Source organism: Arachis hypogaea, chromosome 10 (genome assembly GCF_003086295.3).
Source record: "Arachis hypogaea cultivar Tifrunner chromosome 10, arahy.Tifrunner.gnm2.J5K5, whole genome shotgun sequence".
In the NCBI taxonomy this organism is placed as follows: Eukaryota; Viridiplantae; Streptophyta; class Magnoliopsida; order Fabales; family Fabaceae; genus Arachis; species Arachis hypogaea.
In genome coordinates, this window is record NC_092045.1 from 51,858,705 (window position 1) to 52,002,883 (window position 144,179).

The 144,179-nt window shown below is 39.7% G+C and overlaps 1 non-coding gene across 1 annotated transcript; it reads left to right on the top strand.

The window, feature by feature from the left end:
- The first annotated feature begins 115,918 nt into the window (after positions 1–115,918).
- Positions 115,919–116,026, top strand: LOC112718834 (small nucleolar RNA R71). Its single transcript, XR_003161160.1, has one exon. It is a non-coding gene; the product is annotated as a small nucleolar RNA R71 (small nucleolar RNA).
- Positions 116,027–144,179: the final 28,153 nt, after the last annotated feature.

Below are 144,179 nucleotides of genomic sequence, written 5' to 3' on the forward strand. Positions count from 1 at the left end.
GTGCTGCCAGGGAAGGATTTGGTGCGCCAGATTTGTGTGCGGTGCGCCAAGATCGTGCGCCAATCCAAATGCTGCCCTGCCCGCGCCAAGGGCAGGGCAGAGTTCTCTCTTCCACGTCCCATGTTCGAAACACGGCTGGGGCACAAATTCAATTAATTTCCTTGGCTTCTTGGCACGACAATCAACCTTAGTTCTTGGCTTCCTCATGGTTCCTTGTTCGAGTCTTGTGGCATGCATGGGTGACATTTTTCCCTTGAATTTCTTCCTTGGAGAGCCCGATTCTGCCCTCCACAAGGGCAGGGCAAGGTTCTCTTCCTCTTGGTCTCAAGGCACATTTTGTGCTCTGCCCTTGTAGTGGGCAGGGCAGAGTTGCCTTCTCTTCTTGGTTCTCTTATGTTGCCCTCCTAGAGGGCAGTGTGCCCTTGTGGAGGGCAATGTTGCCTCCCCCCTTGCTTGCGGCACGCTTCATATTGCTTCGGCCACGCTTTCCCTCCCTTAGGCTACACTTCTTAGGCCACGCTTTTCTTTTCTTTTCTTTTCTTCACCTATAATAAACCAAAACAACCACTCCAAGTATCACTAAATTCAAGAGGCTTATAAATCAATTAAAATTCACTTAAAATTAGCTTAAACCTCATGGATTAACATTAATTTCATGGTGGTTGCTTGATTTAAAGAAGTTATGCATTTTCACTCCAAATCACTTACTTAGGATACAAGAAAGTGCATAAATGCTAACAAAACAAGTGAAATTAGCTTGAAAAATGGGTATATGATGACTTGTCATCACAGGGTCAGCCTCAACAAGAATGCTTTTTTCTTTGCTCCTGCTCATATGAAAGAGAAGAAAACAAGAAAATATGGAATCCTCTATGTCACAGTATAGGGATTTCTTGAGGTGTCAGAGGAAAAAATAGAAGGCAGAAGTAGAAGAATTCGAACTTATCAAGAGAGATGGAGTTCGAATTGTTCATTGAGGAATAGTGTTAGTCCATAAATAGAAGGATGTGAGAAGAGGGGAAGTAATTTTCAAAAATTAAGTAAAAGATTTTGAAAATATTTTGAAAAACACTAATTGATTTTCGAAAACCAAGAGTGGAAAAGAGATCAAGTGATTTTTCTGAAAAAGATTTTGATATTAGAAATAAAAAAGATATGATCGAAAACTATTTTGAAAAAGATGTGATTAAAAAGATATGATTGGTTTTAAAAAGATGTGATTGAGAAGATATGATTTGAAAAACATTTTAAAAAAGATTTGATTTTGAAAAGATTTTGATTTGAAAAAGATTTGATTTTGAAAAATTTTGAAAACTTGAAAAAAAATTGCATTGAAAATAGAATCTTCCCTCTTGTGCCATCCTGGCGTTAAACGCCCAGAATGGTGCACATTCTGGCGTTTAACGCCCAAAGCACTACCCTTTTGGGCGTTAAACGCCCAGCCAGGCACCCTGGCTGGCGTTTAAACGCCAGTTTGCCTTCCTCACTGGGCGTTTTGAACGCCCAGCCTTTTCTGTGTAATTCCTCTGCAGTATGTTCTGAATCTTCAATTCTCTGTATTATTGACTTGAAAGGATACAAATTAAAAATATTTTTGGATTTTTAATAATGAGGAATAATCAAAATGCGACTAAAATCAAATAACAATGCATGCAATACACCAAACTTAGCAGTTTGTATACTACTGACACTAACAAAATGAGAATGCATATGAGAAACACAAACACTCAAGTCAAGAGAAATTAAAGATCAGAGCAAGTAAATCATCAAGAACAACTTAAAGATCAATGAAGACACATGAAAAATGCAAGAAGGACAGAAACATGCAATTGACACCAAACTCAAAATGAGACTCTAGACTCAAACAAGAAATTTTTGGATTTTATGATTTTGTAATTTTTTTGTGCTTTTTCGAAAATTAAGTGGAAAAGAAAATAAAGATATCAAAATTCTTAATGAGAATTCCAGGAATCATGCAATGTTAGTCTAAAGCTTAAATCTAAAGAAATTAGACATGGCTAGCCAAGCTTCAGCAGAACATTACATTCAAGAGCTAAATTGATGAAGATCAATCAGCTTTGGTGATGATAAGAACATCACCTTGAAACACTAGAATTCATTCTTAAGAACTCTGAAGAAAAATACCTAATCTAAGCAACAAGATGAACCGTCAGTTGTCCAAACTCAACAATCCCCGGCAACGGCGCCAAAAACTTGGTGCACGAAATTGTGATCAATACTTTTCACAACTCAAATAATCCCCGATGATGAGTCCAAAAACTTGGTGCTCAATACCATGGCATAAACACAATTTCACACAACTAACCAGCAAGTGTACTGGGTCGTCCAAGTAATAAACCTTACGCGAGTAAGGGTCGATCCCACAGAGATTGTTGGTATGAAGCAAGCTATGGTCACCTTGTAAATCTTAGTCAGGCAAACTCAAATGGTTATGAATGATGAATAAAACATAAAGATAAAGATAGAGATACTTATGTAATTCATTGGTAGGAATTTCAGATAAGCGTATGAAGATGCTTTGTCCCTTTCGTCTCTCTGCTTTCCTACTGTCTTTATCCAATCCTTCTTACTCCTTTCCATGGCAAGCTGTATGCAAGGGTTTCAGCATTTTCAGTGGCTACCTCCCATCCTCTCAGTGAAAATGTTCAACGCACCCTATCACGGCACGGCTATTCATCTGTCGGTTCTCAATCAGGTTGGAATAGAATCCAGTGATTCTTTTGTGTCTGTCACTAACGCCCAGCCTTCAGGAGTTTGAAGCTCGTCACAGTCATTCAATCATTGAATCCTACTCAGAATACCACAGACAAGGTTTAGACCTTTCGGATTCTCTTGAATGCCGCCATCAATTCTAGCTTATACCACGAAGATTCCGATTAAAGAATCTAAGAGATATCCACCCAATCTAAGGTAGAACGGAAGTGGTTGTCAGGCACACATTCATAGGTGAGAATGATGATGAGTGTCACGGATCATCACATTCATCAGGTTGAAGAACAAGTGATATCTTAGAACAAGAACAAGCGGAATTGAATAGAAGAACAATAGTAATTGCATTAATACTCGAGGTACAGCAGAGCTCCACACCTTAATCTATGGTGTGTAGAAACTCCACCGTTGAAAATACATAAGAACAAGGTCTAGGCATGGCCGAATGGCCAGCCTCCCAATGATCTAAGATAGCATAAGAATAAAGATAGCTACCAAGATAGATCTAAGAACTAGACGTCCAAAGATGAAAATACAATAGTAAAAGGTCCTATATATATAGAACTAGTAGCCTAGGGTTTACAAAGATGAGTAAATTACATAAAAATCCACTTCCGGGCCCACTTGGTGTGTGCTTGGGCTGAGCATTGAAGCATTTTTGTGTAGAGACTCTTCTTGGAGTTAAACGCCAGCTTTGGAGCCAGTTTGGGCGTTTAACTCCCATTCTTGTGCCAGTTTCGGCGTTTAACGCTGGGAATTCTGATGGTGACTTTGAACGCCAGTTTGGGCCATCAAATCCTGGGCAAAGTATGAATTATCATATATTGCTGGAAAGCCCAGAATGTCTACTTTCCAACACCATTGAGAGCGTGCCAATTGGACTTCTGTAGCTCCAGAAAATCCACTTCGAGTGCAGGGAGGTCAGAATCCAACAGCATCTGCAGTCCTTTTTAGTCTCTGAGTCAGATTTTTGCTCAGGTCCCTCAATATCAGCCAGAAAATACCTGAAATCACAAAAAAACACACAAACTCATAGTAAAGTCCAGAAAAGTGAATTTTAACTAAAAACTAATAAAAATATACTAAAAACTAACTAGATCATACTAAAAACATACTAAAAACAATGCCAAAAAGCGTACAAATTATCCGCTCATCACTATGCAATAAAATTTGTTTAGAATCTCTACTAGATACTTGCATCAATTCCAAGTGAAAGTCTCACACTAAGTTTGGTGTGCCACTTACCTTTCGTACAAGTACCATGCACACCATTTATTAATGAATCACATTGTCTTTGTTTTCTTTCTTGTGCCTTTATTGTATCCTTAATTTTGCTTGCTTAAGCACATGCATTACTGACACCTCATCGTGTAAGACACTCATGACCTATAATAAACCCATCACTACTGTTTTATTTGTTGCTTGAGGACAAGCAATCATTCTAAGTTTGGTGTGAGAAGGGAAAGAATAGAAGGAAAGTAACAACAACAATGAAGATAAACTACAAGGTGGTAAAGTTCTTTTTCCTCATATTTGTTTTCCAGTACTTTAAATTGCATGATTGTCTTTTATTCGTTTATATGCATGTGTGGTTGCTCCTTGTAAATAAGCATAGCTTGAATTTTGAATTGTAACATATTGCTGTGACATTATAACTACCATCTTAAACTTTTATGAGTCAAAGTAATTAAGCAATCATGATCATAAACAAACATGGTAATTAAAGAAGAAGCTAGCATGAGCTATAACTATTGGGGGGCTAGTATGATTAACTTGTTGCTCAATTGCATTTGAATTTATATAATTGAAGTTTTCATTTAGGACATTTTATGAAATTTTTTAAAATCATCAAAACCATGAAGAAGGAAATGTAACTAAGGTAAGTAAAAAAAAAGGAAAGAATGAGAAAGCTGAAGGCTCTGAGTACCAATGACAATTCAATTGCCAAGTACTTGTGGTGTTTATGTATCAAGCAAAAGGCTTGAAAACAAAACATTTAGAGTCAAGGCTAGGCTCAAGTGCAAAAGCACTCCCTCAAAGCTCAAGGCCTTGAGCATTGATAAACCACTATATTATGGTTTATCTTGTGCTTAATTGAGTGGATTTTATCAATCTTTCATACACTTATTCATACTAATTGCATGAGTTTACGTTTTCCTTCCGGATTTTGTGCTATGATTGAAAATATGCTTCTTTGGGCTTTAATTTTGCTATGTTTAATCCTCTCTTATTACCATTCAATGCCGTGATATGTGTGTTAAGTGATTTCAGAGATTACAGGGCAGAAATGGCTCAGAAGATGGAAAGGAAGCATGCAAAACTGGAAGGAATACAAGAAACTAAAGGAATTGCCAAAGCTGTCAGCCTGACCTCTTCGCACTCAAATGATCATAACTAGAGCTATAGAGGCCTAAATGATGCGGTTCTAGTTGCATTAGAAAGCTAACATCGGGGGCTTCGCAATGATATATAATTTGCCATAGCTGCCCCGAAGATAGGTGATGCGGACGCGTGGATGACACGCATGCATTGCATCTGTGAATTTCAATCCACGCAAACGCGTGAATTTCAATCCTGTACGAACCAGCAGCGATTTCTGGACTGTTTTTGACCTAATTTTTGGCCCAAAAAACACAGATTAGAGGCTATAAAGTGTGGGAATGCATCTATTCATGAGAGACAACATACATTCATTCAATACACACAATTTTTGGATTAGATGTAGTTTTTTAGAGAGAGAGGTTCTCTCCTCTCTATTAAGTTTTAGGAATTAGGATTTCTCTTAGTTTTAAGATTAGGATTTCATCTTCTTCAATCACAGGTTCAATGTTTCTTTTATTTATTTTCTCAATTTAGTTTATGAACTCTTTATGTTTAGATTGATTTTCTATTTAATATAATTTGAGGTATTTCAGATTTATGATTGCTTTCTTTAATTTATGTTATTGATGCTTTCGCTTTATCCAAATTATTTTCATTCGAGTAGATTTTCTTCCCTTTTGGCTTTGGTTAATTAATTGGTAACACTTGAGTTATCAAACTCAGCAGTGGTTAAAATTGGCAATTGCTAATTGATTTGGATCACTCTAAAACTTGACTAGGACTTGAGGATCAATTTAATTAGTCCACTTGACTTTCCTTTATTTAATAAGGGATAACTAAGTGGGATTAAAACCCAATTTTCATAACATCTGATAAGGATAACTAGGATAGGAATTCCAGTTTTCATACCTTTCCAAGAGATTTTATTATTAGTGATTTACGTTCTTGTCACTTACTATTCTTGCTTTTTATTTTTTATACATTAAAACCGAAAAATATACCTTTTTCCATAACCAATAATAAATCATACTTCCCTGCAATTCCTTGAGAAGACGACCCGAGGTTTGAATACTTCGGTTATTTATTTTTATTGGGTTTGTTACTTGTGACAAACAAAACTTTTGTAAGAAAGGATTCTATGTTGGTTTAGAAACTATACTTACAATGCGATTATATTTGTGAATTTCTTTATCTCAGTTTTAAATTTCAAAAATCAAATCTTTTTTTTTTCAAAAATCATATCTTTTTCAAAATCTTATCTTATCTTTTTTGAAAAATCATATCTTTTTCAAAATATTTTCTTTTTATTAGTTTTTGTTTTTATTTTCTCTTACTACTATGAACTCTCACCCCTTTGGCTATGAGTCTAGTTACAATTATGTTGCATAAAGAGGAAATTACAATGAGAACAGGCATCAAGGTTGGAATAATCAAAGATGGAAGGAGCCACAAGGATTTGATCAACCCTCATGGCAAAAACCACCTCCAATGGACTATCAACAACCATTCTGATGCATATCAAGGCAATGGCTATGGTGAGCACTCTTTTGATTATCAACAACCACCACCATATGCCTATGAACCCCCTCCTCAACATGACTTTGGACCACCATACTCACAAGCCCCTCTCCACCATTCACCTCCATATGACCCTAACCCGTATCCACCATACCAACCACCTTATGAGCCTTATGAACCATATATAGAACCACCCCAATTCCAACTCAATTACTGCCAAGAACCATCACCTCAATATTTGCCATCTCCATATCCATAAATCCAAGAGCACTATGATCCTACTTATGATAGCCAAGTACAACAAAAATCAAGGGATCGTCTCAAGGAAACAGTGGAAAAACTTCATGCAACCCTTCACCAACTGGATCAAGCGATAAATCGATTACCTTCCCGATGTTCGGACATTCAAGGAACCCCCATGGCTTCATGTGGAGAATCTACTGAAGAACATGGCATGAAGGCGAAGTTAGAAACTCCAGTGGACAGTGAGCAGCACGATTTTGTACTGGAACAATTGGAAGAAGCTACGCCTGCCATTGAAGAGGAAGAAGTGGTTGAAGACTTAGGAGATGTGGAACCTCCATAGGAAATTCAAGTCATAGATCCTCTTTCAAAGGCGTTTGAATTTGATGTTGAGGAGGGTGTACAACCTCCAAGGCATACCATGGTTGAAGACTTTGAAGGGGATGATCAAGAGATGGATTCAATCATTGATGAATTCTTATTTATATTTGAACCCTCTTCCATTGGAATTGATATGGGGTTTAAAAAAGAAAAAGCACAACCTCCTATGCCCTTGGTGAACAATGAAGAAGAGATCGAATTGGAAGAAAGCTACCAAGAGAAAGAGGATGATATTAAAGAAGCTTGCAAAAAGGTGGAAGGTATCAAGAAAGAACACTTGGGAGTAAAGCCTGCAATTACCTTGCCAAAGTTGTTGGAGACCCCTCCCCCTAAGTTGCCATCATCATTCACAATATTCAAGTGGGTAAAATTCATATCCCTTAGCTTTCTAATTCCACTTGAATATGGGTTACTGGAGATGGATGGTCAACTTAGAGCTCTTTGTGGCATTAAGAGTAAGAGGAAGATGGTTAGTGGTAAGAATTATCCTGCAAGGTTCATTATGGTTGGAAGCTTTAAGTTTAAACGCAAAGGTTGGTGTAGCTCTCAATTGAATGGGTCTAGGATGTTGTTTGGCCACTTCAGTGAGAATTCAGACTGCTTGCCACTCGGATGGAACAATATTTCTCAACAAGAAGACGGGTGCAAAAGCAAGATTTGGGACCCCGGAATTCATTCTGACAATCAACACTCTTGGGGCCTTGTCACTTGCTTTAACTTACTTGAAGGCTTTCTGCACCTAGTTTGGGATCCCAGAGGCTACTGGAATTTCAAACATTGGTGGATATTTTTGGATGAATTCAAGCACAAACCACCATAACAGGAAGCCCATCAAATGTCCAACTTAAGGACTTTAACTAAAAGTGCTAGGTGGGAGACAACCCACCATGGTATGATCGTCCCCTTTTCAATTTAGTTTTGTTTGTTTTTTAATTTCTTTTATTGAACTTGGAATTATTCATAACATCTGCATCAATATTTGCATACTGCATTCTGCATTTTGCATAAAAAAAAGGGTGAATGACGCGCAAGCGTCTACGACGCGCACGTGCCATTTGCGTAGCAAAACTGAACAGAGAGTTGCGCGAGAGATGCGTGGGAGTGGTGCGTGGTGCACAAGCCACACCATACGTACACGTGCCACACACGACGTGCCCCTGCAAAAAGTTCAACCCACGCGTAAGCGTTACCGACGCGTCCGCGTGGGTGTGTAAATCGGCATTATTGGGGTTTCGCACAGTACGGGAGTGCAGATGGCTTCGTGCGTTTTGCACGATCCCTAATCGCGTGTGCGCATGATGGACGCTTTTGCTTCCCTCCCTTATACGCTCCCTCAAGCGTCTGCGTGTGTGATGCGTTCGCGCCGTTAGCACCGTGCACCTTGCACGCAGCGCGCCACCTAATCCGTTTTCTTTTCTTCTCTTTTCAAATCCTATTTCTTTCTTCTATTCCTCCCTCTTCTCTTCTTCATTCTTCTTCTAGCTTTTGCACTTTTCTCTCCTCCCTTCTCATCCCTATTCTCTTTTAATTCCATTCTATTTCATTTGCATACTTTCATTCATTGCATTATTTTCATTGGTGTTAGAAATTTATTTGGGTCATTATTTTCTATATTTTACTTGTGGATTATTAATGGAATTTTTTGACAGTTATATATTACTTTTTAAAGGCTTGCTTGCACGTTCAATTTACTACTTTCAACAACTTATTTCCCATGCATGCTATGTGTTTGTGAAAATGCCTGTATGGCATTGTGCACCATTTTTAGATTTCTTTTATTCTACTACTATAAATGCTTGCTTTTCACAAAATCCTTTTTATATTCTTTAATTAAATATAATTGTTATTGCAAACATATTGTTAGTTTGAAAGACTTGGTAATCTAACTTGGACATTGAATGCTTGATCTATGCTACTCATGCCTTTGCCGGCATGCCAATAAATACATTGCAGTTGACTGTCATCACATGCACTTACTATATTCCCATTGATGACTTTTCACATGTAGTCATGACCATGTGTTAATGTCATTCTTCTTTACTGTGCATTGATTACCACCTTACTCGCTCTCTTCCTTGCTCCAACCCTTAAAGTTTTAACGCCCATACTCTTTTCCTTTCAGGATGGCCAACAAGAAAGGTAAAGAGAAAGCTACTCCCAAACCACTGGCAAGGAAAGGAACAAAAAGAGCACTAGCTGCGGAGCCACCTATCCACCTGTACATCTTAGCATGCACCGAGGATGGTGCAATCTTTAAGTGTGGGGAGGTCGATATCGATCTCCGTGGGTTAGTTACTTCTTTTTTTTTCAACACCAATGTTAATTTTTTAATTGTTGCATTTGTATATTTGTTTGATTTTATGCATTTAGTTACTACTTGGTTGAAGTAATATTTTCTTTTTCAAAAATTTTTTATAGTATTTCATTAATTTAAATTGAAAATTTTTTTTGTTAAATTTGTTTGAAGTTGTTTTTGGAACATAGTTTAAAAAGCTAAGAACAAACAACCCGTGAGATTTTGAGCTTAATTACATGGTTACACTATTTAAACCATGAATTTTATTCTTGTGTGTTTCCTTCTCTATGATTGTAATCTTTACTTTGTTTTAGTCTATATGTCCAATATAGAATGTAGATACATACCTGCATATGATTGAGGCCATTATTTGAATTTTTACTCACTTGTCCCAAATAAGCCTACCTTTTACATCACCCTTGTTAGCCCCCTTGAGCCTTTTAATCCCCTTCTATTCTATAACCACATTACTAGTCTTAAGCAGAAAAACAAATTAAAAATCCCAAGTTGAATCCTTGGTTAGCTTAAGATAGAAATTGTGTATCAACTAAGTGTGGGGAAATTTATGGGAACATGGGATGATAGGAAAAAGGTATTAAAGTGAATAAATTATTTGAAATTTGGGAGCATGCTCATATGAAATCAAAATAATTAAAACACCATGTACATTGATATATTATTCTTATATTAAAAAAAGAGAAAAAATTATTAAGTAATTAAATAAGGGGACAAAAATTACCCCAATACAAAAATTAAAGAATCAAAGCACATGGGATAAAATCAAAAATAAAATTGGTGCATGAGTATATAACACACAAGTGGGAAAATTGGGCAGCTAGGCAAGATTTCTATATTATATAGAGTATGTATATGTTAGGTGACATCTTAGACTAATCAAGGGTTCAATTATTAGCTCACTTAGCCTTATATATATATACGCTTACCCTTACCTTAGCCCCATTACAACATTGAAAAATACCTCATGATGTTTGTATGTATACCTTAAATATTTGTTGATTGGTTAAATGAAGAACGAAGTTTAGAAAGCATGATTAGAGAAGAATAGAGTGATTACTGATGACAAGTCATCATATACCCATTTTTTCAAGCTAATTTCACTTGTTTCACTAGTCTTTATGCACTTTCTTGCATCCTAAGTAAGTAATTTGGAATGAAAATGCATGACTTCTTTAAATCAAACAACCACCATTAAATTGATGCTAAATCATGAGGTTTGAACTAAAATTAATTGACTTTTAATGAATTATAAACCTTATGAGTTTAGAGATACTTTGATTGGTTGTTTTGGTTTCTTGTAGGTGAAGAAAGGAAGAAAAGAAGAAAAACGTGGCTTAAGAAGTGTGGCCAAAGGAAGAAAATGGTGTGGTGAACGAAGGAGAAGTGTGGCGCAACAATGAAGGAGGAAGCAACACTACTCTCCATAAGAGCACACTGCTCTCCAAGAGAGCAGCATGATAAACCAAGCCTCCAAAATATCACTGCCCTGTCCACAATAAGAGTGGAGCACAATTCTATGCCAAAGACCAATGGAAGCAAAAATTCTGCCCTGCCCTCCTCAAGAGCAATATCGGGCTTCCTCCAAGAAAAATTCAAAGGAAAATGCTCTTCTAGTGTTACCCATGGGTTTCGAACCCAAGAACAGGGAGGAAAGGAGTAGCGCTCAAGTACAAGGGAAACAAGCAAAATTTGGCTTGTTTTCAATCTCCAAGAATTGAACACAAGACCTTGGGAAAGCAAGGAACTAGGCGTTACTTTGGTGCCAAGAAAACCAAGGAAAAAGGGGGCAGCGTGTGCTTCCACCAGGTTTCGAACCTGGCACCTCACCTTTGGTTGCCTTGCTGTGCTGCCCACAAGGACAGCAGAGCAGAAATTCTTGGCACGGGCAGCATTTCTTGGTGCACGGCCAGCGCACAAATTAGCACGGGCATGAGCACTTGGCGCGCAGCAAGCTCGCATGGGAGGCAAGCACGCACGCACACTGCCCTGCTCTCCGCAAGGGCAGGGCAGTATCTTGAGCGCCCATCAGACGCAGCACGAGCACGCAATGAGGCCGCATGCACCATTTCCCTGCTCTGCTATCCACAAGAGCAGAGCAGCCTCCTGGAGCCAACTTCTTCATGGGCTAAAAATTGGATTAAAAATCCAATTTAATTCATTTCTTTACCAAATCAAAAGCCCATCCAAAGTCCAAAATCCAAGAATAGAAAGTGTATAAATAGAAGATAGTTTGATGTAATTAGGACCTTCTTTTTAATTTTTGAATTTTTACATCTTTAGATTTGATTTTTCTTTGAGAGCTTGGAACTGAGATCTTAGAGAATTGGGAAGGAGAATTGATCTCTCTTCTTCCTTGTTCTTGCTTGAGCACTTTTTACTTTTCTTGCTTTGAATCTTGGGTAGAGAATTGAAGAAATTCTGTTTCAATCTCCATGAAGTAAAAATGAAAGATGTCAAGCTAGTGACAATAAAGAAGCGCTTGTTGGGAGGCAACCCAACCTGAGGTAGTTTTCTTTTCATAGCTTTTTCAATAAAAATGTTGAATAATTGGTATGCATTGCAAGGAGCTAAGTTTGGTGTTGCACACCAAAACAATTTAAGGGAGAATGAAGGATTCTAAGTTTGGTGTTTGATGCCAGGGCATTTTGGCCAGTTTTACTGACCTTTTCGTTACTGTTTTTAGGTAGTTTCATTGCATTTTCTTAGGAAATAAGCTAGTTTTGGGTAGAAAATCATTTACATCCTGATTCAAGCATGCATTGTGCATTTTACATGATTTCATGAGGATTTTTGCATGATTTTAATGACAAAATTGATATTGCATCCCCCATGACTTGGATTAGAACTTTGATGCACTTTACTGCTTGATTTCAGGACAAAGGAAGCAAAGAATGGGAGTAACTTGCAAGACTAAGGAGAAAAGTGATTGCCAATAACACTCTCAAAAGCCATCAATGCCACGTTAAGGAGTCACGTTAACTAAGTTAACGTGAACTCTAACGTGGAGAAGAGAAGTTGAGCCAACGTTAGTGACACTTAACATTGTCACTAACGTTGGCAATTGCTCACAAATGGCCACGTTAGGATCCATATTAACCTAGTTAACGTGGCCTCTAACGTTAAAGGGGGAAGAGAAGCCAACGTTAGTGACACTCAACATTGTCACTAACGTTGGCCTAAGGTGCAAAGTACCACGTTAACTCCCACGTTAACTTGGTAAACGTGGGAGCTAACGTAAGAGATGAAGAGTTGTCGACAACGTTAGTGACACTCAACATTGTCACTAACGTTGAAGCAACCACACAACCCCCAAGAGCCACGTTAACTTCCCCGTTAACTTGGTTAACGTGGAAGCTAACAATGAGGAATGAAGGATGGGCCAACATTAGTGACACTCAACATTGTCACTAACGTTGGGATGGCTAAGAGTGGCCACGTTAGAAGCCACGTTAACCTAGTTAACGTGGACTCTAACGTGTGACCTATGGGCACATTGGAACGTTAGTGACAATGTTGAGTGTCACTAACGTTCTCGAAGGTTAGCAAAAGCCACGTTAGAAGCCACGTTAACTTAGTTAACGTGGGCTTTAACGTGAAGCAAGAAGGGGCACACTGGAACGTTAGTGACAATGTTGAGTGTCACCAACGTTCTCGAAGGTTGGAAAAAGCCACGTTAGAAGCCACGTTAACCTAGTTAACGTGGACTTTAACGTGAAGCTAAGGGGTGCATTGGAACGTTAGTGACAATGTTAATTGTCACTAACGTTCTCAAACTTATACTTTTGCTAAATGTTAAACACCCCTGACGTGTTGAGCTAAAGTCTCTACCCACTTCACACTTTCTCTCTGCAAGTAAAGCAAAGCCCAAATGAAGAAAGGAACTGCTTCAAACTCAAGACCCAAAGGCCCAAGACTTGAAGAGCCAACTAGAAGCTGAGAAGAATAGTATATATAGGAGTAGCTTTGAATTGTTTAGGGGACGGACAGAGAGCTAGGAAATAGAACTACTCTTTGTATTTTACTTTCTCTGCACTTCTAGCTTTATCATGTATTCTCCATCTTTGATTTTGATTTCTAGAGCTATGAACAACTAAACCCCTTTCATTGGGTTAGGGAGCTCTATTGTAATTTGATGGATCAATACTAGTTTTCATTATTCTTCTTCTATCTTTCCTCTTGATTTTACTTGAAAGCTTTCGATCTTCATCTAATTGGATAGTTATCTTGGAAAAGAAGCTATTCAAACTTGGATCTCTTCGGAACCTTGAAAGAGGAATGAAGAGATCAGCTAGAAATGCTTTCTCATGCTGGACCACATTGGGTGTGGATGGGTATGTGGCTATAACCCTCTCAACACTTGATTTGGGAAATGCATATGGTATAATCAGTGACCATACTTCATCTCTTCTCATGAGCAATTGACCAAGGAATTGGCTATTGATCAAGATTTGAGAGATTGAACCACAAGAAATTGTTGTTCAATCACTTAAGATTGCCAAGGAGATCAATGAGTGCATTGATTGAGGAAGAGATGATAATGAAATTGATCCGGAGAATGCAACATCTCCTGAGCCCAATGAACTCCCCATTTCTGATCTTACCCATTCTCTTTAATTTATGCAATTTACTTTTATGAGCAATTCCCCCATTCCCAATCACAATTCTGCAATTTACTTTCAGTCATTTACTTTCCTGCCATTTTATTTTCTGCAAGTATCAACTCTATTCATGGATTCGCTCAACTAGAACATTCCTCTAATTAAAGTTGCTTGATCAATCAATCCCTGTGGGATTCGACCTCACTCTATTGTGAGTTTTTACTTGACGACAAATTCGGTACACTTGCCGAATGGAGATTTGTTGAGAGACAAGTTTTCCCCCGATCAAGTTTATGGCGCCGTTGCCGGGGATTGATTGTGCATCGACAATGATTACATTAGAGGATCACTAGATTTAGTATTTTTGTTTTGTTTGATTTAATTTTATGTTGGAGTAATTTGCTTTCTGTCTTAGTTAATTTCTCCCCTCCCCTGTTTCTTAGTTTTTCTTTGTTATTTACAATTCAGTTCACTAACCCCACTAACTGTTTGATTTAATGCATCACTGACACTAACAGTAATCCTAACGAAATACTCTCTGCATTTCTTTTCTTTGCTTGTACTCTGTTGGTTGTATGACAGGGAGAAGAGGCGGGGCTTCAACTTCCTTTGATTCTGAACCTGAGAGAACCTTCTTGAGATTAAGAAGGGAGGCAAAAGAAAAACGTGTGGTTGGTGCTGAAGAAGAGGAGGAACACTTTGAAGAATACTTTGAAACAACCATGGAAGACCATCGTGAGGAAGAGGTTCACAACCATGGTGGAGGAGGTAGAGCAAATCCTGGTGGGAGGATAGAAGAGTCTTGGGCTCTTATATCAACCCAAGCCCAGGGAACTGCGGAAGTAGCATCCAAAAGCCAACCATCCATGCCAACAATTTCGAGCTAAAACCTCAGCTCATCATTCTTGTGCAGAATAATTGCTCATTTGGAGGAGGTGCTCAAGAAGATCCGAATCAACACTTGACCATCTTCTTGAGGATTTGTGACACAGTGAAGTCCAATGAAGTCCACCAGGATGTCTATAGGCTGCTCTTATTCCCTTTCTCACTCAGGGACAAGGCATCCAAATGGCTCGAATCCTTCCCAAAAGAAAGCCTGACAACTTAGGAGGAGGTAGTGAATAAGTTTTTGGCAAGGTTTTACCCCCTGCAAAGGATCAATAGGTTGAGAACTGAAGTACAGACGTTCAGACAGCAAGATGGGGAGACACTTTATGAAACTTGGGAAAGGTTCAAAGACCTAACAAGAAGGTGTCCACCAAATATGTTTAATGAATGGGTGCAGTTGCATATCTTCTATGAAGGCTTGTCATATGAATCAAAGAAGGCAGTAGATCATTCCTCTGGAGGATCCTTGAGTAAGAAGAAGACCATTGAAGAAGCCATAGATGTCATTGAAACTGTAGCTGAGAACGACTACTTCTATGCTTACAAAAGTGGGAACACTAGAGGGGTAATGGAGCTAAACAATATAGATGCTCTGCTGGCTCAAAACAAGCTCATCACCAAGCAGCTAGCTGACCTCACCAAGAAGATGGAAAGAAGTCAAGTAGCAGCAATCACCACCTCATCAACAATCCAAGAAGAAGTTGAAGAAAAGGACTTTGAGCAAGCCAACTACATTGAGAATTCACCTAGACAGAACCATGATCCATACTCCAAGACATACAACTCTGGATGGAGGAACCACCCAAACTTTGGGTGGGGGAATCAGCAAGAGCAAAGCCAAGACTAGAGACGTTACAACTCCAACAACAATGCAGCTCATCAACAATTCACACAAAGGACATATCAACACCCCCACATCAACACATCTCATCCATCTACCCCTAATCCCAACCTACCATCATTTGATGACAGAATCTCAAAGATAGAAACCCTCCTTGAAAGCATATGCAAAGAAATTCAAGACAATAAGGTGTTCAAAGAAGAGGTGCGAGCCAGTATGAAGAATCGGGGAGAAGCAATCAAGAAGCTTGAATTCCAAGTGGGATATTTATCTGAGAAGATTCCCAGACCCACTGATAGCTTCCCAAGTGACACGGAGAAGAATCCGAGAGGTGAAACAAAGAAAGTAAGATGGGAGGATTGCAACATGGTCACTACAAATGATAAGGAGACTGAAGACAAGCCAAGTAATCTGACAGAACAACCTGAAGATACCTTAGTAGAGAAGGAGAAGAAAGACCATCAAGGACCAGAAATCTCACAACAGGAGCTGCTGAGACTATATGCACCATTTCCCCAACTGCTTAAGGGTGCTGTGGGAAAGAGAATATACTCAAGGTTCTTGGACTTGTTTGCATCCTTGAATGTGAACATACCATTCATCAAGGCCATTCAGCAAATGCCAGCATTCATCAAATATATGAAGGAACTTCTTCCCAGGAAGAGTTCACTCAAGGGGGGCCAGACTATAGTGATGAACAAAGAATGTAGTGCTCTGATTCAACCTGAGCTACCTACAAAAAGAAGAGACCCAGGGAGTTTTCACATCCCTTGTGCCATAGGGGAGACACTTTTTGATAGAGCACGTTACAATTTAGGAGCAAGCATAAACTTAATGCCCCTATCCCTGGTAAAAAGGATGCAGATCAATGAGATACTACCCACAGATGTAGTCATAAGGTTGGCCGACAAGACTCAAAAGCAAGCAATAGGAGTGGTGGAAAATGTGTTGCTCAAAGTTGGAAAATACTTTCTCCCAACAGACTTTGTCATCCTGGACATGGAAGAGAGTCACCTGCACCCAATCATACTGGGAAGACCATTTCTCGCTACTGCTAGAGTACTCATAGATGTGGAGAAAGGGGAGCTAATACTGAGAATCGATGATGAGCAACTCAGCTTTAATGTCTTCAAAGAAGAAGACCAAGAGTACAAGGAATCAAGCAAACATCATGATGAGCTGTTAAAGGAAGAAGCAAGCCCTGAAGCACAGCCAGCTCATCTTGAGATTCACTGGGTTGATGGACAAGGCAAACAGCAAGTGCCACAGGTCAAGAAAAAATTGGAAGAACCTAAGCCACCAGAGGCTTGTGAGGACATCAACAAAAGCTCATCAAAAAAGGAGGCCACCAAGAATAAGAAAACAGCACCAGGGGCAAAGAAGAAGGTACCAAGGGTGTGGCGGAACAAGAAGATCCCTACAGAAGATTTCTCTCCAGGGGATAAAGTAATCTCAGCCTACTTCACAGACATCCCCCTAATCTCCCTACTGTGCCATCTCAGTTACCTAAGGTTTTCACCATCAACAGAGTTCTCTCCTTGGAGCATGTAGAGATAATTGATCCAACCAATGGATATAAGTCCACTGCCAGAGGAGAAGACTTGAAGCACTACCAACCTCCTTGATGAAAGCAAAACGTCAAGCCAGTGACGCTAAAGAAACACTTCATGGGAGGCAACCGATGTTTTATATGCCTTGAGAAAATAGTGAATAAATCAATATTCATGAATTCCAACCGAAACTTGACAAACACATGTGAAATTCTTGATATGCAGAATATAGTGAAGAACAAGTTTGGTGTTCAAAGCATTATTCTTAAGGCTTTAAACACAACTTTTCATCACAGTGCTCAAAACTAAGTTTGGTGTCACCTTATGGTGCCACCAATGTGCATATAAGGATACACAGTTAGTTAGTTAGTCGGAGTTCATGAATAAACAAAAATACCCTTTTTCTTGCTTTTATTATGCTAGCCATAGAATTCAATTTGGTTCAAACATTCCTTTTTACTTTTCTCATTTTATTTTATAGGGAAAAATAGAGGAGCATTGGAGGGGATTGATAGGACAAGTAAGTAGAAACGGTTCAGCACTTTATGAAGAGAGACACACACACGTGACTCAAGGAGGAATGCATTGGAAAATGTTGACTTGCAACATTGAAGAGAGAAGACCCTTGAAGACCGAGCAATCTCCATCATAAAGTGGGGATCCTTGTCCCTTATCCATGCACTACCCCAACCGTCCATCAAGCAACAACTCCAACAATCCACACCCTCCATTCACTTACAACCTCCCTATATAAGTTACCCTTGTTCCGTACCCATCCTTAACTTTCCTCACACACTCTTCATACATATCCATTTCAAAACGCAGCACTTCTTACCTCATTACAAATGTTTCTCCTCACTCTCTTCATTGCCATAAAACCCTAAACAACCAAAAGTCTCCACAACCTTACCACCTTCACATAATAACTATCATTCATGGCATCTTCAAGTGCCAAGAGAAGGAAGGGAAAGGAACCCATGGAGGAACACCCATATGATGAGAAGAGGTTTAGAAGCTTGCATCATGCATTGGAATACGGGTGCATGGTTGATAAGGAAATCATCTAGGAGTTGGGATTTCAAGTTAAGAAGAGTAAGTGCCAAGAGATCGCAGAAAAGGTAGAAAGGAAAAGATGGGAGCTCCTCACTGACCCGGTCACTAAGGTGAATGCAAACCTCATAAGAGAATTTTATGCAAATGCAGTCCGGTATGATAAGAAAGATGAGTCATATACAAGCTTTGTGGGAGGAAAGATGGTGGATTTTGGTCCCATGAGTGTAATGAGGGCATTGAAGCTACAATCTATACCGTTTGAAGAAGAAAGTTATCACTCAAGGATGGACAACAACCCCAATTATGACCAGCTCTTGCGAGACCTTTGTGTACCCGGAGCTGACTGGGAAAGGGGAGCGGGAAATAAGCCAAAATTCATCAAGAGAACAGATCTCACTCCTGAAGCCAAGGGGTGGTTTGAGCTAGTGAGGAGATCTATCCTCCCAGCTGTAAACAACTCGGAGGTGAATCTGGAGAGAGCAACAATGGTGCATTGCATACTCAAAGGAGGAGAAATCAAGGTTCATGAAATCATAGCTCAAGGCATTAGAAAGATGGCAGAGAAAAGTGACGCAAGAGGAACGTTAGGTTACCCCAGCACTATTTACCGAATATGCAAGAACGCTGGGGTGGAGTTTGAAGATGAGCATCCTGTATGGATAAATAAAGGCATTTCAATAACTATCCGAAGGATGAATGCTGCAGCATTGGTGCACGAAATTGCAATCACACTTTTGCAACTCCGCACAACTAACCAGCAAGTGCACTGGGTCGTCCAAGTAATACCTTGCGTGAGCAAGGGTCGATCCCACGGAGATTGTCGGCTTGAAGCAAGCTATGGTTATCTTGTAAATCTTAGTCAGGATATCAGAAATTATCAGGATTGATTGTGAAAGACAAAAGAACATGAAATGATTACTTGTTTTGCAGTAATGGAGAATAGGTTGGGGTTTTGGAGATGCTCCATCTTCTGAATCTCTGCTTTCCTACTGTCTTCTTCATCAAACACGCAAGGCTCCTTCCATGGCAAGCTGTATGTAGGGTTTCACCGTTGTCAATGGCTACCTCCCATCCTCTCAGTGAAAATGTTCCTATGCTCTGTCACAGCATGGCTAATCATCTGTCGGTTCTCGGTCAGGCCGGAATAGAATCCAGCGATTCTTTTGCGTCTGTCACTAACGCCCCGCCTGCTAGGAGTTTGAAGCACGTCACAGTCATTCAATCGTTGAATCCTACTCAGAATACCACAGACAAGGTTTAGACCTTCCGAATTCTCTTGAATGCCGCCATCAGTTCTAGCTTATACCACGAAGATTCTGGTTAAAGAATCCAAGAGATAACTACTTAATCTAAGGTAGAACGGAGGTGGTTGTCAGGCACGCGTTCATAGTTGAGAATGATGATGATTGTCACGGATCATCACATTCATCCGGGTTAAGAACAAGTATTATCTTAGAATGGAAGCAAGCATGATTGAATGAGAAACAGTAGTAATTGCATTAATCCATCAAGACACAGCAGAGCTCCTCACCCCCAACCATGGGGTTTAGAGACTCATGCCGTGGAAGATACACAAAGAAACGTGTAGAGTGTCATGAGGTACAGATACAATGTCAAAAGATCCTATTAATAGTAAACTAGTAACCTAGGGTATACAGAAATGAGTAAATGACGTAAAAATCCACTTCTGGGTCCACTTGGTGTGTGCTTGGGCTGAGCAGTGAAGCATTTTCGTGTAGAGACCATTTCTGGAGTTAAACGCCAGCTTTTGTGCCAGTTTGGGCGTTTAACTCCAAGTTTTATGCCAGTTCCAGCGTTAAACGCTGGAATTTCTGAGGCTGTTTTGCCACGCCAGTTTGGGCCATCAAATCTTAGACAAAGTATGGACTATCATATATTGCTGGAAAGCCCAGGATGTCTACTTTCCAACGCCGTTGAGAGCGCGCCAATTGGGCTTCTGTAGCTCCAGAAAATCCACTTCGAATGCAGGGAGGTCAGAATCCAACAGCATCTGTAGTCCTTTTCAGTCTCTGAATCAGATTTTTGCTAAGAACCCTCAATTTCAGCCAGAAAATACCTGAAATCACAGAAAAACACACAAACTCATAGTAAAGTCCAGAAAAGTGAATTTTAGCTAAAAACTAATAAAAATATACTAAAAACTAACTAAATCATACTAAAAATATACTAAAAACAATGCCAAAAAGCGTACAAATTATCCGCTCATCACAACACCAAACTTAAATTGTTGCTTGTCCTCAAGCAACTGAAAATCAAATAAGATAAAAAGAAGAGAATATGCAATGAATTCCAAAAACATCTATGAAGATCAGTATCAATTAGATGAGCGGGGCTTTTAGCTTTTTTGCCTCTGAACAGTTTTGGCATCTCACTCTATCCTTTGAAATTCAGAATGGTTGGCTTCTTTAGGAACTCAGAATCCAGATAGTGTTATTGATTCTCCTAGTTAAGTATGATGATTCTTGAACATAGCTACTTATTGAGTCTTGGCCGTGGCCCAAAGCACTCTGTCTTCCAGTATTACCACCGGATACATACATGCCACAGACACATAATTGGGTGAACCTTTTCAGATTGTGACTCAGCTTTGCTAGAGTCCCCAATTAGAGGTGTCCAAGGTTCGTAAGCACACTCTTTTTGCCTTGGATCACAGCTTTATTTCTTTCTTTTTCTTTCTTTTTTTTTCGAAATTTTTTTTATGTATTCACTGCTTTTTCTTGCTTCAAGAATCATTTTTATGATTTTTCAGATCCTCAGTAATATGTCTCCTTTTTCATCATTCTTTCAAGAGCCAACATTCATGAACCACAAATTCAAAAGATATATGCACTGTTTTAGCATACATTTAGAAAACAAAAGCATTGCCACCACATCAAAACAATTAAACTGTTATAAAATTCAAAATTCATGCAATTCTTCTCTTTTTCAATTAAGAACATTTTTCATTCAAGAAAGGTGATGGATTCATAGGACATTCATAACTTTAAGGCAAAGACACTAAGATACTAATGATCACAAGTAACAAACATAGACAAACATAAGCATAATTTTCGAAAAACAGAAAATAAAGAACAAGGAAATTAAAGAACGGGTCCACCTTGGTGATGGCGGCTTGTTCTTCCTCTTTAAGATCCTATGGAGTGCTTGAGCTCCTCAATGTCTCTTCCTTGTCTTTGTTGCTCCTCTCTCATGATTCTTTGATCTTCTCTAATTTCATGGAGGAGGATGGAATGTTCTTGGTGCTTCACCCTTAGTTGTCCCATGTTGGAACTCAATTCTCCTAGGGAGGTATTGATTTGCTCCCAATAGTTTTGTGGAGGAAAGTGCATCCCTTGAGATGAATATCTCCATCTCCCATGGCTCGGAGGTGTAAGCTTTTGCCTTCCCTTTCCTCTTTCTAGAGGTTTCTCCGGCCTTAGGTGCCATAAATGATTATAGAGAAACAAAAAGCAACGCTTTTACCACACCAAACTTAGAAGGTTTGCTCGTCCTCGAGCAAAAGAAGGAAGAAGAGAGAGTGGTGGAGTAGGTGGGGATCCTGTGGGGTCCACAGATCCTGAGGTGTCAAGGAAAAGTCATCCCTGCACCAAATGGCATGCAAAAATGCGTTTTTAGCCAATTCTGGCGTTAAACGCCGGGCTAGTGCCCATTTCTGGCGTTTAACGCCAGGAGCTTGCCCTTTTCTGGCGTTTAACGCCAGTCTGGTGCCCCTTTCTGGCGTTAAACGCCCAGAATGGTGCCAGACTGGGCGTTAAACGCCCATCTGCTAGCCTCACTGGCGTTTAAACGCCAGTGGGTTCTTCCTCCAGGGTGTGCTATTTTTCTTCCTGTTTTTCTTTCTGTTTTTGCTTTTTCAATTGATTTTGTGACTTCTCATGATCATCAACCTACAGAAAACATAAAATAACAAAAGAAAATAGATAAAATATAACATTGGGTTGCCTCCCAACAAGCGCTTCTTTAATGTCAGTAGCTTGACAGTGGGCTCTCATGGAGCCTCACAGATGTTCAGAGCAATGTTGGAACCTCCCAACACCAAACTTAGAGTTGAATGTGGGGGTTCAACACCAAACTTAGAAGTTGGTGGTGGCCTCCCAACACCAAACTTAGAGTTTGACTGTGGGGGCTCTGTTTGACTATGTTTTGAAAGAAGCTCTTCATGCTTCCTCTCCATGGTTACAGAAGGAGAACCTTTATAGTCTACACTGTCTGCAAGCCACGGAACTTCCTGAATAGCAAACAATTGCTCATCCGGAAAGGTTTCAGAGATCTCAGTAGGAGGGAGGGATGCTCCTGCTACTGGTTCTATTCGGGACAGGTGATCAGCTACTTGATTCTCTGTCCCTTTTCTGTCTCTTATTTCTATATCAAACTCTTGCAGAAGCAACACCCATCTTATGAGCCTGGGTTTTGAATCCTGCTTTGTGAGTAGATATTTAAGAGCAGCATGGTCAGTGTACACAATCACCTTTGATCCTACTAAATAAGATCTGAACTTGTCAATGGCATAAACCACTGTAAGTAACTCCTTTTCTGTGGTTGTGTAGTTCTTCTGTGCATCATTTAGAATACGGCTGCCATAATAAATGACGTGCAGAAGCTTACCATGCCTTTGTCCCAATACTGCACCAATAGCATGGTCACTGGCATCACACATTAGTTCAAATGGTAATGTCCAGTCTGGTGCAGATATGACTGGTGCTGTGACCAGCTTAGCTTTCAGGGTCTCAAACGCCTGCAGACACTCCTTATCAAAGATAAATGGCATGTCAGTAGCTAGCAGATTACTCAGAGGTTTGGCAATTTTTGAAAAATCCTTTATAAACCTTCTGTAGAATCCTGCATGCCCCAGAAAGCTTCTGATTGCCTTAACATTGGTAGGTGGTGGTAATTTTTCAATTACTTCAACTTTAGCTTGATCCACCTCTATTCCCTTGTTTGAAATTTTATGCCCAAGGACAATCCCTTCAGTCACCATAAAGTGACACTTTTCCCAGTTTAAAACTAGGTTGGTCTCTTGGCATCTTTTCAGAACAAGTGCTAGATGGTTAAGACAGGAGCTGAATGAGTCTCCAAATACTGAAAAGTCATCCATGAAGACTTCCAGAAATTTCTCTACCATATCTGAGAAGATAGAGAGCATGCACCTTTGAAAGGTTGCAGGTGCATTGCACAGACCAAAAGGCATCCTTCTGTAGGCAAATACTCCAGAAGGACATGTAAATGTTGTTTTCTCTTGGTCCTGAGGATCTACTGCAATTTGGTTGTAACCTGAGTAGCCGTCCAAAAAGCAGTAGTATTCATGACCTGCTAGTCTCTCTAGCATCTGGTCTATGAATGGTAAAGGAAAATGATCCTTTCTGGTGACTGTATTGAGCCTTCTGTAGTCAATACACATACGCCACCCTGTAACTGTTCTTGTAGGAACCAGTTCATTCTTTTCATTATGAACCACTGTTATGCCTCCCTTCTTGGGGACAACATGGACAGGGCTCACCCAGGGGCTGTCAGAAATAGGATAAATAATCCCAGCCTCTAGTAATTTAGTGACCTCTTTCTGCACCACCTCCCTCATGGCTGGATTTAGCCGCCTTTGTGGTTGAACCACTGGCTTAGCATCATCCTCCAATAGGATCTTGTGCATGCATCTTGCTGGGCTAATGCCCTTAAGATCACTTATGGACCACCCAAGAGCTGTCTTGTGTGTCCTTAGCACTTGAATTAGTGCTTCCTCTTCCTGTGGATTTAAAGCAGAGCTTATGATCACTGGAAAAGTGTCACCTTCTCCCAGAAATGCATATTTCAGGGATGGTGGTAGTGGCTTGAGCTCTGGTTTAGGAGGTTTGCCTTCTTCTTGAGGAATTTTCAGAATTTCTTTTATTTCCTTTAGTTCCTCCAGATCAGGCATAACATCTTTAAAGATGTCATCTAGCTCTGATTCAAGACTTTCAGTCATATTGACCTCCTCCACCAAAGAGTCAATAATATCAGTGCTCATGCAGTCATTTGATGTGTCTGGATGCTGCATAGCTTTGACAACATTCAGCTTGAACTCATCCTCATTGACTCTCAGGGTTAATTCCCCTTTTTGGACATCAATGAAGGTCCGTCCAGTTGCTAGGAAAGGTCTTCCTAGAATGAGAGTTGCACTCTTGTGCTCCTCTATTTCCAGCACTACAAAGTCAGTGGGAAAGGCAAATGGCCCAACCTTGACAATCATGTCCTCAATTATGCCTGATGGGTATTTAATGGAGCCATCAGCAAGTTGGAGACATATCCTGGTTGGTTTGACTTCTCCAGTCAAGCCAAGCTTTCTGATAGTGGATGCAGGTATTAGGTTGATACTTGCCCCAAGATCACATAGAGCTTTCTTGGTACAAGTACCCTCTAATGTGCATGGTATCATAAAGCTTCCGGGATCTTTAAGCTTCTCTGGTAAGCTCTTTAATATGACTGCACTGCATTCTTCAGTGAGAAAAACTTTTTCAGTTTCTCTCCAATCCTTCTTATGACTTAAGATCTCTTTCATGAACTTAGCATAAGAAGGTATTTGCTCAAGTGCCTCTGCAAACGGAATCTTTATTTCAAGAGTCCTTAGATAGTCTGCAAAGCGGGCAAATTGCTTATCCTGTTCCACTTGGCGGAGTTTTTGAGGATAAGGCATCTTGGCTCTATATTCTTCAACCTTAGATGCTGCAGGTCTATTCCTTACAGAAGTGGTTGAAGAAGCCTTTTTAGAGGGATTACTATCAGCACTCTCAGGTGTCTGATTCCCCTTTTGCGTTTGAACGCCAGGATTGGGTGGAAAATGGGCGTTTAACGCCAACTTTTCCCCCTTTTCTGGCGTTTGAACGCCAGAACTGGGCAGGGAATGGGCGTTTAACGCCAGCTTTCCCTCCTTTTCTGGCGTTTGAACGCCAATAGCATTCCTCTCTGGGCTCTTACTGTCCTCAGAGGGATTTTGAACAGAGGTTTGGTTGTCCTCTGTCAATTGTTCCTTATTTTGCTTTTTGCTACTTTGAGCAGTGTTATTCAATGTCTTCCCACTCCTTAGTTGAACTGCTTGACATTCTTCTGTTATCTGTTTAGATATCTACTGTTTTGCTTGGTTCAACTGCAGTTCTATGTTCTTGTTAGCAGTTTTAGTTTCATGAAGCATCTCTTTAAATTCTGCTAACTGTTTTGTCATCAGGAGCACTTGTTGATTAAGCTCAATCATCTGTTCTTGAGGATTAGGATCAGTGGCTACTGCCATGACTTCCTCTTTTGGGGAGAACTCATTGCTAGAGTACAAATATTGATTTCTAGCAACAGTGTCTATAAGCTCCTGAGCCTCTTCAATTGTCTTCCTCATGTGTATAGATCCACCAGCTGAGTGGTCTAAAGACATTTGAGCTTTTTCTGTAAGCCCATAGTAGAAGATGTCTAACTGTACCCACTCTGAAAACATTTCAGAGGGGCATTTTCTTAGCATACCTCTATACTTCTCCCAGGCATCATAAAGGGATTCATTATCCTCTTGTTTAAAGCCTTGGATGTCCAGCCTTAGCTGTGTCATCCTCTTTGGAGGGTAAAAGTGATTCAGGAATTTGTCTGATAACTGTTTCCATGTCTTTATGCTTGCTGTAGGTTGGTTATTCAACCACCTCTTAGCTTGATCTTTTACAGCAAATGGAAACAGTAATAATCTGTAGACATCCTGATCCACCTCTTTATCACGTACTGTGTCAGCAATTTGTAAGAATTGTGCCAGAAACTCAGTAGGCTCTTCCTGTGGAAGACCGGAATACTGGCAATTTTGCTGCACTATGATAATGAGTTGAGGATTTAGCTCAAAGCTGCTTGCTTTAATGGGAGGTATACAGATGCTACTCCCATATGCAGCTGTAATGGGGTTAGCATATGACCCCAGAGTCCTTCTGGACTGTTCAATTCCACTTAGGTCCATAATGGAGAAAGGGAATATGATATGGATTCACAAGTAAAGTTTTTTTTTTTAATTAAAAGTGACCGAAAATAAATAAAGAAAATAAACGGAAAATAAAATAAAATTTCGAAAAAATAAAATCAATGCAAAATTGAAAGCTAAATTAATTAATTAATTAAAAAGATATGATTGAGAATTATTTTGAAAAAGATATGATTGAGAAGATATGATTGCAAATAAAAATGATTGAAAAGATATGATTTTGAAAATCTTTGACTAATTTAATGCAAAATTTCGAAAATTATGAGTAAAACAAGGAAAGGATATTTTTTTTTATTTTTAAATTTTAATGAGGAAGGAGAAAAACAACAGAACGACACTAAACTTAGAAATTTTAGATCAAAACAAAGAGAACAAACAAGAAAACTTTGAATGTCAAGATGAACACCAAGAACACCTTGAAGGTCAAGATGAACACCAAGAACAAATTTTTGAAAAATTTTTTTAGTGAATAAAAGCACAAAAGACACCAAACTTAAAATTTTTAGAAAATCAAACACAAATTTTCGAAAACTTAAAGGAAAACACAAGGAAGACACCAAACTTAAAATATGAAACTAAAATCAAGTAAAAGACTCTAAACCAACAAAAATAAAACAGTCCTAATCTAAGCAACAAGATAAGCCGTCAGTTGTCCAAACTCGAACAATCCCCGGCAACGGCGCCAAAAACTTGGTGCACGAAATTGCAATCACACTTTTGCAACTCCGCACAACTAACCAGCAAGTGCACTGGGTCGTCCAAGTAATACCTTGCGTGAGCAAGGGTCGATCCCACGGAGATTGTCAGCTTGAAGCAAGCTATGGTTATCTTGTAAATCTTAGTCAGGATATCAGAAATTATCAGGATTGATTGTGAAAGACAAAAGAACATGAAATGATTACTTGTTTTGCAGTAATGGAGAATAGGTTGGGGTTTTGGAGATGCTCCATCTTCTGAATCTCTGCTTTCCTACTGTCTTCTTCATCAAACACGCAAGGCTCCTTCCATGGCAAGCTGTATGTAGGGTTTCACCGTTGTCAATGGCTACCTCCCATCCTCTCAGTGAAAATGTTCCTATGCTCTGTCACAACATGACTAATCATCTGTCGGTTCTCGGTCAGGCCGGAATAGAATCCAGCGATTCTTTTGCGTCTGTCACTAACGCCCCGCCTGCTAGGAGTTTGAAGCACGTCACAGTCATTCAATCATTGAATCCTACTCAGAATACCACAGACAAGGTTTAGACCTTCCGGATTCTCTTGAATGCCGCCATCAGTTCTAGCTTATACCACGAAGATTCTGGTTAAAGAATCCAAGAGATAACTACTTAATCTAAGGTAGAACGGAGGTGGTTGTCAGGCACGCGTTCATAGTTGAGAATGATGATGATTGTCATGGATCATCACATTCATCCGGGTTAAGAACAAGTATTATCTTAGAATGGAAGCAAGCATGATTGAATGAGAAACAGTAGTAATTGCATTAATCCATCAAGACACAGCAGAGCTCCTCACCCCCAACCATGGGGTTTAGAGACTCATGCCGTGGAAGATACACAAAGAAACGTGTAGAGTGTCATGAGGTACAGATACAATGTCAAAAGATCCTATTAATAGTAAACTAGTAACCTAGGGTATACAGAAATGAGTAAATGACGTAAAAATCCACTTCTGGGTCCACTTGGTGTGTGCTTGGGCTGAGCAGTGAAGCATTTTCGTGTAGAGACCATTTCTGGAGTTAAACGCCAGCTTTTGTGCCAGTTTGGGCGTTTAACTCCAAGTTTTATGCCAGTTCCAGCGTTAAACGCTGGAATTTCTGAGGCTGTTTTGCCACGCCAGTTTGGGCCATCAAATCTTGGGCAAAGTATGGACTATCATATATTGCTGGAAAGCCCAGGATGTCTACTTTTCAACGCCATTGAGAGCGCGCCAATTGGGCTTCTGTAGCTCCAGAAAATCTACTTCGAATGCAGGGAGGTCAGAATCCAACAGCATCTGTAGTCCTTTTCAGTCTCTGAATCAGATTTTTGCTCAGAACCCTCAATTTCAGCCAGAAAATACCTGAAATCACAGAAAAACACAAAAACTCATAGTAAAGTCCAGAAAAGTGAATTTTAGCTAAAAACTAATAAAAATATACTAAAAACTAACTAAATCATACTAAAAATATACTAAAAACAATGCCAAAAAGCGTACAAATTATCCGCTCATCAAGCATCTCCCGTACCTCAAAAGAAGCAAAGAAAGAGTACAGGCCCTCAAGTAATGGAAGGACAAGCCCTAGAGGGGCAAGCACCACAGACCTTGGACATGCACCAACTACAGGAAGCCATTAATGGCTTGTCTAGACAGTATTTGGAAGGCCAAGGAGCACATAAAGAGCTTCAACTATAGATGATGGAACAGCAACAAAGTCAATGGCAACAATGGGAGAAACGTTCAACAGGATGGAACAAAGAAAAATTGAGCAACAAGAGTCCATACATAGGCTAATCAAAATCCAAGCACATCAAGGGGCACACATACATGAGATGCATCGAAGACAAATAGAACACACAGAACTACTGGACGAGCAAAGGGCATTTGCAGAAGGAGTTTACATGAGCGAGACAGGGCATCACATAAACACTCAAGCCAGGCTCGGGTACCTAGTAGGACAGCTGCCTATATTACACCCAGGAATTGCAAGGTATGAAGAAATGAATGATGAATTAGCACAAGAAGAGAGACAAAGGTTGGAAGAGAGTCATGAATCAGTGAGGAAGGCACTTGCGGATTGGAAGCAAGCGAGTTTGGCACGGCTGCGAGGAAGTGCACACAAGGAGGACCAGCAAGGAAAAGAGCATGGACAGCCACAAAAGTAAAAGGTGGTGGAATTCCTTCTTTACTCCATCTTTTCTCTATGCTTGAATAAGGAAGATCTTGTATGAAATAGAACATGCTTCCATATTAGCTTAAGCACTTTTCAATTTTGTCTTTTAAGCTTTTAATTGAAAATGGTTTATGATTCTGGTTGGAGTGTCACTGCATCTGTCATTTACTTACTTGTATGCTTGTCTTTTAAATCAAATGAAAAGAGAATGAGTGTTTATGTTTCTAAAAGACCAGAGTGAAGCCCATAATGTGGAAGTGTATTCATGAATCTTTGGGGGGTAATCATAAGTTAGCTAAGTTGGTTCAACCACAAGGTTAGGATGACAACTATCTATCCTGAATACTTTACTTTTGATATACCCATGAGACTAAGATAACAACAAGATCCTAATAAGAGAAAAGGGAAAGAACAATGGGAGTGAAAAACAAAAGACAAAGAATAAGCAATAAGGCTAGGCACCAATGGTTTACCTTAAGACATGTGTCTGTGGTGCTCCTGTGTGGGGGATCTACTTAGATGAATAAGCTCTTAGGGGTGCTTTATCACTTGGTAACTTGGGTTAACTAACCCGGGATTATCAGCTGAAAATCCACTATCAAGTGTAACCCTCACTACAGAACACTTAGTAACCCAAAGAGGTGATGGACACCAAGGTCTCAAGGAAGAAAATAAATGAACCAGATGCCTGTGGTGTGTATGCATGGGGGAGAGACTTGAGGGAGTAAGTCCTTAGGGGTGTTTCAACACCTAGCACCATGAACCAACTGGTTCGGGAGTGTTGGCTGAAAGCTTATCTTAAAAAGTTGCCCCCTTATAGAGCACTTAGCCTGAAGAACACAAACAACCCTTGAAATAACAATAAAATGATCAATAAATAAAGGTCTCATGGGATATAACAAAGTGAGTATGTTAGGAGATGATAAAGGTCTGAAAGCCAACAGTGGAATGAACCTAAGTTGCTATGCATGAAACCACCATAAAATCAGTAATATGACTTCCACAAGAATGACTTATTTCTCTGGAGATTACGTTCATCATTCTCTTGTTCTAGTACTTGCTTAGGGACAAGCAAACTTTAAGTTTGGTGTTGTGATGCCAGGGCATTTTGGCCAGTTTCACTGACCTTTTCATTACTGTTTTTAGGTAGTTTCATTGCATTTTCTTAGGAAATAAGCTAGTTTTAGGTAGAAAATCATTTATATCCTGATTCAAGCATGCATTGTGCATTTTATATGATTTTTAATGACAAAATTGATATTGCATCCCCCATGACTTGGATTAGAACTTTGATACACTTTACTGCTTGATTTCAGGAAAAAGGAAGCAAAGAATGGGAGTAACTTGCAAGGCTAAGGAGAAAAGTGATTGCCAATAACACTCTCAAAAGCCATCAATGCCACGTTAAGGAGTCACGTTAACTAAGTTAACGTGAACTCTAACATGGAGAAGAGAAGTTGAGCCAACGTTAGTGACACTTAACATTGTCACTAACATTGGCAATTGCTCACAAATGGCCACATTAGGATCCACGTTAACCTAGTTAACGTGGCCTCTAACGTTAAAGGGGGAAGAGAAGCCAACGTTAGTGACACTCAACATTGTCACTAACGTTGGCCTAAGGTGCAAAGTACCACGTTAACTCCCACGTTAACTTGGTTAACGTGGGAGCTAACGTAAGAGATGAAGAGTTGTCGACAACGTTAGTGACACTCAACATTGTCACTAACGTTGAAGCAACCACACAACCCCCAAGAGCCACGTTAACTTTCCCGTTAACTTGGTTAACGTGGAAGCTAACGATGAGGAATGAAGGATGGGCCAACGTTAGTGACACTCAACATTGTCACTAACGTTAGGATGGCTAAGAGTGGCCACATTAGAAGCCATGTTAACCTAGTTAACGTGGACTCTAACGTGTGACCTATGGGCACATTGGAACGTTAGTGATAATGTTGAGTGTCACTAACATTCTCGAAGGTTGGCAAAAGCCACGTTAGAAGCCACGTTAACTTAGTTAACGTGGGCTTTAACGTGAAGCAAGAAGGGGCACACTGGAACGTTAGTGACAATGTTTAGTGTCACTAACGTGGGCTTTAACGTGAAGCAAGAAGGGGCACACTGGAACATTAGTGACAATGTTGAGTGTCACTAACGTTCTCGAAGGTTGGCTGATGATTGGATTTTTGATGGCTTAGAATTTCACAAATGAATTCTCGTTGCAAGTATAGTTTCTAAACCAATCACTAATCCTTTCATACAAAAAGTTGTTTGTCACTAAAACAAACCCCTAAAATTAATAACCGAAGTATTCAAACCTCGGGTCGTTCTCCCTAGGAATTATAATATATTGTCTTGTTATTGGTTGTGAATTATTTAGGGTCAATTCTCCCCTAATCATGTTTTCCAAGATTTGTTCTTCTTCTAACAATCAACATATATTTCACGCATGCATACAAGTATCATGAGGTCTTTTCTTTGGTTGTAATGGGGCTAGGGTCAAGGTAGGATGCATATTTGGTCAAGTGAGCTTGAAATTTGAATCTTTGATAAGCTTAAACTTCCCACCTAACCTATGACATCCTATACAATTAAGTTCTAACCTAACTACCCATTCCTCACTTTTCCACATACTCATGTATTTTGTTTTCATTTCACAACACATATGCATTGATTTTATTGAGCTACACTTTGCTTTGGGGCATTTTGTCCCCTTTTTATTTCTTTCTTTTTCTTCTTTTTCTTTCTTTTTCTTTCTTTTTCTATTTTTTTTCTTTTTTTCTTTTCCATATTATTTTTCTTTTCTTTTTCTTTTGTTTTTCTCATTTTTTTCTTTCTATATACAAGAGCATCAATGCATAAGGTTTTACATTTGATCAATACATGAGTATGTACCCAATTCCCAATAATTTCAATAAAAATACAAAACTACCTTTTTATTCACCCAATGTCCCAAGGTTCCCACACTTGAATGATACTCACACACACTAGCCTAAGCTAATCAAAGATCCAAATAAGGACATTTATTGTTTTCCGCTTTAGGCTTGTAATGTGCTAAAATAAGAACGAAGTGGGTTAATCGTAGGCTCAAATTGGCTAACAAAGAAATATAAAAGGTAAGGCTATTTGGGTAAGTGAGTTAAATGAAATGATGGCCTCAATCATATAAATGCATGAATACACAAAATAATGGACATAAAGAATCAAACAAATCAAAGATTACAATTATAGAAAGAGAATGATGCACGCAAGAAGGAAAAATAAGTAGTTATAAGATGTAACCACACCATTAGGCTCAAAACTCACTTGCTTGTATTCTTAGCTCAGAAAAACATGATCCACAAGATATATAATTCAAGCAAGTTTAATGAAAAGTTTTCACTCAAATCAATTGAGGTGCCCTATAGATAGAAATCTTGAAAATTTTCATTATTTTGACTAAGCTTATTGTGTATATATATGCAAAAATAAGAAAATGCAAGTAAAAACTAAGAAAATGCGAGTAAAAATCCTAAAATCCTAGAACAAAATGCAAAAGTGTTGGGATTAGAATTTTGTCACCCAAAATTGCCGACTGGTCGGACGACCTCCCCACACTTAAAAGTTTGCACCGTCCTCGGTGCACTCAAAGATGAGCAAGGGGGTACGGCGACTCTCGAGATTACTGCGTGTTCTTAGTCTTGCTTCCATTTTTGCTTATGGTGCATTGTGCATGGAAAACAAAAATATAACACCATAAGATGGGAAGATATAAAAACAAGGAAGCATACATTGTTGAAGTGAGGTAAATCACTAGAATTGAGTGAGTGAATTAGTGTGACATTAATGACAAATAAGTGTGTGAATTCTAAATTGGGCGGTTTAGAACACACATTAGCCTAAAAGTTATGTTACAAAAGAAGCATGCACTTCACTTATCCTAGTGTGCTTGAGATGCTTTAAGTAAACTTGTAAGGTAAAACAAGCATTAAAGAAGCATGGAAGCATTCAAGCTAAAACATATGGATGCATATGATCATGAAATATAATGCATTAAGGTAAATGCACATCATCATCCATCAAGAAATTGCCTAATCACAGAATAAGGCTCAAATCACATGGTGGCTAGCTACAACATGCAATTCAAAAGAGTTACAAGCTCAATTGCAATTTTCATCACTTGGTATTCTTAAAAGGTAAGCATGAAAAACTCAAAATCAAGTAGCAAAATATAACCTCAATTAAATAGTCCAACAAAGATTATCGAAAAACATTCATGCTAAAATAGCATTTAGGCAATAAGAGGCAACAATGTGTAGTAAACAAGATCAATAAGCCAACACTTATAATGAAAATGGAGAAAATAAAATGAAAACTAAATTAAGGCTATCTAACAAACTAACTAACTAACTAATTAACTAACTAAAATAAATGGTTATCCATAGTGTTTGGAAGTGTTGGATGAGGGGCAGAAGAAGGGAAGAAGAAAGGAGAAGGAAAGAAATGGAAAGAGGAGAATAAAAGAAATGGATGGAAGAAAGGGCATCCACGCGTACGCACTCATGACGCGCGCGCGTCGATGGCTTATTTCGAGAGTGGCGCGTACGCGTCATGTGCGCGAGCGCGCAAATAGGTTTGTGCCTCAGGCCCAATTTCCGCACAGTGCAGGCCTAACTCTCGGGTCAAGGTATGGAAGGTGGAACTTCTCAATCCATGCGTACGCGTGCATGGCGCGCTCGTGTGGATGGTCCAAAACGCTTGATGCACGCGTACGCACGCAGTGCGCGTACGCGTGGATGGTGCTCTGTTTTTTTTCAAAAAATTTTGCTATGTTTTTGCACCAATCCAAGCATTCCAAACCTCCAAACAGCTACCAAAATACCATAAAACCTTATTTAACATACTAAACTACCAGATATACTCAACTAACTAAACAAAACATGAAATTAGACTAATTCTACCAAATATTTACAAAAGAGAAAATGAAAAGAAGTTACCATGGTGGGGTGTCTCCCACCTAGCACTTTTATTTATTGTCCTTAAGTTGGACTAATGGGGAGCTCCTTATCAAGGTGGCCTGTGCTTGTATTCATCTTGGAACTTCCACCAATGCTTGGACTTCCAATAAGCTCCATCATTCAAGATCAATATCTCCAAGCTTTGATGGAGTTCTTCACAAGCTTGTGGCTCCCAAAGTTGGTCCTCTTTTTGTGATCCGGGGTCCCACACTTTATTTTCACACCCGTCTTGAAGTTGATCATCATTATTAGTCCATCCGGGTGGTGAACAAGAAGAATTCTCTATGAAGTACCCAACAATCCTCCTAGACCCATCTATTTGAGCACTACTCCAACCTTTATATCTCGTGTTTGATGCATCAACCATAATGAGCCTTGATTTGCAACGCCAACCACGAAACATCTTTCGCTTATGCTTCATCCCACAAAGCATCCTAAGTTGACCATCCGTATCAAGCAAACCATATTCAAGTGGGATAATAAAGCTAATAGAAATGAATTTCACCCACTCAAATGAAGGTGTAGATGGCAACCTAGGCAAAGATGATTCCAAGGTTCTTGACAAAGCATATTCCACTCCCATCCTCCTTTTTCTAAGGATCTCCACCTCTTCACAAGATTTCTCTAATTCAATCCTTTGTTCATCAATACTATCTAAGCCTTTTCCCTTAATCAAACTATAATTGGGAGGGTGAAAGAAGTTTACCTCCATAACATTTTCGAATGCACCGGGAGAAGGTTCTTCAAGTTCAAAGGATTCACCACCACTAGGACTTAATGCTTGCTCTTCATTGCCATGGGAATTCAATTCTTGCTCTATCCTATCCAAGTCTTCATATGGAATATGCCTTGGAAGGTGTGCACTTTCCTCCATAGCATCAATTTCAATCATCTTGGGGGGGTTTTCTTCAACTCTATCTTCCCATGGAGGCTCCGCATCTCCTAAGTCTTCTACCACTTCTTCCTTGTTTTCAAAAATTAAAGCTTCCTCCAATTGTTCCAATACAAAGCAATTTCCCTCATTTCCCACAGGAGTTTCCAATCTCTCCTTCATGCTATGTTCTTCATTTGATTCTCCACATGTAGCCATGGGAGTTCCTTGAGTGTTCAAGCATTGGGAGGTTAATTGATTTGTTACCGCATCCAAGGCAGCTATGACATTTTGCACATCCCTTTTCATCTCTTCTTGCCCTTGAACAAGAACACCAAGGGTTTCATCCATTAGAGGTTGGGGTGGGTGGAAGGGTTCCTCGTTTTCAAGAAAGGGTTCATAGTAGGAAGATGGTTCATCATAGTAATGATGTGGTGGTTCAATGTTTTCCACTCTTTCCACTTGTTGCACAACACACTCCATGGTTGCTTGAAATTGATCCAATGCTTCCTTAAGACGATCTCTTGACTCTTGTTCCTCTTGGATAATATGATTAGGATCATGTGGCCCTTGGGTTGAAGGACATAAGTATTCTTCCATGGGTGGTTGTGGTGGAAAGTAGTATTCATCTTGTGGTTGAAAATTTTCATATATTGGAAGTGGTTCGTCTTGGTAATAATGTGGAAGAGGTGGCTCTTGAAAAGATTGATGTTGGAATGGTGGTAGCTCTATGTGTGGTTCATGTGGCTCATATGTTTGTTGGTAGGATGGATATAGGTTGGGGTCATGTGAAGGTGTTTGGTGAGAAGGGGCTTGTGAGTGTGGTAGAGGTTCATGTTGAGGATATGATTCATAGGCATATGGTGGTGGTTCTTGAAAGTCACAAGTGGATTCACCATAGCCATTGGATTGATATGCATCATAGAATGACTCTTCTTCATAGTGCATTAGTGGAGGTTGTTGCCAAGAGGATTGATCATATGCATATGGCTCCTCCCACCTTTGATTGTCCCATCCTTTATGCACCGCTTCATTGTAGTCCTCATATCCTACAACATAATTGTAATAACACTCATAGCCAAAGTGAGAATTCATGATAGCAAGAGAGGGCAAAACAAAAAATAGTAACAAATAAAGAGAACAAACTAAAAACTAACAAAGAAGCAAAAAGCAAACATATTCACAATATTCACACATATACAATAACCAATAACATAACACCATTGCAATTCCCCGGCGACGGCGCCATTTTGATGATTGGATTTTTGACGGCTTAGAATTTCACAAATGAATTCTCATTGCAAGTATAGTTTCTAAACCAATCACTAATCCTTTCATACAAAAAGTTGTTTGTCACTAAAACAAACCCCTAAAATTAATAACCGAAGTATTCAAACCTCAGGTCGTTCTCCCTAGGAATTACAATAAAGTGTCTTGTTATTGGTTATGAATTATTTTGGGGTTTTGATAAGAAGTATGAAAGATAAATGGCAAGAAAGTAAACTAAGGCCTAAAAAGGTCTTGGCAAGGGTTGGTGGTCAAGGATCTCTATCCTAATCACTAACCACAATATGAGAATTGGCAAGGATTAATCTCATTAAATCATCCTCTAACTAGTAGTAAAGGAAAGTCAAATGAGCTATATCAATCCTAGTTCATAAGTCCTAACTCTCCATTAATTCAATTAGTGAGAACTAGAGTCAAGGATCCCAATCATCAATTACTTGGACATTAGTAACTCAAGAGTTCCTAAGTTACCTTTCCAAGCCAAGAGTATAAAATTCTACTCTAAAATCCAACCAAGCATTTCATCAAACACTTGGAAGGCATAAAAGAAGAGCATAGTAAATTGATAACAAGAGTAGAATCTAACAACAATTATTGAAAAGAATTAATAACAACAATCAAAAGAAACACATCTATTATGAATTACCTTGAATTGAATTGGATGAAAGTAGAAGAAACAAAAGTAGATCTACAACAAAAACACAAGAACAACATAAAGGAAATTACAACAAAAGAATAGAAGAAGATGAATGTAGCAACAAAAAGTTGAGAGATAGAAGTAGAAGAAGGTGAATTGAAATCTAGATCTAAGAACTAAGCCTAATCCTAATCCTAATCCTAGAGAGAAGTGAGAGCTTCTCTCTCTAGAAACTACTTCTAAAATTAAACTATGACTAATGGTAACTAACATGTGTTTCCCTCTTCGTTACTTGGGTTAAATAGCATCAGAAATGAGTTGGATTGGGCCCACAAGGCTTTAGAATTCGCTGGCCACGTTTTGCTTTAAGTGAACCAGGTGGCAGCAACGGCGTGTGCGCGTACTATGCGCGTGCGCGCCACCATACGTGTAGCAACTATAGCAAATCTTATATTGTTTCGAAGCTCCGGATGTTAGCTTTCTAACCCAACTGGAACCGCATCATTTGGACCTCTGTAGCTGAAGTTATGTTCGTTTAAGTACCAAGAGGTCGGCTTGACAGCTTTCCGGTTCTTTCATTTCTTCATGAGTTCTCCAACTTTTCATGCTTTCTTTCTTCATTACCTTGATCCAATCTTTGCCTCCTAAACCTTAAATCACTTAACAAACATATCAAGGCATCTAATGGAATCAAGGGGAATTAAATTTAGCTATTTTAAGACCTAAAAAGCATGTTTTCACTCTTAAGCACAATTAAAGGAGAATATACAAAACCATGCTATTTCATTGAATAAATGTGGGTAAAAGGTTATAAAATCCCCTAAAATCAATACAAGATAAACCCTACAAATGGGGTTTATCAACCTCCCCACACTTAAACCAAGCATGTCCTCATGCTAAAACCAAGAGAAAGAAAATGGATCAACATTTATTCAATGAAAACTAACTAAATGCAATCTACCTATATGCAACTATCTACATGAATGCAATTGCTTGGTCAAAATAAATAAATTTCCGAGAAGCATATATGCATGAGGGCTAAGGACTAGCAAGTCTAATCCAAAATTGAATTGAGTTATTAAATATTTTTACAAACTTGCATGAGAAGAGATGATCATAGGTGGAAACATGTAATTGAGCATCGAACCCTCACCGGAAGTGTTTGCACTCTATTCGCTCAAGTGTTTAGGGTTGATTCACTCAATTCTCCCCTAATCATGTTTTCCAAGATTTGTTCTTCTTCTAACAATCAACATATATTTCACGCATGCATACAAGTATCATGAGGTCTTTTCTTTGGTTGTAATGGGGCTAGGGTCAAGGTAGGATGCATATTTGGTCAAGTGAGCTTGAAATTTGAATCTTTGATAAGCTTAAACTTCCCACCTAACCTATGACATCCTATACAATTAAGTTCTAACCTAACTACCCATTCCTCACTTTTTCACAAACTCATGTATTTTCTTTTCATTTTACAACACATATGCATTGATTTTATTGAGCTACACTTTGCTTTGGGGCATTTTGTCCCCTTTTTATTTATTTCTTTTTCTTCTTTTTCTTTCTTTTTCTTTCTTTTTCTATTTTTTTTTCTTTTTTTCTTTTCCATATTATTTTTCTTTTCTTTTTCTTTTGTTTTTCTCATTTTTTTTCTTTCTATATACAAGAGCATCAATGCATAAGGTTTTACATTTGATCAATACATGAGTATGTACCCAATTCCCAATAATTTCAATAAAAATACAAAACTACCTTTTTATTCACCCAATGTCCCAAGGTTCCCACACTTGAATGATACTCACACACACTAGCCTAAGCTAATCAAAGATCCAAATAAGGACATTTATTGTTTTCCGCTTTAGGCTTGTAATGTGCTAAAATAAGAACGAAGTGGGTTAATCGTAGGCTCAAATTGGCTAACAAAGGAATATAAAAGGTAAGGCTATTTGGGTAAGTGAGTTAAATGAAATGATGGCCTCAATCATATAAATGCATGAATACACAAAATAATGGACATAAAGAATCAAACAAATCAAATATTACAATTATAGAAAGAGAATGATGCACGCAAGAAGGAAAAATAAGTGGTTATAAGATGTAACCTCACCATTAGGCTCAAAACTCACTTGCTTGTGTTCTTAGCTCAAAAAAACATGATCCACAAGATATATAATTCAAGCAAGTTTAATGAAAAGTTTTCACTCAAATCAATTGAGGTGCCCTATAGATAGAAATCTTGAAAAATTTCATTATTTTGACTAAGATTATTGTGTATATATATGCAAAAATAAGAAAATGCAAGTAAAAACTAAGAAAATGCGAGTAAAAATCCTAAAGTCCTAGAATGAAATGCAAACGTGTTGGGATTAGAATTTTGTCACCCAAAATCGCCGACCGGTCGGACGACCTCCCCACACTTAAAAGTTTGCACCGTCCTCGGTGCACTCAAAGATGAGCAAGGGGGTACGACGACTCTCCGGATTACTGCGTGTTGTTAGTCTTGCTTCCGTTTTTGCTTGTGGTGCATTGTGCATGGAAAACAAAAATATAACACTATAAGATGAGAAGATATAAAAACAAGGAAGCATACATTGTTGGAGTGAGGTAAATCACTAGAATTGAGTGAGTGAATTAGTGTGACATTAATGACAAATAAGTGTGTGAATTCTAAATTGGGCGGTTTAGAACACACATTAGCCTAAAAGTTATGTTACAAAAGAAGCATGCACGTCACTTATCCTAGTGTGCTTGAGATGCTTTAAGTAAACTTGTAAGGTAAAACAAGCATTAAAGAAGCATGGAAGCATTCAAGCTAAAACATATGGATGCATATGATCATGAAATACAATGCATTAAGGTAAATGCACATCATCATCCATCAAGAAATTGCCTAATCACAGAATAAGGCTCAAATCACATGGTGGCTAGCTACAACATGCAATTCAAAAGAGTTACAAGCTCAATTGCAATTTTCATCACTTGGTATTCTTAAAAGGTAAGCATGAAAAACTCAAAACCAAGTAGCAAAATATAACCTCAATTAAATAGTCCAACAAAGATTATCGAAAAACATTCATGCTAAAATAGCATTTAGGCAATAAGAGGCAACAATGTATAGTAAACAAGATCAATAAGCCAACACTTATAATGAAAATGGAGAAAATAAAATGAAAACTAAACTAAAGCGATCTAACAAACTAACTAACTAACTAACTAATTAACTAACTAAAATAAATGGTTATCCATGGTGTTTGGAAGTGTTGGATGAGGGGTAGAAGAAGGGAAGATGAAAGGAGAAGGAAAGAAATGGAAAGAGGAGAAGAAAAGAAATGGATGGAAGAAAGGGCATCCACGCGTACGCACTCATGGCGCGCGCGCGTCGATGGCTTATTTCGAGAGTGGCGCGTACGCGTCATGTGCGCGAGCGCACAAATAGGTTTGTGCCTCAGGCCCAATTTCCGCACAGTGCAGGCCTAACTCTCGGGTCAAGGTATGGAAGGTGGAACTTCTCAATCCACGCATACGCGTGCACGGCGTGCTCGCGTGGATGGTCCAAAACGCTTTATGCACGCGTACGCACGCAGTGCGCGTACGCGTGGATGGTGCTCTATTTTTTTTTAAAAAATTTTTGCTATGTTTTTGCACCAATCCAAGCATTCCAAACCTCCAAACAGCTACCAAAATACCATAAAACCTTATTTAACATACTAAACTACCAGATATACTCAACTAACTAAACAAAACATGAAATTAGACTAATTCTACCAAATATTTACAAAAGAGAAAATGAAAAGAAGTTACCATGGTGGGGTGTCTCCCACTGGTGCGCGAAATTGTGAACATTACTTTTTCACAACCCTCATAATCCCCGGTAATGGCTCCAAAAACTTGGTGGCTCAATACCATGGCATTACACAACTTCGCACAACTAACCAGCAAGTGCACTGGGTCGTCCAAGTAATAAACCTTACGCGAGTAAGGGTCGATCCCACGGAGATTGTTAGTATTGAAGCAAGCTATGGTCATCTTGTAAATCTTAGTCAGGCAAACTCAAATGGATATAGTGATGAACGAAAATAACACAAAGATAAAGATAGAGATACTTATGTAATTCATTGGTAGGAACTTCAGATAAGCGTATGAAGATGCCTTCCCTTCCGTCTCTCTGCTTTCCTACTGCCTTCATCCAATTCTTCTTACTCCTTTCCATGGCAAGCTCGTGTAGGGTTTCACTGTTGTCAGCAGCTACCTCCCATCCTCGCAGTGAAAACTAATGCTCATACACTCTGTCACAGTGCGGCTAATCACCGGTTTGGTTCCCTCCCCTACCGGAATAGAATCACTCTTTTGCGTCTGTCACTAACGCCCAGTAGGTTACAGGTTTGAAGCACGTTAAAGTCATTCAATCATTGAATCCTACTCAGAATACCACAGACAAGGTTTAGACCTTTCGGATTCTCTTGAATGCTGCCATCAGGTCCTGCCTATACCACGAAGACTCTGATCTCACGGAATGGTTGGCTCGTTTGTCAGGCGAGCACTCGGTTGTCAGGCGATCAACCATGCATCGTGCAATCAGGAATCCAAGAGATATTCACCAAGCCTCAAATGCTTGTAGAACAAGAGTGGTTGTCAGTCACTTTGTTCATGAGTGAGAATGGTGATGGGCGTCAATCATCACCTTCATCAAGTTGAAGAACAAGTGATATCTTGGAACAAGAACAAGCGGAATTGAATTGAAGAACAATAGTAATTGCATTAATACTCGAGGTACAGCAGAGCTCCACACCTTAATCTATGGTGTGTAGAAACTCCACCGTTGAAAATACATAAGAACAAGGTCTAGGCATGGCCGAATGGCCAGCCTCCCAATGATCTAAGAACTAGATGTCCAAAGATGATCAAAGGATCTAAAATCAATCCTCAGATTCAAAGATAAAAAATACAATAGTAAAAGGTCCTACTTATAGAAAACTAGTAGCCTAAGGTTTACAGAAATGAGTAAATGACATAAAAATCCTCTTCCGGGCCCACTTGGTGTGTGCTTGGGCTGAGCAATGAAGCAAATTTCGTGCAGAGACTCCTCTTGGAGTTAAACGCCAGCTTTGGTGCCAGTTTGGGCGTTTAACTCCCATTTGGGCGCCAGTTCCAGCGTTTAACGCTGGGATTTCTTGAGGTGACTTTGAACGCCGGTTTGGGCCATCAAATCTTGGGCAAAGTATGGACTATCAATATTGCTGGAAAGCCCAGGATGTCTACTTTCCAACGCCGTTGAGAGCGTGCCAATTGGGCTTCTGTAGCTCCAGAAAATCGACTTCGAGTGCAGGGAGGTCAGAATCCAATAGCATCTGCAGTCCTTTTTGGTCTCTGAATCAGATTTTTGCTCAGGTCCCTCAATTTCAGCCAGAAAATACCTGAAATCACAGAAAAATACACAAACTCATAGTAAAGTCCAGAAAAGTGAATTTTAACTAAAAACTAATAAAAATATACTAAAAACTAACTAGATCATAACAAAAACATACTAAAAACAATGCCAAAAAGTATACAAATTATCCGCTCATCACCCACCTAGCACTTTTATTTATTGTCCTTAAGTTGGACTAATGGGGAGCTCCTCATCAAGGTGGCTTGTGCTTGTATTCATCTTGGAACTTCCACCAATGCTTGGACTTCCAATAAGCTCCATTATTCAAGATCAATATCTCCAAGCTTTGATGGAGTTCTTCACAAGCTTGTGGCTCCCAAAGTTTGTCCTCTTTTTGTGATCCGGGGTCCCACACTTTATTTTCACACCCGTCTTGAAGTTGATCATCATTATTAGTCCATCCGGGTGGTGAACAAGAAGAATTCTCTATGAAGTACCCAACAATCCTCCTAGACCCATCTATTTGAGCACTACTCCAACCTTTATATCTCGTGTTTGATGCATCAACCATAATGAGCCTTGATTTGCAACGCCAACCACGAAACATCTTTCGCTTACGCTTCATCCCACAAAGCATCCTACGTTGACCATCCGTATCAAGCAAACCATATTCAAGTGGGATAAAAAAGTTAATAGAAATGAATTTCACCCACTCAAATGAAGGTGTAGTTGACAAAGCATATTCCACTCCCATCCTCCTTTTTCTAAGGATCTCCACCTCTTCACAAGATTTCTCTAATTCAATCCTTTGTTCATCAATACTATCTAAGCCTTTTCCCTTAATCAAACTATAATTGGGAGGGTGAAAGAAGTTTACCTCCATAACATTTTCGAATGCACCGGGAGAAGGTTCTTCAAATTCAAAGGATTCTCCACCACTAGGACTTAATGCTTGCTCTTCATTGCCATGGGAATTCAATTCTTGCTCTATCCTATCCAAGTCTTCATATGGAATATGCCTTGGAAGGTGTGCACTTTCCTCCATAGCATCAATTTCAATCATCTTGGAGGGGTTTTCTTCAACTCTATGTTCCCATGGAGGCTCCGCATCTCCTACGTCTTCTACCACTTCTTCCTTGTTTTCAAAAATTAAAGCTTCCTCCAATTGTTCCAATACAAAGCAACTTCCCTCATTTCCCACCGGAGTTTCCAATCTCTCCTTCATGCTATGTTCTTCATTTGATTCTCCACATGTAGCCATGGGAGTTCCTTGAGTGTTCAAGCATTGGGAGGTTAATTGATTTGTTACCGCATCCAAGGCGGCTATGACATTTTGCACATCCCTTTACATCTCTTCTTGCCCTTGAACAAGAACACCAAGGGTTTCATCCATTAGAGGTTGGGGTCGGTGGAAGGGTTCCTCATTTTGGAGAAAGGGTTCATAGTAGGAAGATGGTTCATCATAGTAATGATGTGGTGGTTCAATGTTTTCCACTCTTTCCACTTGTTGCACAACATACTCCATAGTTGCTTGAAATTGATCCAATGCTTCCTTAAGACGATCTCTTGGCTCTTGTTCCTCTTGGATAATATGATTAGGATCATGTGGCTCTTGGATTGAAGGACATAAGTATTCTTCCATAGGTGGTTGTGGTGGAAAGTAGTATTCATCTTGTGGTTGAAAATTTTCATATATTGGAAGTGGTTCGTCTTGGTAATAATGTGGAAGAGGTGGCTCTTGAAAAGATTGATGTTGGAATGGTGGTAGCTCTATGTGTGGTTCATGTGGCTCATATGGTTGTTGGTAGGATGGATATAGGTTGGGGTCATGTGAAGGTGTTTGGTGAGAAGGGGCTTGTGAGTGTGGTAGAGGTTCATGTTGAGGATATGATTCATAGGCATATGGTGGTGGTTCTTAAAAGTCACAAGTGGATTCACCATAGCCATTGGATTGATATGCATCATAGAATGACTCTTCTTCATAGTGCATTAGTGGAGGTTGTTGCCAAGAGGATTGATCATATGCATATGGCTCCTCCCACCTTTGATTGTCCCATCCTTTATGCACCTCTTCATTGTAGTCCTCATATCCTACAACATAATTGTAATAACACTCATAGCCAAAGTGAGAATTCATGATAGCAAGAGAGGGCAAAACAAAAAATAGTAACAAATAAAGAGAACAAACTAAAAACTAACAAAGAAGCAAAAAGCAAACATATTCACAATATTCACATATATACAATAACCAATAACATAACACCATTGCAATTTCCCCGGCAACGGCGCCATTTTGATGATTGGATTTTTGACGGCTTAGAATTTCACAAATGAATTCTCATTGCAAGTATAGTTTCTAAACCAATCACTAATCCTTTCATGCAAAAAGTTGTTTGTCACTAAAACAAACCCCTAAAATTAATAACCGAAGTATTCAAACCTCGGGTCATTCTCCCTAGGAATTACAATAAGGTGTCTTGTTATTGGTTGTGAATTATTTTGGGGTTTTGATAAAAAGTATGAAAGATAAATAGCAAGAAAGTAAACTAAGGCCTAAAAAGGTCTTGGCAAGGGTTGGTGGTCAAGGATCTCTATCCTAATCACTAACCACAATATGAGAATTGGCAAGGATTAATCTCATTAAATCATCCTCTAACTAGTAGTAAAGGAAAGTCAAATGAGCTATATCAATCCTAGTCCATAAGTCCTAACTCTCCATTAATTCAATTAGTGAGAACTAGAGTCAAGGATCCCAATCATCAATTACTTGGACATTAGTAACTCAAGAGTTCCTAAGTTACCTTTCCAAGCCAAGAGTATAAAATTCTACTCTAAAATCCAACCAAGCATTTCATCAAACACTTGGAAGGCATAAAAGAAGATCATAGTAAATTGATAACAAGAGTAGAATCTAACAACAATTATTGAAAAGAATTAATAACAACAATCAAAAGAAACACATCTATTATGAATTACCTTGAATTGAATTGGATGAAAGTAGAAGAAACAAAAGTAGATCTACAACAAAAACACAAGAACAACATAAAGGAAATTACAACAAAAGAATAGAAGAAGATGAATGTAGCAACAAAAAGTTGAGAGATAGAAGTAGAAGAAGGTGAATTGAAATCTAGATCTAAGAACTAAGCCTAATCCTAATCCTAATCCTAGAGAGAAGTGAGAGCTTCTCTCTCTAGAAACTACTTCTAAAACTAAACTATGACTAATGGTAACTAACATGTGTTTCCCTCTTCATTCCTTGGGTTAAATAGCATCAGAAATGAGTTGGATTGGGCCCACAAGGCTTTAGAATTCGCTGGCCACGTTTTGCTTTAAGTGAACCAGGTGGCAGCAACGGCGCGTGCGCGTACTATGCGCGTGCGCGCCACCATACGTGTAGCAACTATGGCAAATCTTATATCGTTTCGAAGCCCTGGATGTTAGCTTTCTAACCCAACTGGAACCGCATCATTTGGAACTCTGTAGAACAAGTTATGGTCGTTTAAGTACGAAGAGGTCGGCTTGACAGCTTTCCGGTTCTTTCATTTATTCATGAGTTCTCCAACTTTTCATGCTTTCTTTCTTCATTCCCTTGATCCAATCTTTGCCTCCTAAACCTTAAATCACTTAAAAAACATATCAAGGAATCTAATGGAATCAAGGTGAATTAAATTTAGCTATTTTAAGACCTAAAAAGCATGTTTTCACTCTTAAGCACAATTAAAGGAGAATATACAAAACCATGCTATTTCATTGAATAAATGTGGGTAAAAGGTTATAAAATCCACTAAAATCAATACAAGATAAACCCTACAAATGGGATTTATCATTGGCAAAAGCCACGTTAGAAGCCACGTTAACCTAGTTAACGTGGACTTTAACGTGAGGCTAAGGGGTGCATTGGAACGTTAGTGACAATGTTAATTGTCACTAACGTTCTCAAACTTATACTTTCGCTAAATGTTAAACACCCCTTACGTCTTGAGCTAAAGTCTCTACCCACTTCACACTTTCTCTCTGCAAGTAAAGCCAAGCCCAAATAAAGAAAGGAACTGCTTCAAACTCAAGACCCAAAGGCCCAAGACTTGAAGAGCCAACTAGAAGCTGAGAAGAATAGTATATATAGGAGTAGCTTTGAATTGCTTAGGGGACGGACGAAGAGCTAGGAAATAGAACTACTCTTTGTATTTTACTTTCTCTGCACTTCTAGCTTTATCATATATTCTCCATCTTTGATTTTGATTTCTAGAGCTATGAACAACTAAACCCCTTTCATTGGGTTAGGGAGCTCTGTTGTAATTTGATAGATCAATACTAGTTTTCATTATTCTTTTTCTATCTTTCCTCTTGATTTTACTTGAAAGCTTTCGATCTTCATTCAATTGGATTGTTGTCTTGGAAAAGAAGCTATTCAAACTTGGATCTCTTCAGAACCTTGAAAGAGGAATGAAGAGATCAGCTAGAAATGCTTTCTCATGCTGGACCACATTGGGTGTGGATGGGTATGTGGCTATAACCCTCTCAACACTTGATTTGGAAATGCATGTGGTATAATCATGACCATACTTCATCTCTTCTCATGAGCAATTGATGAAGGAATTGGCTATTGATCAAGATTTGAGAGATTGAACCACAAGAAATTGTTGTTCAATCACTTAAGATTGCCAAGGAGATCAATGAGTGCATTGATTGAGGAAGAGATGAGAATGAAATTGATCTGGAGAATGCAATATCTCCTGAGCCCAATGAACTCCCCATTTCTGATCTTACCCATTCTCTTTAATTTCTGCAATTTACTTTTATGAGCAATTCCCCCATTCCCAATTACAATTCTGCAATTTACTTTCAGTCATTTACTTTCCCGCCATTTTATTTTCTGCAAGTATCAACTCTATTCATGGATTCGCTCAACTAGAACATTCCTCTAATTAAAGTTGCTTGATCAATCAATCCCTGTGGGATTCGACCTCACTCTATTGTGAGTTTTTACTTGACGACAAATTCGGTACACTTGCCGAATGGAGATTTGTTGAGAGACAAGTTTTCCCCCTATCAAGTTTATGGCGCCGTTGTCGGGGATTGATTGTGCATCGACAATGATTACATTAGAGGATCACTAGATTGAGTATTTTTGTTTTGTTTGATTTAATTTTCTGTTTGAGTAATTTACTTTCTGTCTTAGTTAATTTTTCCCCTCCCCTGTTTCTTAGTTTTTCTTTGTTATTTACAATTCAGTTCACTATCCCCACTAACTGTTTGATATAATGCATTACTGACACTAACAGTAATCCTAACGAAATACTCTCTGCATTTCTTTTCTTTGCTTGTACTCTGTTGGTTGTATAACAGGGAGAAGAGGCGGGGCTTCAACTTCCTTTGATTCTGAACCTGAGAGAACCTTCTTGAGATTAAGAAGGGAGGCAAAAGAAAACGTGTGGTTGGTGCTGAAGAAGAGGAGGAACACTTTGAAGAATACTTTGAAATAACCATGGAAGACCATCGTGAGGAAGAGGTTCACAACCATGGTGGAGGAGGTAGAGCAAATCCTGGTGGGGAGGATAGAAGAGTCTTGGGCTCTTATATCAACCCAAACCCTGGGAACTGCGGAAGTAGCATTCAAAAGCCAACCATCCATCCCAACAATTTCGAGCTAAAACCTCAGCTCATCACTCTTGTGCAGAATAATTGCTCATTTGGAGGAGGTGCTCAAGAAGATCCGAATCAACACTTGACCATCTTCTTGAGGATTTGTGACACAATGAAGCCCAATGGAGTCCACCAGGATGTCTATAGGCTGCTCTTGTTCCCTTTCTCACTCAGGGACAAGGCATCCAAATGGCTCGAATCCTTCCCAAAAGAAAGCCTGACAACTTGGGAGGAGGTAGTGAATAAGTTTTTGGCAAGGTTTCACCCCCCGCAAAGGATCAATAGGCTGAGAACTGAAGTACAGACGTTCAGACAGCAAGATGGGGAGACACTTTATGAAGCTTGGGAAAGGTTCAAAGACCTAACAAGAAGGTGTCCACCAAATATGTTTAATGAATGGGTGCAGTTGCATATCTTCTATGAAGGCTTGTCATATGAATCAAAGAAGGCAGTAGATCATTCCTTTGGAGGATCCTTGAACAAGAAGAAGACCATTGAAGAAGCCATAGATGTCATTGAAACTGTAGCTGAGAACGACTACTTCTATGCTTCCGAAAGAGGGAACACTAGAGGGGTAATGGAGCTAAACAATGTAGATGCTCTGCTGGCTCAAACAAGCTCATCACCAAGCAGCTAGCTGACCTCACCAAGAAGATGGAAAGAAGTCAAGTAGCAGCAATCACCACCTCATCAACAATCCAAGAAGAAGTTGAAGAAAAGAACCTTGAGCAAGCCAACTACATTGGGAATTCACCTAGACAGAACCATGATCCATACTCCAAGACATAAAACTCTGGATGGAGGAACCAGCCAAACTTTACGTGGGGGAATCAGCAAGAGCAAAGCCAAGACTAGAGACGTTACAACTCCAACAACAAAGTAGCTCATCAACAATTCACACAGAGGACATATCAACACCCCCACATCAACACATCTCATCCATCTACCCCTAATCCCAACCTACCATCATTTGATGATAGAATCTCAAAGATAGAAACCCTCCTTGAAAGCATATCCAAAGACATTTAAGACAATAAGGTGTTCAAAGAAGAGGTGTGAGCCAGTATGAAGAATCGGGGAGAAGCAATCAAGAAGCTGGAATTCCAAGTGGGATATTTATCTAAGAAGATTCCCAGACCCACTGATAGCTTCCCAAGTGACACGGAGAAGAATCCGAGAGGTGAAACGAAGAAAGTAAGATGGGAGGATTGCAACATGGTCACTACAAATGATAAGGAGACTGAAGACAAGCCAAGTAATCTGACAGAACAACCTGAAGATACCTTAGTAGAGAAGGAGGAGAAAGACCATCAAGTACCAGAAATCTCACAACAGGAGCTACTGAGACTATATGCACCATTTCCCCAACTGCTTAAGGGTGCTGTGGGAAAGAGAATATACTCAAGGTTCTTGGACTTGTTTGCATCCTTGAATGTGAACATACCATTCATCAAGGCCATTCAGCAAATGCCAGCATTCATCAAATATATGAAGGAACTTCTTCCCAGGAAGAGTTCACTCAAGGTGGGCCAGACTATAGTGATGAACAAAGAATGTAGTGCTCTGATTCAACCTGAGCTACCTACAAAAATAAGAGACCCAGGGAGTTTTCACATCCCTTGTGCCATAGGGGAGACACTTTTTGATAGAGCACTTTGCGATTTAGGAGCAAGCATCAACTTAATGCCCCTATCCCTGGTGAAAAGGATGCAGATCAATGAGATACTACCCACAGATGTAGTCATAAGGTTGGCCGACAAGACTCAAAAGCAAGCAATAGGAGTGGTGGAAAATGTGTTGCTCAAAGTTGGAAAATACTTTCTCCCAACAGACTTTGTCATCCTGGACATGGAAGAGAGTCACCTGCACCCAATCATACTGGGAAGACCATTTCTCGCTACTGTTAGAGCACTCATAGATGTGGAGAAAGGGGAGCTAATACTGAGAATCGATGATGAGCAACTCAGCTTTAATGTCTTCAAAGAAGAAGACCAAGAGTACAAGGAATCAAGCAAACATCATGATGAGCTGTTAAAGGAAGAAGCAAGCACTTAAGCACAGCCAGCTCATCCTGAGATTCACTGGGTTGATGGACAAGGCAAACAGCAAGTGCCACAGGTCAAGGAAAAATTGGAAGAACCTAAGCCACCAGAGGCTTGTGAGGACATCAACAAAATCTCATCAAAAAAGGAGGCCACCAAGAATAAGAAAACAGCACCAGGGGTAAAGAAGAAGGTACCAAGGGGGTGGCGGAACAAGAAGATCCCTACGGAAGATTTCTCTCCAGGGGATAAAGTAATCTCAGCCTACTTCACAGACATCCCCCCTAATCTCCCTACTGTGCCATCTCAGTTACCTAAGGTTTTCACCATCAACAGAGTTCTCTCCTTGGAGCATGTAGAGATAATTGATCCAACCAATGGATATAAGTCCACTGCCAGAGGAGAAGACTTCAAGCACTACCAACCTCCTTGATGAAAGCAAAACGTCAAGCTAGTGACGCTAAAGAAGCGCTTCATGGGAGGCAACCCATGTTTTATATGCCTTGAGAAAATAGTGAATAAATCAATATTCATGAATTCCAACCGAAACTTGACAAACACATGTGAAATTCTTGATATGCAGAATATAGTGAAGAATAAGTTTGGTGTTCAAAGTATTATTCTTAAGGCTTTGAACACAACTTTTCATCACAGTGCTCAAAACTAAGTTTGGTGTCACCTTATGGTGCCACCAATGTGCATATAAGGATACACAGTTAGTTAGTTAGTCGGAGTTCATGAATAAACAAAAAACCCTTTTTCTTGCTTTTATTATGCTAGCCGTAGAATTCAATTTGGTTCAGACATTCCTTTTTACTTTTCTAATTTTATTTTATATGGAAAAGGAGAGGAGCATTAGAGGGGATTGATAGGACAAGTAAATAGAAACGGTTCAGCACTTTATGAAGAGAGACACACACACGTGACTCAAGGAGGAATGCATTGGAAAATGTTGACTTGCAACATTGAAGAGAGAAGACCCTTGAAGACCGAGCAATCTCCATCATAAAGTGGGGATCCTTGTCCCTTATCCATGCACTACCCCAACCGTCCATCAAGCAACAACTCCAACAATCCACACCCTCCATTCACTTACAACCTCCCTATATAAGTTACACTTGTTCCGTACCCATCCTTAACTTTCCTCACACACTCTTCATACATATCCATTTCGAAACGCAGCACTTCTTACCTCATTACAAACGTTTCTCCTCACTCTCTTCATTGCCATAAAACCCTAAACAACCAAAAGTGTCCACAACATTACTGATGCAATTGCATATTTGATATATTAGCTAGTTAGTTTAGTTCATTTTAGCTTGATTTCACTCATTTTCTCTAAATAAACAAGTCCTTTTATGAGTTTGTTTTCATGCATAAGAATACTAAGGAATATGTTGATTCTAGCCAAATTCATGCAAATGATTTAAAGAATAAATACATGAATGAGTATGAATGAATCTCATGGAACTTATTGCATGAATTGGTAAGACTTTGAAGCTATTTCCTTTGTTGATGATAGGTGACGAAACAAGGAAGCATGGAAGCAAGAATGATGCAAGCTGGGCAAGAAGAAGTTGGCGTTGCCAACTTGGAGATAGTGGGCGTTGTTCATGGCAACGCCAGGCAGCCTTGCAAGAAGAAGTGGCGTTGCCAACTTGGAAGAGGGCTGCGTTATTGAGGACAACGCCAGGCAACCAAGAAGCAAAGTTGGCGTTGCCAACTTGAGGAAAAAAGTGCGTGTTTGTAGGCAACGCCCAGGCAAGCAAAGAGCTGAGCCAAGGAGAGCTCGAGGGCGTTGCCAACGTGGGAATGAAGAGGCGTTATTCAAGGCAACGCACACAAGCAAACTTGGCCCAAGAGAAGGAGGAGCTGGCGTTGCCAACTCAAGATGGGCGTTGCCAACGCCACACAAGAAAGGAACTTGAGCCATGAAGGAGTGTCGAGGGCGTTGCCAACGCCAAGAACTATGAGCGTTGTTGAAGGCAACGCCACACACACAAGCTTGGCCCTGGATGAAGTGAAGCACGTTGCCAACTCTAGATGGGCGTTGCCAACGCCACACAAGAATGCTTGGCTAGGCACCAAGTTTTAGAGCTCAACCACGTTGCCAACGCCACTATCATTGGCGTGTTTCAAGGCAACGCCAGGAAGCAATCTTGGGGAGCTAATATGGAACCTCGAGCACGTTGCCAGCCTAGAGATGAGGGGCGTGTTTGAGGACAACGCAGGCTAACAACGCCACACAATCAAGCTTGGTCCTGGAAGAAAAGGAGCTGGCGTTGCCAACTCAAGATGGGCGTTGCCAACGCCACACAACCAAGCAACAAATATGGAGCCTTGAGGAAGGCTCGAGCACGTTGCCAACGTGCTGAAGAGAAGGCGTGTTTGGCAACAACGCCAGGAATGGTTGCTTGGCTAGGCACCAAGTCTTGGTGCCAGCCAAGTTGCCAACGCCCATGAGCCGCACCATTCAAGTTGCCAACGCCAGGAAAGGCACCATGCACGTTGCCAACGCCCATTAGCCTTGCTATGCACGTTGCCAACGCCAGGAAGCAAACTTGGAGCCTTGAGAAAGGCTCGAGCACGTTGCCAACGTGCTGAAGAGAAGGAGTGTTCATCAACAACGCCAGGAAATTGTAATGCACGTTGCTAACTTGGAATATATGGGGCGTTGTTCACAACAACTCCAACAAGGCAGCCTGACCATGTCCACTTCAATGGAGGATATCTTGAGCTACAGAGATCCAAATTGAGTGCTTTCAGTTGCGTTGGAAAGCTGACATTCAGAGCTTTCCAACCATATATAATAGTCTATGGTGGAGCACAAAATTGAAGCCAAACCAGAGTCATCTTTAGACCCTAAAAACAAGAACATGAAGTGAAATTCAAGGGAGCTAGAGATGAGCCCTGGAGGGGGGGCACGAGCACGTTGCCAACGTGCATTAAGGGGGCGTGTTTTGCAACAACGCCAGCCCCAAGCCCCTGCCTTGGGAGGCTAGGCACGAGCACGTTGCCAACTTGGGATTGAAGGTGCGTTTTTGACAACAACTTGGCAGATTGACCTTACCTTCTTTGAGGAAGCATAACTTGAGCTAGGAAAGTCCAAATGAGGTGATTTCAGTGGCATTGGAAAGAAGACATCAAGAGCTTTCCAATGATGTATGATATTCCATATGGAAGCAAAGGATTGACACTCAAATTCTGGGCTACATTTAGCATGAAAATAGAGCCAAGAAGAGGAGTAGCACGTTGTTTGCAATAACTTGGGCTAGCAACGCCCAAGTCTCAAAGCTCACTCCCAGGAAAATGCCATGCACGTTGCCAACGTGCATTATGCCTGGAGTTATTACCAACAACGCCCCTCAATGGGCCAGAATTGGTGCCAACTTGCTCTGCTTCCCCTATTCATCACAAAGGCCAAAACTTCTTCAATTGAACCAAGAATGCAACAATGAGAAAGCCCACATTGCTAGCCCACTTGAAGATCTTTGAAAGAGTTTTAGGACTAGTATAAATAGAGATTGAGTTTGTACTTGAGGGGACCTTTACTTGATTTTAGACACTTAGACATTTTTACACTTTTTAGCACTTGTATTTGAGAACTCTTTTGGTACTTCCGAGAGGAGACCCAGAGAGCTAATCTTGGTTCATCTTGGAACTTCTCTTCTTCGTTTTCTTTAAGCTTTAAGCATTTTTCTTCTTCTTCATCATCTTCCTTTACACTTAGTTTAATTTTTGTTAATGGATTTTGTTGTTGAAATTGGAGCAATGACTCACTAAACCCCACTTTCATTAGGGGGAAGAGCTCTGCTAGTTGAAATGTATTGGTGAACTCATCTTCTCCTCCTCAATTCTAGTGGTTGATCTAAAGAGGGAACTCTTGTTCTTCAAAGATTCAACCACCATCGAGAGAGGGGTTAATCTATGTGAATTGTGTGGTGAATTTGAGGAATGAGCCACATAATTCAGTTTAGAGTTCATCCTTTCATGATTTCCTTGATCAACACACCTTGGTTAGTATGTGAGATGTAACTCTCCTTGGTTGAGACTATGGGAATTGTGTGGCTGGATTAAGTTTGAGCATCATCTCTTCTCATGAACAAATAGATCACGAGAGTGGCATTTGGTTATGTTGAGAGAAATTGAATCACCAAGAGATTGGGATTCAATTACCCAATTGCCATGGATCTATACCCATGATTGAGAAGGATTTGACCAACATCAGTTCATGAACACTAGCATCTCTGATCCCTAATGATCTTCTCCATCATCAATTCTTATTTCTTTTACTTCTAGTTGTTTGATTACCCATAACCCAATTCCCTTTTACATTCTGTCAATTTATTATTCTTGTCATCTACATTTTGTTCTTTCAATTCTTGCCATTTACTCTTATGTTCTTTAAATTTCTGCACCCTTTAATTCCTTGCCATTTATCTTTGATGTTATTTAAGTTTCTTACAATTTAAGTTTCAGTTATTTACTTCCATTTTATTCCTATGTTCTTGTTCTTAATTGCCATTTAAATTCCTGTAATTATGTTCAAAAGTCACATTGCTCATAAAATCAAAATCATGTTCGCTTGACTAAACTTACCATTTAACTAAAGTTGCTTAATCTACCAATCCTCGTGGGATCGACCTCACTCTTAGTGAGTCTTACTACTTGATACGATCCGGTATACTTGCCGGTTATACGTGAAATATTAATTTTTACGTATCAAGTTTTTGGCGCCGTTGCCGGGGATTGGAAAGATTGACAATGATTAAGTGAAAGGTGGTTTAGATTAAGCATTTTCTTTGTGTTTTTGTTAAGCCCACTAACTGTTTGATACTTTGTTTCACTAACCCCAATTTCACTCTAGTTTTAGAATATTTCACTTGTGATTTTGGTTTTGTTTGTGTATGTCAGGAGCTAATAGACATAATATTGAGGACGAGAGAACCCGCCGAAGGATAAGGAGAGCAGAAAGAGGAAAGTTCATAGTTGGTGAAGAAGGGTCAGAGGAATCAGAGGGAGAAGATCAAGTCATGGATGATGAGATGCAGAATCCTCCTGGAGGGGCCAACAATAATGGTGGACAAGCTAGAAGGGTGTTATCCTCGTACACTATCCCTGATCCAAGACATTGTGGGAGCAGTATTGCTACACCAAATGTTCAGGCCAATAACTTTGAGTTAAAACCTCAGCTCATCACTTTGGTACAGAACAATTGCTCTTATGGAGGGGGACCTCTTGAAGACCCAAATCAACATCTCTCTGTTTTTCTAAGGATATGCAATATAGTGAAGACAAATGGAGTGCATCCAGATGTCTACAAGTTGTTGCTATTTCCATTCTCTTTGAGGGATAAAGCCACTCAATGGCTAGAATCATTCCCCAAGGAAAGCCTCAATGATTGGAATGAAGTAATGAGCAAATTTCTAGCAAAGTTCTACCCACCTCAAAAGATCATCAAGTTGAAGACAGAGGTCCAGACTTTTAGGCAAATGGAAGGGGAGTCATTGTATGAAGCCTGGGAAAGGTATAAAGCATTAATGAGAAGATGTCCCCCTGACATGTTTAGTGATTGGGTTAAGCTCCAAAACTTCTATGAAGGCTTAAGCTTCGAAGCAAGGAAGGGACTAGATTACTCATCAGGAGGATCACTCAACATGATGAAAACTGCCGAGGAAGCCCAAGACCTCATTGAGATTGTGGCAAACAATCAATATTATTACTCATCAGAGAGGCAACACAATCCGCCCCCAAAGAAAGGTGTGATGGAGCTTGAAGGTGTTGATGCTATCTTGGCACAAAATAAGTTAATGCACCAACAAATCCAACAACAAATGGAGATGATAACAAAGAGAATGGATGGTTTGCAACTTGCAGCAGTGAACACAACAAATCAACCATTGCTTGAATGGAACCAAGGTGAAGGGACCAATGTTGAACAACCACAAGAACAAGTCCAGTACATGCAGAATACTTCAAATTCTCATGATGAATTTCATGGAGATACATACAACCCATCTTGGAAAAATCATCCCAATCTAAAGTGGGGTGAAAACCATTGGCAAAAGAATAGCAACCACAATCAAAACCGCCACACAAATAACCAAAATCACCATGCCAACAACACTAACCAATATAGAAAATCACAAAACACATATCAACCACCCCATCATAACTCACAAACTCACCAAAATAACTTCTCTGCACCATCATCCAACTCACAAAATTACCACACTAATCCACCCAACAACTTCCAACAACAATCAACCCCCATCATACCCCCAATTGACCATCATGAAACTAGAATTTCAAGTCTTGAAGCAACCTTGCAAGCACTTGCTCAAACTACTCAAGCCTTAGCTAAGGGACACAAGGAACATGAGGTCATCATGAAGAACATTGAGAGACAAGTGGGACAATTAGCCAAACAAGCTGAGCGACCAACCAATGTCCTCCCAAGTGATACAATACCCAACCCAAGAGAAGAATGTAAGGCTCTGCAGTTAAGGAGTGGCAAGGTAGTTGGTGAAAGTTCAAATAAAGAAGCAACAAAACCCAAAGAGCAAGACACAGTGGAGAGGCAAGATGAAGAAAAGGCTTCAACATCTAACAAAGGCAAGGAGGTTGTCAAGCCACAAGGCAATCCACCAAGTCAAGGAGGCAACCGTGATGGCAAGGAGAGTATGAATCCACAAAAAGAAAACAAAAATGAAGGAGTGAAAGCTTATGTACCCAAGCTTCCATACCCAACCAGGATACACAAAGGAGCAAAGGACCAATAATTCCCAAGGTTCTTAGAAATCTTCAAGAAACTTGAAATCAACATCCCATTGGCAGAAGCTTTGGAACAGATGCCATTATATGCAAAGTTTCTTAAGGAATTGATCACCAAGAAGAGAAGTTGGCAAGAAAAAGAAACGGTGATTCTCAATCAAGAGTGTAGTGCCATCATTCAAAAAGGGTTACCTCCAAAACTCAAAGACCCTGGCAGCTTCCTCATACCTTGCACGATTGGGAGCATGGCCGTTGACAAGTCACTTTGTGATCTGGGAGCAAGCATTAATTTAATGCCCCTTATCATGATGAAGAAAATGATGATTGAAGAGCTTAAACCCACAAGGATGTCACTCCAACTTGCTGACAGATCCATCAAAATACCAAATGGAGTAGTTGAGAACCTCTTGGTGAAGGTGGGAAACTTCATATTCCCAGCTGATTTTGTGGTCCTAGACATGGATGAAGAGGGAAACAATTCAGTCATTCTTGGTAGACCCTTTTTGGCTACAGCTAGAACAATCATTGATGTGGAAAAGGGAGAGATGATTTTCAGAGTGCATGATGAACAAATGACCATAAATGTCTTCAAAGCAATGCAACACCCTGTTGAGAAAGAAAGTTGCATGAGGGTTGATGTAGTAGATTCTTTGGTTGAAGAAGTGCTTGACACAAACCATCAAATGAAACAAGAGGAAGTCCATAACATCAAGGACCAAGAAGGGAACAAATTGGAAGCATCAAAGGAACCAAGTGAAGCTACGAAAGAAGAGGCACCACAACAAGAGTTGAAACCACTACCTCCTCATCTTAAATATGCATTTCTTGGTGAGAAGGATAGCTTCCCAGTGATCATCAATTCCACATTGAATGCAGAGGAAGAAGAAAAGCTCCTTATGGTGTTGAAAGCTCACAAAGAGGCGTTGGGATGGACCATTGATGATTTGAAAGGCATAAGCCCTGCTGTATGCATGCACAAGATACTTCTAGAGGAGAATTCCAAACCAGTGGTACAACCTCAAAGAAGATTGAATCCCACAATGAAGGAGGTTGTTCAAAAGGAAGTCCTGAAGTTGTGTAAAGCTGGGATCATCTACCCTATATCTGACAGCCCATGGGTCAGTCCAGTACAAGTAGTGCCTAAGAAAGGGGGATGACTGTCATTGTTAATGAGAAGAATGAGCTTATTCCAACACGAACAGTGACAGGGTGGAGGATGTGCATAGACTATAGGAGGCTGAATGATGCCACACGAAAGGACCACTTCCCTCTACCTTTCATTGACCAGATGCTTGAAAGGTTGGCTGGCCATGCCTATTACTATTTTCTTGATGGATATTCTGGGTATAATCAGATAGTGGTTGACCCCATGGATCAAGAGAAGATGTCCTTTACTTGCCCCTTTGGAGTCTTTGCATATAGGAGAATGCCATTTGGACTGTGTAATGCCCAGCTACCTTTCAAAGATGCATGCTATCAATCTTCTCGGACATGGTAGAAAAATTTATTGAAGTCTTTATGGATGATTTCTCTGTTTTTGGTGATTCCTTCAATACTTGCTTGCATCATCTTACCCTAGTCTTGAAAAGGTGCCAAGAAACCAATTTAGTTTTGAATTGGGAGAAGTGCCATTTCATGGTACCCGAAGGCATTGTTCTTGGTCACAAAATTTCAAGAAAGGGTATAGAAGTTGACAAGGCAAAAGTAGAAATTATAGAAAAACTTCCTTTGCCAACTAGTGTGAAAGCCGTTAGGAGTTTCTTGGGACATGCTGGGTTCTATAGGAGATTCATCAAAGATTTTTCCAAAATAGCAAAGCCACTAAGCAATTTGTTGGTGGTAGACAACCCTTTTTTCTTTGATGATGAATGCAAACATGCTTTTGAAACTCTAAAGGCTAAGCTCACCACAGCACCAATCATCACGCCCCCAAGTTGGGGACTACCTTTTGAACTCATGTGTGATGCAAGTAACCTTGCAATTGGTGCTGTGTTGGGACAGAGGAAGGAAAAGAAGCTTCATGTTATCTACTATGCAAGTAAGGTATTGAATGAAACTCAAAGAAACTACACCACAACAGAGAAAGAGTTACTAGCCGTGGTATATGCTTTTGATAAGTTTAGACAATATTTGATTGGATCTAAAGTCTTAGTGTATACTGACCATGCTGCTATTAAGTATCTTATGTCAAAACAGGATCCAAACCAAGGCTAATCAGATGGGTGCTACTCCTACAAGAGTTTGACATTGAGATCAAAGATAGAAAGGGCAGTGAAAGTCAAGTTGCTGATCACTTATCAAGGGTGCCACAAGATGCATGCCAAGACAACCTTCCATCAATAAATGAAGAATTTCCAGATGAACACCTCTTGCACATTCAACATGTCCCTTGGTTTGCGATATGGCCAACTACAAGGCGGGGAGAATCATTCCACAAGAGTACACAAAACAACAAGTCAAGAAGCTGCTACATGAGGCTAAGTTCTTCTTCTGGGATGAACCATTCTTGTTCAAAGATGCCCAGATGGAATGATAAGAAGATGTGTGTCAGAGGATGAGATGAAGAACATACTATGGCATTGTCACAACTCTAGTTATGGTGGTCATTTTGGAGCTGAAAGAACGGCTGCAAAGGTCCTTCAAAGTGGCTTCTATTGGCCTTCAATCTTCAAGGATGCTAGAGAGTTTGTGAGCCAATGCAATGAATGTCAAAGAACAGGGGGTTTGTCAAAGAAAAATGAGATGCCTCAGAAGTTCATTTTGGAAGTGGAACTCTTTGATCTATGGGGAATAGATTTCATGGGACCTTTTCCTCCATCCTACACATTCAAATACATCTTGGTAGCAGTAGAGTATGTCTCCAAATGGGTAGAAGCAATAGCCACCACCACATGTGATACCAACGTGGTCTTGCAATTCCTCAAGAAGAACATTTTCACTAGATTTGGAGTGCCCAAGGGACGTATAAGTGATGGGGGAAGCCACTTTTGCAATAAGCAACTCAATTCTTTACTCCACAAATATGGTGTTACTCACAAAGTGGCCACACCATATCACCCTCAAATCAATGGGCAAGCTGAACTTGCCAACAGAGAGCTAAAAAGGATCTTGGAGAAAACTGTGGGAACAACAAGAAAGGATTGGGTCAGGAAGCTGGATGATGCACTTTGGGCATATAGGACAGCCTTCAAGACACCCATAGGAAAATCTCCATTTCAGCTGGTGTATGGAAAGGCATGCCACCTCCCTGTGGAGCTTGAACATAAGGCCTTTTGGGTCACCAAACTTCTGAATTTAGATGCTCAAGCAGCAGGAGAGAAGAGGTTGCTACAACTCAATGAACTTGAGGAGTTCAGATTGGAGGCATATGACAATGCCAAAATATACAAAGAGAGAGCAAAGAAATGGCATGATAAGAGGATCTCTCAAAGAACATTTGAACCAGGCCAAAAGGTGTTGTTATTCAATTCAAGATTGAAAATCTTTCCTGGGAAGCTGAGGTCTAGATGGACTGGTCCATACACCATCACCAAAGTATCACCTCATGGCTATGTTGAATTGCTTGATGAAGCCTCAAAACAAACCTTCACAGCCAATGGACATAGGGTGAAGCACTATTTTGGTGGCCCTTTGAGCAAGGAAGAGAGTGTGCAACTCTTAACATGAGCAAAGAAACTGCAGTGTCGAGCTAAGGACAATAAACAAAGCGCTTCATGGGAGGCAACCCATGCACAGGGAGTATTTTATTTTCATACTTTAGTAGTCAATAATGATTAATTAGACTAGTATATGGTGTATGCAAGGCACTAAGTTTGGTGTGGCCAATCTTGAAGTAATAGCAAAAGTGTGTTTTACAACACTTAGCCACAAACTAAGTTTGGTGTCTATACATACACGAAAATGCTAGACTATGAAAGTATAGTTATCTATTTTATTAAAAAAAAAAAACAACGTCAAATAGCATGTAATGAAGGTAAAATACTAAGTTTGATGTGGCTATTTTTGGAATTAATTCCATAGAACACTTAGTCACAAACTAAGTTTGGTGTCTTTACTTACATTATTAATGCTAGAAAAAAATTAGATTAGGGAATCAATTCATAAATTTTTAATTTTAGCTTAGTCAATTTTGCATAGGAATATCATCATAAGCTTTTAGCTATTAATGTCACTTTAAGAATCTCAAGCTTTTGGAATTTTGTTGCAGGAAAGAAAGAAAGAAGTGATGGGGAATCTTGGAAGCACATAATGAAAGAAAGAAAGAAATGATGGGGAATCTTGGTGAATGAGTCACGGATACACAAGGAAGGGAAGTCACATGAGTTTTGAACTTTGTGCATTGGAAAGAAGTGAACTCAACATGCATTGGGCACAAGGAAGCATGCTCCCCATGCCATGACCGAGCCTTAAATGCCATTAGAACCATGCATCCTCACCAAAGTTCACTTTAAATACTTCAACCACATTCATCAAACCTCATTCTTCATCACTCATTCTTCTACCCCCATAACCTCACTTTACTACCCGAACTCATACTCAACCTCCAACCTATTCCATGTTTCACAAATTCTAGCCTTGAACCTCATCTTTACCCAACAAAACTCATGAAGCACTACACCCCCTCACATAACCGCAACACTCCACCTCCCCTCACCATCATTTTCTAGCTTGCCTAAGTCACGTTGTGGCCATACATCTCTCCCATTCACAACCATTTTCCTTGTGCTTGAGGACAAGCATTCATCTAAGTTTGGTGTGGAAGATTCAACCCTTGCAAGTGAAGGTCAATGGCCTCATCATCAAGGGATAGGAGAGGAGATGAAGGACAAGACACCTTTGATGAAAGAAGATTCAAATCCAAGCATAATGAGCGCATCTTTAGTTGGATGTCAAGCAAAGATGTTGTTCCGGAGTTACCTTTCAAGCTAAAGAAAGATGAATACCCTGAGATACAAAAAATAATCAGAAAAAGGGGATGGGAGCTTCTCTGTGACCAACCTCAAGAAGTGAGCATGCTTCTCATCCATGAGTTCTACACTAATGTGATAAGAGAATATGATGATGAAGAACCATACATGAGTTATGTAAGAGGTGTGAGTGTTGATTTTAGCCCGGACACCATCAACAGGGTGCTAAAGGTCAAGGCAAAACAGTTCAAACGAGCTAGCTATGAAGAAAGGGTTGAAAATAACCCAAGATATGTGGATGTGGTGAGTGACTTATGCAGAATAGGCACGGATTGGGTGTTGGATTCACATGGACAACCACTCAAACTTCGGAGAGGTGATCTCATACCTCAAGCAAAAGGATGGCATGACATAGTGAGGAGATCATTGATGTCCACTTCAAATAATTCTGAGGTAACGGTGAATAGAGCAATAATGATCCATTGTATAATGACAGACTTGACTATGATATATGCACCCAAGAAACGCTCAGTTACCTCTGTTCCACACCCCCATTACTCAACCCACAAATTAAAACCTTTAATGAAGCTCGCAAGATATTTGAAGAGCAGGAACTTGCAAGGGTGAGATTTAATCAACAAAGGCTAAATGAGACAATGATAAGCCAAGGAGTGTGGCAAAGAGAAGAGAGGGATGCAACGACACAACAACAAGGAGAACGGAGAAGCAAAAAGAAAGAAGATCCAAAGGGAGATGCAACAACAAAGCAACAAGGAGAGTTGAGAAAGAAAAAGAAAGAAGATCCAAAGGGCAAAGGAAAGCAAGGAGAATCAAGCAAGGGAAAAGGGACATGAAGACTAAAGGTGGTGAAGTTCCTTTGTTTTTCTTTATGTTTTATTAAATAAAGAAGATGTATGTCTGAAATATGGTATACCTTCTAAGATGCATTTTTTTTCTTTGAAGCATTATCTTTTATGTTGCCCATTCCATGCATCACTACTCACAAGTTTGGAATGGTTGCTTGTCTTAAGTACTTTTACTTGTCAATGGAATAAAAGATGTAGTTTGAGCAAGAACAGAGAGAAATCTAGCTTAAAAAGGATCATGTTGTCCCATAAGAAAAGTGCTAGTCCTTTTATTGTGAAAGAACCAAGGCTCAAGAAATTCAAAAGAATGCTTGTTTATACAAGACTAGTTTGGTTGAGGATCACAAAGACCTTATAAGTAAAAGCACAAATAACCTTGACAATAAAGAAAACACAAAACAAAGAATGAAAGGCTAGGCATCAATGACAAATTTGGATATGTGTCTGTGGTGATTGATGTTAAGAGATATACTTGGGCTAGTAAATCCGAGGGGTGCTTCATCACCCGATAACTAGAGTTAACTAACTCGGGATTATCGATTGAAAACTCACAATCAAGAGTAGCTCTATAACAGAACATTTAGCAACCCAAAGAGGTGCTGGACACCACTATCCAAATAAAATTTCAATGTTATATGCCTGTGATTGAATGTGTTAAGGAGAGAGGCTTGAGTTAGTAAATCTTTAAGAGTGTCTCAACACTTAACAACTTGAACCAACTGGTTTGGGATTGTTGATTGAAAACTTATGCTAAAGAGCTGCCTTAAGACAAGATTTCGAGCTTGTTTGAAATGAGAAAGAATATAAAAAAAAGAAGTGAAAAGCATCAAGTAAAGAATGGTTCAAGGATCATGTGCTGTGATAATAGAAAAAGTCTAGTGAAGTTAACCAATTTAGTATTGAAGCAAGCATCTTAATTGAGAAAGTTGAGTAGCTGTGTTCAATTACAATAAATTAATGACCACACAAGTGAGGATGACATGCTCAATGAAAAATTACTCTCTGGTAGAACATTCAAGTCTTACATCTTAGACTCTTGAGACAAAGCTTTTATATTTTGCTTGAGGACAAGCAACACTTTAAGTTTGGTGTTGTGATGCAATTGCATATTTGATATATTAGCTAGTTAGTTTAGTTGATTTTAGCTTGATTTCACTCATTTTCTCTAAATAAACAAGTCCTTTTATGAGTTTGTTTTCATGCATAAGAATACTAAGGAATATGTTGATTCTAGCCAAATTCATGCAAATGATTTAAAGAATAAATACATGAATGAGTATGAATGAATCTCATGGAACTTATTGCATGAATTGGTAAGACTTTGAAGCTATTTCCTTTGTTGATGATAGGTGATGAAACAAGGAAGCATGGAAGCAAGAATGATGCAAGCTGGGCAAGAAGAAGTTGGCGTTGCCAACTTAGAGATAGTGGGCGTTGTTCATGGCAACGCCAGGCAGCCTTGCAAGAAGAAGTGGCGTTGCCAACTTGGAAGAGGGCTGCGTTATTGAGGACAACGCCAGGCAACCAAGAAGCAAAGTTGGCGTTGCCAACTTGAGGAAAAAAGTGCGTGTTTGTAGGCAACGCCCAGGCAAGCAAAGAGCTGAGCCAAGGAGAGCTCGAGGGCGTTGCCAACGTGGGAATGAAGAGGCGTTATTCAAGGCAACGCACACAAGCAAACTTGGCCCAAGAGAAGGAGGAGCTGGCGTTGCCAACTCAAGATGGGCGTTGCCAACGCCACACAAGAAAGGAACTTCAGCCATGAAGGAGTGTCGAGGGCGTTGCCAACGCCAAGAACTATGAGCGTTGTTGAAGGCAACGCCACACACACAAGCTTGGCCCTGGATGAAGTGAAGCACGTTGCCAACTCTAGATGGGCGTTGCCAACGCCACACAAGAATGCTTGGCTAGGCACCAAGTTTTAGAGCTCAACCACGTTGCCAACGCCACTATCATTGGCGTGTTTCAAGGCAACGCCAGGAAGCAATCTTGGGGAGCTAATATGGAACCTCGAGCACGTTGCCAGCCTAGAGATGAGGGGCGTGTTTGAGGACAACGCAGGCTAACAACGCCACAAAATCAAGCTTGGTCCTGGAAGAAAAGGAGCTGGCGTTGCCAACTCAAGATGGGCGTTGCCAACGCCACACAACCAAGCAACAAATATGGAGCCTTGAGGAAGGCTCGAGCACGTTGCCAACGTGCTAAAGAGAAGGAGTGTTTGGCAACAACGCCAGGAATGGTTGCTTGGCTAGGCACCAAGTCTTGGTGCCAGCCAAGTTGCCAACGCCCATGAGCCGCACCATTCAAGTTGCCAACGCCAGGAAAGGCACCATGCACGTTGCCAACGCCCATTAGCCTTGCTATGCACGTTGCCAACGCCAGGAAGCAAACTTGGAGCCTTGAGAAAGGCTCGAGCACGTTGCCAACGTGCTGAAGAGAAGGAGTGTTCATCAACAACGCCAGGAAATTGTAATGCACGTTGCTAACTTGGAATATATGGGGCGTTGTTCACAACAACTCCAACAAGGCAGCCTGACCATGTCCACTTCAATGGAAGATATCTTGAGCTACAGAGATCCAAATTGAGTGCTTTCAGTTGCGTTGGAAAGCTGACATTCAGAGCTTTCCAACCATATATAATAGTCTATGGTGGAGCACAAAATTGAAGCCAAACCAGAGTCATCTTTAGACCCTAAAAACAAGAACATGAAGTGAAATTCAAGGGAGCTAGAGATGAGCCCTGGAGGGGGGGGCACGAGCACGTTGCCAACGTGCATTAAGGGGGCGTGTTTTGCAACAACGCCAGCCCCAAGCCCCTGCCTTGGGAGGCTAGGCACGAGCACGTTGCCAACTTGGGATTGAAGGTGCGTTTTTGACAACAACTTGGCAGATTGACCTTACCTTCTTTGAGGAAGCATAACGTGAGCTAGGAAAGTCCAAATGAGGTGATTTCAGTGGCATTGGAAAGAAGACATCAAGAGCTTTCCAATGATGTATGATATTCCATATGGAAGCAAAGGATTGACACTCAAATTCTGGGCTACATTTAGCATGAAAATAGAGCCAAGAAGAGGAGTAGCACGTTGTTTGCAATAACTTGGGCTAGCAACGCCCAAGTCTCAAAGCTCACTCCCAGGAAAATGCCATGCACGTTGCCAACGTGCATTATGCCTGGAGTTATTACCAACAACGCCCCTCAATGGGCCAGAATTGGTGCCAACTTGCTCTGCTTCCCCTATTCATCACAAAGGCCAAAACTTCTTCAATTGAACCAAGAATGCAACAATGAGAAAGCTCACATTGCTAGCCCACTTGAAGATCTTTGAAAGAGTTTTAGGACTAGTATAAATAGAGATTGAGTTTGTACTTGAGGGGACTTTTACTTGATTTTAGACACTTAGACATTTTTACACTTTTTAGCACTTGTATTTGAGAACTCTTTTGGTACTTCCGAGAGGAGACCCAGAGAGCTAATCTTGGTTCATCTTGGAACTTCTCTTCTTCGTTTTCTTTAAGCTTTAAGCATTTTTCTTCTTCTTCATCATCTTCCTTTACACTTAGTTTAATTTTTGTTAATGGATTTTGTTGTTGAAATTGGAGCAATGACTCACTAAACCCCACTTTCATTAGGGGGAAGAGCTCTGCTAGTTGAAATGTATTGGTGAACTCATCTTCTCCTCCTCAATTCTAGTGGTTGATCTAAAGAGGGAACTCTTGTTCTTCAAAGATTCAACCACCATCGAGAGAGGGGTTAATCTATGTGAATTGTGTGGTGAATTTGAGGAATGAGCCACATAATTCAGTTTAGAGTTCATCCTTTCATGATTTCCTTGATCAACACACCTTGGTTAGTATGTGAGATGTAACTCTCCTTGGTTGAGACTATGGGAATTGTGTGGCTGGATTAAGTTTGAGCATCATCTCTTCTCATGAACAAATAGATCACGAGAGTGGCATTTGGTTATGTTGAGAGAAATTGAATCACCAAGAGATTGGGATTCAATTACCCAATTGCCATGGATCTATACCCATGATTGAGAAGGATTTGACCAACATCAGTTCATGAACACTAGCATCTCTGATCCCTAATGATCTTCTCCATCATCAATTCTTATTTCTTTTACTTCTAGTTGTTTGATTACCCATAACCCAATTCCCTTTTACATTCTGTCAATTTATTATTCTTGTCATCTACATTTTGTTCTTTCAATTCTTGCCATTTACTCTTATGTTCTTTAAATTTCTGCACCCTTTAATTCCTTGCCATTTATCTTTGATGTTATTTAAGTTTCTTACAATTTAAGTTTCAGTTATTTACTTCCATTTTATTCCTATGTTCTTGTTCTTAATTGCCATTTAAATTCCTGTAATTATGTTCAAAAGTCACATTGCTCATAAAATCAAAATCATGTTCGCTTGACTAAACTTACCATTTAACTAAAGTTGCTTAATCTACCAATCCTCGTGGGATCGACCTCACTCTTAGTGAGTCTTACTACTTGATACGATCCGGTATACTTGCCGGTTATACGTGAAATATTAATTTTTACGTATCAATTACCACCTTCACATAATAACTATCATTCATGGCATCTTCAAGTGCCAAGAGAAGGAAGGGAAAGGAACCCATGGAGGAACACCCATATGATGAGAAGAGGTTTAGAAGCTTGCATCATGCATTGGAATACGGGTGGATGGTTTGATAAGGAAATCATCTATGAGTTGGGATTTCAAGTTAAGAAGAGTGAGTGCCCAGAGATCGCAGAAAAGGTAGAAAGTAGAGGATGGGAGCTCCACACTGACCCCGTCACTAAGGTGAATGCAAACCTCATAAGAGAATTTTATGCAAATGCAGTCCGGTATGATAAGAAAGATGAGTCATATACAAGCTTTGTGAGAGGAAAGATGGTGGATTTTGGCCCCATGAGTATAATGAGGGCATTGAAGCTACAGTCTATACCGTTTGAAAAAGAAAGTTATCACTCAAGGATGGATAACAACCCCAATTATGACCAGCTCTTGCGAGACCTTTATGTACCCGGAGCTGACTAGGAAAGGGACGCGGGAAATAAGCCAAAATTCATCAAGAGAACAGATCTCACTCCTAAAGCCAAGGGGTGGTTTGAGCTAGTGAAGAGATCTATCCTCCCAGCTGCAAACAACTCGGAGGTGAATCTGGAGAGAGCAACAATGGTGCATTGCATACTCAAAGGAGGAGAAATCAATGTTCATGAAATCATAGCTCAAGGCATTAGAAAGATGGCAGAGAAAAGTGACGCAAGAGGAACGTTAGGTTACCCCAGCACTATTTACCGAATATGCAAGAAAGCTGGGGTGGAGTTTGAAGATGAGGATCCTGTATGGATAAAGGAAGGAATTCCAATAACTATCCGAAGGATGAATACTGCAGCATCCCCCGTACCTCAAAAGAAGCAAAGAAAGAGTACAGGCCCTCAAGTAGTGGAAGGACAAGCCCTAGAGGGGCAAGCACCACAGACCTTGGACATGCACCAACTACAGGAAGCCATTAATGGCTTGTCTAGACTGTATTTGGAAGGCCAAGGAGCACAGAAAGAGCTTCAACTACAGATGATGGAACAGCAACAAAGTCATTGGCAACAATGGGGAGAAACATTCAACAGGATGGAACAAAGGAAAAATGAGCAACAAGAGTCCATCCAGAGGCTAATCAACATCCAAGCACATCAAGGGGCACACATACATGAGATGCATCGAAGACAAATAGAACACACAGAACTACTGGACGAGTAATGGGCATTTGCAGAAGGAGTTTACATGAGCGAGACAGGGCATCACATAAACACTCAAGCTAAGCTCGGGTACCTAGTAGGACAGCTGCCTATATTACACCCAAGAATCGCAAGGTATGAAGAAATGAAGGATGAATTAGCATGAGAAGAGAGACAAAGGGTGGAAGAGAGTCATGAATCAGTGAGGAAGGCACTTGCGGATTGGAAGCAAGCGAGATTGGCACGGCTGCGAGGAAGTGCACACAAGGACGACCAGCAAGGAAAAGAGCATGGACAGCCACAAAAGTAAAAGGTGGTGGAGTTCCTTCTTTAGTACATCTTTTCTCTATGCTTGAATAAGGAAGATCTTGTATGAAATAAAACATGCTTCCATATTAGCTTAAGCACTTTTCAATTTTGTCTTTTAAGCTTTTGATTGAAAATGGTTTATGATTCTGGTTGGAGTGTCACTGCATCTGTCATTTACTTACTTGTATGCTTGTCTTTTAAATCAAATGAAAAGAGAATGAGTGTTTATGTTTCTAAAAGACCAGAGTGAAGCCCATAATGTGGAAGTGTATTCATGAATCTTTGGGGGGTAATCATAAGTTAGCTAAGTTGGTTCAACCACAAGGTTAGGATGACAACTATCTATCCTGAATACTTTACTTTTGATATACCCATGAGACTAAGATAACAACAAGATCCTAATAAGAGAAAAGGGAAAGAACAATGGGAGTGAAAAACAAAAGACAAAGAATAAGCAATAAGGCTAGGCACCAATGGTTTACCTTAAGACATGTGTCTGTGGTGCTCCTGTGTGGGGGATCTACTTGTATGAATAAACTCTTAGGGGTGCTTTATCACTTGGTAACTTGGGTTAACTAACCCGGGATTATCAGCTGAAATTCCACTATCAAGAGTAACCCTCACTACAGAACACTTAGTAACCCAAAGAGGTGCTGGACACCAAGGTCTCAAGGAAGAAAATAAATGAACCAGATGCCTGTGGTGTGTATGTATGGGGGAGAGACTTGAGGGAGTAAGTCCTTAGGGGTGTTTCAACACCTAGCACCTTGAACCAACTGGTTCGGGAGTGTTGGCTGAAAGCTTATCTTAAAGAGTTGCCCCCTTACAGAGCACTTAGCCTGAAGAACACAAACAACCCTTGAAATAACAATAAAAGGATCAATAAATAAAGGTCTCATTAGATATAACAAAGTGAGTATGTTAGGAGATGATAAAGGTCTGAAAGCCAGCAGTGGAATGAACCTAAGTTGCTATGCATGAAACCACCATAAAATCAGTAATATGACTTCCACAAGAATGACTCATTTCTCTGGAGATTACATTCATCATTCTCTTGTTCTAGTACTTGCTTAGGGACAAGCAAGCTTTAAGTTTGGTGTTGTGATGCTAGGGCATTTTGGCCAGTTTCACTGACCTTTTCGTTACTGTTTTTAGGTAGTTTCATTGCATTTTCTTAGGAAATAAGCTAGTTTTGGGTAGAAAATCATTTACATCCTGATTCAAGCATGCATTGTGCATTTTACATGATTTCATGAGGATTTTTGCATGATTTTAATGACAAAATTGATATTGCATCCCCCATGACTTGGATTAGATCTTTGATGCACTTTACTGCTTGATTTCAGGACAAAGGAAGCAAAGAATGGGAGTAACTTGCAAGGCTAAGGAGAAAAGTGATTGCCAATAACACTCTCAAAAGCCATCAATGCCACGTTAAGGAGTCACGTTAACTAAGTTAACGTGAACTCTAACGTGGAGAAGAGAAGTTAAGCCAACGTTAGTGACACTTAACATTGTTACTAACTTTGGCAATTGCTCACAAATGGCCACGTTAGGATCCACGTTAACCTAGTTAACGTGGCCTCTAACGTTAAAGGGGGAAGAGAAGCCAACGTTAGTGACACTCAACATTGTCACTAACGTTGGCCTAAGGTGCAAAGTACCACGTTAACTCCCACGTTAACTTGGTTAACATGGGAGCTAACGTAAGAGATGAAGAGTTGTCGACAACGTTAGTGACACTCAACATTGTCACTAACGTTGAAGCAACCACACAACCCCCAAGAGCCACGTTAACTTCCCCGTTAACTTGGTTAACGTGGAATCTAACGATGAGGAATGAAGGATGGGCCAACGTTAGTGACACTCAACATTGTCACTAACGTTGGGATGGCTAAGAGTGGCCACGTTAGAAGCCACGTTAACCTAGTTAACGTGGACTCTAACGTGTGGCCTATGGGCACATTGGAACATTAGTGACAATGTTGAGTGTCACTAACGTTCTCGAAGGTTGGCAAAAGCCACGTTAGAAGCCACGTTAACTAAGTTAACGTGGGCTTTAACGTGAAGCAAGAAGGGGAACACTAGAACGTTAGTGACAATGTTGAGTGTCACTAACGTTCTCGAAGGTTGGCAAAAGTCACGCAAGAAGCCACGTTAACCTAGTTAACGTGGACTTTAACGTGAGGCTAAGGGGTGTATTGGAACGTTAGTGACAATGTTAATTGTCACTAACGTTCTCAAACTTATACTTTCGCTAAATGTTAAACACCCCTGACGTCTTGAGCTAAAGTCTCTACCCACTTCACACTTTCTCTCTGCAAGTAAAGCCAAGCCCAAATGAAGAAAGGAACTGCTTCAAACTTAAGACCCAAAGGCCCAAGACTTGAAGAGCCAACTAGAAGCTGAGAAGAATAGTATATATAGGAGTAGCTTTGAATTGTTTAGGGGACGGACGGAGAGCTAGGAAATAGAACTACTCTTTGTATTTTACTTTCTCTGCACTTCTAGCTTTATCATGTATTCTCCATCTTTGATTTTGATTTCTAGAGCTATGAACAACTAAATCCCTTTCATTGGGTTAGGGAGCTCTGTTGTAATTTGATGGATCAATACTAGTTTTCATTATTCTTCTTCTATCTTTCCTCTTGATTTTACTTGAAAGCTTTCGATCTTCATCCAATTGGATAGTTATCTTGGAAAATAAGCTATTCAAACTTGGATCTCTTCGGAACCTTGAAAGAGGAATAAAGAGATTAGCTAGAAATGCTTTCTCATGCTGGACCACATTGGGTGTTGATGGGTATGTGGCTATAACCCTCTCAACACTTGATTTGGGAAATGCATGTGGTATAATCAGTGACCATACTTCATCTCTTTTCATGAGCAATTGACCAAGGAATTGGCTATTGATCAAGATTTGAGAGATTGAACCACAAGAAATTTTTGTTCAATCACTTAAGATTGCCAAGGAGATCAATGAGTGCATTGATTGAGGAAGAGATGAGAATCAAATTGATCCGGAGAATGCAACATCTCCTGAGCCCAATGAACTCCCCATTTCTGATCTTACCCATTCTCTTTAATTTCTGCAATTTACTTTTATGAGCAATTCCCCCATTCCCAATTACAATTCCGCAATTTACTTTCAGTCATTTACTTTCCCGCCATTTTATTTTCTGCAAGTATCAACTCTATTCATGGATTCGCTCAACTAGAACATTCCTATAATTAAAGTTGCTTGATCAATCAATCCTTGTGGGATTCGACCTCACTCTATTGTGAGTTTTTACTTGACGACAAATTCGGTACACTTGCCGAATGGAGATTTGTTGAAAAACAAGTTTTTCCCCGATCAGTGTTCCACCAAAATTCATTTAAAAGAACATTCTCACTTTCTGCATAATGCTAGCTCCAAGCAATCAGACAAATTATTCAACTACTTAACTGCTTTTTAGCTTTAATTCCACAACCTTTAGCAAGGACACAAGGTTTTACATATGGTTAATTCATTGTATCAAAGGCAGTGGCAAACAATTAAGTTTGGTGTTCCCACACCAAAATAAATCCAAAAGACACGCTCATTTTATGCATACTAACCATTCATTTAAGGGCTTGAGAAGCAAGCAACTTTTGAGAATTATGCAGGAAATTAGCCAACAATTGAAGACAATTTGCATTATGACTCAAAAGGGATACAACAGAAGGAAGAATCAAAGGGCTGCAACTTCAAAGGTTGTATCTAAACTTAATCCTTGCTGCTGTAAATTGTTTTGAATCTGGGAACCCTTATATATCTTGCTAAAGTGTTTATCTAGTTGCAAGTGGAATTGTTTGTTAAGTATGCTGATCTGCATAATGCTTGTCATCCATCACTTAGCTTTGAATTTTGTTTTGTTTCCCATATGCTTGAATAAAAGAGAAATGTTTGAATTAGAAAGTAAATATCCAACGTTGCATAAGTTAGAATGGAAGTTAATGGTGGTATATGTGTTTGATTAAATGCATAACTCATGAAATAATTGCTGCATAATGTCATTTTCATTGAAGTGTGAGCTAGCTTGCTGTCATAAAGGTTCCTATCAGTAAAGAAAAAAATCCCTTGAGAACAAAAATAAAACAGAAAGAAAAGGAAGAAGAAAAAGCCAATGTGGCAAGAAAAACAAAGAATAAAGGCTGGACACCAATAGCTTGGACCCTAGGACACATTCCTGTGGTGTTCTTGTACTAGGATATGCTTGGATAAGTAAATTCTAAGGGGTATTTCAAAACCTGGCCACTTAGATCAACTGATTTGGGATGGCCAATTGAAAGTCCACAATAAAGAGCAACCTAGATACAAAACATTTAGTTATCCAAAGAGATGCTGGGCATCAATGATCCTAGGAGGAGATAGTGAGCCATGTGTCTGTGGTGAAGAAATGTTGAGTAAAAATAAAGCCAAAGGCTAACTGCAACATTTGACACCAAGCATTCAAAGAATAATAAGCTTGTTAAGCAAAATAAGAAAAGAAAAGTTAGCAAGGGAGCAAGTAAAGAGTAAACCTTATAACAACAAGCTTAGTAAGCCTTTGAGGAAAAGTGTATATTATGTAACAGCAACCAATAACTGAGTTATCATTGTCTGCATAAAACTCCATGAACCAAGTTCTACTATATGCCTAATAAGGATATGTATGCTTTTTTTTCATTTCATTTTCTCTTAGTTTTGATGCTTGCTTGGGTACAAGCAAGATTTAAGTTTGGTGTTGTGATGACAAGTCATCATATACCCATTTTTTCAAGCTAATTTCACTTGTTTCACTAGTCTTTATGCACTTTCTTGCATCCTAAGTAAGTAATTTGGAATGAAAATGTATGACTTTTTTAAATCAAACAACCACCATTAAATTGAGTCTAAATCATGAGGTTTGAACTAAAATTAATTGATTTTTAATGAATTATAAACCTTATGAGTTTGGAGATACTTTGATTGGTTGTTTTGGTTTCTTGTAGGTAAAGAAAGGAAGAAAAGAAGAAAAACGTGGCTTAAGAAGTGTGGCCAAAGGAAGAAAATGGTGTGGTGAAAGAAGGAGAAGTGTGGCGCAACAATGAAGGAGGAAGCAACACTGCTATCCACAAGAGCACACTGCTCTCCAAGAGAGCAACATGATAAACCAAGCCTCCAAAATATCACTGCCCTGCCCACAATAAGAGCGGAGCACAATTCTATGCCAAAGACCAAAGGAAGCAAAAATTCTGCCCTACCCTCCTCAAGAGCAATATCGGGCTTCCTCCAAGAAAAATTCAAAGGAAATTGCTCTTCTAGTGTTACCCATGGGTTTCGAACCCAAGAACAGGGAGGAAAGGAGTAGCGCTCAAGTACAAGGGAAATAAGCAAAATTTGGCTTGTTTTCAATCTCCAAGAATCGAACACAAGACCTTGGGAAAGCAAGGAACTAGGAGTTACTTTGGTGCCAAGAAAACCAAGGAAAAAGGGGGCAGTGTGTGCTTCCACTAGGTTTCGAACCTGGGACCTCACCTTTGGTTGCCTTGCTGCGCTGCCCACAAGGAGAGCAGAGCAGAAATTCTTGGCACGGGCAGCATTTCTTGGTGCATGGCCAGTGCACAAATTAGCACGGGCATGAGCACTTGGCGCGCAGCAAGCATGCACGGGAGGCAAGCACGCACGCACACTGCCCTGCTCTCCGCAAGGGCAGGGCAGCATCTTGAGCGCCCATCACACGCAGCACGAGCACGCAATGAGGCCACATGCACCATTTCCCTGCTCTGCTCTCCACAAGAGCAGAGCAGCCTCCTGGAGCTAACTTCTTCATGGGCTAAAAATTGGATTAAAAATCCTATTTAATTCATTTCTTCACCAAATCAAAAGCCCATCCAAAGTCTAAAATCCAAGAATAGAAAGTGTATAAATAGAAGATAGTTTGATGTAATTAGGACCTTCTTTTTGATTTTTGAATTTTCACATCTTTAGATTTGATTTTTCTTTGAGAGCTTGGAACTGAGATCTTAGAGAATTGGGAAGGAGAATTGATCTCTCTTCTTCCTTGTTCTTGCTTGAGCACTTTTTACTTTTCTTGCTTTGAATCTTGGGTAGAGAATTGAAGAAATTCTGTTTCAATCTCACCTTGAGATCTCTTGTTTACTTTTTCTGCATAATTCACATACTGCTTCATCTTCTCTTTAATTCTGCAATTCACTTTTCTTCTTTATGCTGCAAACTGTTCTTGTTAGATTAAGGAAGGAGTTCTACTCCTGAGATCTTGAACCCAATTTTTAATTGTTGCAACTTAAGCACTTGTTTTGCTGCAAATTAAGCACCAGTATTTCTCTGTTTACTCTTCAAGGCATTTTTACTTTTTTGTTAAGATCTAGTTCCATTGAATGAATCCTCTACTCTTCTACTTGTTGCAATTTATTTTTCCTTGATTAATTTCTGCAATCCCACATCCCTGACCCATTTAAGATTCAAGCAATTTAGATTTCTTGCATTTTAAGTTTCTGTAATTTACATTACTTGCACCTTAAGATTCAGCTCTTTTACTTTCTTGCTCTTTAATTCACTGCAATTTTCCCTTCCCCCTTTACATTTCAAGCAATTTAGCTTCTGTCAATCATAAATCACTCAACCAATACTTGATTCGCTTGACTAATTCTACCACTAAACTAAAATTGCTCAATCCTTCAATCCCTGTGGGATCGTCCTCACTCATGTGAGTTATTATTACTTGATGCGACCCGGTACACTTGCCGGTGAGTTTTTTGTTGGATTGTTTTCCACACATCAATGAAAAAGAGGCAAAGAGGTTAAAAAGGGAGGCACAGTACTACACTATCATAAACAACACACTGTACAAAAGAGGTATCTCAATACCATTGTTAAAGTGCGTACCGACTTCCAACACAAAGCAAGTCTTGGAGGAAGTACACAGCGGCATATGTGGCAATCATCTTGGAGCGTAAGATCTCACCAAAAAGGTACTCCGGGGGGATCCTATTGGCCAACTCTACAAAGGGAAGCTACAGAATTTGTAAAGATATGTCCACCATGTCAGAAGCATGCCAACTTTCACATCGCCCAGCCAGAAAAACTCATCAGCGTGACTTCACCCTGTCCATTTGCGAAATGGGGACTCGATCTTCTCGAACCCTTTCCACAGGGATCGGGACAAGTAAATTTCCTCATAGTAGGGGTAGACTATTTCACGAAATGGATCGAGGCAGAACCCCTAGCCAACGCCACTGCTCAAAGAATCCAAAAATTCCTATATAGGAACATCGTTACAAGGTTCGGGGTCCCATACTCCATCACCACAGACAATGGCACCCAATTCACAGATGCAGGCTTCAGAAAACTAGTGGCCGACTTCGTCGAGCATCCCCAAGCCAATGGACAAGCTGAAGCGGCCAACAAAGTCATATTGGCTGGGCTAAAACGGAGACTGCAAGAAGCAAATGGGGCTTGGGCCGACGAACTTCCACAAGTCCTATGGGCGTATCGAACAACCCCCCATTCTACTACGAACGAATCACCATTTCGATTAGCATACGGAGTGGAGGCAATAATTCTAATAGAAGTCGAAGAAGGGTCTCCCCGAGTAGTCCACTACAATGAACAAACCAATTCTCAACTTCAAAGAGAAGAGCGTCGAATGGCTTCAAGGTATAATCAAAAGGTAGTGCCAAGAGGTTTCGCTGAGAATGATCTCATCTTAATCTGAAATGATATTGGAACAACTCAACCCGGAGAAGGAAAGCTGGCAGCCAACTGGAAAGGACCCTACTGAGTCACAGAAGTACTTGGGAAGGGCTACTACAGACTGTTCGAACTCGAGGGATGAGAACTCCCCAGATCATGGCACGCCTGTAACCTAAGAAGGTACTATAGTTAGGAAAGGTAAAAGATCTCATCACAAGATGCACTCTTTTTCCTGAAAAGGTTTTTTAATGAGGTGTCAAGATTGAGATTTAATCCGACATAAGGGTATGAAAAACTCCCGCCTGTATATATTTGCACTTTCTTTAAATAAAATACATTTCAGATATTCTACAAATTCCCAAAACGCATTAATCTGAAGCATTCATCGTCCGATTATAAAGCAACGGATCGAACAGAAAGTGAAGAACAGATTCACTGTACGATCTCGATATGAATGATCGACAGACAAAGGTGAAAACGCGATTCACCTAAAGGTTGATTAAACCAGGACAGAAACCACCATCTACAAATCGGCAAAGATGAACACAGAATAATGCAAGAAGTTATCGAAAGTGATCCCAAAAAGAACCTCACGAGGTCTTATGGATTGCTATATAATAACTAAAAAAGACTGGCCGACACTAAAAAGTCGGACCAAGTCAACCCAAGTTATCAGCAAATCCCTGGAAAGAGGTCTGGCCAACCCTATTAAAGAGTAATTGCTATAACTTAGAAGAGATTGACCTAACGAAGTCGGTCTCCTACAAGACAAGTTGTAAAAGTAATCCCTGCAAATAGTTGATAATTTGAGTGAATTTTGATTAACAGAAGCTAAATTCCATGTAAATGAAAAGGAGAGAGGAAATTGATAGAATCTAAAATGCAGAAAGGGTAAGTTGCAAGTAATTTAAAGAACAAGAAAGTAAAAGAACTGAAACTTAAATTGCAAGAAAAGTAAATTACAGAAGCTTAAAGTGCAAGAAATGTAAATTTGCTGAATCTAAATTGTTGAGAATTGTAAATTACTTGAAGAGTAAAAGGATTTGGGTACTGGTATTCAGAATTTAACAAGAAATTGCAAGTTAAAGAATATGAGAGAGCTCTGAGATGAAGAAATTCAACTCAGTAGCCAACAGAATTGTAAAATTTCTTGAAGAATAAAAAATAGCAAGAAAAATTGAATCACTAATGAAATCCTAAGGAGGAATTGAAGATCAAAGAAAAGAAATGAGATTAGAAAGTAGATCTAGATCTCAATTACTCTCTTGATCAAACAAAAAAGTATTTGCAGAAGAAGAAAATGAAAATAGAAAACTAAACTCATATCCAATTCTAAGAACAATTGAGACGAAGAGTGAAAGATGATTCCTATATTTAGAATCAATGGAGCTCTTCAATTTCAATTCAAAATCCAAGAATAGAAGTAGAAGTAGCAGAAGAAAAGAAAATGAAAACAAAAAGCTAGATCCAATTCCCAAATCCCAAATTCAAAGACAAATTAAAAGTGAAAACTAAAAATGAGCTCAAAAGGGTCCTTTACAAATTGAATTAATCCTATTTATACACTTTCTATTTTTGGTCTTCAAAGCTTAGAGTGGGCCTTTTGGTTTTTGGATTTGAAGAGAGATCGGTCCGGTTGGCCTTGGTTCAATTGAGTTGGAGGCATGGGTCAGCTCCCAGGGGAGCACTTCGTTTGGTATAGTGAACATAGAGTTCACTCTTTGTTGGTGAGCCTTGGTTGCAATTGCTCCTTGGCCTAACGTTCACTTTGTCAACGTTCTGCTCCCTTAGTGAATGCTATTCCTTGGGTTCCTTTGCTTTCCTTGGCTAAGAGTGTCACACAAAAAGTGAAGAAAATGAGCGCTACGTTCAGTCTTGTGAGCGCTATTCCTTGGCATGCATTGGTTCCCTCTTCGAGCCATGGTTCTCCCATTGCGCAGAGCTTTGTTTTTCTTGATGAGGCGCGAAAAAGTGAGTAAAAGAGAGTGCTACGCTTGAATGTTTGAGCGCTACTCCTAGCCTTTGCTTACACCTTTGGAGCGCTCCTTTTGTTGCTTGGCCATGTGTGCCTTGCTTTCAAGCCTTGTCAATCCACGAAGAAGGTAGAGAATGTCAGCGTAGCACTCACAATTCCAAACGCTACCCTTTGCTTGTTTTGGTTCTAAGCCTTGTGTCACGAAAAAGTGAAAGAAAAGAAGCGCTACATTCAATGTTTTGAATGCTGGCCTTGGCTTGCCTTGGTTGAGCGCCACGCTTTATTTTCATGGGCCACGCTTTTCAAAGCATGGCTTAAGGTCCAAAGCGTGCCCAAACTTTAAAAGTGTGGCAAAATTTCCTTTTTCCACCATTTCTTCACCTACAGGCAACCAAACAACTAATCAAAGTCGCACCAAAATTACTAGATCTTTGCATCATTAATAAAATCAATTAATTCTAGCATAAAACCTATGATTTTGTGTAAAATAGATGATGTTTGATTGATTCACATAATCATGAAAATCCAGTCCAATTACTTACTTATGGTGCAAGAAAGTGCATAAAACCTAATGAAACTAATGAAAAATGCTTGTAAAACTAGTATAAGATGACTTGTCATCACAACTCCAAACTTTAAACTTCCTTGTCCCCAAGCAAACACTAAACATGAGAAGGAATGAAATGAAACAGAGAAGCATACATGTCCTTATTTAGCAGATAATAGAATTTGAACCATGGGGTTTTATGCAGATAAACATGTAGCTCACTTATTCCTTGTTGATAGATAAGAGATATTTCTTTGAGGATTCACTAAAGTTGCTATCATAATGCCTTGCTTTTTTATTGATCCCTTTTTGGTTTTTCCTTCTTTCTTTTGCTTAGAAAGCTTATTTCTTAATGATAACTCAGTGTCAAGTGTTGCAGCAGCCTTTTGGCTCAATTTTGCTCAACACTCCTTCACTACAGACACTTGGCTCACAAATTCTCTTAGGAACATTGATGTCCAGCATCTCTTTGGATCACTAAATGCTTTCTAGCTAGGTTTCTCTTGATGATGGACTTTCGGTTGGTAATCCTGGATTAGTTAATCCAAGTTACCAAGTTTTAAAAGACTCCACAGAACCTAATTTCCCAAGCATATCCTAGTTCAAAAAAAACACCACAGACATATGTCCTAAGGTCCAAGCTATTGGTGTCTAGCCGTATTGTTTGATACTTTGCCAATTCTTGGCTTTTCTTTTCTTTTTCTTTCTTTCTTTGCGTTATTTCTCAAGGAATGTTTCATTTATGAAAGGTTCTATGACAGCAACCAAGTTCACACTACAAAGAACACTCTATTATGCAGCTTTTATTATTGAGCTTTCCATTTAAATCAAACAATCACCACCATAAGTTTCATTTTAATTCCTACAACATTGAACAATCACTTCCTTTTTTCAAACACTTTCTCTTATTCATGTATGGGAAACAAGATAGAATTTAGCAATTGAATGATAACAAGCATACTGTAATTCCTAATAAGAAAACTACTCAAGATATGAGAGTACAGAATATAAAATATTTGGAGGTATATCATGTTTCAGATATGCATCATCCTTATTTGATTGAAACTATAAAAAAACTCCACCATCTCTAGTTGTTGTGCTCTGTTCCTCTACTGAATTCTCCTTTCTTTTTCTTCCTCTTCTTGCTTGCTTCTTGGGATTCTTCAACAGGGCACCTACGATCCCAAATTTGGTCTACTTGACCCGAGAGTCCAGCTGTCTCCAATCCATGCTACATGTGTGCTATATTCTTTTTGACTTGTGCTATCTACTGCTCCATAAATTATGGGCATTGGGCAAATGAGTTGATATCTTGGATCAACGTTGGCATGCCATGGACTACATAGTCCAACTTTGCTTGAGTTTGCATATCATACTCCATTCTGTCCACATTCCTATGCTCTCCAATAGTATGATATATATTCTTCCATTGATTGAGATTTTGAGTGTACTCCCCATACTTGGCTTGGTGTAGGGACAATCTATTAAATGATTCTTGAAACTTTGTGGATTGTTCCCATTTCCCTGTAAGATTTTAGCTTAAAACTCTGTTTGTTGCTCCAACATTTTGAGTTGGAAGCTTTCTTGCTTCTCCATCATCTGCTGTTGCCAATGCTCTTATTGCTCTTGGGCTTTTAAGTATTGCTCTTGTTGCCTCAAGTAGTGCTCCTGTTGTTGCTCTTGTGCTATTGAGACATTTCTTCAATGGCTCTTTGCATTTGGCTCAGATCCATTGCACCAGGAGCTTGTTCCCCCTCAACTTGTGGTCTTCTCCTTCTTCCTTGAGCTCTCCTTTCTTGCTGATTGTCAGTGTCATCAGTGAAAGCCTCCATGCTTTGCTTAGTGACTCCTCTGCTTTACTTTACCTTCTCAGTATTTTCATCCTCAAAGATCACTCCTGCTCTTTTGCACAGCCTCAGAATAGTTCTTGGGTGACCAAGTCTACTTGATTTACCAGTGTCTTCAGCTATCTCTTGAATGCTATCTACTATGAGCTGAGGTACATTGACTTCTCCTCCCTTATGTATGCAATAGGTCAGAATTGCTCTCTTGATAGTAACCTCAGATGTATTTACAGTAGGGAGGATGGATCTTCTCACTATCTCATACCAACCTTTGGCTTCTGGTTTGAGATCCACTCACTTCAAGTGGCTTGGACTTCCTTTTGAGTCCTTTTCCCAATCTTTGCCTTCAAAGCATATACCACTTAATATCTCATCAAGATCACTTTCACCATGTATTCTGTCATCAAAGCTGGGTTCTCCATAGGTTATCATCCTTATCTACAGTACTCTCATAATGGACGATGGGCTAAAATCTACCTCAACCCTGCTAACATAACTTTTGTAGGGAGGGTTGTCTTTGCTTGTCCTCAAAGCATTTGCATAAAATTCCCTTATCATGACTGCACTGATGTTTGTGAGAGGTTCACACAAAAGCTCCCATCTCCTCTCTTCCTCTATTTTTCTCATGATAAGATATTCTCTATTTTTTAGTCTGAACCCAGTCTCTGGAATGACATTCTTTGATTCCATTAGCCTATAATACCTTGATTCATGGAATTGATACTTAAATTTCTTAGTGTCACAGGTTGGTGGTTCGGCTACTATGGGTTCCTTTTCTTTCCTTCTTCTAGAACTTGAGGAAGCCATATTTAAGAAGGAAAGATAGAAGAAGAGAAGATAGGCTTCAGTTAAGGCACAGTTGTGAGGGAAAGAATGAAGGGTAAGGTATTGCGTGGTGTCTTTAGGTGAGAGAAGAACAATGTAGGTCTTGTGGAGGATTTACACGAAGAAAGCAAAAGTGTGTGGGATGAATATATGAAGAGAACAATGGTTATGTGAGCTCAAGAAGTACTATTACATATTTGTAGCCAAGGCATGAAACAAAGCAAAGAGTTGGAGGGTTTATACGAAGAAAGCAAGGTGTGTGGCTTAAGGAATGTTGCTGCAAGTTTATAGAATGGGAGGTATTGTTGGAGGGAAGCATTGGCTCCATTATTTGGCAATGAAGGGTCAGGATTGAGCAAAATACTGTTAAGGATCCATGAAGTGGACGGTGTGCATGGGGAGATGGTTGAAGACAAGGATTGTTTCTCCATTGGGTGCATGTGGTTCGGCCTCCAAAGTGCTAAACCATGCAGATTTTGTTCTCAAGAGAGCACACTTCCCTAGGCGCATGTGACTCCCTTCTTCATCTTATTATGACCGTGCATGCCCCTTTTGTCCTTTTCTTTAAATTTTATCATTCTTATCATGTGAACCAACAAATAGTGTGCTTAAACTTTAAAATGTCATACGGTGGTGGTGTATTATATATATATATATATATATATATATATATATATATATATATATATATATATATATATATATATATAAAGAAAATGTTGCTATGTGTTCCTTATGTGTGAATAACCAACCATGCCTTTTAGAGATTAAACAGAATTTTGGTGAACACCAAACTTGCTTTCTTCTAAGTGACTTATATGAAATCTAATGAATATCTATCATAATTAGTATATTCATTATAAGGAACACTTTATTTGTTACCATGCTATCATAAACTCATAAAATGATGCAATGTATGGTTTATCTATTCATGAACTTGAGCCTTTGAGTGAAAAAAATTGACTTTCTTGAAATTCATTGCATATACAGACACCAAACTTAAGGTTTAGCTATATACTTCAATAGAAAGAAGGAGTATATATCCTAGAATGATTCTATGATTAATCATGCTTGAAAACCCATTTTAAAGTGCCTTTAGGCACACCAAACTTAAGAGTCAAACATATGCTCTAAAATGATATGTGCAATTATTAAATCCACTCATGAGAGGTCAAATTCATGCTAGAAAAACGATTAGTTATTGAAATTAAAGTAACAGCAAGAACATTAAATCATGGGCTGCCTCCCATGGAGCGCTCTTTTATTGTCACTAGCTTAACATTGGTCCCTTATTAGGGTGGTTGATGATTGTGGTGCATCAATTTGTATCCTCTCACTGTAAGCTTCCTTCCAGTGCCTTGATGTTCAATCTCTGTATGCTCCAGTGAGAGTATCCTGTTGATAGTGTAGTAATCATCAGCTTGTTTATCTCTCCCCAACTGTTGGTAAATCAGCCGTACTTTATCTCCCTTTGAAAATCCTTCAGTTGGTATCTTCTTATTCTTCCACCCTTTTGGAACTCTTTTCTTACTCCTCTTTTCTTTCTTCACTTGTCCTGCTTTTTCTGCCACAGGTTTTATGTTAGGAACCTCCTTCTCAATAATCACCTCTTCAATCCCTTCCTGCCTTTTCTTCTCAACCTTCACATATTCCTTACCCTCTTTTACTTCTCCAATCTTCATCTCTTGCTCTACAGGTGAGCTAATGATCTCTTCATTGAGTTTTTCTTTCCACTGTAGATATTCTTTTTCAACCCTCATGTAGCTTTTCTCCTTAACAGTTGGTTGTACTTCTTGGAAGACATTCAAAATAATCTTCTCATCATTTACCCTCAGAGTCAATTCTCCTCGTTCCACATCAATAATGGCCCGTGTTGTGGCCAAGAAAGGACTTCCCAATATCAAAGAGTCATTCTCCTCTTCTCCTAAGTTTAGGATTACAAAGTCTGCAGGAAATATGAATTTTCCCACTCTAACCAGGAGATTTTCAATCACCCCCTTAGGGATTACCAGAGATCTATCCACTAGCTCTAATGACACCTGTGTAGACTTTGCTTCTTTTATAGATAGCCTTCTCATTATAGACAGAGGCATGAGGTTAATACTGGAGCCCAAATCACACAGTGCCTTATCAATGACTGTGCTACCAATGGTACAAGGCAAGTAAAAGCTCCCAGAATCCTTGAGTTTTGGTGGGATGCCTTCTTGGATCGCTGCACTACATTCCTGGGTTAGGATCACTATCTCTTTCTCATTCCAGCTCCTTTTCTTGTAGATAAGATCTTTTAGAAATTTTGCATATAGAGGCGTTTGTTCTAGAGCTTCAGCAAGTGGAATATTAATCTCTAGCATAAGTCTTCACTAACTTCCTCTGTTCTTGTGATGGCTCCTCCATGATTTTCTTCCCTCTCTTTGAAGTTTGAGGTTCCTATTTTTCCTTGAGCCTTTCTTGGTTCTTTTGTTCAATTATCGCTTACTCTTTACTGTTGGTCTTGTCATCCTCTATTGGCTTCTTGGTGGCCTCTTTGTCATTCACCAAAGTTCTTCCAGTCCTCAATTGGATTGACTTGCATTCTTCTTTAGGATTAGAGATGGTATCACTTGGGAGTGAACTGGTTGGTCTTTCAATTACTGCTTGCATGGACAGTTGTCCAATCTACCTTTCTAAGTTTCTCATTGAGGCTTCATGGTTCTTGCTGGTTATCTCTTGATGCTTCATCATCTTTTCCATCAGTATCTCCAAGCTAGAGATTCTTTGGGAGTCTTGAGGTGGTTGTGGTTGATTATGGGATGTTGTGGGTGGATGAAAGTTGTTTTGGTTAGTGGATGGGTTATTGGATGGATAACAGTTGGGTTAGGGTTGGTTATTTTGTGGTTTTCTATATTGGTTTTGGTTAGTATTTTGATGGTTTTGATGGTTTGTGTTTATGGAGTTATTTTGGTTTGAGTTTCTTTGCCATGATAGTTGGTTTTGATTGTCTCCCCATCTCAGGTTTGGGTGGTTTCTATAGGAAGAGTTATAAGTATCTCCATGAAAGTCATTTGATCCAGAAACCTTGGTTGTGCACTGATAAACCCCAATTTTGTGGTTTATCTTGTGCTTAATATGGGGATTTTTGTCAAAATTTCTCGCACTTATTCACAAGAAATGCATGGTTTTGTGTTCACTTCCTAATATTGCTCTATAATAGAAAACATGTTTATTTTGCCTTAGAATTGCTATATTTTGATCCTCTTTATTTCCATTTGATGCCGTGACATATTTGTTGAGTGATTTCAGAATTAATAGGGTAAGAATGGCCTAGAAGAGAGAAGGAAAACATGCACAAGAGGAAGGAACATGAAAATTTGGATTTTGGGAACTGCAGCATCGATGCTCACGCACACACCACGTGCACGCGTGGATGAGGATAGCTAGAAGCGGCGTGCAAGGATGGACATATCCGCGCAGGCCAAATAATTCCAACCGACGCATACGCGCACTTGGCGCGCACGCGTGGATCACAAAAGCAATCGGCGCGCACGCACGAATGACGCACGCGGGAAGCTGCACGTGACCCCATTAAGGGAAATCGTGCGTGGCAATTTTTGAGGCTTATTAGGCCCAATTTCAAGCTGTTTCTACATGGTAAAAGAACCAAGGATTCTAGGGAGAAGGGGGTCAATCATTTTACACTAAGACACATTTTTCTAGTTTTTTGGTTCTTTGTTCTTCTAGAGAGAGAGAAATCCTATTCTCCTCTAGATCTAGTTTTAATTTGATCTTCCCTTGTGGAATTCTGAATTGGATCTTGTTAATTACTAGTTTTAATTGTTTAATTTGAATTCCTTAGTATACTTTTTGCTTAGATCTTGTGTTAGTTTATGAATTGTTGTCACTTGTCACTTTATACCCATTGCATGAATGTTGTGAATCTTGACTTGTTGATGTTACATTAATGATTTATATGCTTAATTGTGTTGTTTGAGTGATTGTGAGTTGATATTTGTTAGTGTGTATTTGTTAATTTCAATCCAATTGCAATTTGAACATGTCTTTTGTTAATGCTTACCATGTGTTTGATAAATTGTTTACCTTTATTATGGAGTAGTTCTTTTTACTCTTGGCTTAGGCCAAGGGAATTGGGTAAACTTGAGTCATTGGGTCTAATGGAATTGATGATTTGAGAGCCCTTAGTGGTCAATTTGATAGCCATTGACACTAGCCTACTACTACGTTAATTAGTAGTGAGGTTTGACCTTATGGGCTGATGTTGACCAAACCAGTTAACATACTTCAAGTATAGAAGTAGACTTAGTGGGTTTGGCTCCTCATAATTGTCAAGATATGGTTGTTAGACAAGGATAGTGACCCTAATTCTCATGCCTAGCCAAGAGTTGCTTTTATTGTTCATATTTGAAAAACCAATTTCTTAATTGTCTTGCATTAGTTGTAGCTATTGTTTAGTTGAGAGTAGAATTAAATTGAATGTTGTCTTCTTAGTTGAAATTGCTCATATCTTGCTTAGTTATTTGAATTAGTCCTTTGCACTTTAAGATTACTTTTTTGCTAAGATTTCTAGTTTACTTTCTCACTCATGACTTACAACCCCAGATTTCTAACCAATGTTGAAGCACATGTTTGCCCATTCCTTGTGATAAATCTACTACCTAAGTATCATGGGTTTCCGGGTCAAGACCCCATCCGACATCTAAAGGATTTTCAAGTTGCTTGTTCTACGGCCCGAAGGCATCGAGCCGATGAGGTGGCTATCATGGTTTTTGCCTTCCCTTTCTCTCTTGAAGCGCAAGCAAAGACATGGTTTTATTCGCTATCGGATGAGATTGCTACCAATTGGGATTTCTTGAGAAAAGAGTTTCTAGATAAATTCTTCCCACCGGAGAAGACCGACTACATCCGGAAGGAGATTTCAGGTATAATGCAAAGAGACCAAGAGAGTTTGTACGAGTATTGGTCTCGGTTCAAGAGGCTATTGGAATCTTGTCCACACCATGGAATGAACACTCACTTGCTCATTAGCTACTTCACCACAGGTCTTTGTGTGGAAGATAGAAAATTGCTCACCGCTTCTAGCGGTGGTTCCCTTTCAAAAAACAAGATGGAAGGAGAAGCTTGGAGTTTGATAAAGGATGTAGCCGAAGCTACACAACATACAAGGGTAAGAAGTAACCCTCTCAAGGGTGTGGTAGAACCGTCCCCTTCCGAATCAAGCTTAACGAAGGCACTTGGGGATATGACCACCATCCTCACGCAAATGCAAAAGGATCAAAAGAAATTCTACTCTATCCAAGCCGTCCAAGCTCCACCTCTAGTTACTCAACTTGAAGGCCCTCCTAGGATTTGTGGTTTGTGCTCAAGCACTACACATTACACCGATCAATGCCATCAAATTCAAGAGTAACATGCCCTTGTAGTGGCCAATGTGAATTACAACAACCGTCCACCCTATCCTTCTCAAGGCCAAAACCACTACCCTCATGGTGGTAATCAACAACAAGGGTGGATGGATAATGCACAAGGGAGCAATCAAAACCAAAGGTGGAACAACTCTTTTTCTCACGACAACAACAACCAATCTCCATCTCAATACCACCTCAACAACAACAACTATGAAGCCAACCAAAATCACCACAACCAAAACCAAAACAACTATACCAAGTACTAAGAACCACACCATGGATAACAAATTAACCAAGCCTCTCCACCTTCCACCAATCAAGTTGACGAGATTAGAGCCACTGTGGATAAACGGGATGAGGGCTATAAGTCTCAATTCGAGGCCATGAGTGCTCAATTGGCCAATCTTGCTGATATGATTTCGAAGATGTCTGTGTCCTCCTCCAACAATACCAACCAACCCTCAAGTTCTTCTAACCTTCCATCCCAACCCTAACCAAACCCAAAGGGCAGTCTCAACGCCATCACCCTACCGTTGGGAACTACATTGGAGGAGATACCTCCAAGGGTCTTGGAGGACATTCATGAGGAAGAAGTGATTATTGAAGCTCCACATGAAAAGAGGGAGGTAGATAAAATGCATGAGAAAGAAGGAGTAAACCTCAAGAAACCCAAGAGGAAAGCTCTAGTGGATGAGTCCATCCCTAATCCATTCCCTTCCATGCTGAAGAAAGTTAAGAAGACACCAGAATTTGATTTGAACATGCTTCAAGTGTTCAAGAAGGTTGAGGTTACCATACCACTTCTTGATGCTATTCAACAAATTCCAAAGTATGTAAAATTCTTGAAAGACTTATGCACACACAATGATAGAATAGGAGAATTGGAGACATTATCCTTGGGTAGTTCAATTTCCTCCTTGATGGAACCTATTCCAAAGAAATGTGGTGACCCTGGGCCTTGTTTGGTGTCTTGTTGTATTGGTGGATACACTTTTCATGATTGTATGTATGATCTTGGAGCTTGTGTAAGTATCATGTCGCTTTCTACTTTTGTACGGTTGAATCTAGCTCCATTAAAGAAGTCGGTTGCGAGGTTTGCCTTAGCCGATAAAAGTGTGATCACAATAACAGGAATAGCCGAAGATGTACTTGTGGCAATCCAGGATTTGATCTTTCCGGTTGACTTTTACATCCTTGAAATGCCTTCAACAGAAAATAGAAGCTCATCCTCCATTCTACTTGGTAGACCCTTCCTTAAGACCTCTAAATTCAAGTTAGATGCCTTCACCGACATATATTCCTTTGAGGTTAGAGACAAGACTATCAAGTTCAATTTAGAAGAATCCATGAAGCATCCTCCCGAAGAGCATTCCATTCTCCGATGTGATGTAATTGATGAAGTGGTAGCGAAAGTGCAAGAAGAAGACCATAACAAGTTGTGCTACCATATTGTTGAAGAGACGGATGACCAAGAGGGTGAACATGAGAAAGTTGTTGAGAATGAACTCTATGAGCTTGACGAAAAGGAACCTCAGCTTGATGCAAAGAGTGAATTAAAGCATCTCCCATCTCATTTGAAGTATGCTTTCTTAGAGGACAACCAAAAGTTTCCGGTCATTATTGCTAGTGAGCTTTCTAATGAATTAGAAGAAAAGCTCCTAGATGTTCTCAGAAAGTACAAGAAGGCAATTGGTTGGAGCTTAGCCGATATTATGGGGATTGACCCTCGCAAGTGCATGCATCGTATATTTCTCCAAGAGGGAGCTAGGCCAGTTAAGCAACCGCAAAGGAGGCTCAACCCAACCATCCTTGATGTGGTAAAGAAGGAGGTCACTAGGCTACTCGATGCGGCATCATATACCCAATTTCTGATAGTGAGTGGGTGAGCCCGGTCCAGGTTGTTCCCAAGAAATCAGGCATCACTGCGGTTACAAAGGATGATGGTGAAGTGGTTACAAAGAGAGTACAGAATGCATGGCAAGTGTGCATCGACTATAGAAGGTTGAATGCCGCTACAAGGAAAGACCACTACCCTTTGCCCTTTATCGACCAAATGTTGGACCGTTTAGCGGGTAAATCCCATTACTGTTTTCTTGATGGATTCACTAGTTACTTCCAGATTCACATTGCTCCTGAAGATCAGGAAAAGATCACATTCACTTGCCCTTTTGGCACCTTTGCCTACAGAAGGATGCCATCTAGACTATGTAATGCACCCGCTACTTTTCAGCGGTGCATGACCAGTGTCTTTTCTGATCTAATAGAGAATTATCTGGAAGTCTTTATGGATGACTTCAGTGTTTATGGAACTTCTTTTGATTGTTGCTTGGAGAACTTGGCTAAGGTCTTAGCTAGATGTGTTGACACTAACCTTGTCTTGAATTTTGAAAAATGTCATTTTATGGTAAGACAAGGTATAGTGTTAGGACATGTAGTATCTAGTGAAGGAGTTTTTGCAGACCCGGCCAAGGTCGATGTTATCACCTATTTATCTCACCTCTCATCTGTGAGGGAGGTCCGCTCGTTTTTAGGACATGCAGGATTCTATAGGCACTTTATCAAGGATTTCAGCAAGATTGCTTTGCCATTGTCGCGCCTACTCCAAAAAGATGTGGACTTTGAGTTTAATAGTGAATGTGTGAAAGCTTTTGAAGAGCTTAGGAGAGCTCTTAGCACGGTACCGATTGTGCGAGGCCCCAACTGGACGTTGCCATTTGAGATAATGTTCGATGCATCAAACCAAGCTATAGGTGCCGCGCTTGCACAGCGCGATGGTAAACTCCCTTATGTCATTGCATACTCTTCTAAAACACTTGATGCAGCATAATCCAGCTATACCACTACTGAAAAGGAACTCCCAGCTATTGTTCATGCTTTAGATAAATTCAGATCTTATTTGCTAGGATCAAAGATAGAGGTATACACGGATCATGCAGCTTTGAAATACTTATTGTCAAAGAATGAGTCAAAACTTAGACTTATACGTTGGATCTTGCTTTTGCAATAATTCGACATTGAGATTGGGGACCGGAGTGGATCTCAAAACTTGGTTGCGAATCATTTAAGCCGCCTTAAAAATTTAAAATCTGATCCATTTCTGATCAATGACTCATTCCCATTGGATAGCTTGCATGCTGTGTCATATAGCTTTCCTTGGTTTGCCCCAATGGCGAACTACTTGGTTGCGAAACTCTTCCCTCCCAACTTTTCTAAACACCAAAGGGATAAGTTGAGGAGTGATTCCAAATACTACATTTGGGATGACCCTCACTTGTGGAAGAGGGGAGTAGACCAAGTAATTCAAAGATGTGTTCGGAGACCGAAATCCAACCCATTCTTAAAGCTTGCCATTCGTCCGAATGTGGTGGCCACTTTGACCCACAAAGGACCACAAAAAAGGTGTTGGATTGTGGATTCTGGTGGCCAACCTTATTCAAGGATGCTAACCGGTTATGTGTGTCTTGCCATCAGTGTCAGAAGTCGGGAAACACATCCCAAAGGGATGAAATGCCTCAACAACCTATGTTGTTTTTTGAGATATTTGATGTATGGGGCATTGACTTTATGGGACCATTTCCCAACTCAAGTGGGTATCTATATATCCTGTTAGCGGTCGACTACGTGTCAAAGTGGGTAGAAGCAATACCTACCAGCCTTGACGACGCCAATACCGTTATATCTTTTATCAAAAACTATATTGTGTGCCGTTATAGGTCACCACAAGCAATCCTGAGCGACCAAGGATCCCACTTTTGTAACAGGAAAGTGGAGGCACTTCTCAAGCTATGGGGTAGTGCATAAGGTTGCCACTGCTTATCATCCGCAAACTAACGGACAAGTAGAAGTGTCCAACCGGGAGATTAAGAGAATCTTGGAGAAAGTAGTCAATCCGCAAAGGAAGGATTGGAGCATCCGGTTAGGAGATGCACTATGGGCATATAGAACGGCCTACAAGACTCCGTTAGGGATGAGTCCCTTCCGGATCGTCTATGGTAAGGCATGCCACATTCCGGTGGAAATTGAGCACAGAGCCTATTGGGCAGTAAAGCGGTACAACATGGATTTGACCCAAGCTGGAGTAGCCAGAAAATTACAGCTAGAGGAGCTCAAGTGTTTGAGGAACGAAGTGTATGAGAATGCCCGGATTTCTTTGCCATGATTGCTGGTTTTGATTGTCTCCCCATCTCAGGTTTGGGTGGTTTCTATAGGAAGAGTTATAAGTATCTCCATGAAAGTCATTTAATCCAGAACCTTGGTTGTGCACTGATAAACCCCAATTTTGTGATTTATCTTGTACTTAATTTGGAGGTTTTTGTCAATATTTCTCGCACTTATTCACAAGAAATGCATGGTTTTGTGTTCACTTCCTAATATTGCTCCATAATAGAAAACATGCTTATTTTACCTTAGAATTGCTAAATTTTGATCCTCTTTATTGCCATTCGATGCCGTGACATATTTTTTGAGTGATTTCAGAATTAATAGGGTAAGAATGGCCTAGAAGAGAGAAGGAAAGCATGCACAAGGGGAAGGAACATGAAGATTTGGATTTTGGGAACTGCAGCATCGACGCGCACACACACATCACGCGCACGCATGGATGAGGATAGTTGGAAGCAGCGCGCAAGGATGGACGCATCCGCGCAGGCCAGAGAATTCCAACCGACGCGCACGTGCACTTGGCGCGCACGCGTGGATCACAAAAGCAATCGGCGTGCACGCAAGCACGGCGCGCGCGCGGGAAGCTGCACGTGACCTTATTAAAGGAAATCGTGACTGGTGATTTCTGAGGCTCATTAAGCCCAATTTCAAGCTGTTTCTACATGGATAAAGACCCAAGGATGCTAGGGAGAAGGGGAGATCAATCATTTTACAATAAGACACATTTTACTAGTTTTTTGGTTCTTTGTTCTTCTAGAGAGAGAGAAACCTTTGTTCTCCTCTAGATCTAGTTTTAATTTGATCTTCCCTTATTAAATTCTGAATTGGATCTTGTTAATTACTAGTTTTGATTTTTTTAATTTGAATTCCTTAGTATACTTTTGCTTAGATCTTGTGTTAGTTTATGAATTCTTGTCACTTGTCACTTTATACCCATTGCATGAATGTTGTGAATCTTGACTTGTTGATGTTACATTAATGATTTATATGCTTAATTGTGTTGTTTGAGTGATTGTGAGTTGATATTTGTTAGTGTGTATTTGTTAATTTCAATCCAATTGCAATTTGAACATCTCTTTTGTTAATGCTTACCATGTGTTTGATGAATTGTTTACCTTGATTATGGAGTATTTCTTTTTACTCTTGGCTTAGGCAAAGGGAATTGGGTAAACTTGAGTCATTGGGTCTAATGGAAATGATGATTTGAGAGCCCTTAGTGGTCAATTTGATAGCCATTGACACTAGCCTACTACTAGGTTAATTACAACCCCGGATTTCTAACCAATGTTGAAGCACATGTTTGCCCATTCCTTGTGAGACGACCCGAGGTTTGAATACTTCAGTTATTTTATTGGGGTTGAACTTGTGACAACCAATTCCTTTCTAAATTTGATGTGAGAGTTGTTTGTTGGTTTGGGGCTATACCTACAATGTAAATTTTTTGTGAAATTCCTTATCGACAACAATCATTGCCCTATCATGCACATATTGAACTTGTTCCTGCTGCTGATCTTCTTGGTTTTCTTCATTTTTCCCCCATGTGGGTGATCGTTGACTTGTATTCACTGCTGCAACTTGGAGGCCATCAGTCCTCTTGGCCATCATCTCCATTTGCTGCTGGATTTGTTGGTGCATCACCTTGTTTTGAGCTAAGATGGTGTCCACAACTTCCAGCTCCAATACACCCTTCCTTTGAGCTGGTTGGCCTTGCCTTTGATGACCATAGAAGTATTGGTTGTTTGTTTCAGTTTCAATGAGATTTTGAACCTCCTCAGCTATCTTTATGAGTTGTACTGAGCCTCTAGCAGAGTAATCAAGTGCTTCTTGAGCTCTCAGTGTCAATCCTTCATAGAAGTTTTGGAGTCTATCCCATTCAGTGAATATTTCTGGTGGACACTTCCTGATTAGAGCTTTGCATCTAACCCATGCCTCGTACAATAACTCTCCATCCATCTGAGTGAATGTTTGGACCTCTGTTTTGAGTCTGATGATCCTTTGGGGAAGATAGAACTTGGCTAAGAACTTGTTCACTAGATCTTCCTAATTGTTGATGCTTTCTCTTGGAAATGACTCCAACCATTGAGTAGGTTTGTCTCTCAGGGAAAATGGAAACATCAACAATTTATAAATGTCAGGATGTACACCATTGGTTTTTACTGTGTCACATATCCTCAGAAAGTTGGATAAGTGTTGGTTTGGATCTTCAAGTGGGCCTCCTCCATAGGAACAATTGTTCTGCACGAGAGTCATGAGTTGAGGCTTCAATTCAAAGTTGTTTGCATTGACATTGGGAGTAAGAATGCTACTCCCATAGTGCCTTGGATTGGGAAAAGTATAGGAAGCTAGAACCCTCCTTTGAGTCTGTTCATTGTTGTTAGCCACTCCCTCTGGTGGATTAGGAGCATTTCCTTCCATTTCTTGGTTCTCTTCCTCTAATTCCTCTCCACCAATAACTCACTTTCCTCTGGCTTCTCTTCTTATGCTTCGAAGTGTTCTCTCATCAATGTCACCAGAGGTGGAGAACACTTTCCTTGCTTCTGTCATACACACCAAACCATAAACTAATAAACACAATTCACTCTATTTCTAAAGTTATGTTGAGGTTAGTTTAAACAAAAATTCAAACAGTTAGTGTGCTTAGTAAAAAGAAAAAGAAAATGCTTAATCTAGATTATCACCCTCTTAATCATTGTCAATCTAAATCAATCCCCGGCAACGGCATCAAAAACTTGATGAGCAAAAAACGATTCCGCACAAACTCACCGGCAAGTGTACCGGGTCGCATCAAGTAGTAATTACTCATGAGAGTGAGATCGATCCCGGGTGCATGAAATTGGAAATCACAATTCTTCACAACTTTGTACAACTAACCAGCAAATGCACTGGGTCGTCCAAGTAATACCTTACGTGAGTAAAGGTCGAATCCCACGGAGATTGTTAGCTTGAAGCAAGCTATGGTTATCCTGTAACTCTTAGTCAGGATATAATATCAATAATGATTCTTAGTTTTAATTGTAAAAAGTGAAAGGGCATAAAATAAATAATTGTTATGCAATATTGGAGAATATGTTGGAGTTTTGGAGATGCTTTTGTCCTCTGAATTCCTGCAACATAATGCTTTATCACTTTCATACATGCAAGGCTCTTTCCATGGCAAGCTGTATGTAGGGCATCACCGTTGTCAATGGCTACTTCCCATCCTCTCAGTGAAAATGGTCCAAATGCTCTGCCACAACACGGCTAATCATCTATTGGTTCTCAATCATGTCAGAATAGGATCCATTGATCCTTTTGCGTCTGTCACTACGCCCAACACTCGTGAGTTTGAAGCTCGTCACAGTCATCCAATCCTTGAATCCTACTTGGAATACCACAGACAAGGTTTAGACTTTCTGGATTCTCAAGAATGCTGCCAATGGATTCTAACTTATACCACGAAGATTCTGATTAAGGAATCTAAGAGATACTCATTCAATCTAATGTAGAACGGAGGTGGTTGTCAGGAACACGTTCATGGATTGAGAATGGTGATGAGTGTCACAGATCATCACCTTCTTTATATTAAAGCGCGAATGAACATTTTAGATAGGAACAAACGTGCTTGAATGGAAAACAGAAATAATTGCATTAATTCATCGAGACGCTACAGAGCTCTTCACCCCCAACAATGGAGTTTAGAGACTCATGCCGTCAAAAAGTATAAAGTTCAGATCTAAAAATGTCCTGAGATACAAAATAAGTCTCTAAAAGTTGCTTAAATACTAAACTGGTAACCTAGGTTTACAGAAAATAAGTAAACTAAGATGGATAGTGCAGAAATTCACTTATGGGGCCCACTTGGTGTGTGCTGGGGCTGAGACTTAAGCTTCTCACGTGCCTGGGCTGTTTCTGAAATTAAACGCCAGGTTGTAACCTGTTTCTGGTGTTCAACTCCAATTTGCAACCTGTTTCTGGCGCTGAACGCCAGAATGCAACATGGAACTGGCGTTGAACGCCAGTTTACGTCGTGTATCTTCGCGCAAAGTATGGACTATTATATATTGCTGGAAAGCCCTGGATGTCTACTTTCAATCCCAATTGAGATCGCGCCAATTGGACTTCTGTAACTCGAAAAATCCATTCCGAGTGCAGGGAGGTCAGAATCTAACAATATCAGCAGTCCTTTTTCAGCCTGAATCAAATTTTTGCTCAGCTCCCTCAATTTCAGCCAGAAAATACCTGAAATCACAGAAAAACACACAAACATATAGTAAAATTCAGAAATATAATTTTTGCCTAAAAACTAATAAAAATATACTAAAAACTAACTAAAACACACTAAAATCTACATGAAATTACCCCCAAAAGCGTATAAAATATCCGCTCATCACAACACCAAACTTAAACTGTTGCTTGTCCCGAAGCAACTAGATAAATAAGATTGAATGGGACTAGTAGCTTTATGCTTCTGAACAGTTTTGGCATCTCACTTTATCCTTTGAAATTCAGAATGATTGGCATCCACAGGAACTCGGAATTCAGATAGTATTATTGATTCTCCTAGTGTAGTATGTTGATTCTTGAACACAGTTACTTTATGAGTCTTGTTCGTGGCCCTAAGCATTTTGTTTTCCAGTATTACCACCGGATACATAAATGCCACAGACACATAACTGGGTGAACCTTTTTGGATTGTGACTTAGCTTTGCTAAAGTCCCCAATTAGAGGTGTCCAGAGTTCTTAAGCACACTCTTTTGCCTTGGATCACGACTTTAACCACTCAGTCTCAAGCTTTTCACTTGGACCTGCATGCCACAAGCACATGGTTAGGGACAGCTTGATTTAGCTGCTTAGGCCTAGATTTATTTCCTTGGGCCCTCCTATCCATTGATGCTCAAAGCCTTGGATCCTTTTCACCCTTGCCTTTTGTTTTTAAGGGTTATTGGCTTTTTCTTTTTCTTTATCCAATGATTTTTTTTCACTGCTTTTTCTTCCTTCAATAATCAATTTCATGATTTTTCAGATCATCAATAATATTTCTCTTGTTCATCATTCTTTTAAGAGCCAACAATTTTAACATTCATGAAATTCAATATAAGAAATATGCACTATTCAAGCATTCATTCAGAAGACAAAAAGTATTGCCACCACATATAAATAATTAGAATTTTCCTTATTAAGAACTCGAAAAAAATTAAATTGCCTCTTTATTCTAAAAATCTACTATTTTATTCATGTTTAATGATGATGAGAAAAATAAATTATAACTTTATTGGAAATAAAATTAAAATAGATATACTAATTACTACTACTCATATATAACTTCTAAGGTAAATTCCTATAAGAACAACTATCACAGAGTTAAAGCTAAGATTAGGACTCAACAACCTTTATTTTGAAAATTGGATGTTCCTCTAGTCTGTGGGGTGCTTGGTCCTTCAAGACATAGTTTTTGACGCTTCAGTTCCTTCAAGTCATGCCTTTGCTCTTCTTGTTTCCCAACCAGTTTGCAAAGCATGCTATTTTGATTATTCTGTTCTTCCTTTATTTGGTCCAAAGCTTCTTGCAATTTGGTAACAGATGCTTCAAGATGCTCCCAGTATTCAATTTGAGAGATTTTCGGGAGGAATTCCTGTGCTCTCCTCTTGATGGGGTCATCCTGCACTTGTTGTTTTTCCATTGATATTTTGGTGATTGGTCACTGAACTGAGATATACTCAATTATTCCCATCTTTACTCCAGCATCTTTACATAGCATAGAGATTAAGCTTGGATAAGCCAATTTGGCACCTTTGGAGTTCTTATTCGCAATTATGTAAAGTTCACACAAAATCAGCTGATGAACTTCCACTTCTCTTCCTAACATAATACAGTGGATCATCACTGCTCTTTTAATGGTGACTTCAGAGCGGTTGCTAGTGGGCAGTATAAAACGCCCAATGAAGTCTAGCCAGCCTCTGGCGACTGGTTTGAGATCTTATCTCTTGAGTTGATTTGGGGCGCCCTTGGTGCTGGTGGTCCACCTAGTTCCAGGGAGGCATATGTCTTCTAGAATCTTGTCCAGGCCCTTATTTATTCTCATCATTCTCCTATTGAAGGAGTCTGGGTCATCTTTCAGCTGAGGTAGCTTAAAGATCTCCCTAATTTTGTCATGGTGGATGTGAACAATCTTTCCTATGACCAAGGTCCGATAGTCATAGAGGGCAGCTCCAGATATTCTCTGCCTGTCTGTTTGCCACAGATTAAAGTAGAATTCCTGAACCATGTTTCTTCCCACCTTTGTTTCAGGATTAGCTAGGATTTTCCAGTTCCTGTTTCGAATTTGCTCTAGGATCTCTGGATATTCGTCTTCTTTCAGATCGAATTTAACTTCCGGGATCACTAACCTTAGACCCATTATTTTGTAGTAATGGTCTAATGTTCTTTGGTTAAGAACTTCCCTTGATTCCAAAGAGGTTTTGGAATACTCTCTTTCTTGCCTCTTGGAGTAGTTTGTTTTCCTTTAGGAGCCATGATCTTAGTGGGTATGGTTTATTAATCACGGATAAACACACCAAACTTAGAGATTTACTTGTCCTCAAGCAAAAGAAAGGAAAGAAGAGGGATAGAAGGAGAGCTAGTATCGAATGGTGGATGAGAGGAGGGAGGCCGAATGTGGATTTAAAGGGAGGGGGTGGTTTTTTTCGAAAATTTTGAGAAAAGATAAGATAGAAGATATGATTTGTAAAAGATAAATATGATAGCAAAAAGATATAAGTTAAAATTAAAAAGTTGTGAAAGATATTTGAAACAAAAAAAGAAAAATCTAAATTTTTTTTCTGAAAAAGATTTAAGATGAATTTGAAAAGATAATTGAGTTTTGAAAAATTTTGAAAAGAAGTTATATGGGATGTGAAAAGGATTTGTGTTTATAAATTAAGATACATTTGATATTTTTGAAAAAGGGATTTTAGAAATTAGGATTAAAATTTTTGGAATTGAAGGATGAAAGTTTGTAACATGTTTATGCAAGAAATCATGAATTGAAATATGAAAATTGATAAAATGTGAAGTAAAAACGAATTTACCTCCTCCCCACAATCCTGGCGTTAAACGCCCAAACACTGCATGTTTTGGGCGTTTAATGCACATTTGTAGCCTATCCTGGGCGTTCAACGCCCAGCTATTGCTTCTAGCTGGCGTTGAACGCCAGAAACGCCTATGTTACTGGGCGTTCAGAAATGCCCAGGACGTTGTAAATCTAGCGTTAAACGCCCAGAGGATGCTTCTTTCTAGTGTTTAACGCACAGAATATGCTTCTTTCTGGCGTTTAACACCCATTTGGCTATCTCTACTGGCATTGAACGCCCAGTAGATGCTTCTTTTGGGCGTTCAACGCCCAAAACAGCTCTTAATGGCTTTTTCGCACCAGTGAGTTTCCTTTTTTGCTATTTATCCTCTGAATCCTTTTGTAACTCTGTGAACTCAAGCAATTGCTATTTTACCTTGGAGATAATTGACATAAACCTATAAAAATCAATTAATTAACAAATAAGCTTTATAAATGGCTGGGTTGCTGGTGGACGAAATTGTGATCACATCAATGTAGTATTCTTTGTTGTTGTATGGAATCCTTATTATGGCACTTATGTGTGGACACAACTCCGTTCAACTAACCAGCAAGTGTACTGGGTCGTCCAAGTAATAAACCTTACGTGAGTAAGGGTCGATCCCACAGAGATTGTTGGTATGAAGCAAGCTATGGTCACCTTGTAAATCTCAGTTAGGCAGATAAAATTATGGAATTTAGAAAATCAAATAATAAAAAGAAATAATAAAAGGGATACTTATGCAGATTCATTGGTGGGAATTTCAGATAAGCATATGGAGATACTGTATGGCTCAGGGACGCCTACTTTCCTACTACTTCAACTCAATCCTTCTTACTCCTTTCCATGGCAAGCTATGTATAGGGGTTCACCGTTCGACGATGGCTACTTTCAATCCTCTCGGGGAAATGATCCTCTGCGGCTGTCACTCGCATGGCTAATCGTCTGGAGGCATCACACTGGCCGAAGGCTACATCCCATCCTCGCAGTGAAAACTACGCTCACGCGCTCTGTCACAGCACGGCTAATCACTGGTTGGTTCCCGCTCCTACTGGAATAGAATCCCTTGATTCTTTTGCGTCTGTCACTAACGCCCAGCACTTACGAGTCTGAAGCACGTCACAGTCATTTATTACCGGAATCCTACTCGGAATACCACAGACAAGGTTAGACTTTCCGGATTCCCAGGATCCTACTCTGTTGCATGTAGAACGGAAGTGGTTGTCAATCACGTGCGTTCATAAGTGAGAATGATAATGAGTGTCACATAATCATCACATTCATCATGTTCTTGGGTACGAATGAATATCTTGGAATAAGAATAAGAGAGATTTGAATAAAAGAGAATAGAATTGCATTAATACTTGAGGTACAGCAGAGCTCCACACCCTTAATCTATGGTGTGCAGAAACTCCACCGTTAAAAATACATAAGTAAAAGGTTCAGGCATGGCCGAATGGTCAGCCCCCATGATCTGAGAACTAATCGTCCAAAGATATCTAATACACTAGTAAAAAGTCCTATTTATAATAAACTAGCTACTAGGGTTTATATGAGTAAGTAATTGATGCATAAATCCACTTCCGGGGCCCACTTGGTGTATGTTTGGGCTAAGTTTGATCAATCCACGAGCTGAGGCTTCTCTTGGAGTTGAACTCCAAGTTATGACGTGTTTTGGGCGTTCAACTCCGGATCATGACGTTTTTCTGGCGTTTAACTCCAGACAGCAGCATGAACTTGGCGTTCAACGCCAAGTTACGTCGTCAATTTCCGAATAAAGAATGGACTATTATATATTGCTGGAAAACTCTGGATGTCTACTTTCCAAAGCCGTTGAGAGCGCGCAAATTGAAGTTCTGTAGCTCCAGAAAATCCATTTCAAGTGCAGGGAGGTCAGATTCCAACAGCATCAGCAGTCCTTTTGTCAGCCTTTTTCAGAGTTTTGCTCAAATCCCTCAATTTCAGCCAGAATTTACCTGAAATCACAGAAAAACATACAAACTCATAGTAAAGTCCAGAAATGTGAATTTAACATAAAAACTAATGAAAACATCCCAAAGGTAGCTTGAACTTACTAAAAATTACCTAAAAACAATGCCAAAAAGCGTATAAATTATCCGCTCATCACAACACCAAACTTAAATTGTTGCTTGTCCCCAAGCAACTGAAAATCAAATAGGATAAAAAGAAGAGAATATACTATAAATTCCAAAATATCAATGAATATTAATTATAATTAGATGAGCGGGACTTGTAGCTTTTTGCTTCTGAACAGTTTTGGCATCTCACTTTTTCCTTTGTAGTTCAGAGTGATTGGCGTCTCTGGGAACTTAGAATTTTGGATAGTGTTATTGACTTTCCTAGTTAAGCATGTTGATTCTTGAACACAGCTACTTATGAGTCTTGGCCGTGGCCCTAAGCACTTTGTTTTCCAGTATTACCACCGGATACATAAATGCCACAGACACATAACTGGGTGAACCTTTTCAGATTGTGACTCAGCTTTGCTAGAGTCCCCAGTTAGTGGTGTCCAGAGCTCTTAAGCACACTCTTTTTGCTTAGGATCACGACTTTAACCACTCAGTCTCAAGCTTTTCACTTGGACCTTCATGACACAAGCACATGGTTAGGGACAGCTTGATTTAGCCGCTTAGGCCTGGATTTAATTTCCTTGGGCCCTCCTATCCATTGATGCTCAAAGCCTTGGATCCTTTTTACCCTTGCCTTTTGGTTTTAAGGGCTATTGGCTTTTTCTGCTTGCTTTTTCTTTTTCTTTCTATTTATTTTTTTTTTTGCCATTTTTTTGTAAGCTTTTGCTTTTTTCACTGCTTTTTCTTGCTTCAAGAATCAATTTCATGATTTTTTTTTCAGATCATCAATAACATTTCTCTTTGTTCATCATTCTTTCAAGAGCCAACAATTTTAACACTCATAAACAACAATATCAAAAGACATATGCACTGTTCAATCATTCATTCAGAAAACAAAAAGTATTGTCACCACATCAATATAATTAAATTAAATTCAAGGATGAATTCGAAATTCATGTACTTCTTGTTCTTTTGAATTAAAACATTTTTTCATTTAAGAGAGGTGAAGGATTAATGGATTTTATTCATAGCTTTAAGACATAGTTACTACATACTAATGATCATGAAATGAAGACACAAAACATAGATAAACACAACATTAAAAACCGAAAACAGAAAGAAATAAAGAACAAGGAATGAATCCACCTTTATTGGCGTCTTCTTCTTGAAGGACCAACAATGTCCTTAAGCTCTTCTATGTCCCTTCCTTGCCTTTGTTGCTCCTCCCTCATTGCTCTTTGATCTTCTCTTATTTCTTGGAGAATGATGGAGTGCTCATGATGTTCCACCCTTAATTGTTCCACATTGTGGCTCAAATCTTCTAAGGAGGTGTTGAGTTGCTCCCAATAGTTGTTGGGAGGAAAGTGCATCCCTTGAGGCATCTCAGGAATTTGTTGATGATGAGCTTCCTCATGCATTTCTTGAGAACCGTGCATGGTTTCTCTTGCTTGCTCCATCCTTTTCTTGGTGATGGGCTTATCCTCTTCAATGGAGGTGTCTCCTTCTATGATAACTCCAGCTGAGTAACATAGATGGCAAATAAGGTGAGGGAAAGCTAGCCTTGCCATGGTGGAGGATTTATCGGCTATTTTGTAGAGTTCATTGGAGATGACCTCATGAACTTCTACTTCCTCTCCAATCATGATGCTATGGATCATGATGGCTCGATCCACAGTAACTTCAGATCGGTCGCTAGTAGGAATGATAGAGCGTTGAATGAACTACAACCATCCTTTAGCCACAGGCTTGAGATCCAGTCTTCTTAGTTGAACTGGCTTGCCTTTGGAATCTATTCTCCACTGAGCTCCTTCCACACATATGTCCATAAGGACTTGGTCCAACCTTTGATTAAAGTTGACCCTTCTAGTGTAGGGGCGTTCATCTCCTTGCATCATAGGCAAGTGAAACGCCAACCTCATATTTTCCGGACTAAAATCTAAGTATTTCCCCCGAACCATTGTGAGATAGTTCTTTGGATTCGGGTTCATACTTTGATCATGGTTCCTAGTGATCCATGCATTGGCATAGAACTCTTGAACCATCAATATTCTGACTTGTTGTATGGGGTTGGTTAGGACTTCCCAACCTCTTCTTTGGATTTCATGTCGGATTTCCGGATACTCATTCTTTTTGAGCTTGAAAGGGACCTCGGGGATCACCTTCTTCTTTGCCACAACATCATAGAAGTGGTCTTGATGGCTCTTGGAGATGAATCTTTCCATCTCCCATGACTCGGAGGTGGAAGCTTTTGTCTTCCCTTTCCCTTTTCTAGAGGATACTCCAGCCTTAGGTACCATTGATGGTAATGGAAAAACAAAAAGCTTATGCTTTTACCACACCAAACTTAAAATTTTGCTCGCCCTCGAGCAAGAAAGAAAAGAAGAGAAGAAGAAGAAGAAGAGAATATGGTAGAGAGGTAGAGAGGTAGGTTCGGCTAAGGGGGGGAAGATTGGGTTGTGTTGTGTGAAAATGAAGTAGAATGGAAGGGTATTTATAGGGAGAGGGGAGGGTATGTGTTCGGTCATTTTGGGTGGGAATGGGTGGGAAATTGAATTTGAATTTTATGAAGGTAGGTGGGGTTTATGGGGAAGAGTGGATTGATGTGAGTGGTGAAGGGGTAATTGGGAAGAGGAATTGAGGTGATTGGTGAGGAGTGTTGGGTTTTGTGATATGGGGAAGAGTGAAATAGGATTAGGAGAGTGTGATTATAATTAAAAAGTAAGGTGGGAATATGATAGGTGGGGATCTTGTGGGGTCCACAGATCCTGAGGTGATCCTGTGGGGTCCACAGGATCCTGAGGTGTCAAGAAATACCATTCCTGCACCAAATAGGCATGTAAAATGCCTTCGTGCATCATTCTGGCGTTTAAACGCCCATTGGTGCACGTTCTGGGCGTTCAACGCCCATGTAAAGCATGTTTCTGGCGTTGAACGCCAGTTTCATGCTTGTTACTGGCGTTCAGCGCCAGCTTTTCTCCTCTAGGCACATTCCTGGCGTTCAGCGCCGGGATGTTGCTTGTTTCTGGCGTTCAGCGCCAGAATGGTGCTCTGTTCTGGCGTTGAACGCCGGCCAGATGCATCTTACTGGCGTTGAACGCCAGCCTGTGCGTCCTCCAGGGTGAAAAGTTTTTTTCTTCTGTTTTTGACTCTGTTTTTAATTTTTTGATTTTTTTCGTGACTCCTCATGATCATGTACCTAATAAAACACAAAATAACAATAAAAATAAAAATTAGATAAATAAAATTGGGTTGCCTCCCAACAAGCGCTTCTTTAATGTCAATAGCTTGACAGTGGCTCTCATGGAGCCACAAGGTGATCAGGTCAATGTTAGTGTAGTCCCAACACCAAACTTAGAGTTTGGATATGGGGTCTTAACACCAAACATAGAGTTTGGTTGTGGCCTCACAACACCAAACTTAGAGTTTGACTGTGTGGGCTCTTCTTAACTCTGAACTGAGAGAAGCTCTTCATGCTTACTCTCTTTTGTCACAGAGGGATGGCCATGTGCCTTAAACACAAGGTAGTCCCCATTCAATTGAAGGACTAATTCACCTCTGTTGACATCTATCACAGCTTCTGCTGTGGCTAGGAAAGGTCTTCCAAGGATGATGCAATCATCCTCTTCCTTTCTAGTATCTAAGATTATGAAATCAGCAGGGATGTAAAGGCCTTCAACCTTTACTAGAACGTCCTCTACTAACCCATAAGCTTGTCTCAATGACTTGTCTGCCAATTGTAATGAGAACAAGGCAGGTTGTACCTCAATGATCCCCAGCTTCTCCATTACAGAGAGTGGCATAAGATTTATCCCTGACCCCAGATCACATAGAGCTTTTTCAAAGCTCATGGTGCCTATGGTACAAGGTATTAGGAACTTGCCAGGATCTTGTTTCTTTTGAGGTAGAGTTCTCTGAATCCAAGTATCTAGTTCACTAATGAGCAAGGGAGGTTCACTTTCCCAAGTCTCATTACCAAACAGCTTGGCATTCAGCTTCATGATAGCTCCTAAATATTAAGCAACTTGCTCTCTAGTCACATCTTCATCCTCTTCAGAGGAAGAATTGTCTTTAGAGCTCATGAATGGCAGAAGGAGATTTAATGGAATCTCTATGGTCTCTGTATGAGCCTCAGATTCCTTTGGATCCTTAATAGGAAACTCCTTCTTGCTTGAGGGACGTCCCAGGAGGTCTTCCTCACTAGGATTTTCGTCCTCTTCCTCCCTTGTGCATTCGGCCATATTGACTAAATCAATGGCCTTGCACTCTCCTTTTGGATTCTCTTCTGTATTGCTTGGGAGAATACTGGGAGGAGTTTCAATGACTTTCTTACACAGCTGGCCCACTTGTGCCTCCAAATTTCTGATGGAGGATCTTGTTTCATTCATGAAACTGAAAGTGGCCTTTGACATATCAGAGACTATATTGGCTAAATTAGAAGTGTTTTGTTCAGAATTCTCTGTCTGTTGCTAAGAAGATGATGGATATGGCTTGCTATTGCTCAGCCTATTGCGTCCACCATTGTTAAAGCCTTGTTGAGGCTTTTGTTGATCCTTCCAGGAGAAATTTGGATGATTTCTCCATGATGGGTTATAGGTGTTTCCATATGGTTCACCCATGTAATTGACCTCTGCCATGGCAGGGTTCTCAGGATCATAAGCTTCTTCAGAAACTGCCTCTCTAGTACTGTTGGATGCATGTTGCAATCCATTCAGATTTTGAGAGATTATGTTGACCTATTGAGTCAACATTTTGTTCTGAGCCAATATGGCATTCAGAGCATCAATTTCAAGAACTCCTTTCTTCTGAGGTATCCCATTATTCACGGAATTCCTCTCAGAGGTATACATGAATTGGTTGTTTGCAACCATGTCAATGAGTTCTTGAGCCTCTTCAGGCGTTTTCTTCAGGTGAATAGATCCACCTGCAGAATGGTCCAATGACATTTTCGAAAATTCAGAGAGACCATAATAGAATATATCTAATAAGGTCCATTCTGAAAACATGTCAGATGGACATCTTTTGGTCAGCTGCTTGTATCTTTCCCAAGCTTCATAGAGGGATTCACCATCTTTTTGTTTGAAGGTTTGAACATCCACTCTCAGCTTGCTCAGCTTTTGAGGAGGAAAGAATTTATCTAAGAAAGCAGTGACCAGCTTATCCCAGGAGTCCAGGCTATCCTTAGGTTGTGAATCCAACCATATTCTAGCTCTGTCTCTTACAGCAAAAGGGAAAAGCATGAGTCTGTAGACTTCAGGATCAACTCCATTTGTCTTTACAGTCTCACAGATCTGCAAGAACTCAGTTAAGAACTGATAATGATCTTCAGATGGAAGTCCATAAAACTTGCAGTTTTGTTGCATTAAGGCAACTAGTTGAGGCTTAAGCTCAAAGTTATTGGCTCCAATGGCAGGAATGGAGATGCTTCTTCCATCAAACTTGGATGTTGGCTTTGTGAAGTCACCAAGCATTCTCCTTGCATTTTTATTATTATTTTCAGCTGCCATCTCTTTCTCTTGTTCGAAAATTTCTGAAAGGTTATTTCTGGATTGTTGTAATTTAGCTTCTCTTAATTTTCTCTTCAGAGTCCTTTCAGGTTCTGGATCAATTTCAACAAGAGTGCCTTTTTCCCTGTTCCTGCTCATATGAAAGAGAAGAAAACAATAAAAGAAAGAGGAATCCTCTACGTCACAGTATAGAGATTCCTTTATGTCAGTAGAAGAAGAAAGGGGATAGAAGAATGGAGATGGAGATTCGGATTTTTGGATGAAGAGAGGTGAAGAAAAGTGTTAGTAATTAAATAATTAAATAGAAGAAGAAAAGAGAAGAGAGATTTCGAAAATAATTTTTGAAAAAGAGATTGGTAATTTTCGAAAATTAAAGACAAAATATAATTAAAATTAAAATTTAAAACAAAAAGAATTTTTGAAAAAGAGATGAGATATTTTCGAAAATTAGAGAGGAAAAAGTAGTTAGGTGGTTTTGAAAAAGATAAGAAACAAACAAAAAGTTAGTTAGTTGATTGAAAAAGATTTGAAATCAAATTTGAAAAAGATAAGAAGATAAGAAGTTAGATAAGATATTTTGAAATCAAATTTTGAAAAAGATAAAATTTTTGAAAAAGATAAGATAAAAGATAAAAAGATTTAATTTTAAAAATTGACTTAACTAACAAGAAATTACAAGATAAGATTCTAGAATTTAAAGATTGAACCTTTCTTAACAAGAAAGTAACAAACTTCAAATTTTTTAACCAATCACATTAATTGTTAGCTAATTTTCGAAGATTAGATATAAAAGCTAAGAAAAAGATTTTTGAAAAATAATTTTTAAAATTTTCGAAAATAATAATAAAAAAAATGAAAAAGATATGATTTTTGAAAAAGATTTTGAAAAGATAAGATTTTTAAAATTGAAATTTTGATTTGACTTGTAAGAAACAACTAATTTTGAAAATTTTTGACCAAGTCAACCCAAAATTTCGAAAATTTGGAGGAAAATAAGGAAAAGATATATTTTTTTTGATTTTTGAATATTTAATTATGAGAGAGAAAAACAACAAAAATACTCAATGCATGAAATTTTTAGATCAAAACAATGAATGCATGAAAGAATGCTATGAATGTCAAGATGAACACCAAGAACCCTTTGAAGATCATGATGAACATCAAGAACATAATTTTGAAAAATTTTTGATGCAAAGAAAACATGCAAGACACCAAACTTAGAAATCTTGAATGCATGGAAAATATGAATGTAAAAGTGCACATGAAAAACAACAAACAACACAAAACAAGAAATCATCAAGATCAAACAAGAAGACTTGTCAAGAACAACTTGAAGATCATGAAGAACATTATGAATGCATGAGATTTTCGGAAAAAAAATGCAAGAAAAATTTTAAAAGCATGCAATTGACACCAAACTTAAAAATTAACACAAGACTCAAACAAGAAACATAAAATATTTTTGGTTTTTATGATTTTCTAATTTTTTTTTGTATTTTTATTAATTTTTTTCGAAAAACATTTTTGGAAAAACGAAAAAGAAAAGAAAAATTTTTTAAAAAGTTTTTGAAAAGAAAATTACCTAATCTGAGCAACAAGATGAACCGTCAGTTGTCCATACTCGAACAATCCCCGGCAACGGCGCCAAAAACTTGGTGGACGAAATTGTGATCACATCAATGTAGTATTCTTTGTTGTTGTATGGAATCCTTATTATGGCACTTATGTGTGGACATAACTCCATTCAACTAACCAGCAAGTGTACTGGGTCGTCTAAGTAATAAACCTTACGTGAGTAAGGGTCGATCCCACAGAGATTGTTGGTATGAAGCAAGCTATGGTCACCTTGTAAATCTCAGTTAGGCAGATAAAATTATGGAATTTAGAAAATCGAATAATAAAAAGAAATAATAAAAGGGATACTTATGCAGATTCATTGGTGGGAATTTCAGATAAGCATATGGAGATACTGTATGGCTCAGGGACGCCTACTTTCCTACTGCTTCAACTCAATCCTTCTTACTCCTTTCCATGGCAAGCTGTGTATAGGGGTTCACCGTTCGACGATGGCTACTTTGAATCCTCTCGGGAAAATGATCCTCTGCGGCTGTCACTCGCATGGCTAATCGTCTGGAGGCATCACACTGGCCGAAGGCTACATCCCATCCTCGCAGTGAAAACTACGCTCACGCGCTCTGTCACAGCACGGCTAATCACTGGTTGGTTCCTGCTCCTACTGGAATAGAATCCCTTGATTCTTTTGCGTCTGTCACTAACGCCCAGCACTTGCGAGTCTGAAGCACGTCACAGTCATTTATTACCGGAATCCTACTCGGAATACCAAAAACAAGGTTAGACTTTCCGGATTCCCAGGATCCTACTCGGAATACCACAGACAAGGTGAGACTTTCCGGATCCTCATAAATGCCGCCATCTATCTAGCTTATACCACGAAGATTGTTTTGGGAAATCTAAGAGATACACATTCAAGCTCTGTTGCATGTAGAACGGAAGTGGTTGTCAATCACGTGCGTTCATAAGTGAGAATGATAATGAGCGTCACATAATCATCACATTCATCATGTTCTTGGGTACGAATGAATATCTTGGAATAAGAATAAGAGAGATTTGAATAAAAGAAAATAGAATTGCATTAATACTTGAGGTACAGCAGAGCTCCACACCCTTAATCTATGGTGTGCAGAAACTCCACCGTTGAAAATACATAAGTAAAATGTTCAGGCATGGTCGAATGGCCAGCCCCCTATGATCTGAGAACTAATCGTCCAAAGATATCTAATACACTAGTAAAAAGTCCTATTTATAATAAACTAGCTACTAGGGTTTACATCAGTAAGTAATTGATGCATAAATCCACTTCCGAGGCCCACTTGGTGTATGTTTGGGCTAAGTTTGATCAATCCACGAGCTGAGGCTTCTCTTGGAGTTGAACTCCAAGTTATGACGTGTTTTGGGCGTTCAACTCCGGATCATGACGTTTTTCTGGCGTTTAACTCCAGACAGCAGCATGAACTTGGCGTTCAAGGCCAAGTTACGTCATCAATTTCCGAATAAAGCATGAACTATTATATATTGCTGGAAAGCTCCGGATGTCTACTTTCCAACGCCGTTGAGAGCGCGCCAATTGGAGTTCTGCAGCTCTAGAAAATCCATTTCGAGTGCAGGGAGGTCAGATTCCAACAGCATCAGCAGTCCTTTTGTCAGCCTTTTTCAGAGTTTTGCTCAAATCCCTCAATTTCAGCCAGAATTTACCTGAAATCACAGAAAAATACACAAACTCATAGTAAAGTCCAGAAATGTGAATTTAACATAAAAACTAATGAAAACATTCCTAAAAGTAGCTTGAACTTACTAAAAACTACCTAAAAACAATGCCAAAAAGCGTATAAATTATCCGCTCATCAGTTGCCTCCCAGCAAGCGCTTCTTTATTGTCTTTAGCTGGACTATTACCGAGCTTTAATCAAGTCTCAGTTTTGAGCATTCTTGCTCAAAATTGCTTTCAAGATAATGTTTGACTCTCTGTCCATTAACAATGAACTTCTTGTCAGAATCATTATTCCGAAGCTCTACGTATCCATATGGTGACACACTTGTAATCGCATATGGACCTCTCCACGAGGATTTCAATTTCCCGGGGAATAATCTGAGCCTAAAATTAAATAGCAGAACTTTCTGCCCTGGCTCAAAGACTCTGGATGACAATTTCTTATCATGCCATCTTTTTGCTTTCTCTTTGTAAATCTTTGCATTTTTGAAAGCATTGAGTCTGGTGCACGAAATTGTGATCATCAATGGCGCCATCAACATGGTACGCTCAATTGTAATCTCACTTCTTTATCACAACTTCGCACAACTAACCAGCAAGTGTACTGGGTCGTCCAAGTAATAAACCTTACGCGAGTAAGGGTCGATCCCATAGAGATTGTTGGTATGAAGCAAGCTATGGTCACCTTGTAAATCTTAGTCAGGGAAACTCAAATGGTTATGGGTGATATACGAATAAAACATAAAGATAAAGATAGAGATACTTATGTAATTCATTGGTAGGAATTTCAGATAAGCGTATGAAGATGCTTGGTCCCTTCCGTCTCCCTGCTTTCCTACTGTCTTCATCCAATCCTTCTTACTCCTTTCCATGGCAAGCTGTATGCAAGGGTTTCACCATTGTCAGTGGCTACCTCCCATCCTCTCAGTGGAAATGTTCAACGCACCCTGTCACGGCACGGCTATCCATCTGTCGGTTCTCAATCAGGCTAGAATAGAATCCAGTGATTCTTTTGCGTCTGTCACTAACGCCTAACCCTCAGGAGTTTGAAGCTCGTCACAGTCATTCAATCATTGAATCCTACTCAGAATACCACAGACAAGGTTTAGACCTTCCGGATTCTCTTGAATGCCGCCATCAGTTCTAGCTTATACCACGAAGATTCCGGTTAAAGAATCCAAGAGATATCCACCCAATCTAAGGTAGAACGGAGGTGGTTGTCAGGCACACGTTCATAGGTGAGAATGATGATGAGTGTCACGGATCATCACATTCATCAAGTTGAAGAACAAGTGATATCTTAGAACAAGAACAAGCGGAATTGAATAGAAGAACAATAGTAATTGCATTAATACTCGAGGTACAGCAGAGCTCCACACCTTAATCTATGGTGTGTAGAAACTCCACCGTTGAAAATACATAAGAACAAAAGTGATCATTGGCTTCGGCCCCAGAGAGGGAACCCAAAGAACCAAGATCTAATCTAAGATCTAAAGTGATCAAAAGATTCCAAAGATCAGAAGATGAAAATACAATAGTAAAAGGTCCTACTTATAGAGAACTAGTAGCCTAGGGTTTACAGAAATGAGTAAATGACATAAAAATCCCCTTCCGGGCCCACTTGGTGTGTGCTTGGGCTGAGCATTGAAGCATTTTCATGTAGAGACTCTTCTTGGAGTTAAACGCCAGCTTTGGTGCTAGTTTGGGCGTTTAACTCCCATCCTTGTGCCAGTTCCGGCGTTTAACGCTGGGAATTCTGAAGGTGACTTTGAACGCCAGTTTGGGCCATCAAATCTTGGGCAAAGTATGGACTATCATATAATGCTGGAAAGCCCAGGATGTCTACTTTTCAACGCCGTTGAGAGCGCGCCAATTGGGCTTTTTTAGCTCCAGAAAATCCACTACGAGTGCAGGGAGGTCAGAATCCAACAGCATCTGCAGTCCCTTTTAGTCTCTGAATCAGATTTTTGCTCAGGTCCCTCAATTTCAGCCAGAAAATACCTGAAATCACAGAAAAACACACAAACTCATAGTAAAGTCCGAAAAAGTGAATTTTAACTAAAAACTAATAGAAATATACTAAAAACTAACTAGATCATACTAAAAACATACTAAAAACAATGCCAAAAAGCGTACAAATTATCCGCTCATCACAACACCAAACTTAAATTGTTGCTTGTCCTCAAGCAACTGAAAATCAAATAAGATAAAAAGAAGAGAATATACAATGAATTCCAAAAACATCTATGAAGATCAGTATTAATTAGATGAGCGGGGCTTTTAGCTTTTTGCCTCTGAACAGTTTTGGCATCTCACTATATCCTTTGAAATTCAGAATGATTGACTTCTTTAGGAACTCAGAATCCAGATAGTGTCATTGATTCTCCTAGTTAAGTATGATGATTCTTGAACACAGCTACTTATTGAGTCTTGGCCGTGGCCCAAAGTACTCTGTCTTCCAGTATTACCACCGGATACATACATGCCACAGACACATAATTGGGTAAACCTTTTCAGATTGTGACTCAGCTTTGCTAGAGTCCCCAATTAGAGGTGTCCAGGGTTCTTAAGCACACTCTTTTTGCCTTGGATCGCAACTTTATTTCTTTCTTTTTCTTTTTTTTCTCTTTTTTTTTTCTCTTTCTTTTTCTTTCTTTTTTTTCGATTTTTTTTTGTATTCACTGCTTTTTCTTGCTTCAAGAATCATTTTTAATGATTTTTCAGATCCTCAGTAACATGTCTCCTTTTTCATCATTCTTTCAAGAGCCAACATTCATGAATCACAAATTCAAAAGATATATGCACTGTTTAAGCATACATTCAGAAAACAAAAGTATTGCCACCACATCAAAATAATTAAACTGTTATAAAATTCAAAATTCATGCAATTCTTTTCTTTTTCAATTAAGAACATTTTTCATTCAAGAAAGGTGATGGATTCATAGGACATTCATAACTTTAAGGCATAGACACTAAGACACTAATGATCACAAGACACAAACATAGATAAACATAAGCACTAAAATTCGAAAAACAGAAAAATAAAGAACAAGGAAATTAAAGAACGGGTCCACCTTAGTGATGGCGGCTTGTTCTTCCTCTTGAAGATCCTATGGAGTGCTTGAGCTCCTCAATGTCTCTTCCTTGTCTTTGTTGCTCCTCTCTCATGATTCTTTGATCTTCTCTAATTTCATGGAGGAGGATGGAATGTTCTTGGTGCTCCACCCTTAGTTGTCCCATGTTGGAACTCAATTCTCCTAGGGAGGTGTTTAGTTGCTCCCAATAATTTTGTGGAGGAAAGTGCATCCCTTGAGGCATCTCAGGGATTTGATGATGAGAGGGGTCTCTTGTTTGCTCCATCCTCTTCTTAGTAATGGGCTTGTCCTCATCAATGGGGATGTCTCCCTCTATGTCAACTCCAACTGAATAACAGAGGTGACAAATGAGATGAGGAAAGGCTAACCTTGCCAAGGTAGAGGACTTTTCCGCCACCTTATAAAGTTCTTGGGATATAACCTCATGAACTTCTATTTCTTCTCCAATCATGATGCTATGGATCATGATGGCTCGGTCTATAGTAACTTCGGACCGGTTGCTAGTGGGAATGATTGAGCGTTGGATAAACTCCAACCATCCCCTAGCCACGGGCTTGAGGTCATGCCTTCTCAATTGAACCGGCTTTCCTCTTGAATCTCTCTTCCATTGGGCGCCCTCTTCACAAATGTCTGTAAGGACTTGGTCCAACCTTTGATCAAAGTTGACCCTTCTAGTGTAAGGATGTTCATCTCCTTGCATCATGGGCAAGTTGAATGCTAACCTTACATTTTCCGGACTAAAATCCAAGTATTTCCCTCGAACCATAGTAAGCCAATTCTTTGGGTCCGGGTTCACACTTTGATCATGGTTCTTGGTGATCCATGCATTGGCATAGAACTCTTGAACCATTAAGATTCTGACTTGTTGAATGGTGTTGGTAAGAACTTCCCAACCTCTTCTTCGGATCTCATGTTGGATCTCCGGATATTCACTATTTTTGAGTTTGAAAGGGGCCTCGGGGATCACCTTCTTCAAGGCCACAACTTCATAGAAGTGGTCTTGATGCACCCTTGAGATGAATCTCTCCATCTCCCATGACTCGGAGGTGGAAGCTTTTGCCTTCCCTTTCCTCTTTCTAGAGGTTTCTCCGGCCTTGGATGCCATAAATGGTTATGGAAAAACAAAAAGCAATGCTTTTACCACACCAAACTTAAAAGGTTTGCTCGTCCTCGAGCAAAAGAAGAAAGAAGAGAGTAGAAGAAGAAGAAATAAAGAAGATGGAGATGGCTTTGTGGTTCAGCCAAAGGGGGAGAAGTAGTGTTTGGGTTGTGTGAAAATGAAGGAGTGAAGATGGGTTTATATAGGGGTGGGGGGAGGGTTATGGTTTGGTCATGTATGGGTGGGATTGGGAGGGAAAGTGGTTTGAATTTGAATGGTGGGGTATGTGGGGTTTTATGAAGGATGGATGTGAGTGGTGAAGAGAAAGATGGGATTTGATAGGTCAAGGGTTTTTGGGGAAGAGGTGTTGAGGTGATTGGTGAATGGGTGAAGAAGAGAGAGAGAGTGGTGGGGTAGGTGGGGATCCTGTGGGGTCCACAGATCCTGAGCTGTCAAGGAAACGTCATCCCTGCACCAAGTGGCGAGCAAAATTGCTCTTTGTGCCAATTCTGGCGGTAAACGCCGGGCTGGTGCCCCTTTCTGGCGTTTAACGCCAACTTCTTGCCCTTTTCTGGCGTTTAACGCCAATCTGGTGCCCTTTTCTGGCGTTAAACACCCAGAATGATGCCAGACTGGGCGTTAAACGCCCATCTACTAGCCTTACTGGCGTTTAAACGCCAGCAGGATCTTCCTCCAGGGTGTGCTGTTTTTCTTTCTGTTTTTCATTCTGTTTTTGCTTTTTCAATTGATTTTGTGACTTCTCATGATCATCAACCTACAAAAAACATAAAATAACAAAGGGAAATAGATAAAATATAACATTGGGTTGCCTCCCAACAAGCGCTTCTTTAATGTCAGTAGCTTGACAGAGGGCTCTCATGGAGCCTCACAGATGCTCAGAGCAATGTTGGAACCTCCCAACACCAAACTTAGAGTTTGAATGTGGGGGTTCAACACCAAACTTAGAAGTTGGTTGTGGCCTCCCAACACCAAACTTAGAGTTTGACTGTGGGGGCTCTGTTTGGCTCTGTTTTGAGAGAAGTTCTTCATGCTTCCTCTCCATGGTGACAGAGGGGTATCCTTGAGCCTTAAACACCAAGGATTCTTCATTCATTTGAATGATCAATTCTCCTCTATCAACATCAATCACAGCCTTTGCTGTGGCTAGGAAGGGTCTGCCAAGGATGATGGATTCATCCATGCACTTCCCAGTCTCTAGGACTATGAAATCAGCAGGGTTGTAATGGTCTTCAACCTTTACCAGAACATCCTCTACAAGTCCATAAGCTTGTTTTCGTGAGTTATCTTCCATCTCTAGTGAGATTTTTGCAGCTTGCACCTCAAAGATCCCTAGCTTCTCCATTACAGAGAGAGGCATGAGGTTTACACTTGACCCTAGGTCACACAAGGCCTTCTTGAACGTCATGGTGCATATGGTACAAGGTATTGAAAACTTCCCAGGATCCTGTCTCTTTTGAGGTAATTTCTGCCTAGACAAGTCATCCAGTTCTTTGGTGAGCAAAGGGGGTTCATCCTCCCAAGTCTCATTTCCAAATAACTTGCCATTTAGCTTCATGATTGCTCCAAGGTATTTAGCAACTTGCTCTTCAGTGACATACTCATCCTCTTCAGAGGAAGAATACTCATCAGAGCTCATGAATGGCAGAAGTAAATTCAATGGAATCTCTATGGTCTCATTTTGAGCCTCAGATTCCCATGGTTCCTCATTGGGGAACTCATTGGAGGCCAGTGGACGTCCATTGAGGTCTTCCTCAGTGGCGTTCACTGCCTCATCCTCCTCTCCAAATTCGGCCATGTTGATAGCTTTGCACTCTCCTTTTGGATTTTCTTCTGTATTGCTTGGAAGAGTACTAGGAGGGAGTTCAGTAATTTTCTTGCTCAGCTGACCCTCTTATGCCTCCAAATTTCTAATGGAGGATCTTGTTTCAGTCATGAAACTTTGAGTGGTTTTGATTATATCAGAGACCATGGTTGCTAAGTCAGAGTGGTTCTGCTTAGAACTCTCTGTCTGTTGCTGAAAAGATGATGGAAAAGGCTTGCCATTGCTAAACCTGTTTCTTCCACCATTATTATTCTTGAAACCTTGTTGAGGTCTCTGTTGATCCTTCCATGAGAGATTTGGATGATTTCTCCATGAAGGATTATAGGTGTTTCCATAGGGTTCTCCCATGTAATTCACCTCTTCCATTGAAGGGTTCTCAGGATCATAAGCTTCTTCTTCAGATGAAGCTTCCTTAGTACTGCTTGGTGCATTTTGCATTCCAGACAGACTTTGAGAAATCATATTGACTTGCTGAGTCAATATTTTGTTCTGAGCCAATATGGCATTCAGAGTGTCAATCTCAAGAACTCATTTCTTCTGATTTGTCCCATTGTTCACAAGATTCCTTTCAGAAGTGTACATGAATTGGTTATTTGCAACCATTTCAATGAGCTCTTGAGCTTCTGTAGGCGTCTTCTTCAGATGAAGAGATCCTCCAGCAGAGCTATCCAAAGACATCTTGGACAGTTCAGACAGGCCATCATAGAAAATACCTATGATGCTCCATTCAGAAAGCATATCAGAGGGACACTTTCTGATCAATTGTTTGTATCTTTCCCAAGCTTCATAGAGGGACTCTCCTTCCTTCTGTCTAAAGGTTTGGACTTCCACTCTAAGCTTACTCAATTTTTGAGTTGGAAAGAACTTTGCCAAGAAGGCATTGACTAGCTTTTCCCAAGAGTTCAGGCTTTCTCTAGGTTGTGAGTCCAACCATGTCCTAGCTCTGTCTCTTACAGCAAAAGGGAATAGCATAAGTCTATAGACCTCGGGGTTAACCCCATTGGTCTTGATAGTGTCACATATTTGCAAGAATTCAGGTAAAAACTGATGAGGATCTTCCAATGGAAGTCCATGGAACTTGCAATTCTGTTGCATTAGAGAAACTAATTGAGGCTTAAGCTCAAAGTTGTTTGCTCCAATGGCATGGATAGAGATGCTTCTCCCATAGAGGTCGGGAGTAGGTGCAGCAAAGTCACGCAGCACCTTCCTTGCATTGTTGGCATTGTTGTTGTTTTCGGCTGCCATGTGTTATTCTTCTTTAAAGATTTCTGTTAGGTCCTCTACAGAAAATTGTGCCTTAGCTTCTCTTAGCTTTCGCTTCAAGGTCCTTTCAGGTTCAGGATCAGCCTCAACAAGAATGCTTTTGTCTTTGCTCCTGCTCATATGAAAGAGAAGAAAACAAGAAAATATGGAATCCTCTATGTCATAGTATAGAGATTCCTTGAGGTGTCAGAGGAAAAGAAAAATAGAAGGCAAAAGTAGAAAATTCGAACTTATCAAAGAAGATGGAGTTCGAATTGTACATTAAGGAATAGTGTTAGTCCATAAATAGAAGGATGTGAGAAGAGGGGAAGTAATTTTCGAAAATATTAAAATGATTTTAAAAACATTTTTTCAAAATTTAATTGATTTTCGAAAATAAGAGTGGAAAAGAAATCAAGTGATTTTTGAAAAAGATTTGATAGAAAACTATTTTGAAAAAGATGTGATTGAGAAGATATGATTTGAAAAACATTTTAAAAAGATTTGATTTTGAAAATTAATGACTTGGCTATCAAGAAAAGATATGATTCAAACATTAAACATTTCTCAACAGAAAAGGCAACATACTTGAAATGTTGAATCAAATCATTAATTTTGATAGCAAGTATCTTTGAAAATGGAAAGAAATTGATTTTGAAAAAGATTTGATTGAAAGGATTGATTTGAAAAAGATTTGATTTTGAAAAAAATTTGAAAACCTGAAAAAAAATTTGAATTGAAAACAGAATCTTCCCTCTTGTGCCATCCTGGCGTTAAACGCCCAGAATGGTGCACATTCTGGCGTTTAACGCCCAAACTACTACCCTTTTGGGCGTTAAACGCCCAGCCAGGCACCCTGGCTGGCGTTTAAACGCCAGTTTGCCTTCCTCACTGGACGTTTTGAACGCCCAGCTTTTTCTGTGTAATTCCTCTGCTGTATGTTCTGAATCTTCAATTCTCTGTATTATTGACTTGAAAAGACACAAACAAATTAAAAATATTTTTGGATTTTTAATAATGAGGAATAATCAAAATGCAACTAAAATCAAATAAACAATGCATGCAGATACCAAACTTACTACTGACACTAACAAAATGAGAATGCACATGAGAAACAACAAAACATTCAAGTCAAGGAGAATTCAAAGATCAGAGTAAGAAATCATCAAGAACAACTTGAAGATTAATGAAGACACATGTATGAGTGCAAGAAGAACAGAAACATGCAATTGACACCAAACTTAGAATGAAACACTAGACTCAAAGAAGAAATATTTTTAGATTTTATGATTTTGTAATTTTTTTTGGTTTTTTCGAAAATTAAGTGGAAAAGAAAATAAAGATATCAAAATTCTTAATGAGAATTCCAGGAATCATGCAATGTTAGTCTAAAGCTTCAGTCAAAAGAAATTAGACATGGCTAGCCAAGCTTCAGCAGAACACTGCATTCAAGAGCTAAATTGATGAAGATCAATCAGCTTTGGTGATGATAAGAATATCACTTTGAAACACTAGAATTCATTCTTAAGAACTATGAAGAAAAAATACCTAATCTAAGCAACAAGATGAACCGTCAGTTGTCCAAACTCAACAATCCCCGGCAACGGTGCCAAAACCTTGGTGCACGAAATTGTGATCATCAATGGCGCCATTGATGAGCGGATAATTTATACGCTTTTTGGCATTGTTTTTAGTATGTTTTTAGTATGATCTAGTTAGTTTTTAGTATATTTTTATTAGTTTTTAGTTAAAATTCACTTTTCTGGACTTTACTATGAGTTTGTGTGTTTTTCTGTGATTTCAGGTATTTTCTGGCTGAAATTGAGGGACCTGAGCAAAAATCTGATTCAGAGACTAAAAAGGACTGCAGATGCTGTTGGATTCTGACCTCCCTGAACTCGAAGTGGATTTTCTGGAGCTACAGAAGACCAATTGGCGCGCTCTCAACGGCGTTGGAAAGTAGACATCCTGGGCTTTCCAGCAATATATGATAGTCCATACTTTGCCCAAGATTTGATGGCCCAAACCGGCGTTGTCAGGTATCCACCCAATCTAAGGTAGAACGGAGGTGGTTGTCAGGCACACGTTCATAGGTGAGAATGATGATGAGTGTCACGGATCATCACATTCATCAAGTTGAAGAACAAGTGATATCTTAGAACAAGAACAAGCAGAATTGAATAGAAGAACAATAGTAATTGCATTAATACTCGAGGTACAGCAGAGCTCCACACCTTAATCTATGGTGTGTAGAAACTCCACCGTTGAAAATACATAAGAACAAAAGTGATCATTGGCTTCGGCCCCAGAGAGGGAACCCAAAGAACCAAGATCGGATCTAAGATCTAAAGTGATCAAAAGATCTAAAGATCAAAAGATTCCAAAGATCAGAAGATGAAAATACAATAGTAAAAGGTCCTACTTATAGAGAACTAGTAGCCTAGGGTTTACAAAAATGAGTAAATGACATAAAAATCCCTTTCCGGGCCCACTTGGTGTGTGCTTGGGCTGAGCATTGAAGCATTTTCGTGTAGAGACTGTTCTTGGAGTTAAACGCCAGCTTTGGTGCCAGTTTGGGCGTTTAACTCCCATCCTTGTGCCAGTTCCGGCGTTTAACGCTGGGAATTCTGAAGGTGACTTTGAACGCCGGTTTGGGCCATCAAATCTTAGGCAAAGTATAGACTATCATATATCCCAGGATGTCTACTTTCCAACGCCGTTGAGAGCGCGGCAATTGGGTTTCTGTAGCTCCAGAAAATCCACTTCGAGTGCAGGGAGGTCAGAATCCAACAGCATCTGCAGTCCTTTTTAGTCTCTAAATAAGATTTTTGCTCAGGTCCCTCAATTTCAGCCAGAAAATACCTGAAATCACAGAAAAACACACAAATTCATAGTAAAGTCCAGAAAAGTGAATTTTAACTAAAAACTAATAGAAATATACTAAAAACTAACTATATCATACTAAAAACATACTAAAAACAATGCCTAAAAGCCTACAAATTATCCGCTCATCAGAGTCTAAATACCTCTAGCTCATTTAACTTGAGCAATTGTTTTTCTCCAGCTAGCTTGGCATCAAAGTTTAGGAATTTGGTTGCCCAGTAGGCCTTATGTTCCAGTTCCCCTGACAAGTGACAGGCTTTTCCATACACATGCTGGTAGGGAGAAGTTCTTATAGGAGTCTTGAATGCTGTTCTGTATGCCCACAGAGCATCATCCAAACTTCTTGCCTAATCCCTTCTACGATTAATTATAGTTTGTTCTAGGATTCTTTTAAGTTCTCTATTAGAGACTTCAGCTTGTCCATTTGTCTGTGGATGATATGGAGTGGCCACCCTGTGGCTAATTCCATATCGAACCAAAGCAGAGTAAAGCTGTTTATTACAGAAATGAGTACCCCCGTCACTGATTAGTACTCTAGGGATACCAAATCTGCTAAAGATGTATTTCTGGAGGAATTTCAGCATTGTCTTAGTATCATTAGTGGGTGTTGCAATAGCTTCCACCCATTTGGATACAGAATCCACTGCCACCAGAATATAAGTGTTTGAGTATGATGGTGGAAAAGGCCCCATGAAGTCAATACCCCATACATCAAACAACTCAATCTCCAAGATCCCTTGATGAGGCATGGCGTAACTGTGAGGCAGATTGCCAGATCTTTGGCAACTGCCACAATTAAGTACAAACACTCGGGAGTCTTTATAGAGAGTAGGCCAGTAGAAGCCACATTGGAGGACTCTTGTGGCTGTTCGCTCACTTCCAAAATGTCCTTGATGAGCGGATAATTTATACGCTTTTTGGCATTGTTTTTAGGTTATTTTTAGTATGATCTAGTTACTTTTAGGGACATTTTCATTATTTTTTATGTTAAAATCACATTTCTGGACTTTACTATGAGTTTGTGTGTTTTTCTGTGATTTCAGGCAATTTCTGGCTGAAATTGAGGGACCTGAGCAAAACTCTAATAAGGAGGCCAACAAAGGACTGCTGATGCTGTTGGAATCTGACCTCCCTGCACTCGAAATGGATTTTCTGGAGCTATAGAACTCCAAACCGCGCGCTCTTAACGGAGTTGGAAAGTAGACATCCAGAGCTTTCCAGCAATATATATTAGTCCATACTTTATTCTGGAATTGACGACGTAAACTGGCGCTCAACGCCAGTTTCATGTTGTTGTCTGGAGTAAAACGCCAGAAACACGTCACGACCCGGAGTTGAACGCCCAAAACACGTTACAACTTGGCGTTCAACTCCAATAAAAGCCTCAGCTCGTGGATAGATCAAGCTCAGCCCAAACATACACCAAGTGGGCCCCGGAAGTGAATTTATGCATCAATTACTTACTTCTGTAAACCCTAGTAGGTAGTTTATTATAAATAGAACTTTTTACTAGTGTATTAGATATCTCTGGACGCCTAGTCCTTAGACCTTCATGGGGGCTGGCCATTCGGCCATGCCTGAACCTTTCACTTATGTATTTTCAACGGTGGAGTTTCTACACACCATAGATTAAGGGTGTGGAGGCCTGCTGTACCTCAAGTTTCAATGCAATTACTACTATTTTCTATTCAATTCTCTTTATTCCTATTGTAAGATATTCGTTGCACTTCAACTTGATGAATGTGATGATCTGTGACACTCATCATCATTCTCACCTATGAACGCGCGTGACTGACAACCACTTCCGTTCTACCTTAGGCCGGGCGCGTATCTCTTGGATTCCTTAATCAGAATCTTCGTGGTATAAGCTAGACTTGATCGCGGCATTCATGGGAATCCGGAAAGTCTAACCTTGTCTGTGGTATTCCAGGTAGGATTCCAGGATTGAATGACTGTGACGAGTTTCAAACTCCTGAAGGCTGGGCGTTAGTGACAGACGCAAAAGAATCAAGGGATTCTATTCTAACCTGATTGAGAACGGACAGATGATTAGCCATGCTGTGACAGAGCATTTGGACCATTTTCACTGAGAGGATGGGATGTAGCCATTGACAACGGTGATGCTCTACATACAGCTTGCCATGGAAAGGAATGATGTAAGACAACTGTAATGAGAGTAGTAGGAAAGCAGAGATTCAGAAGGAACACAGCATCTCCACACACCTATCTAAAATTCCCATCATGGAATTACATGAGTAACTTTATCTTTATTTTATGTTTATTTACACATATTTGATTTTCCAAATTCCATAATTAATTATTATCCGTCTGACTGAGATTTACAAGATGACCATAGCTTGCTTCATACCAACAATCTCTGTGGGATCGACCCTTACTCACGTAAGGTTTATTACTTGGAAGACCAAGTACACTTGCTGGTTAGTTGAACGGAGTTGTGTCCACACATAGCCAAGAGCCATTATTATCTCGAATTAAAATTCATACAAGTACAAAGAGTCCAACTCTGAGGATCACAATTTCGTCCACCAGTCCTCCATACTGTGATCCATGGTAGTGCCAGAGGATTTTTTGTGCTTCTTCTTTAGGCACACATCTACGAATTACTCCGTCTACACATCTCTTGAAGAGATATGGTTCATCCCAAAGATAGTACTTTGCATCCGTGATCAATTTCTTTGATTGCTGCCTACTGTACTCTTTGGGTATGAATCTCACTGCCTTGTAGTTTAGAATGTCTGCAAACCATGGCACTTCCTGGATGGAAAAGAGTTGCTCATCCGAAACGTTTTCAGAGATCTCCGTAAGAGGGAGGGACACCCCTTTTACTGGTTCTATTCGGGACAGGTGATCTGCTACTTGGTTCTCTGTCCCTTTTCTGTCTCTTATTTCTATATCAAACTCTTGCAGAAGCAATACCCATCTGATGAGTCTGGGTTTTGAATTCTGCTTTGTGAGTAGATATTTAAGAGCAGCATGGTCAATGTACACAATCATCTTTGATCCTACTAAATAGGATCTGAACTTGTCAATGGCGTAAACCACTATAAGTAATTCTTTTTATGTGGTTGTGTAGTTCTTCTGTGTGTCATTTAAAACATGACTGGCATAGTAAATGACGTGCAGAAGCTTGTCATGCCTTTGTCCCAACACTGCACCAATGGCATGGTCACTAGCATCACACATTAGTTCAAATGGTAATGTCTAGTCTGGTGCAGAGATGACTGGTGCTGTGACCAGCTTAGCTTTCAGAGTCTCAAACGCCTGCAGACACTCCTTATCAAAGATAAATAGTGTGTCAGCAGCTAGCAGATTACTCAGAGGTTTGGCAATTTTTGAGAAATCTTTTATAAACCTCCTATAGAATCCTGTATGCCCTAGAAAGCTTCTAATCGCCTTAACATTGGAAGGTGGTGGTAATTTTTCAATTACCTCTACCTTAGCTTGATCCACCTCTATTCCCTTGTTCGAAATTTTGTGCCGAAGGACAATTCCTTCAGTCACCATAAAGTGACATTTTTCCCAGTTTAAAACCAGGTTAGTCTCTTGGCACCTCCTTGGAATAAGTGCTAGATGGTCAAGACATGAGCTGAATGATTCTCCAAATACTGAAACGTCATCCATGAAGACTTCCAGAAATTTTTCCACCATATCAGAGAAAATAGAGAGCATGCACCTTTGAAAGGTTACAGGTGCATTGCACAAACCAAATGGCATCCTTCTGTATGCAAATACTCCGGATGGACATGTGAATGCTGTTTTCTCTTGATCCTGGGGATCTACTGCAATTTGATTATAACCTGAATATCCATCCAGAAAGCATTAGTATTCATGACCTGCTAGTCTTTCTAGCATCTGGTCTATGAATGGTAAAGGAAAATGATCCTTTATAGTAGCTGTATTGAGCCTTCTATAATCAATACATATACGCCACCATGTAACTGTTCTTGTAGGAACCAATTCATTTTTTTCATTATGAATCACTGTCATGCCACCCTTCTTAGGGATAACTTGGACAGGGCTTACCCAGGGGCTATCAGAAATAGGATAAATAATTCCAGCCTCTAGTAATTTAGTGACCTCTTTCTGTACCACCTCCTTCATGGCTGGATTCAGCCGCCTCCACTGGCTTAGCGTCACCCTCCAATAGGATCTTGTGCATGCATCTGGCTGGGCTAATGCCCTTAAGATCATTGATGGACCACTCAAGGGTTGTCTTGTGTGTCCTTAGCACTTGAATTAGTGCTTCCTCTTCCGGTGGCTCTAAGGTAGAGCTTATGATTACAGGAAAGGTATCACCTTCTCCCAGAAATGCATATTTCAGGGATGGTGGTAATGGTTTGAGCTCGGGCTTGGGAGGTTTCTCCTCTTCCTGAGGGATTTTCAGAGGTTCTATTATTCTCTCTGGTTCCTCCAGGTCAGGCTGAGTATCTTTAAAGATATCCTCTAGCTCTAATTTGAGACTCTCAGTCACATTGACCTCTTTTACCAGAGAGTTAGTGATATCAATGCTCATGCAGTCATTTGGGGTGTCTGGATGCTACATATCTTTGACAACATTCAACTTAAACTCGTCTTCATTGACTCTCAGGGTTATGATGATTTGATTTTTTATGGTATAGAATTTCACAAATGAATTCTCGTTGCAAGTATAGTTTCTAAACCAATCAATAATCCTTTCATACAAAAAGTTGTTTGTCACTAGTACAAACCCCTAAAATTTATAAACCGAAGTATTCAAACCTAGGGTCGTTCTCCCTAGGAATTACAATAAAGTGTCTTGTTATTGGTTGTGAGTTATTTTGGGGTTTTGATAAGAAGCATGGAAGATAAATGGCAAGAAAGTAAACTAAGGCCTAAAAAGGTCTTGGCGAGGGTTGGTGGTCAAGGATCTCTATCCTAATCACTAACCACAATATGAGAATTGGCAAGGATTAATCTCATTAAATCATCCTCTAACTAGTAGTAAAGGAAAGTCAAATGAGCTATATCAATCCTAGTCCACAAGTCCTAACTCTCCACTAATTCAATTAGTGAGAACTAGAGTCAATGGATCCCAATCATCAATTACTTGGACATCAGTAACTCAAGAGGTCCTAAGTTACCTTTCCAAGCCAAGAGTATAAAATTCTACTCTAAAATCCAACCAAGCATTTCATCAAACACTTGGAAGGCATAAAAGGAAAGCATAGTAAAATTGCAAGAAAAGTAAACCTACACTACTCAATTGCAAGGAATTAAACAACAACGAATCAAATGAACACAATTATTATGAATTACCTCTAATTGAATTGAAAGAGAATAGGAGGAACAAAAGTAGATCTACAACAAAGTATAAGAACAACATAAAGGAAATTACAATAAAAGAATAGAGGAAGATGAATGTAACAACAAAGAATTCAAAGGTAGAAGTAGAAGAAAGCAAAGATTAAAACCTAGATCTAAGAACTAATCCTAATCCTAGAGAGAAGAGAGAGCTTCTCTCTCTAGAAACTACCTCTAAACTAATCCTAATGAGTGAAAAATGAACTAAAGTGAGATCATCCACTTTGCTCTTCAATCCTTGGCTTTAAATAGCAGTTTAGGCGCCAAAGATGGTTGAGATTGGGCCCCACAACCCTTCAGAATTCGTTGGCCACATTTTCATTAAAAAAATCATAAACCAGCACCGACGCGTACGTGCACAGCATGCGTACGCGTCCATGGGGGGATTCGTAGGTGCGCGCAAGCGCCAGGTGCGCGCGCGTGTCCTATTGGCGAGTTCAACTTCTTTGATTTTTCATGATTTCTCCACTTTGCATGATTTCCTCTTCACTCCTTTGATCCATTCCTAGCCTTTTCAATCTGAAATCACTAACAAACATATAAAGGCATCTAATGGAATCAAAGGTGAATTGAATTTAGCTACTTTAAGGTCTAGAAAGCATGTTTTCACATCTAAGCACAAATAAGGAGAAAATCACAAAACTATGCTAATTCGTTGAATAAATGTGGGTAAAAGGTATTAAAATCCCTTAAAATCAATACAAGATAAATCGTCAAAATGGGGTTTATCAGGTTACTTCCCCTTTTCAGACATCAATAAGGGTTTGGCCAGTTGCTAGGAAAGGTCTTCCTAGAATGAGAGTTGCACTCTTGTGCTCCTCCATTTCCAGCACCACAAAGTCAGTGGGAAAGGCAAATGGCCCAACCTTGACAATCACGTCCTCAATCACGCCTGATGGGTATTTAATGGAGCCATCAGCAAGTTGGAGATATATCCGGGTTGGTTTAATTTCATCAGTCAACCCAAGCTTTTTAATAATAGCTGCAGGTATTAGGTTAATACTTGCCCCAAGATCACATAGAGCTTGCTTGGTACAAGTACCTTCTAATGTGCATGGTATCATAAAGCTTCCCAGATCTTTAAGCTTCTCAGGTAAGCTTTGTAGAATGACTGCACTACATTCTTCAGTGAGGTAAACTTTCTTAGTTTTCCTCCAATCCTTCTTATGACTTAAGATCTCTTTCATAAACTTAGCATAAGAGGGTATTTGCTCAAGTGCCTCTGCAAATAGAATCTTTATCTCAAGAGTCCTGAGATAGTCTGCAAAGCGGGCAAATTGCTTATCCTATTCCGCTTGGCGGAATTTCCGAGGATAAGGCATTTTGGCTTTGTATTCCTCAACCTTAGTTGCTGTAGGTTTATTGCCTACAGATGTGGGTTGAGAAGCCTTATTAGAGGGGTTGCTATCAGCACTTATATGTGTCTGATCTCCCACTGGCGTTTGAATGCCAGGGGTGGAAGCTGGAGTGGCATTAGACGCCAACTCCTTACCTGTTTCTTGCAATATCTCCTTGAATTTGGCTACCTGTTTTGTTATAAAATATAATTGCTGATTGAATTCAGTAGCTTGAGCTGCAGGACTGAGTTCAGCAGTTACTGTTTTAGCCTCTTCGTTGATGGAAGATTCACTGCTTAGGTACAGATGCTGATTTTTGGCAACTGTATCAATAAGCTTTTGAGCTTCTTCTATTGTCTTTCTCATGTGTATAGATCCACCAGCTGAGTGGTCTAAAAAAATCTGAGCTCTTTCTGTAAGCCTATAGTAGAAGATGTCTAACTGCACCCATTTTGAAAACATTTCAGAGGGGCATTTTCTTAGCATCTCTTTGTATCTCTCCCAGGCATCATAAAGAGATTCATTACCTCCTTGTTTGAAGCCTTGGATGCTCAGCCTTAGCTGTGTCATCCATTTTGGAGGAAAATAGTGATTCAGAAAATTTTCTGACAGCTATTTCCATGTCTTTATGTTGTCCTTAGGTTGGTTATTTAACCACCTCTTAGCTTAGTCTTTTACAACAAATGGAAACAGTAACAATCTGTAGACATCCTGATCTACTTCCTTATCATGTACTGTGTCAGCAATTTATAAAAATTGTGCCAGAAACTCTGAAGGTTCTTCCTGTAGAAGACCGAAATATTGGAAACTTTACTGTACCATGATAATGAGCTGATGATTCAACTCAAAACTACTAACTCAAATGGAAGGTATACATATACTACTCCCATATGAAGTAGTAGTGAGGTTAGCATATGACCCCAGAGTCCTTCTGGACTGTTCATTTCCACTTAGGTCCATGATGGAGAAAGGGAGATGACGTGGATTTATTTTATTTATTTTATTATATAAGAATAATAATTTTTGAAATAATAAAATAAAATAAAATAAAAATTAAAATAAAATAATAATAAAAAGATTTTGAAAATATAAAAAAATTTTGAAAAAATGACGAGAGAAAAAGTGGTTAGAATATTTTTGGAAAAGCTATAATTTTAAAATTTAAAGTTGAAATCTAAAATTTTTTTTATATAAAAAAATTCGAAATAATTGCTTAAAAATAGTTAAAAAAAGATATTTTTTAATTTTGAATTTTATGATGAAAGAGAAAAACACACAAAAGACACAAGCCATAAAATTTTTAGATCTAATGTTCCTTGTTTTCAAAAATTTTGGAGGGAAAATACCAAGGAATACCAAACTTAAAAAAATTTAAGATCAAAACACAAAGAATACTCAAGAATACTTTGAAGATTCACAAGAACAATAAGAACAAAAGAAAGAACACAAAACTTAAAATTTTTTTGAAAACCAAAATAAATTTTCGAAAATTAAAGAAAATTAACAAGAGAACACCAAACTTAAATTTTGGCACAAGATTCAATCAAAGAAAAATTATTTTTGAAAAAGATTTTTAAAAAGAAGATACCCAATTACCAAGAACATAAACCAACGCTCTAGCCAATTGAGCTATAAACGTAACGTGTTTTAAAGACGTATTTTTAATAAATAAAAATAATTTTTTGAAAACTAATATTTTGAAAATGCACAAGGAAAATACGAAAAACACACAGAATAGGAAAAACCAAATATCAAACAAGAAAATTTGACAAGAACAATTTGAAGATCAAGGAAAAATAAGGAACATGCAATTCAAAAATTGAAAGACAAAGAAAAGTAAAAATTAATAAAAAAATAATATTTTTTTTTTGAAATTTTTTTTTTAGAAGGGATAATAAAAGATGCAATTCTAGTGAAAAAAGACAATTTTTTCCTTATCTAAGAAACAAGATTCACCGTCAGTTGTTCAAACTCAAACAATCCCCGGCAACGGCACCAAAAACTTGGTGCACGAAATTAGAAATCACAATTCTTCACAACTTCGCACAACTAACCAGCAAGTGCACTGGGTCGTCCAAGTAATACGTTACGTGAGTAAGGGTCGAATCCCACGGAGATTGTTGGCTTGAAGCAAGCCATGGTTATCCTGTAACTCTTAGTCAAGATATAATATCAATAATGATTCTTAGTTTTAATTGTAAAAAGTGAAAGGGCATAAAATAAATAATTGTTACGCAATATTGGAGAATATGTTGGAATTTTGGAGATGCTTTTGTCCTCTGAATTCCTGCAACATAATGCTTTCTCACTTTCATACATGCAAGGCTCCTTCCATGGCAAGCTATATGTAAGGCATCACCGTTGTCAATGGCTACTTCCCATCCTCTCAATGAAAATGGTCCAAATGCTCTGTCACAGCACGGATAATCATCTGTTGGTTCTCGATCATGTCGGAATAGGAACCATTGATCCTTTTGCGTCTGTCACTACGCCCAACACTCGCGAGTTTGAAGCTCGTCACAGTCATCCAATCCTTGAGTCCTACTTGGAATACCATAGACAAGGTTTAGACTTTCTGGATTCTCAAGGATGCTGCCAATCGATTCTAGCTTATACCACTAAGATTCTGATTAGGGAATCTAAGAGATACTCATTCAATCTAATGTAGAACAGAGTGGTTGTCAGGCACACGTTCATGGATTGAGAATAGTGATTGAGAATAGTGATGAGTGTCATAGATTGAGATAGGAACAAGCGTGTTTGAATGAAAAATAGAAATAATTGCATTAATTCATCGAGACGCTGCAGAGCTCCTCACCCCCAACAATAGAGTTTAGAGACTCATCCCGTCAAAAAGTATAAAGTTCAGATCTAAAAATGTCATGAGATACAAAATAAGTCTCTAAAAGTTGTTTAAATACTAAACTAGTAACCTAGGTTTACAGAAAATGAGTAAACTAAGATGGATAGTGCAGAAATCCACTTCTGGGGCCCACTTGGTGTGTGCTGGGGCTGAGACTTAAGCTTCTCACGTGCCTGGGCTGTTTCTGGAGTTAAACGCCAGGTTGTAACCTGTTTCTGGCGTTCAACTCCAACTTGCAACCTGTTTTTGGCGCTGAACGCCAGAATGCAACATGGAAATGGTGCTGAACGCCAGTTTACGTCGTCTATCTTCGCGCAAAGTATGGACTATTATGTTTTGCTGGAAAGCCCTGGATGTCTACTTTCTAACCCAATTGAGAGCATGCCAATTGGACTTCTGTTGCTCCAAAAAGTCCATTCCGAGTGCAAGGAGGTCAGAATCTAATAGCATCAGCAGTCCTTTTTCAGCCTGAATCAAATTTTTGCTCAGCTCCCTCAATTTTAGCCAGAAAATACCTAAAATCACATAAAAACACACAAACTCATAGTAAATTCCAGAAATATAATTTTGCCTAAAAACTAATAAAAATATACTAAAAACTAACTAATACACACTAAAATCTACATGAAATTACCCCCAAAAAGCGTATAAAATATCCGCTCATCAATCCCACAGAGATTGAATGATTGAGCAATTTTAGTTAGGTGATGAATTTAGTCAAGCAAATAGTTGATCATTTGAGTGAATTTTGATTAATAGAAGCTAAATTGCATGTAAATGAAAGAGAGAGAGGAAATTGACAGAATCTGAAGTGCAGAAAGGGTAAATTGCAAGTAACTTAAAGAACAAGAAAGTAAAAGAGCTAAAACTTAAATTGCAAGAAAAGTAAATTCCAGAAACTTAAAGTGTAAGAAATGTAAATTTGCTAAATCTAAATTGCTAAGAATTGTAAATTGCTTGAAGAGTAAAAGGATTTGGGTACTGTGATTCAAAATTTAACAAGAAATTGCAAGTTAAAGAAGATCAGAGAGCTCTGAGATGAAGAAATTCAGCTCAGTAGCCAACAGAATTGTAAAATTTCTTGAAGAATAAAAAACAGCAAGAAAACTTGAATCACTTATAAAATCCTAAGGAGGAATTGAAGATTGAAGAAGAGAAATGAAATTAGAAAGCAGATCTAGATCTCAATTGCTCTCTTGATCAAACAGAAAAGTATTTACTGAAGAAGAAAATGAAAACAGAAAACTAAACTCAGATCCAATTCTTAGAACAATTGAGACGAATAATGAAAGATGATTCCCATATTTAGAATCAATGGAGCTCTTCAATTTCAATTCAAAATCCAAGAACAGACAGTAGAAGTTGCAGAAGAAAAGAAAATGAAAACAGAAAGCAAGATCCAATTCCCAAATCCCAAATTCAAAGATAAATTAAAAGTGAAAACTGAAAATGAGCTCAAAAAGGTCCTTTAATAATTGAATTAACTCCTATTTATACATTTTCTATTTTTGATCTTCAAAGCTTGGAGTGGGCCTTTTGGATTTTGGATTTGAAGAGAGATGGGTCTGGTTGGCCTTGGTTCAATTGAGTTGGAGGCATGGGTTAGCTCCCAGGGGAGCACTCTGATTGGTATAGTGAACGCAATGTTCACTCTTTGTTGGTGAGCCTTGGCTGCAATTGCTCCTTGGCCTAGCGTTCACTTTGTGAACGTTCCGCTCCCTTAGTGAGCGCTATTCCTTAGGTTCCTTTGCTTTCCTTGGGAAAGAGTGTCACGCAAAAGGTGAAGAGAATGAGCGCTACATTCAGTCTTGTGAGCGTTATTCCTTGGCATGTGTTGGTTCCCTCTTCGAGCCTTGGTTCTCCCATTGTGTAGCGCTTTGTTTTTCTTGATGAGGCACGAAAAAGTGAGTAAAGGAGATCGCTACGCTTGAATCTTTGAGCGCTACTCCTTGCCTTTGCTCGGTTCCCCTCTTCGAGCGCTACGTTACACCTTTGGAGCACTCCTTTTGTTGCTTGGCCTTGTGTGCCTTGCTTTCAAGCCTTGTCAATCCACGAAGAAGGTAGGGAATGTGAGCGTAGTGCTCACAATTCCAAACGCTACCCTTTGCTTATTTTGGTTCTGAGCCTTGTGTCACGAAAAAGTGAAAAAAAGGGAGCGCTACGTTCAATGTTTTGAACGCTGGCCTTGGCTTGCTTTTGTTGAGCGCCATGCTTTATTTTCATGAGTCACGCTTTTCAATGCATGGCCTAAGCTCCAAAGCATGTCCAAACTTTAAAAGTGTGCCAAAATTTCCTTTTTCCACCATTTCTTCACCTAGAAGCAACCAAATAACTAATCAAAGTCCCACCAAACTCACTAGATCTTTGCATCATTAATAAAATCAATTAATTCTAGTATAAAACCTATGATTTTGTGCAAAATAGATGATGTCTGATTGATTCACATAATCATGAAAATCCACTCTAATTACTTACTTATGGTGCAAGAAAGTGCATAAAATCTAATGAAACTAATGAAAATGCTTGTAAAACTAGCATAAGATGACTTGTCATCACTTCCCGACAACCATAACAAAGACAGTAATTAAGTGGTTCGACAGTTTGCGTCTACATCCATCACGAGTTTTGACGACTTAGCCAAAAAATTTCTTGCCAGATTCTCCATCCAGAAGGACAAAGCCAAACACGCCCCGAGCCTATTAGGGATCAAGCCCAGAGATCGGGAGAGTCTTCGCAACTTCATGAAAAGATTCAACAAAGCGTGTCTGGACATACAAAGTCTGCCAACAGAAGCAGCTATCATGGGTCTCATCAATGACCTACGAGAAGGACCTTTTAGTCACTCTATATCAAAGAAGCATCCAACATCTCTGAATGAGGTACAAGAACGGGCCGAAAAGTACATTAACATGGAGAAAAAATCTCGACTAGGAGAAAACTCAAAATCTGGATTCTCCTATCCCCCTCGGGACAGGGACAAGGAGTCCAAGAAAAAAGAGGATCAACTCGGGGAGAAGCCTAGAAAATACCACAGTTACACCCCTCTTCGGGTGTCTCTTGTGGATGTTTACCGAGAAATATGCAACACTGAGAAGATCCCACAACCTCACCCAATCAAAAGTAAAAAAGAAGGAAGAAATCGGACAGAGTACTACATGTACCACCAAATCTACGGACATCCTACTAATGAGTGTTTCGACCTAAAAAATGTCATAGAGAAATTGGCAAGACAAGGGCGATTAGATCAGTACTTAGCTAGTAAAGCGGATGAACCAAGAAAAAAAGAAGGGACGAAGAGGTCAGACGAGCTGAACGACCACCTCACACCCCGGAGAAACATGTCCATATGATAAATGGAGGATTCGCAAGAGGAGGGATCTCTAAATCATCTCGCAAAAGACACCATAAAGAAGTATATCACGTCGAGGAAGGAGAGAGGTCATCCGACCTCCCCACTATTACCTTTACCCAAGAAGACGCAACAGGCATCATCCCGGGACATGATGATCCCGTGGTCATTGCTATTATATTGGCCAATGCTAATCTCCACCGAATACTGGTAGACCAAGAAAGCTCCGTGGATATCCTGTTTGAAACTGCCTTTGACAAACTCGGCCTACAAGATAAAGAGCTCAGAGCATATCCAAACAGCTTGTTCGGACTGGGAGACAGCCTAATCCAACCACTTGGATACATCTCACTACACACGACCTTTGGGAAGGGAACTCGGTCAAGGACACTCAACGTATACTACATCGTAGTTGAAGTGAGCTCAGCTTACAACTCCCTAATAGGTCAGACAACACTGAATCAACTTATGGCAGTAGTTTCCACCCCACACCTATGCATGAAGTTCCCAACTTCAGAAGGGATCGCCACCATAAAAGGAGACCAAAAGATCATGCGACGCTGTTACAATGAAAGTCTGACCCTTAAAGGCAAAGGAGAGGAAGTCAACACTATCGAATTTGGGCCAGTTCGAGCTCACGAGAAACTCCGCTGATGAGCGGATAATTTATACGCTTTTTGGCATTGTTTTTAGTATGTTTTTAGTATATTTTAGTTAGTTTTTAGTATACTTTTAGTAGTTTTTAGTTAAAATTCACTTTTCTGGACTTTACTATGAGTTTGTGTGTTTTTCTATGATTTCAGGTATTTTCTGGCTGAAATTGAGGGTCCTGAGCAAAAATCTGATTCAGAGGCTGAAAAGGACTGCAGATGCTGTTCGATTCTGACCTCCCTGCACTCGAAGTGGATTTTTTGGAGCTACAGAACCCCAATTGGCGCGTTCTCAACGGCGTTGGAAAGTAGACATCCTGGGCTTTCCAGAAATGTATAATAGTTCATACTTTGCACGAGATTTGATGGCCCAAACCGGCGTTAGAAATCAGCTTCAGAATTCCCAGCGTTTAACGCTGGAACTGGCATAAAAATTGGAGTTAAACGCCCAAACTGGCATGAAAGCTGGCGTTTAACTCCAGAAAAAGTCTCTACACATGAAAGCTTCAATGCTCAGCCCAAGCACACACTAAGTGGACCCAGAAGTGCATTTTTACGTCATTTACTCATTTCTGTATACCCTAGGTTACTAGTTCACTATTAATAGGATCTTTTGACATTGTATCGTTACCTCATGACACTTTACACGTTTCTTTGTGTATCTTCCACGGCATGAGTCTCTAAACCCCATGGTTGGGGGTGAGGAGCTCTGCTGTGTCTTGATGGATTAATGCAATTACTATTGTTTTTCATTCAATTACGCTTGCTTCCATTCTAAGATATCACTTGTTCTTAAACCGGATGAATGTGATGATCCGTGACACTCATCATCATTCTCAACTATGAACGTGTGCCTGACAACCACCTCTGTTCTACCTTAGATTAAGTAGATATCTCTTGGATTCTTTAATCAGAATCTTCGTGGTATAAGCTAGAACTGATGGCGGCATTCAAAAGAATCTGGAAGGTCTAAACCTTGTCTGTGGTATTCTGAGTAGGATTCAATGATTGAATGACTGTGACGAGCTTCAAACTCCTGAGGGCTGGGCGTTAGTGACAGACGCAAAAGAATCACTGGATTCTATTCCAACCTGATTGAGAACCGACAGATGGATAGCCGTGCCGTGACAGGGTGCGTTGAACATTTCCACTGAGAGGATGGGAGGTAGCCACTGACAACGGTGAAACCCTTGCATACAGCTTGCCATGGAAGGAGCCTTGCGTGCTTGAAGAAGAAGACAGTAGGAAAGCAAAGATTCAGAAGATGGAGCATCTCCAAAACCTCAACCTGTTCCCCATTACTGCAAAACAAGTACTTATTTCATGTTCTTTTACTTTTCACAATCAACCTTGATAATTATTGATATCCTGACTAAGATTTACAAGATAACCATAGCTTGCTTCAAGCCGACAATCTCCGTGGGATCGACCCTTACTCACGTAAGGTATTACTTGGACGACCCAGTGCACTTGCTGGTTAGTTATGCGGGGTTGCAAAAGTGTGATTGCAATTTCGTGCACCAAGTTTTTGGCGCCGTTGCCGGGGATTGTTCGAGTTTGGACAACTGACGGCTTATCTTGTTGCTTAGACTAGGACTGTTTTATTTTTGTTGGTTTAGAGTCTTTTAGTTGAGTCTAGTTTCATATTTTAAGTTTGGTGTCAATTGCATGTTTTTGTTTTTCTTTTAATTTTCGAATTTGCATGTCCTTAGTCCCTTTTTGATCCGTAAAAATTCTAAGTTTGGTGTCCTCTTTGTGTTTTTCCCTTAAAGTTTTCAAAAATTAGTGTTTGATTTTCTAAAAAATTTTAAGTTTGGTGTCATTTTGTTGTTTTTCTCTTTCCTCATTTCAAAAATCAAATCTTTTTCATAAAAATTTTTTCAATCATATCTTTCTAATTGCTAATCTCAAAATCTTTTTAATTAATTAATTGATTCAGTTTTCAATTTGCTTTGATCTTATTTTCTTTTAATTTTCGATTTTTTTTACTTTATTTTCCTTTTGTTTTTATTTTATTTATTTCGGTCAACTAAAAAAAAAACTTTACTTGTGAATCATTATTATATTCCCTTTCTCCATCATGGACTTAAGTGGAATTGAATAGTCCAGAAGGACTTTGGGGTCATATGCTAACCCCATTACAGCTGCATATGGGAGTAGCATCTGTATACCTCCCATTAAAGCAAGCAGCTTTGAGCTAAATCCTCAACTCATTATCATAGTGCAGCAAAATTGCCAGTATTCCGGTCTTCCACAGGAAGAGCCTACTGAGTTTCTGGCACAGTTCTTACAAATTGCTGACACAGTACGTGATAAAGAGGTGGATCAGGATGTCTACAGACTATTACTGTTTCCATTTGCTGTAAAAGATCAAGCTAAGAGGTGGTTGAATAACCAACCTACAGCAAGCATAAAGACATGGAAACAGTTATCAGACAAATTCCTGAATCACTTTTACCCTCCAAAGAGGATGACACAGCTAAGGCTGGACATCCAAGGCTTTAAACAAGAGGATAATGAATCCCTTTACAATGCCTGGGAGAGGTATAGAGGTATGCTAAGAAAATGCCCCTCTGAAATGTTTTCAGAGTGGGTACAGTTAGACATCTTCTACTATGGGCTTACAGAAAAAGCTCAGATGTCTTTAGACCACTCAGCTGGTGGATCTATACACATGAGGAAGACAATTGAAGAGGCTCAAGAGCTTATAGACACTGTTGCTAGAAATTAATATTTGTACTCTAGCAATGAGTTCTCCCCAAAAGAGGAAGTCATGGCAGTAGCCACTGATCCTAATCCTCAAGAACAGATGATTGAGCTTAATCAACAATTGCTCCTGATGACAAAACCGTTAGCAGAATTTAAAGAGATGCTCCATGAAACTAAAGTTGCTAACAAGAACATAGAACTGCAGTTGAATCAAGCAAAATAGCAGATATCTAAACAGATAACAGAAGAATGTCAAGCAGTTCAACTGAGGAGTGGGAGGACATTGAATATATCAACTCAAAGCAGCAGAAAGCTAAGAAAGGAACAACTGACAGAGGATGACCAACCAACTACCCAAAATCCCTCTGAGGATAGTAAGAGCCCAGAGAGGAATGATTCTGGCGTTCAAACGCCAGAAAAGGGTAGGAAAGTGGCGTTAAACGCCCAGTGGGTAGCCACTTCTGGCGTTCAAACACCAGAAAAGGGTTGCAATCTGGCGTTAAACGCCCAAAAAGCACCCAATCCTGGCTTTCAAACGCCACAAAGGGGTCAGACACTTGCAAGTGCTGATAACAACCCCCTTAAGCAGGCTTCTCCAACCACTTCTGTAGGAAATAAACCTGCAGCATCTAAGGTTGAAGAATATAAAGCCAAGATGCCTTATCCTCAGAAGCTCCGCCAAGCGGAACAGGATAAGCAATTTGCCCGCTTTGCAGACTATCTAAGGACTCTTGAAATAAAGATTCCATTTGCAGAGGCACTTGAGCAAATACCTTCTTATGCTAAGTTCATGAAAGAGATCTTAAGTCATAAGAAGGATTGGAGAGAAACTGAAAAAGTTTTTCTCACTGAAGAATGCAGTGCAGTCATATTAAAGAGCTTACCAGAGAAGCTTACAGATCCTGGAAGCTTTATAATACCATGCACATTAGAGGGTACTTGTACCAAGAAAGCTCTATGTGATCTTGGGGCAAGTATCAACCTAATACCTGCATCCACTATCAGAAAGCTTGGGTTGACTGAAGAAGTCAAACCAACCAGGATATGTCTCCAACTTGCTGATGGCTCCATTAAATACCCATCAGGCATAATTGAGGACATGATTGTCAAGGTTGGGCCATTTGCCTTTCCCACTGACTTTGTAGTGCTGGAAATGGAGGAGCACAAGAGTGCAACTCTCATTCTAGGAAGACCTTTCCTAGCAACTGGACGAACCCTCATTGATGTCCAAAAAGGGGAATTAACCCTGAGAGTCAATGAGGATGAGTTCAAGTTGAATGTTGTCAAAGCTATGCAGCATCCAGACACATCGAATGACTGCATGAGCACTGATATTATTGACTCTTTGGTAGAGGAGGTCAATATGACTGAAAGTCTTGAATCAGAGCTAGATGACATCTTTAAAGATGTTCAGCCTGATCTGGAGGAACTAAAGGAAATAAAAGAAATTCTGAAAATTCCTCAAAAAGAAGATAAGCCTCGTAAACCCGAGCTCAAGCCACTACCACCATCCCTGAAATATGCATTTCTGGGAGAAGGTGACACTTTTCCAGTGATCATAAGCTCTGCTTTAAATCCACAGGAAGAGGAAGCACTAATTCAAGTGCTAAGGACACACAAGACAGCTCTTGGGTGGTCCATAAGTGATCTTAAGGGCATTAGCCCAGCAAGATGCATGCACAAGATACTATTGGAGGATGATGCTAAGCCAGTGGTTCAACCACAAAGGCGGCTAAATCCAGCCATGAAGGAGGTGGTGCAGAAAGAGGTCACTAAGTTACTAGAGGCTGGGATTATTTATTCTATTTCAGATAGCCCCTGGGTGAGCCCTGCCCACGTTGTCCCCAAGAAGGGAGGCATGACAGTGGTTCATAATGAAAAGAATGAACTGGTTCCTACAAGAACAGTTACGGGGTGGCGCATGTGTGTTGACTACAGAAGGCTCAATACAGTCACCAGAAAGGATCATTTTCCTTTACCATTCATAGACCAGATGCTAGAGAGAGTAGCAGGTCATGAATACTACTGCTTTTTGGATGGCTATTCAGGTTACAACCAAATTGCAGTAGATCCTCATGACCAAGAGAAAACAGCATTTACATGTCCTTTTGGAGTATTTGCCTACAGAAGGATGCCTTTTGGTCTATGCAATGCACCTTCAACCTTTCAGAGGTGCATGCTCTCTATCTTCTCAGATATGGTAGAAAAATTTCTGGAAGTCTTCATGGATGACTTTTCAGTATTTGGAGACTCATTCAGCTCCTGCCTTAACTATCTAGCACTTGTTCTGAAAAGATGCCAAGAGACCAACCTAGTTTTGAACTGGGAAAAATGTCACTTTATGGTGACTGAAGGGATTGTCCTTGGGCATAAAATTTCAAACAAGGGAATAGAGGTGGATCAAGCTAAAGTTGAAGTAATTGAAAAATTACCACCACCTACCAATGTTAAGGCAATCAAAAGCTTTCTGGGACATGCAGGATTCTACAGAAGGTTTATAAAGGATTTTTCAAAAATTGCCAAACCTCTGAGTAATCTGCTAGCTGCTGACACTCCATTTATTTTTGATAATGAGTGTCTGCAGGCGTTTGAGACTCTGAAAGCTAAGCTGGTCACAGCACCAGTCATCTCTGCACCAGACTGGGCATTACCATTTGAACTAATGTGTGATGCCAGTGACCATGCCATTGGTGCAGTATTGGGACAAAGGCATGGTAAGCTTCTGCACGTCATTTATTATGGCAGCCGTATTCTAAATGATGCACAGAAGAATTACACAACCATAGAAAAGGAGTTACTTGCAGTGGTTTATGCCATTGACAAGTTCAGATCTTATTTAGTAGGATCAAAAGTGATTGTGTACACTGACCATGCTGCTCTTAAATATCTACTCACAAAGCAGGATTCAAAACCCAGGCTCATAAGATGGGTGTTGCTTCTGCAAGAGTTTGATGTAGAAATAAGAGACAGAAAAGGGACAGAGAATCAAGTAGCTGATCACCTGTCCCGGATGGAACCAGTAGTAGGAGCATCCCTCCCTCCTACTGAGATCTCTGAAACTTTTCCGGATGAGCAATTATTTGCTATTCAGGAAGCTCCGTGGCTTACAGAAAGTGCAAACTATAAGACTCAAGGTTCCTCTTTTGTAACCATGGAAAGGAAGCATGAAGAGCTTCTCTCAAAACAGAGTCAAACAGAGCCCCACAGTCAAACTCTAAGTTTGGTGTTGGGAGGCCACAACCAACTTCTAAGTTTGGTGTTGAACCCCCACATTCAAACTCTATGTTTGGTGTTGGGAGGTTCCAACATGGCTCTGAGTATCTGTGAGGCTCCATGAGAGCCCACTGTCAAGCTATTGACATTAAAGAAGCGCTTGTTGGGAGGCACCCCAATGTTATATTTATTATTTTCCTTTGTTATTTTATGTTTTCTATAGGTTGATGATCATGGAAAGTCACAAAATCAATTGAAAAAGCAGAACCAGAATAAAAAACAGAAAGAAAAATAGCACACCCTGAAGGAAAACTTGCTGGCGTTTAAACGCCAGTAAGGGCAGCAAATGGGCGTTTAACGCCCAGTCTGGCACCATTCTGGGCGTTTAACGCCAGAAAGGGGCACCAGACTGGCGTTAAACGCCACGAATGGGCACCAAGCTGGCGTTAAACGCCAGAAATGGGCACCAGCCCGGCGTTTAACGCCAGGAATGGCAAAAGGAGCATTTTTGCTCGCCACTTGGTGCAGGGATGAATTATCCTTGACACCTCAGGATCTGTGGACCCCACAGGATCCCCACCTACCCCACCACTCTCTCTTCTTTCTTCTTTTGCTCGAGGACGAGCAAACCTTCTAAGTTTGGTGTGGTAAAAGCGTTGCTTTTTGTTTCTCCATAATCATTTATGGCACCTAAGGCCGGAGAAACCTCTAGAAAGAGGAAAGGGAAGGCAAAAGCTTCCACCTCCGAGCCATGGGAGAAGGAGATATTCATCTCAAGGGATGCACTTTCCTCCACAAAACTATTGGGAGCAAATCAACACCTCCCTAGGATAATTGAGTTCCAACCTGGGACAACTAAGGGTGGAGCACCAAGAATTAAAGAAGATCATAGAATCATGATTGAGGAGCAACAAAGGCAAGGAAGAGACATTGAGGAGCTCAAGCACTCCATAAGATCTTCAAGAGGAAGAACAAGCCGCCATCACTAAGGTGGACCCGTTCTTTAATCTCCTTGTTCTTTATTTTCTATTTTTTCGAATTTTTATGCTTATGTTTATCTATGTTTGTGTCTTATTACATGATTATTAGTATCTTAGTGTCTATGCCTTAAAGCTATGAATGTCCTATGAATCCATCACATTTCTTAAATGAAAAATGTTTTTATTACAAAAGAACAATAAGTACAGGACTTCGAATTTATCTCTGAAACTAGTTGAATTAGTTTGATGTGGTGACAATACTTTTTGTTTTCTGAATGAATGCCTGAACAGTGCATATGTCTTTTGAATTTGTTGTTTTAAGAATGTTAAAATTGTTGGCTCTTGAAAGAAAGATGGAAAAGGAGACATGTTACTGAGGATCTGAAAAATCATAAAAATGATTCTTGAAGCAAGAAAAAGCAAAAAAAAAAGAAGAGAAAAACGAAAAAAAATGAGAGAAGAGGAAAAAGAAAAAAATAATAAAGTTGTGATCCAAGGCAAAAAGAGTGTGCTTAAGAACCCTGGACACCTCTAATTGGGGACTCTAGCAAAGCTGAGTCACAATCTAAAAAGGTTCACCCAGTTATGTGTTTGTGGCATGTATGTATCCGGTGGTAATACTGGAAGACAGAGTGCTTTGGGCCACAGCCAAGACTCATAAAGTAGCTATGTTCAAGAATCATCATACTTAACTAGGAGAATCAATAACACTATCTGGATTCTGAGTTCCTATATATGCCAATCATTCTAAACTTCAAAGGATAAAGTGAGATGCCAAAACTGTTCGGAAGCAAAAAGCTAATAGTCCCGCTCATCTAATTGGAGCTAAGTTTCTTTGATATATTGGAGTCTATAGTATATTCTCTTCTTTTTATTCTATTTTGATTTTCAATTGCTTGGGGACAAGCAACAATTTAAGTTTGGTGTTGTGATGAGCGGATAATTTATACGCTTTTTGGCATTGTTTTTAGTATGTTTTTAGTATATTTTAGTTAGTTTTTAGTATACTTTTAGTAGTTTTAGTTAAAATTCACTTTTCTGGACTTTACTATGAGTTTGTGTGTTTTTCTGTGATTTCAGGTATTTTCTGGCTGAAATTGAGTGTCCTGAGCAAAAATCTGATTCAGAGGCTGAAAAGGACTGCAGATGCTGTTCGATTCTGACCTCCCTGCACTCGAAGTGGATTTTCTGGAGCTACAGAAGCCCAATTGGCGCGCTCTCAACGGCGTTGGAAAGTAGACATCCTGGGATTTCCAGAAATGTATAATAGTCCATACTTTGCCCGAGATTTGATGGCCCAAACCGGCGTTGCAAATCAGCTTCAGAATTCCCAGCGTTTAACGCTGGAACTGGCATAAAAATTGGAGTTAAACGCCCAAACTGGCATGAAAGCTGGCGTTTAACACCAGAAAAAGTCTCTACACATGAAAGCTTCAATGCTCAGCCCAAGCACACACTAAGTGGACCCAGAAGTGGATTTTTACGTCATTTACTCATTTCTGTATACCCTAGGATACTAGTTCACTATTAATAGGATCTTTTGACATTGTATCGTTACCTCATGACACTTTACACATTTCTTTGTGTATCTTCCACGGCATGAGTCTCTAAACCCCATGGTTGGGGGTGAGGAGCTCTGCTGTGTCTTGATGGATTAATGGAATTACTATTGTTTTTCATTCAATTACGCTTGCTTCCATTCTAAGATATCACTTGTTCTTAAACCGGATGAATGTGATGATCCGTGACACTCATCATCATTCTCAACTATGAACGTGTGCCTGACAACCACCTCTGTTCTACCTTAGATTAAGTAGATATCTCTTGGATTCTTTAATCAGAATCTTCGTGGTATAAGTTAGAACTGATGGCGGCATTCAAAAGAATCTGGAAGGTCTAAACCTTGTCTGTGGTATTCTGAGTAGGATTCAATGATTGAATGACTGTGATGAGCTTCAAACTCCTGAGGGATGGGCGTTAGTGACAGACGCAAAAGAATCACTGGATTCTATTCCAACCTGATTGAGAACCGACAGATGGATAGCCGTGCCGTGACAGGGTGCGTTGAACATTTCCACTGAGAGGATGGGAGGTAGCCACTGACAACGGTGAAACCCTTGCATACAGCTTGCCATGGAAGGAGCCTTGCGTGCTTGAAGAAGAAGACAGTAGGAAAGCAAAGATTCAGAAGATGGAGCATCTCCAAAACCTCAACCTGTTCCCCATTACTGCAAAACAAGTACTTATTTCATGTTCTTTTACTTTTCATAATCAACCTTGATAATTATTGATATCCTGACTAAGATTTACAAGATAACCATAGCTTGCTTCAAGCCGACAATCTCCGTGGGATCGTCCCTTACTCACGTAAGGTATTACTTGGACGACCCAGTGCACTTGCTGGTTAGTTGTGCGGGGTTGCAAAAGTGTGATTGCAATTTCGTGCACCATCCACCCAGAGCCTGAAGGCGAGACTGAAGAAGTCTAGATCGGTGATTCCCGGGATAAAACAACAAATATCAGGGTAACCGTAGAAAGAGACTTGAAGGAGCCTCTGATACAATTTCTAAAAGATAATGCCGACCTCTTTGTATGGAAGGCCGCGGACATGCCGGGCATAGATCCCAAGCTAATGTGCCACAAACTGGCAGTATACCCAGGATCTCGGCCAGTACAGCAGAAACGTAGGAGGCTCAAACCAGAAAGGTCCCAAGCTGTGGAAGAGCAGGTACAAGCCTTGCTGGAGGCAGGATTCAGAAGAGAGGTCAAGTACCCACTATGGCTAGCTAACGTTGTCTTGGTAAAAAAGTCAAATGGGATGTGGCGGATGTGCACTTACTACACTGAACTCAATAAAGCCTGTCAAAAAGATCCCTACCCACTCCCAAGTTTAGATACTCTAGTAGATGCTTCTTTTGGATACAAATACCTCTCCTTAATGGATGCTAACTCGGGTTACAATCAATTCCTGATGTATCCACTGGACCAAGAAAAGACCTCATTCCTAACCCCAAAGACAAATTACTGCTATATAGTCATGCCAGTTGGGCTAAAAAACGCAGGAGCTACCTACCAAAGATTGATGAACAAAGTCTTTGCAGACCATATTGGAAAACTAATGGAGGTGTATGTCGATGACATGCTGGTAAAAACACAAAGTGAGGAATCATTACTGTCCGACCTCACTAAAGTATTCGGATCCATAAGAAAGCATGGTATGCGATTCAACCCCATAAAGTGCGCCTTTGCGGTAGACGCTGGCAAATTCCTAGGCTTCATGCTCACACAAAAAGGAATTAAGGCGAATCCAGATAAATGTCGGGCCATACTCGACATGAAAAGTCTGACCTGTGTCAAAGAGGTACAACAGCTCAACGAAAGACTGAAAGCCCTATCCAGGTTTCTAGCCGGGTCAGCCATAAGGTCCCTCAACTTCTACGGCACATTAAGGAAGGGAAAGAGGTTTGAATGGATGACAGAGTGTGAGCAAGCTTTCCAAGATCTCAAAAAATTCCTGGGACAACCACCTGTTCTTACCCGACCATGGGAAGGAGAAACACTCGTATTATACCTCGCAGTAGGGAATTGGTCAATAGCCTCAGCACTAGTCAGAGAAGGCGAAGGCGGGCAACAACCCATCTACTTTATCAGTAAAGCTCTACAAGGGGCTGAAATAAACTATCAAAAGATAGAAAAGTTCGCGTACGCCCTTATACTCACTTCTCGACGACTTTGCCCGTATTTTCAAGCTCACACAATCAAGGTTCGGACTAACCAGCCCATAGAAGGCATCCTACTGAAGACAGATTTAGCTGGAAGAATCCTGCAGTGGGCAGTCGAGTTATCCGAATTTGATCTTCAATATGAAGCTCGGATAGCCATCAAATCACAGTATCTGGCTGACTTCATTGCCGAGTACACTGATACTCTGGGAATTCCTGTGAAATGGAATCTTTACCTGGACGACTCTTCAAACAAAAGCGGGAGTGGCGCAGATGTGATAATAGAAAGTGATTAGGGAACCCAAATCGAGCTTTCACTAATGTTCAAATTCCCTGCTTTGAATAATCAAGCTGAATATAAAGAGCATTACTGGCTGGTTTGACGCTGGCTAAGGAGGTAGTAGTTCAAAAGCTTTCCATCTTTAGCAGTTCACAAGTAGTTACCTCACAAATAGAAGGGAGCTACCAAGCTTAGGACCACACCATGAAAAAGTATATGGACAAGACCAGAGAACAGCTCGGACAACTCGGGGAATATGAGGTCCACTATATACGTCGGGAACAAATTGCTGGAGCTGATGCACTCTTAAAACTAGCCAACACCAAACCAGGAGGCAATAACAGAAACCTAATCTAGGAAACATTGCAAAGCCCATCGATCTCAGAGGAAGAAAAGGTTTTAGCCATATCAGGTCAGGATCA